General features: G+C 43.8%; 6 protein-coding genes, 3 long non-coding RNA genes and 1 pseudogene across 11 annotated transcripts; 3 read left to right on the top strand and 7 right to left on the bottom strand.

Moving 5' to 3' along the window:
- Positions 1 to 13,591: 13,591 nt before the first annotated feature.
- On the bottom strand, positions 13,592 to 25,017 carry LOC4346388 (sodium/proton antiporter 1). The gene is made up of 10 exons (XM_015756906.3): positions 24,721 to 25,017; positions 21,489 to 21,662; positions 21,212 to 21,340; positions 20,181 to 20,357; positions 19,126 to 19,232; positions 17,576 to 17,696; positions 16,138 to 16,199; positions 15,747 to 16,049; positions 14,757 to 15,051; positions 13,592 to 14,094 (listed from the first exon to the last, which is right to left on the bottom strand). The coding sequence occupies exons 1-10, from the start codon at positions 24,940 to 24,942 to the stop codon at positions 13,975 to 13,977; spliced, it is 1,710 nt and encodes a 569-aa protein (XP_015612392.1). The 5' UTR covers positions 24,943 to 25,017; the 3' UTR covers positions 13,592 to 13,974.
- A 3,577-nt stretch (positions 25,018 to 28,594) lies between these two features.
- LOC136351840 (uncharacterized) lies at positions 28,595 to 28,909 on the bottom strand. The gene has a single exon (XM_066304263.1). The coding sequence runs from the start codon at positions 28,907 to 28,909 to the stop codon at positions 28,595 to 28,597; it is 315 nt and encodes a 104-aa protein (XP_066160360.1).
- Positions 28,910 to 39,786: 10,877 nt separating this feature from the next.
- LOC4346387 (uncharacterized) lies at positions 39,787 to 40,509 on the bottom strand. Its single transcript, XM_015757082.3, has 2 exons — positions 40,335 to 40,509; positions 39,787 to 40,251 (listed from the first exon to the last, which is right to left on the bottom strand). Exons 1-2 carry the CDS (start codon positions 40,377 to 40,379, stop codon positions 40,069 to 40,071), a joined length of 228 nt encoding a protein of 75 aa, XP_015612568.1. The 5' UTR covers positions 40,380 to 40,509; the 3' UTR covers positions 39,787 to 40,068.
- A 2,166-nt stretch (positions 40,510 to 42,675) lies between these two features.
- LOC4346386 (uncharacterized) lies at positions 42,676 to 48,318 on the top strand. Its single transcript, XM_015757081.3, has 10 exons — positions 42,676 to 42,827; positions 43,778 to 43,845; positions 44,607 to 44,632; positions 45,305 to 45,395; positions 45,642 to 45,737; positions 47,074 to 47,139; positions 47,421 to 47,479; positions 47,555 to 47,677; positions 47,762 to 47,833; positions 47,910 to 48,318. The coding sequence occupies exons 1-10, from the start codon at positions 42,741 to 42,743 to the stop codon at positions 47,963 to 47,965; spliced, it is 744 nt and encodes a 247-aa protein (XP_015612567.1). The 5' UTR covers positions 42,676 to 42,740; the 3' UTR covers positions 47,966 to 48,318.
- Positions 48,319 to 52,857: 4,539 nt separating this feature from the next.
- On the bottom strand, positions 52,858 to 53,679 carry LOC112936365 (uncharacterized). The gene is made up of 2 exons (XR_003238458.2): positions 53,541 to 53,679; positions 52,858 to 53,152 (listed from the first exon to the last, which is right to left on the bottom strand). It is a non-coding gene; the product is annotated as an uncharacterized lncRNA (long non-coding RNA).
- A 3,287-nt stretch (positions 53,680 to 56,966) lies between these two features.
- Positions 56,967 to 58,658, top strand: LOC136351873 (uncharacterized). The gene is made up of 2 exons (XR_010735131.1): positions 56,967 to 57,201; positions 58,271 to 58,658. It is a non-coding gene; the product is annotated as an uncharacterized lncRNA (long non-coding RNA).
- A 12,711-nt stretch (positions 58,659 to 71,369) lies between these two features.
- LOC112936369 (uncharacterized) lies at positions 71,370 to 73,506 on the top strand. Its single transcript, XR_003238462.2, has 2 exons — positions 71,370 to 72,610; positions 72,979 to 73,506. It is a non-coding gene; the product is annotated as an uncharacterized lncRNA (long non-coding RNA).
- A 6,094-nt stretch (positions 73,507 to 79,600) lies between these two features.
- LOC4346383 (uncharacterized) lies at positions 79,601 to 85,540 on the bottom strand. 2 transcript variants are annotated; one of them, XR_003238760.2, is made up of 6 exons: positions 85,105 to 85,540; positions 84,966 to 85,015; positions 82,261 to 82,387; positions 81,099 to 81,203; positions 80,093 to 81,026; positions 79,601 to 79,951 (listed from the first exon to the last, which is right to left on the bottom strand). XR_003238760.2 is itself a non-coding variant. In XM_015755194.3 (5 exons), the coding sequence occupies exons 1-5, from the start codon at positions 85,517 to 85,519 to the stop codon at positions 80,404 to 80,406; spliced, it is 1,320 nt and encodes a 439-aa protein (XP_015610680.1). In that variant the 5' UTR covers positions 85,520 to 85,540; the 3' UTR covers positions 79,601 to 80,403. The 2 variants fall into 2 exon arrangements, 1 of the variants encoding a protein (XP_015610680.1); XM_015755194.3 differs by having other exon boundaries at positions 79,601 to 81,026.
- Positions 85,541 to 96,626: 11,086 nt separating this feature from the next.
- Positions 96,627 to 103,669, bottom strand: LOC4346382 (uncharacterized). Of its 2 annotated transcripts, none has more exons than XM_015795915.3 (7): positions 103,607 to 103,669; positions 103,177 to 103,525; positions 99,237 to 99,359; positions 98,232 to 98,411; positions 98,078 to 98,159; positions 97,184 to 97,248; positions 96,627 to 97,096 (listed from the first exon to the last, which is right to left on the bottom strand). In XM_015795915.3, exons 2-7 carry the CDS (start codon positions 103,471 to 103,473, stop codon positions 96,806 to 96,808), a joined length of 1,038 nt encoding a protein of 345 aa, XP_015651401.1. In that variant the 5' UTR covers positions 103,474 to 103,525; positions 103,607 to 103,669; the 3' UTR covers positions 96,627 to 96,805. The 2 variants fall into 2 exon arrangements, with proteins under 2 accessions (XP_015651401.1, XP_015651402.1); XM_015795916.3 differs by having other exon boundaries at positions 103,177 to 103,522.
- Positions 103,670 to 104,476: 807 nt separating this feature from the next.
- Positions 104,477 to 105,168, bottom strand: LOC107276069 (uncharacterized; annotated as a pseudogene).
- Positions 105,169 to 122,219: the final 17,051 nt, after the last annotated feature.

Below are 122,219 nucleotides of genomic sequence, written 5' to 3'. Positions count from 1 at the left end.
GTGAATGAACGGAATACACATATTCAGACTTAAGATTTTCCGCTCTTAATTTCTTGAGAATGGAGCAGAGTCGGCAGGCACACATGTGAGTCAACAGTAGTGGAGGTGTGGCCTGTGGAGTTTTGGGCTGTGAAGGTCATTGACTCCAACAGTTTTTCAGAGGGTGCATGCAATGGGCAGTGCAGGGCTGCAGGCTCGGTATCAAAAAGGACTAGTCCAGCTTTGTCTTTGTCCAACCAAATGTACATAAAAAACTATATATAGATTTGTGAATGGAGGCAGGCAGCCAACGCAAGAGGCAAGGGCCATGCCATGCCTGCCTGCCTTGTGGGCTCATCCTAACCTATCGAGGATCTATCCTCATATGTGCAGTTAACACTTATATTAGTATCACATAACAGGGGTGTGTTTAGTTCCACGCCAAAATTGAAAGTTTGATTGAAATTGAAACGATGTGACGGAAAAGTTAAAAGTTTATGTGGGTATAAAAGTTAGATGTGACGTTTTTGGGTTCAAGGTTTGGAACTAAACTCGGCCTAGGCTGAATTGACGGATCACAACTAGTGGGCTCAGCTAGCTAAGGTAGGGTTTATTATTTTGGTTAAGTTAGCATAGAATGATAAAGCAGTACCACTGCTGCGTTAATGTAAGAGCAAATCCCTTGTGTACCTTGAAAACTCACTTAATCCCTTTCATATCCCTAAAATTTACCCAATCCCTTCTATACCTCTGAAATTTTAACTTGATCCCTTCCATGTCCCTACCGTTACATTTTCCTTTATTTCACTACTACGTTTGGTTGCAAATGTCTTTTTTGCCCTTGATGCTTTAGGTTTGAATATAAGTTTGAAAAACGATATAAAATTTTGTTTGAGTGCACAATATGTGCATTTTATGAAACTAATGAGACTAAATAATTTGTGCAGAAAATTTTGACATAAATTTTGCAAATAAAACAAATGTAATAAATTAAAATTTTTATTTGAAATTTTAATAGGACAATGGATATTTTTTATCGAAAGCATTCATTAAAAAATTATTGTGAGCATTGGTAGTCCTATCTTTGTATCAATTCTCCTCATTTTTATGACTTTTCTTAAAAATATATACATATTTTTTATTTCTTTATCTAAAAATAAATTTTGTGATAAATAATGCATCGCACAACAAACTCATAACTATAATAGTCTCATGCGACAAACTTTATGTTTTTAATAATGTAATTCATGATTTTCTATGTTTATCCAAAGGGTAAAATGGTCATTTTTATAGAAATTAGACGGTCAACTAATGAGAGGGGTATGGAAGGGATCAAAATCAAATTGTAGGGGTATACAAGGAAGGAAGCGAAATTCAGGGGTATAGAAGGGATTAGCTAAAATTTAAGGGGTGTAGAAGGGATTTTCTCTTAATGTAATGTTGCCGTGGAAGGCGGTGCCACATATCCTATCAGACAGTGCTATGGTCTTGGAAGAGAGAGGATGAAATGGGGAATGGGCCTTGTGCATCCTCCGTCCATATATTAACTATTGCATGCCCTCAATGCTCAAGCTTGCCTCCCCAAGTCTTCCTTGGAGAAATTATTCGAAAACTCTTGCGTCGCCCTCCCCAGGGGCGGCTCGGGAGGCGATGACCCGGCCGCCCCCTCTCCCCCTCCTTCCTCCTCCGCCTCGCCGCTGCCTGAGCGGTCGCCGGCAAAACCGTGCGGCTGCAAGGACGGCAACGGAGGGGCCTCTCGCGGACCTCGCTCTCAGGCGGCCAGGGGACCCGCCAACGGCGGCGGCAGTGGCGGTGACCGCCAGATCCACGCCGCTCTGGCTAGATCTGGCGGGGTGGTGGGTGGCGGTGGGGACAGCGATTGCAACGGCGAAGGCAGGGGCAAGCTGCGCCGGGCGGCAGTGGCTAAAGGCGCAAGGATGGCGATGGCGGCGGGTATGGGCAGCGGGTGCGAAGGTGGCGGTGGTAGAGTCTGCGACCTTGGGCATCCCCGGATCTGCGTCGGCCGCCGCCGGATCTAGAGCCAGGCGCGGGGCAGGAGGCGGTAGGCCACGGGGATGGAGTGGCGTGCGCGGATGGCGGGGGCAGGTGGCGGGAATACAGCCATGCAGGCGTCAGTGGGAGCAGAGGAGGCGCTATCGCTGGCGGCGTAGGTGGACGCTGCATGTGGAGGCACGGCCGGCAGCATGCTGGCCAGCGCGACGCGTTCGGCAGCGGGAGGTCGGCGGCTAGCTTCATGGAGGCCGGCTTGGCGGTGTGGAGTTGTGGTCGGCGACATGGATGTGTGACCAGCCATGGCGGCGAGGTCGTCGCGGCACGTGGGTGCGCAAACGGCGTGAGGGGACCAACAAGGCGCGAAGAGGCGCAACTGGTGCGGAGGCCGACGAGGCGTGGCTACCTCGCGGTCGCGGCATAAGGAGACGCGACGGAGGCCGGCGCGACGTGGGGAGGTGCGATCGACACAGTGGGAGGCGAGGTCGGCAGAGGCGGAGGCCGGCGATGCGCGTGCTGGTGCGGCAGAGGCGCGGCTGGTGGTGACACATGGAGGCTGGCCGGCGGGGGGCGCTAGTGCAGTGGCGCCCACGCGCCGGCGGTAGTTTAGATGGTGGTGGAGCAATGGTGCATCAACTGTGGATAGGCAGGCGGAGGACTGCGGGTGATAGCCCAGCCTGGCCAGCAACAGTGGCGTTTATGCGTCACTCCCCTTTTGAGGGTGCTATCGTGCCTCTAGTGGGGTGTCTGGGTGAAAACCTAGTCTTGGTTCTCTTTGAGACCTCGACGGATGGCGATGACGGTGCTTCTGTCGCTTCTCTCCTTGGAGACGTTGTCTAGGCAACCCCTTGCCAAAACCTCCCAAGCAACTGGTGCAAGCTTGTTCTAGATAAACGTCCTCTTGTGTCGACGCCCTAGCTTCTGCAAGCTGGCCACTTCGGAGGGCCTAGGGGGGAGAGCGGTTCGAAAGGACCTAGATGTCGCCTAGGGGGGGTGAATAGGCGTTCCTAAGAATTATCACAACTTTATAGCATATTAAAGTGATGAGAACTTTCAAGTCAAATCGGAACTTCCGGTATGGGATTGGAAGTTCCCGTCTTAACCGAAAAGTTCGGCAGATAACAGAATAAACACTAGCTATGAACTTGTAGCTCGAACAAACAAAATGTATATGAATCAAAAGGTGACAAACAAGGTATCTAAACAAAATATAAGGTCACCAACAATATTAATTAAGCATGCAAGTAGATCGGGTAAAAACAAGCTCAAGCACAATATAAGAGATAGCAAGAATGAGCAAACCAAGAGAGGAGACACGTTGATTTGTTTCCCGAAGTTCGGATCCACGGATCCTACGTCTCCGTTGAGGAGCCACAAGGGCCGGGTCTATTTCAACCCTTTCCTCACGAGGTTGCACAAATGCACTCCTCGGTTTCACTCTTGATTTCTTCCTTTGCGGAGGCGAAATCAAAGGCTTCATAAACTTTCCGTGGCACACCACAAGCTTGGGTGCTCACCGGCGACGCCTAGCCGTCTAGGAGACCTTAGTCCCCAAGAGTCCCAAGAGTAACAAACACAATCGAAGATTTGCTTGCTAAGAACTCGAGAGCTCAAAGTGTGGAGTGAAGCTCACTAGCTCTCAACTTCTCAATCTCTCAATCCAACTCTCTTCCCTTCTCAAATCCCTCTCACAAAGAGGCACCACAAAGGATGGAGTGAAGCTCACTAGCTCTCAACTCCTCACTCTCTCAATTCAACTCTCTTCACTTCTCAAATCCCCCTCACAAAGAGGCACCACAAAGGATGGGAAATGGGGATGACTATTTAGCTTTGGATGTGTCTAATGTTGCTCAAGAACAGCAGCCACTCAAAGGAGGGGTGGAGGGTTAGATGCAAAGACTGTAATTTTCGGAAGTTCCGAAAAGCATTTTCGGATATGTCCGAAAATTTACAGAAGCCAATCTCAGATTCGCAACCATTTTCGGAATGTCCTAAATTTTCGGAGTTTTCCGAAAAATTTTCGGAGCTTCCGATAATTTTTCAGAATTTCCAAAAAGCACAGAGTAAAACGACTATAACTTTTCGCTCGGGAGTCCGTTTTTGATGATCTTGGACTCTATGGAAAGCTCACTCAGAGGACTACCCAACTCCACCAAAAACAAGGCCTAAAGCCACTCAAAGGATAGGTTAAAGCTTGGGTTTCTCTCAAGGTAGCACTATGATAGGTCAATTTGAGCACCGAGACGTACACAAACACCTCGACATTGCATCCCTCTTAATAGTACGGTATTCCTAAACTCAAATATAAATAGGAAGAGAATTATACCAATAGGAATGCCTTCTTTCCATCTTTCTTTCATTGTCTTAAGGGATGCCAATGCCGATACCGTTTCACCATATATTCTTCAAATGATTGCTGAGGTTACTTATAGCTTCAAATGGTCTCGCACGGTCCATCATGACAAAACCGTCACTCGCCCTTCACCACTGGATTTGGTTCTTCGGCGCCAAGCCCCTTGCTTGCCCTTCACCGCCACATGGTCCATCACGTCCGAGCATCGCTTGCCCTTCACCGTCTTGCCATAGTAGCCACTTCGTATCCCACATCTTCAATATCTCCACTTTGTTATTCTTGGTATCTCTAGGTGTAATGATATCACTTGAGCATCAGCACCTTTGCAATCCTTGGGACCTATTTCTTTCATTCAACTCAATAAAATTATTAGTCCCAATGATCCGGTTGTCAACCTCCACATGTTAACTAACCGATCGCATGTATAAAATGATATGAATAAATGATGAGTATTAATCAACACCACAAGTGTCATGTACTCAAATATATGCTCACATGTAAAGATCCCAATTAAGTAAAAGTGAATAACTTGTATCAAGTACATGCATAACCAAGGTATAGGATTTGCTCCCCCTAAATGTATGCATACTGAATATTTGTGTGAAGCAAGAGTATGCATAACAAGATATGAAACATTGAGAGCTTATCCTATACAAGAATAGAAGACATTTATCAAATATAGATATTAAAATAAAAACATACCTTCATCATCTCCACGTTCTCAATGTAAATAGACTAAATAAGAGATAAGACTCAAACAAAACATTAGTCTCACATGCATATGTCAATCTCGTGGAAATATTATATATGAACATATCAATATGTACATGGAGAGAAAGAGTGATACATATAGCTTGATCTCCATGCATTTCATCCTTGCGATTTAGGTCCACCATCAATGAACGTTTCTATCTCAACTCATATGAAATCCGGGAATCACCTCTCACACACTCCACTTTCATATCCACATGAGACTAGGCAAAGAAACGCTTATAAAAACATTAGTCTCACATAATTGGATTTGTTATTAATCATCAAAACCAAATTAATGGCACTTGAACTTTCACGGTTCCATTCTTCTCTCTCACCCTCTCTCCCTCAATCCCAAAGTTGTGGATAGAGCGGGATTTCGTGTCAGTTGTAAGGGTGAGGTTTTGGGCAATCCCAGCTGTAGTTCCTTTGTTGGCCTAGCGGTGGTCGGTCCGGTGCTAGCGTTCTCCTGGGTCTGTGTGTTAGATCTGTCTGTGTGTGGGTGGTGGTACACTTTTTCCGTTTTCCTGGTTACGACCTCCCAGGGTTGTAATCTTGTAATTTTTTCCTGCTCTATCAATAGAACTTTCGCATTGTCTAGTGCGGTCATTCAAAAAAAAGTTCTCCAACAATTGTCCCTTCAATTGTGTACTTCATTTTTCTTTAATGCGCAAAAGCTTTACACATCACTATATTAGAAGAAGAATGTTTAAATATAACTTCAACGCTTCATATGGTCGTAGTCATGGAGAGGCTAAGAGAGGGGAACACAATCCAAAAGCAGGCTAGCTGAACCAAAACAAACTCTGAAAAAGAAAGGACATGGGTAAGTTAGCTAATGACAACAGCTAAGTGCCCAAAATATCTCCTAGTGAAGAAGGTTCCGCCTCTAGCTAGAGCGGCCCCTCTTGCACAATCCTATCCACCACCTTGTCTATCTAGGAAAGAACATTGTCGAAGATGTAGGAATTCTGCTCCAACCAAAGTTGTCATGTAACCAAGAGGACAAGAGAGTCAAAACTCTTCCTGAGGTGCTCATGCATTCGGCCACAGGAGTACTCCCACCAAAGATGGAGGACTGATTGCTGACCAGGAGAAAGGTTTGGCAAACCTGCCTTAGCGAGCAACTTGTGACACACCTACCTAGCGAAAACACACTCCATCAGAATGTGGTTTGCCGACTTTGGCTCCTTAGGGGGGGGCACTGTGCCATAGAAGCTCTGCACAAGGGAAGGAATGGTACCTGGCGAAGAAGGCATTGTACATCAAGCTAGTAGTGAATCCAGCGCTAGTCGACTGCTAGATGAGTCGGTCTGTGATAGAGTCCTGAAGCACGATGTGTTGAATGTTGTCCTAGACTGTGAAGAATTGGAAAAGTACATGAACTTCGAGCACGCTTGAGATGTCCCTGATCCAAGCATTGTAAGGGAGGTCGGCAGCCCCCATTGTTGAATATTGACGGTGAGGAGCTATGGCAGGGAATAGATCCGGAGCAAGCAGACAGATAGCTTGCTCAAGCCAATTATAGGACCAAAACAGCGAGCGGCAACCGTCACCCACAACGATCGCAGTGGATGCCCGAAACATGTCTGTGACGCAAGGCTCAAGCTAAACTATGAAGCTAGCCTAGTAGGGTTTGCGAGTGCATTGCAACCACGCCCACCACATCCGGAGGGTCCAACCCATGATCCAGAGCTCCATGATGCCGAGACCGTCGAACTCCTTGCACCGACACACATTGGGCCATGCCATGACTGCATCCACACTTCAAAAGAATGTCTGCCATCTCGTCAATGGACTTTAGCACCTGGTCTGGCAGCCCGAGTGCGATAGAAAGATGTGAACAGGCTAAATTTAAAACTTAAGTAAATGCAGAAGCAACACTTTTTGGATATATCCGAGAATGATTTCAAATATTTTTGAAAATGACAGCAAGCGAAAAGCACAAAGAAAACTATATCAAATATGAGGAGCAAGCACAAATAGCAACTAGACTAGCAATGACACAAACAAGCAAAGCTAAGGGAGGGAGAGAGGGATATCACTGAGGTTCTTGCAAGATGAGGTGTTCTCGAAGTTCGAATCCTTGAGGGGATTTTAGTCTCCGTTAAGGAGTTCACATAGAGCCGGGTCTTCACTAACTCTTTCCTCTAGAAGTTGCACAAATACACTCCTCCTTCTACTAGTGGTATCTCTTCCCTTTCGGAGGTGAGATCCGACAATCACAAACTTCTCCCAGCCAACCACAAGTAGATCGGTGTGGCTCAAGAGTCAAGAGTATCACCTCACCGTTTAGTACTCAACCTCCAAGAGTAAAGGATAAAGCTAGAATCTCTTGGGGATGAAGCAAGTGCTCAACAAATCTTCACGACGTCAACAACATGCACTCTCTCTCTCTCTCTCACACACACACACACACAAAATCGAAACTCGAAGATCGGTGGAGAGGGGAATTGAGAAAGCAAGGCTCAAAAGTGAATCTCAAAGTATTGCAAGCCAAGGGAATGAATTGTTCAATGAGAGCAGCAGCCTTGATTTGGAGAGAGGAGGGGGCTATTTATAGCCACAGCATCAGATCTGCCCATTGGGAGCAATTATTCCCTTTCTTGGGAAATTTCCAAAATGGATTTTCAGAAACTTCTGAATGACACCGCAGAGCATTATTGTTGGTCAACCATTTCTGGATTTTTTTCCCCAAAAAGCACTTCTGGAAACTTTTGAAAAGCACCAAAGATGAAGTCAACATTTTCGAATATTTCCGAAAATCAGTTTCGGAAACATCCGAGAAAGACCAATACTGATTTTCTCAATTTCAACACATTTCAGAAATTTCCAATGGCAGTTTTGGAAACTTTTGGAAAATACCAGTACCGATTTTCCAAGTTCAAGTTAGTTCGGATATTTCTGAATGCAGTTTCGGAAACTTCCGAAAAAGATCAGTATCGATTTTTGCAAGGCAAATACCTTTCGGAAAATTCCGAAACTCATTTTTAGAAAACTCTGGAAAACACCAATGCACAAAATCAAGACTGAGAATTACTTCAAAAAAGATTTTGAGCACTTATTTCATTCCTAGACATCAAAGCAACATCCCCTTAATAGTATGGCTTTCCTAACGATGCAATCAAATGAAAATTTACATTTTACCGTTTGAGCTTATGCTGCATCTCATCATATTTGCAACACAAACGGATTTTGCCTTTAACATTACTTCATGGAGAACTAAAATTCCTTCACTTAGTCTCAAACAAATAATTAGTCCTCACTAATCACATTGTTATTAATGACCAAAATAATTAAGGGTTTAGATGCACTGGGATTAAACAAAGAATCGACTGGTCTAGCATCAGCCACCCTACCATAGCCAGGAGTTTGCACTTCCAAGCTGGCAGACGATTGTGGACCGCGTCGACGAGCGGCTGTAGGCTGCTATTGGTAATTTCTTGATGGAGAATAGGATGCCAAGGTATTTATAGGGGAACTCCGCGATCGCGTACGGAAAGACGTGCGAGACCACGGCCAGATCATCCTCCAAGCACCGGATCAGCATGATAGAGCATTTTCCAAAGTTTGTGAACAACTCAGAGGTCGACTCAAAACATGGCATGATCCCCTTGATCACCTCTAAGTCCTGATCGACCAGGGAGAGAAAGAGGACTAGGTTATTTGCATAAAACGATGCCCTGTGCTTGATGGCGTGAACATCAAGCGGTTAGAGAACTCTGGTGTCGTTGGCATGTCGGATAAGACGTTAACCACATCCATTACCAAAATGAATAGCATCGGGGAGAGAGGGTCTCCTTGCCGAAGGCCACGCTTGTGGGAGAAGCGCGGCGGTGGTGATGTACACTAGTGGTAGACAGGTGTACTTCTCCAAAATGATGATAGACTTGCAAAACCTTTCATAGAAGCTGAGTTATGTAAATTTGTTTCAAGTTTAAAATTTTGGAATGTTACAGGTTCAGTATGCAAGAATAAACCGAGTCTTAAAATTGTGGTTTTCCCATATTAAATTACAACAAAGTGCACATTTTCACCAAACTTTATTCTCTGAAAAATATAGTTTTGAAACACTTATCTGGATCTAGCGACCTATGCTCACTGGATAACATGGATCCACAAATGGATGTGATCAAGTGTAGCATAAGGACCTTTACACTGCACCTACGTGGCGAGTTACCTCGTTGGTCCAGCTAAGCCAAACTCTGACGTGGATGAAAAAAGGTGGTTGGACCCGTGTCTTTGCAAGGTTTGCATCTTCTATCAGGGATCCGGTTTCCTCAGGCCAAAAAAGAAACCGTGAGCGGTCCCCTCTCCTATGTGCACGTGCTACTACCCTCAATCTTCCCATAGACGCCACCCGTCGCCTGGAGCTCCGTTTGTCATAGCCTTCGATCCGCGCGATCTTGTAGCTCGCCAGCTATGCTACCAGGTCTGACGAGGAAGGGGAGAAGCCTGAGGACGAGAAGAAGCGGAGGGGGTAGGTTGGGGGTGCGGTGACAGCAAGGGAGGAGCGGGTGCTGAGGGATAGCCACCGACAGAAGAAGTGACTAGATGAAGAGAGGCGCGACGGCTAGTAGCGAGGAGAGCCGGGGTCACCGCCATGCCATGGCTCATCCTCGACTCCTAAGAGGGGAGAGGCGACGACAGTGGTGGCCGAGCTCCCGCACCACTCCAGATCCATGCCGCCGTCGTCGAGTCCTTGCTCTCTAAGGAGAGGAGAGGAAGGTCACCGGTCATGTGCCACGGAGCTCGTCCTCGTCTCCCACTCGCGCGGCGAGGAGCTCGTCATCGTTCGCGCGCCGCTGAGCTCAAAGTCGTCCCCCGCTCGTGAGCCGCCGAGCTCGTCGTCATCCAACTGCTTGGCTCCACAGACCTCGTCGTCGTCGATTCGTCGGGTCTGCCGCCACCTCGGCTTCCTTGACCGCTGCTGCATCCCCATGCGGGTTGGGCTCGAGCAGCATCCGGGAGTGGAGAGGCCCCGATGGGGAGAGGGGATAGGCCGGTGGCGGCGTAGTTCGTTGCTGAGGTGTGGGGAGTGGGGAGAGGCCGGCGGCGGTGGAGTTCATCGCCAAGGTGGGGAGAGGCTAGAGGCGGCGGTGTCGCTGGTGAACTCGCCGAGGTGGGTGGGTGGGGAAAGTGGAGAGGGTCGTGGACCTGGTGGTTGTGGGTGCCTAGGTGGGGTTGAGATTTGTATTATTTTATCCACTATAAGGTGTTCATTGTAAAATTTGTACTTCTTTGTAAATTGAGAAAAAAATACGAGGGTTGAAATCAAAGTGGTAGGTGCTGAAACGAAAAATTTAAGTCACCCATAAGACCATTTGCGCTGTGGGGAACCAAAATTTAGACACGGTGTCTTTAGTTTATGTGGCATTTTTTAGGTTTCTTGGATGGGTAGCTTGCATTGCTAGTGTCGAGTGAGAGAAGACAGGAGGACGATCGCGAGTGAGTCACGAGCCTGCAATATAATGCACGCCCAACCGTAATACTGTACAGCAGCGCAGAGCAGGAATCTTTCGTTCCTTTCCTTTCTGTGCTCTTCATGCAATCGCAATGGCCCTTTAACTAATCAAGTGGATAATAAGTCATCTCTTTGGTTTATCAAGAGTATTAATTTATCTGCTCTCACGAAGTAATAATGATCCGTCCGTTTATTTCACCAACGACGGCCTGGATCTGCCTGTCTTACTGGCATCGTTTCTTGTTTAGATCCCAAAAAGTTTAGCCAAAAACATAACATCCCCATATTCTGTCCCAGAAAATCAAAATCATGGTTAAAATTTTTTTCTGGGCTAATTGGAAGGCCCAGGTATTTAATGGGAAACAAATACACTTTCACATGCTGGCAGAGCTGTCCAAATTAATGCTTGCTTATCATCCATCCTCTCCTATGCAATGGGTTTCTACCAATTACCTGAAGGTATTCATAAGAGGTTTGACTCTATTAGAGGGAGGTATTACTGGGCTGGAAACAAAAAAAAGAGGGAAATACCATATGGTGAAGTGGGATGACATAGCTTTTCCTAAGGATTTTGGTGGGCTAGGATTCACTGAAACCAGGAAGATGAATGCTGCCTTAATTGCTAAATGGATCATGAAACTGGAATCTGAGGACCATAGCCCATGTATAGATTTGCTGAGGAGGAAGTATTTACATAATAGTGGGGTGTTTCAAGTTACCCTAGGGGATTGCTCTCAATTTTGGAAGGGGGTTCTCAATTCCATAAAATGGTTCATGTTGGGGGCTGAGTGGAAGCTAGGTAGAGGTGACCATATTTCTTTCTGGCATGATTTTTGGGTTGGGTCATGTCCTCTGAAAGTGAGATTTTATAGGATCTTTGAGATCAGTAACCAACAAGACATTCTGGTTAGAGTGATGTTAAAGGAAGGATATAACTGCTTATCCTTTAGAAGGTCTTTTGGTCCAGATGAAGTAGAGGAGTGGAATGAGTTGAAAACTGTTATTTTAAATACTAAGTTGGAAGATAGGCAAGATCTGCTCTGTTGGGGTCTCAATTCAAAAAAGAGTTTTACTTCGAAATCTATGTATAGAGCTATGTGTTTCAGAGGGATTGTTGATAAGGAGATGGAGAAAATTTGGAAAGCGCCATGTCCAATGAAAATCAAACATTTCTTATGGCGGGCTCATAGAGATCGTATTCAATCTGCTGAACAATTGCAAAAGAAAGGATGGGGGGATGTTAATTGTGGCCTGTGTAGAGATTTTGAGTCTATTAATCACATCCTTTTTGTATGCCCTATGGCTCGCTTTGTGTGGTGTTGGTGTAGAGATGTTCTGAACTGGCCTTACCCTCCTAAAAATCTTGATGAGTTTTTTCTCTTATGCAACCACAGCTCTGCATTTATTAATGATAGATTACATATTATGTTGCTGGCTGCCATTTGCTGGTGTTTGTGGCTGAAAGAAACAACATGGTTTTCAGGAAAACTTTGCTTTACTCACCACTAACTTTGCCGTTTCAAATTATTTCTTTGTTGTTGCAGTGGAGGAAACTCTGTCGTGCTGAGGAAGAAGGGAAATTGGAACAATTTGCTGAGAAGATGAAGGAGCTGACCTCTAATCTAAAACCGAGAAGAACTGGAGTAGGGTGAATTAGTTTTTCTGTTGCTTTCCCTTTTGAGTTGTGCTATCCTCCTTTCCAGGCCGGGGTGTGGCCATCTGAACTTGTACTACATTGTAAGCTAGTTTCCTCAGCGCTACCACTTTGGCTTTCAGGAAAAGCCAGGTCCCTAAGGACCTTTTGTCTTAAAAAAAACATCACATCAAATATTTGGACATATGCATAGAGTATTATATGTGAAAAAAAACAATTCCACCGTTCGCATGTAAATTGCGAGAACGAAGAGGAAAGATCTACCCAAAAGTATTTGTAAAGAAAGATCTACCCATACGTATTTTTATGCTTCTAAATGAAATATTTTAAGAGCTAGTCAAAGTTTTAAAAGTTTGATAGAATAAAATCAATAATATCATATATTTAAATATAGATTATGCCCCAACAAAAATTCCAGCAAAAGAAACTTTGGTGCTTGTAATTTATGTATAAAGTTACATGCTGGTGGCAGCATCACATGTGAGCGATATCTAGTGATGTTTAATTCTGCCTGGTTCGCATGTGACATCCAGTGCTGATCTCAGACACTTGGATTTATCTTGCCCAGCTATATTGTTATAGTAGTACTCCCTTGGATTTTAAGTTTTTACTTGTAATGTTTAACCACTCGTCTTATTCAAAAAATTTGTGCAAATATAAAAAACAAGTTGTGTTTAAAGTACTTCGGATAATAAAGTAAGTCACAAAGAAAATAAATAATAATTCTAAATTATTTTAATAAAACAAATGGTCAAACAGTGCAACAAAAACTTAAAATCATTTATATTATAGGACGGAGGGAGTAGTAATTACAGAACACAGATATAGTAGCTATATTATTAGGATGGTCCCAATGTAACCCTTGTCAGCCAAAATAGGCATTAGGAATGCCCTAGGCCATGTTTGTCATTTCTTCAGGCAGACCCGGTAGACACAGCACTACTCCCTCCGTCCTAAAAAAAAGGCAAACCCTGGGTTTTCGTATCCAACTTTGACTGTCCGTCTTATATGAAATTTTTTTATAATTTGTATTTTTATTGTTGTTAGATGATAAAACATAATTAATATTTTATGCGTAACTTGTCTTTTTATTTTTTTTCATAATTTTTTTAAATAAGACAGACGGTCAAACATTGGGCACGAAAACCAGGGTTTGTCTTTTTTTTGGGACGGAGGGAGTAGTGGTGTAGCAATTCTGCTTCTGGGAAAGCATCTGTCCCCACATGATGTTCCTAGTCCATTACATTTGACTTGACTTTGACTCAAATGGAACCATATCACCTCTTCACAAAAGGTAGAAGGAAATGATTCAATGGCATAGTGTGATAGCAATGGTCACCTCCTCGAACGGAGTACAGAAAACACAAGTACCCAACAAGTGTAGGCAAACAACAGGGCAAAAATAAACCCAGTGATGATATGATTTCAGGATCTTCAAATTTTACACAAGGTGCAGCTCCTCTTTTCTTCTCAACAAGATGGAATAGAATTCGTGAATTACAAGCGTGCAGCTCTAGCCTCTAAGCTTGTGTTATCAAAATCGCTCCTCTCTTAGCATACCATAGTTCACCAGCACCCCAAAGCCTTCCGGTCAATGTTGGGAAACTTGGAGGTTGGAGATCAGGGCATATATTTATTTTTCGTTTATTCCATCCCATGTAATCATGGGACATCTTTTCTTTGCCAACACATCCTGATTATGCTTACATAAGCTGGCCAGACAATAAAATATGTCCATTTCCATACCTGAATCTGGTCACCCTTTCATGACCCCGAGATAAATGGGATCTCGGCTAGTGAAGTGGGAAGGGATAGAGGGAGATTTTGTGCAGCTAGATAAGTGATGATACCAGCTGCATAACCTGCAAGGGCAAAACCACTCACCTGCAAAACCAAGCGGTATAAATACAATGTGGACTCAAAAGACATAGATCATTTCAATGTTTACATATATTCTACGGGCCTAGTCACTTGTAGTTGCTAATTCCGTACAAGTACACACAACTTACTACCAATCGTTAAGGATTTGAGGTTCTGAGATGACACTAACAGCACGATGGACTTATAAATTAGTGTTGCAATTCTCCGAAAAGCACAAATAGTTGAAGAAAGGTGGGCAATCTACTTTACATCCAAATCATTGAGAAGACACTTGTGCAAATCTATAAACAAAGTTATGCCGTAAACAAATAAGCGAGCTTGGTTTAAAACATAAAACTATAACTAATTAATGAAAGCATGGTATTTCATCCCTTACAGAAAAGCACAATCTTGCCCTTACGTACGTACCATCAATGCATGATATCACAATTGTTTTCCTATAGAGAAGCTAAACCAAGCTGCAGTCCAAAATCAATTTTTTTCCCTGTTCCCAGCCCTTATCAGAATTACTGAAAGATATGATGAGCATATATGGATTGGATTTAACAGTTCGACAGGGAAATATCAACCACACCGAATAAGTTTCTTGTTCTGTAACATACGATTCTGTATTGTGTAAGTTGTTCCACAGCTCCACTTATTATTAGAGTAAAAGTTCAATTTACCTTGCGGAAATACCAAAAGAAATCCACCTTTTCCATTCCCATGAAAGCCACACCTGCTGCAGAGCCAATGATAAGCATAGAACCACCCGTACCAGCACAGAACGCAATAAGCTGCCAAAAGTCCGCATCTTGAGGAAATGAAGTCAGGTCATACATCCCCATTGTTGCAGCAACAAGTGGAACATTGTCTATAATTGCTGATGCTACACCGATAGCGCTTGCAATAAGGTCGGCATTCGGAATATTGGCATCGAGATAGTTCGCCAACTGCCTCAAAATGCCAGCAGATTCCAAGCTAGTGCAAGAGATTAGCAAATGAGGACCATGTAATTGATATATGGACTAGAGTACTAGACCACAAATACCACAAAAGCTAATTTTCAATGACTTCATTACAGGGTGGGCTAATTTATAAGCATGCGTAATGCACTATATGCATACAAACAAATGCTAAGAATTTACATTACTGCATATATAATGTTGGTCATATATGAAACTCATGGCTGAAAATTGATTTAATAATAGTAACAGTGCAAACATCCTGGGTAGCTTTAACATGCAAACATCTTGTTCCTACATAGCAGTTGTTCCCCATTGTCTACTATTCTTTGCTTATTCCTTGATACCGCTACCTTTCTGGTACATGTAGGGAAGGTTGTTCCATAAAGGATCCTCAAAAAGATCCACAGCGCATTATATTTAGAGCACATCAAACAATGGAAACAAATATGGAACCTAATCGTGAGACATCCTTTTGGGAGTATATTGACAGGTATCACACAAGTAATGTCTGCATACCACCAAATAAGCATGTTGATAAACATAAATATCACTAGGTAACTACCTGAAATTTTAATCCTGGAAAAACACCAATTATACTAACTATTATGCATGCTTAAGCTATACAATCGTTGAGATTCAAAAATGTAAGCATTTCTTAAATAATGAAAGGTAAGACATTTCTTAAATAATGAAAGGTTACCTACTAACCTGCCAACTGACATAAGAATTCCTAAGAAAAATAGAACTCCTTGTGTATCAATCCGTGACAGCGCTTGTGGAACTTTCAATCTCTGCCTTCCAGAGTCCCCATAATGTATCGCATCTGTCAGGATCCAAAGAATTGCAAGACCAAGCATCATGCCCATGAAAGGTGGCAGCCCAGTGAGAGCTTTAAACACTGGAACAAACACTAAGGCTCCAAGGCCAACAGCAAATACAAGTTGTCCTCGAGGAGCCATCTGCTCTGATGACAGCAAGCTGGAAGATTTCTGAGAAGATCCATTTGCTTCACTGATTCCAACATATATAAAGTAAATGTTAGATGAGGCAACAGAAATACTCTTTTCATGCTATCTATTAGTAGTGATTGGTTAACAACCTCGTGAGGGACATCAGAGCCAGTGGAACTGCCAATGAAACAACTGAGGGAAGAAACAAGCCCTGCCAGATCATAACCCAACCAATTCATTTCACGATCCAAATAAGTAGTGTTTTGATGACGTGGTAGGCAGAAACAGGATGAAAAACAAAAATTACCAATAAGTTACCGTGCAAATACAGACCCAATGACCTAATTTGCCACAATTCTCATGGTACTTGATTTCAATACTTATTTAAGCTACCTCACTTTTTTTTTTACAAAAGTCAGCAGGAGATACTCCTACAGGCCTACTGCGTGATATATATACTTCCTCCATTTAAAAATGTATATAAAGGCATATAGTTTGCAGGCTCTTACACCAAGGAAACCTGTTTGTTTTTACTAAAATACCCATAACTAATGTAGTACTACTCTAGTTGCATGCATTTATAGCCTATAAAAAAATAGGGGTATTAAGGGTAACAACACATAAAAGGTGCTTTGAAAAATGTGTGCGCCCTACATTCCTTTTACAGAAGCCTTGAAGAAATAACCCGTACATTTTTATACAGACGGAGTATATTATAAAAAGAACAGAATATGTAAAAGAGGTTGGCAATACAGATTACTTAAACAAGCATTTGAAACCATCATCTCAACATGCATTATAATTATTTGGGTGAATTTTAATTTTTAATACCTGCCACACACAGTTTGTCTATTTTTTTAAAATATTCACAAAAAAATGTGTACTGGGATTACCAAATTCCTTAGCTTTCTGAAAGGATTATTCAAATGTTCAAAACAAGTTCTCAAATATTAAAACAACAAAAATAGCTAGAACCATGAGAAATACTGCTAAAATATCACACTTGAGCTGCATTTGTTCGGTAATTTAGCTGATAAGGTGCAGTGTGAACCAAAATGTGTTCTTTGATAATTTGACTAATGATACACAATTTGAACAAAAATAATTTTAAGGAATTTTTATGTAGTTTTACTTAATATATAGCATTTGCAAAATAATACAATAAAAAAATTCAATGTAGTTTTTTTCCTTGAAAACACAGGACTAAACTTCATTTCATTAAAAAGAAAGAAGGAGGAAAAAAAATATAAACGAGAGGATCAAAACTGTCATCCCCATAGAACACACACACACACACATACACTCATCACCTAAGAGGCAACGCACAAGTCCAGCCCTCTAGCCATCCAGATTAAAAAGTTCAATGTAGCGGAAGTCATGCATTTCCAATAAAAAAGGACATGCATATATGTAGGATGTTTATAAAATCAATCATAGATGTGAGTACTCAAATCTTAGTTGATACATCCAGTACCAATTAAGGGGAATAATGCAACATTATAATCCAAAAAACTTGACGTATGTTTTAGAGGCCTCACAGCCATGAAACAATTATATAAACACATAATAAAACACTATAAAGCTGACCTGCATTGTGTTCAACGTTGTAATCTGACCATGAATCCACAACATAGTGGTCGTCACATCACCAATTGGTGTCCATGCACCCCCAGCATTTGCAGATATCACAACAACAGCGCCTAACAATCTGTCCCAATAAAACAATAGGGAAAACTCAGGAGGTCAGGATGCAAGACATTCTTCCAAACAATTTCTTGTAACTTATGATGTCGTGTACATTAAAAGCTAAATGTCAAAATGCCTAGTGTAAAAAAATCCCACTTGGTGCAGGTATGCAAGACACACCAGGTTCACCTCAAATTGGCACAAAATATTCCTCAAACAAACCAAGAAGGACGTAATGGACTGGCCTAACAACAGCTAACTTCGAGAAATAGAAATGGAATGTTGGCTACAACTATGAGCCTCTTATTTCTGTTACATTTGAACCATAATTTGGAATGTAGAATTTTGCAAAAATTAATTCAGTGCACAGAGGAATCCAGGAAAAAAAAATCATGTTCGAAAGGGAACGTTACATGGTAAGAGGAAGGAAAAGGTTCGCTCTTATTTCTCGAGGTTGGCAGGTCAGCCGATTAACTGCCTATTCAATTCTTGTCCCACCATATATGATTTTAATCTTAACTTCTCCATACATTTCAAACTATCTCATCATTTTTATTTATTTTTTTTTGGGGGGGGGGGAGCTTTTCAAGCAGATTTCTTGCCTAAACCAGGGAGGTGTCAAGGCATAGGGACATAGGGATAGCAGAAGTGAGCTAGGCCTAGGTATTATAGGGGTGATCGTAGCTCTCCATCATTTTCTCAATTCCCCTATCCAAATAGTAGATGAGATCTAACCTTATATCCCAAATCCCATAACCATCCCTGCTATCCCTAAATCCTGCCCAAACATAAGATGAGATCTGACCTCAAATCATAATTCTCATCCCAATCCTGCGGTGCTTGCACCCTTGAACCAGATGATCAACTGCAGTACATACTTCCCCTACTAACTTGAACTCTTTGGTATACTGTGGCTCTGTGCAATAAGGTGGGACGATCATCATAAAGAAAATTTCTTGAGACATGTGAAGAAATACTGTAAGTTATTAAATTGTGTTTAGTATAATATATTTCCTTAAAAGCATCTGTAACTCATATTTAACTGGACCAGCCTACATATACTGCAACCAAACCACATATTATCAACATATAAATCATTTTCAAGCATTTGTGTAATACATTTCGTTCGACAAAGCTTCAGCAAAGACATGTGCATAGCACGAGTAAGAAGATCAAACTGTGGGTCGTACAGCAATTAAGCAAAATCAAGCAATGAAATGTCAAAATGCTAAACCTGTAGTGAATAAAAATTTTTTTATGGAAAAAACAACTATGCAAAGATGCCAACACAATATTTTGAAACTAATCCTGTAAACAGAGCAAACATAAAATAATTGAATTTATTTAGCATGCAAGTATTTGACCACTGAAAATCAAATCCGTACAAAACAATAGAGAAAAATTACCAGAGCATGTACAAAAGTGATATAAGAGATTATGGAAATTCGTACTTTCTGTACTCTGATGGAGGTACTAGTTTCCGAAGCAATGAAACCATCACAATAGTGGAAGTCAAATTGTCAAGGATAGAACTCAAGAAGAAAGTTACAAACCCTATCTGGAAAACAGAAAAATCCTTGTGTTACAAAGCAACATGATGAAAATAACAGAAATAAGAATATATTAATCCAAGGTTTAATATTGATTAGCTTATGAAATCAAATATTTCCTTTATTTACCAAATAAATTATGTAGCTAGAGATGAAGGCATGATTAGAAGTTGCCTATAAGGAAATAGTAGGAAATAAATGATCTATCATATAAAAAATAATGAAAGAAGTTACTCAGAACAAGAGAAGTAAAATGTGCATGGACAAAAATAAGAATAGATTAATATATCAAACCAGTTTTGGATTTCAAGGAAATATTTCTCCTCTTCCAAAATCAGAATTCTCAGTGGATAAAATTTTAACATCAAATACTTGACCTCCTTGTTCTAAAGAGGATACAAGCTTATGATATTGCCAGTATTGAACTAACAGTTTATTCTAGGAAGCATAGTAATTCATATGCCACATTAATTCAGCATGTACTCGAGAAATTTACATCTCAGGGATGTTTGTCAAGATTTTATTTCTAAATAAAAATGTAATCCAATTCATTCTTGCATTTTGTGGGTATAGACTGGAATTTGTCTATGAATATGGTCAAAATTATTTATCCACAGAACAAACTCTTGCATTTGCTGATATCACATATAGACAGCAGAATTTATTTGGTTTTGCTACATATCATGGCCTGAGTGGCGATTGGAAGGAATTAGAAGGATAAATCAGATCTCCTGTCAAAAAGGGAGGGGAAGGATAATAAAACTTATAGACTCAGCTGCACAAAGATCTGTTCTTAACCTCAGAAAGAGTGTGGTTCTAGGCCATTTTGGTAACACGGCATCAACAACAGGAACCCATCCATTGAAATTATGTCATTGAGAATTATAGCGTATACAATCTACCAATATAACAGAATATTCAATGATCAAAGCATATGTAAAAAACAAAAAACTCACCACCCAGAGAAGAGTTCTTGGATTTCGAGTAGATATATTGTCAGTCACTAGCTTAAATCCTTGATGTGCATCAACAATCTCAACAATGGTCATTGCACCGAGCAAGAAAAAGACTATTTCACTAACTTCGGCGGTTGTATGACTCAACTCTTGAACTGCTACATCAGTAGATGGAGCCTAAATTGCAGGAAGAAACAGAAAATAGACAACAATAAAGGTGATCCACCATGATTAAAAAAAAAGTGATTCAGTAAATAGAATATAATAGGTGATAAAAAGTTCAGAACATGAACCACATTACTTCAATGGAAATGCAAACCCTCCGCAGGTTGAAATGCTGGCACTACAAAGCTAGATATTCACTAAGGAAGATGAGATATTTTAGTCAACCGCATTTCTTATTCAGTTCAAATTTCAGAGGAGTTTGCAATTTTTTTAATCAATTTGATCGTGGTGAGCGCTATACTGCATCTGAATGGCATTCAAAGTATCAACTATCTAACATTGCTCATGTTGCAACTAAGCACCATATTCTGACTCAATAATGACGAGGCTAGAAATGTATTCGCTAAAAGTGTCTTAAATTTCTTCTCTTTTTTTATTACAGTTAAAAAAAATGCAGAATATTAAATATGTTCTTAGTTGCCTATTATGCAAATAAACTAAACTAAAATGTGAAAAACATAAATGATTAAGAGGGCTGATGCAACCAGCCAGCCAGAGCCTCAAGAAAATTCCATAAAATATAAATAGAATGTTTCTCTTACAGATTTAATTATTTTGAGCCTGAAGCAATAACAATATTAATATCAATTTGACTACTCAAAAAGCTATCAATTTCTGTCTAAACTTCTCAAGGACATGTGTTCCAACAACAATAATCAAGGCAGTCTAATGGAGAAACTATGAAGTAGAGATTTAAGATTTAGGATTGATAGGTTAAATCTTAAAGATACAAGATGTAGGACCGATAGCTTGTCATTCGGAAAGGGTTGTTCAAGTCTTCACGGCAACTTCACAGATTAGCTTACCCCGATACTTCTGATAACCCATAGGCAAACGGCCATGAGCAATCCAACTCCACTTTTGTTAAACGCTAGTGATTCCTCAAATATGATACCTGCATAACCGAGAGCAAACACTAGCACCATTGCAATGTCCTGCAAAAGTAAATATATGAACTAAGCTCGGAAGAATCATCACTCGAACATCCACAACTACAGATAGTTAAAGATAAGTGGAGGGATGAAAAGAAAACCAGATTTAAAAGATGGGGTATTTGAGCATGATGCCTACGAATGAACTGACCTGATGTTCAGCAACCCAGGAATGGTTTATTGCAGCTGCCCCAGCCAAAGCTGTTGCTATTATAGTTAAAGCTTTAAGAAGATCATTTTTTGGCTTGTAGTTAGCTTCAAAATACTGTGAGCTAACTTCATCAACGGAGCATAAAGGATCACAATTTCCTGTCGTGTCCAACAGCTGAAAAATTAATGGAACAGGAACTTGTTAACAAATACTACATATGAAAATTTAACAAAATTTTAGTACAAGTGCGCATACAATGATACAAATAATGGCTCTGTCTCACACAAAAAGTAAAACCACCGGTAACTTCATAGCTGAGGTGGAAACAGCTTAAAGTGGCAACCCTGTCAAAGTATTATTGCACGATCTGCAAGATTGCTGGAATAAAAATAACAGAATATTATGTTGCTAGTTACATCTCTATCTGTTCCTTTTTGTAAAAGAAAAGGAGAATATGCTACTCCTATTTGGATGCAGCCTTGTATTTTACTGCAGATATCGTGCAGTGCAAATCCTTATGTACAAGTTTGATAGAGAGGGTGATGACAAGTCTTTTATGCGGATGCAGGAGTGAGATGTTCCTTCAAGTGAGTGAGCATTGGCATAAATTTTTTGTTGCACCAATTTCATTTATATACATGTAGTAGTATCCAACAATTAGCAGTAATTCACGTGTTTGCTACTAAAGCCAGGCGGGCCTGTGCGAAAGGTAGTGGCATGGTGAGTACTTGTTGCGAAAACACTAAGGGCGGCCTTGTTGGGTTAATCCCACCTACAAGGCCACAAGGGGATTGGAAGGGAGCCTCCAATCAAATCCGTCCGTCTTGCAGATTAAGTGAGCAAGGCATAAGGGATCGGGAGAGAAATGAATTCCGTTTGAGATTGTATGTAGTATTCCTGTGATAAGGAGAGCGAAAATGGCAGAAGCAAGAGGAGGTGTAGGTGTATAATATAGTAGAAAGCAGGGGCGAACCCAGGGCCCGGGCACCCTGGGCCACAGACCGGAGCTTGGGCCAAATAATAATGGACCTCCACCTAGATGTATCTCAGAAGTTTTGGCCCAACAAGGTTTGGCCCGAGGCCCAACATGTGGCTAGCCCTACTTCTCCGCTATGCGACGAGAGACCGAGAGAGTGCGCCGTCACTAGGGATGGCAATGGGGACCCAAACCCCGACTAGGAAAAACTCCATTAGGGGATGTAAATGGGATGAAATTGTCACCCATGGGGCTATTTTCGGGAAAAAGTTGCCCCCATCAGGTGAGCGGGGATGGGGACGTTCCCAGTCCCCCAGCCCCGAATCCCTGGGGTGCCCCGAGAGTGGTCACATGTACATGCCCACAGCCCATAGTCCATAGAAACTAAAGCCCATTTAGAAGCCCAATTCGTATGTGCTTGTATATAAACCAAGAAACCCTAGGTCACTCTTCCCATCCTCCCCACCGATCCCCTTCCTCTCAGATCCAATCAAACACCGGCCAAGGGACGAGGTCTTCAGCCGTCGACCGTCGCGCCTCTAGGGCCTAGGCCACAGCACCGACGCCTCCAGGCCGCGCCGCGTAGCGTGCTGCAGGCCACGTTCTCTGTGCTGCGACATAGTGTCGCACCGCCACATGCAAGTGACCACGCCGAGCTCCTGTTGCCGCCTCCAAGCAGCTTGCTCGTGCAGCAATTTGCAAGGAGCAATGCAAGAGGATGGCGATGGCACTTGGTGCATGCACATGCATCTACTTGGCTTGTTTTCTCAACGTTTCTTTTTTTCTCGTGTTTATGGCTCAATGTAGCTGGTGCTTAATAATTGAATACCGTAGCTTCTGATTGATCTGTGTCTCCAACTCTCCGTGGTCATGTATGTACTATTAGAAAATATAGATGTATGCTCTCCAAGATGATTTTTCTCGATATGTTCTCTATCTGACAATGGCCTTGTCAGGTGTGCGGCCCCGTTGGAGCCCCGTGTCCCCCGTGGGGCTCGGGGACGGGAGAAATTAAAAGCCCCAATGATGGGGACAAGGACGGTGGTCGAGTGATTTCTGACTGCACGGGGATGGGGACGGTGGGCTACAACCCGATGGGGATGGCCCCGTTGCCATCCCTAGCCATCACCCAGCGATTCCCTCCCTGCTCCCTCTTGCCCAGCCGCCAAATGTCGCTACTCTTCCGTTGACCGCCCACCGTCAGCATGCGCACCGCTCCTCTGAGCCTCCGACCACCCTCCCCGGTCACATCCCTACCCTCTAACCCTGTCTCCTGCAGTGCTGCCTCCTAAGCTCCTCTCCCTGACTCCCTGGCTCTGCATAGGCGCCGTGGCATTGTGCTGTGAACGCGGCCACGTGGGGTGCGGGCGTGCGGCACGCCGGCACCGCTGCACGGTTTGCCGCCAGTGGCCTACTCTGTCGCTCCGTTAGCATCCGGCAAGGAGCAGCAAGCAAGCAGAGGACATTGTGAGACTTGCTGCTGACTTGGTATGGTGAAACTTCCAATCGCTATTTGACTATTTCTTTTATTTTTAAATGATGAAATGCCTAAGTAAATTAGCTGCAGAAGTACAGAATAGTAATTCCATTCAATTTGTAATAAACTTGTAATAGAGAATTAGAAATGAAAGATGAAGAGAGAGCTATGGTTTAGGACGTCACTAAAATCTTCGTATGCCCAATTGGAGCCACAAGCCCACAATCCTCCAAAGAGTGGTTATAGGAGCCGGCAGCACTCAGCAGCGCAGTTTTTTCTTGTGATTATGTGAAGATGGTTCAGAGTGAGGCACACAGTTTTTCCTTTGGTTTATTGGTTCATCGAATTAGCTTTTGTTTTACCGGTGGCAAAACAGGTGAATTGTCTTTGGTATGTCAATTCTTGTTCTAAGATTTTCTTATTATTAATTTTATTTATTCCCAAACACTGTCTTTAATATACATTTTTATTTTTTTACTTTATAGGATGAAGATCTGCAGCTACTATAGTTGAAAGAGGTCCACGAGGATATTATAGGATGAAAGGAAGCTAATGCGCAACGAGGTATTTGTACTTATGTATCACTTATAGGATGAGAGGAAGCTAATGCACAACGAGGTATTTATACTTATGTATCACTATCAGATTGCAATTAAAATTTGTATTGTACTTTTAGTGGTGATTAGTGTGGTGTTTATGTTATTGGATAGGAGTTAGACTTGGCGGGGGTTAGGGTCCGGCACTGGTAGAAAGAGTGGAGGTCCGCAGCAGAGTAGTACCTCGTAGTCGTCAGGGTCGTCGGGTGGCGGTGGCGGCGAGGAGGCGGAGAAGCGGCACCATGGTGGTCGTGGTCGTGGGAGAGAGGTGGCGAGGGGCGGCGCTTGGCTGAGGCGGTGGCGGTGGCGGAGGGCAGAGGGGATGAAGGAAGGGGAGAGCGGTCGAGGTGGAGGTGGAGGATGAGGTCGGACGGCGGCGAGTAAGCAGGAGGAGAGCGCCGCCATTAATTGGTACTACTAGTCTAGTCTCTCTCTCTCTCTCTCTCCGTGTGAGTGAGAGTGCGCGTGACTGCGTGGTGTGGATGAGGAAGAGGGAGGGAGGGAGGTGATCGATCGAGCAGCAGCCAGCACTGCAGCCCCAGAACGTGGGCCCCACCCGTTCTCTCTCCTTCTCCGAAGAACTGTCTCTCTCTCTGTTGGATGTGGGCCCCACCCGGCCCGACGACATCGCGCAAAGAATCGGCCGCAAGAGATTCTCCGTTGCCATCTTCTCTCTTTATTTACACACATACTCATCCGTCTCAACATATAGTGCCATTGTTGAATTTTTCCTAACATTCCGATCATTTATCTTATTCAAAAATAATCTATTCTATTGTGACTTTATTTTATTTTTAAATAATTTAATAATAATAAAATTATGTGAAAAATTAACGGCATCATATGGCTTGGGACGAAGGTAATAAATGCAATTGAAAATCAAGGAAATTAACAATGAAGACCCATACATTCATAAGCATGGATGTATACCTTAAAAAAAACCGCTCAATCCGTTCTAAATTGTAATCTTATTTTTAAGAAAATATCACAAGTATTAAGGAAAGAGAGTAGAAAGACTTATTTATCTTCTCGGGATAGATGGGTTGCAGACTCCGATAATAAGAGACCAAATAATAATAGTGGTAGTTTGGAAAGATTATTAGTGAAACAATAATATTTTACACGTCGTAGATTGCTACATTTAGGATGGGGAGTGATTAAATATTAAACACTAGCTATACTAACTTGACTAGCAGAATGCCCTTAAGTTGTTATAGGGATCAAAAGATAATCATACGGTATTACGTGTTCACGTGAAGGTATCATTATATATTATATATTAGACGATATACAATAACTTTGTTCTTTGATTTTTAATGATAATCGCATTAATTTGTTTTACTTATCTTAATGATCAAGAAAATAGATAAGAAGAAAAAAAAACCTAAAATTTATCCTAAAATCAAATCCTACGGTTCAAATTCTGATTCACCTACCCACTTCTCTCTCTGGTCGAAACATAAGCTACTCCTAGTACTCTCTTCTCCATTTAACTTTAAGAAGCATATATAAGGACCCATGTGTCATTAATGAGGTGGTGGTAGCAGATTTATTACCACCACCATTACCTTTTTTTTAAAAGTGGTATAGATAACTTTAAGTGTATGGCCAACGCTCCAGCGTGGAGCGTGGTCTCACCCTGCCCGAGGGGAATATTCCCGTCAGCTCGGACGGGACCGCACCCCAGCACAGGTGCGCGACCCCTAGTAGAGGTGCGCGTGGTTTTATCAAAGTGGGGCGAGGAACGGGTGAGGAGCCGCGTTGGGAGAGGCCTCGCCCCATGCCGTGGCCTCGGGACGTTGCGGCCAACTAGCTCCAGTGTCAAGGGCGAAGATGGCGAGGAGGTAGGCGGGGCAGAAGAATAAGGCGTCGCTGTCGCTCGATCCGCTACCGCCGCCGCTTGATCCGGCGCTGGGGAGAGAGGGCCGGGCCGGGGAGAGGCGGCGCTGCCGGGGAGAGAGGCGGTGCCACCGGGGAGGGGAGGCGCGGGGAGAGAGGCGACGCTGGGGAAGGGACCACTGGAGAGAGAGGAGGCGCTAGGAGAATAAAAATAATCTAAGGGCTTAAATGCAAAATGTTACTAACTGAATGGTGCTGAAATGCAAAAAAAAAAAAAAAAAGATGGAGGTATGGCTTGCACTGTGTGAGGCATCTCCCTAGCTGGGTCCTGGATCACTAGGGGTGCTCCCTGCGCTGGACATGCCCTAAGGAGTACACGTAAGGACCCACATGCTATTGATGGGATGGTGATAGCAGATTTGCTGTCACCATCATGGCCTTTCTTTTAAAGTAGTATAGATGATTATCTAGGAATCAATGTCAACAAGTGACTTCATTACATCTCGTGTTATAATGACCTAAAATAGTTACTTCCTCCATCTCGAACTATAAGGTACTCATGTATAAGATTTGAACTTTATAACTTTTTACTAACCATTAGTCTGATAATATATAATGATGGGCTTATTGATATAAATATGGTACGGTATTGGTGGATTCATATTTTGATTTTTTTTTTTACATATGACGTTAGTTTCGCTATGAATAATAATATACCATGACAGAAAGTGACAATCAAAAGTTAGATGTTGAAGACTGTATGAGTCAAACCACACCTTATATTTATGTTTTGAGAGTAATTCGCATTGCATGGGAGGGTGAACTCTTCAAGCGGGGGACCATGTGTTGATACAAAAAAACACACACTGGCCTGGAAGATCTGCTTAACTCCTGTGCAGGTCCAAAATCTCGCCTTTAGGTTCGTGAGCGTGCCAGTTGATTTGATCCTACAATCAACAAGAAATAAAGATAAGAAAGAAGAATCGGTTGTACCGGCTCTATCGGCTGCATTGTCCATCCTCTGACCGATTCCAACTCAGCCGATGCATACTCCAGCCGATGCCTCTGCAACCGATGCACAGTCTGTTCTTTGAATCTAATTCTTTGCCAAATCCGCTTCGATTCCAATGTCAAACATGGTTTACATCTTACCAAATTTGGTCGTTAACACCATGAGACCCCCCTTCGGTTCGGACCGGGGACGCGGTGAAGGATTGAGAATCGGTGAGGGAATGAGAGGGGGTCGGGCCCCTCACAAGCGGTTGGAGATGGAAAGAGTTTAGATAGGTTCGGGCCGCTATGGGAGCGTAACACCCTACTCCTGTGTGTGATTGATCTCGGTGGAAGAATACAAGTGCTTTCGGCTTTTTGGGATTCATCCCCTTTTTCACTGGGGCATGGACCTCCTTTTATATCTCAAGGGGTTACCACAAGAGCCCAAGCCCTAGCTTCAAGGGTAAGGAAAACATTCTTTATAGGCAATTAATGCTTATCTATTGTCTGACGTGCGGAGCCATGTGCGCCTTACCGCGGCATGGGCCCGTCCCATCATGCCGAGTGACATGGGCGAAATCCTTATTAATTAATGACGACTTTCGCCCATCCGTTCCCACCGCTTGGCGGTGATTTCTCGAACGGACCGTATAAAGAGATTTGGTCTGGGTTCAGACGAGAGGCAAAAAGCCCCTCATTAATGGTGATTAGACGAGGCGGCGCAGGCCATGTTCCCTGGCAGCTGTAGGCACACGCGCAGGGCGCCCTGCCCGCCATCACATTTTTTAACGACTCGCACAAGATGGTGCGATGTTCTATTGATAGAGCACGAAAAAATTACAAGATTACAACCCTGGAGGGTCATAACCAGGAAAAAGAAAAAATATACCACCACCCACACACCGGCAGCGTCAACACACACGACAGGAGAAGGTTAGCACCGGACCGGCCGCCGCTAAGCGTGACCGGCCGCCGCTAGACCAACAAAGGAACACATACGAGATCGCCCTACAGCAAGGGGTTGCCAAAACAACGTCTTCAAGAAGAGAAGCGACGGAAAACCGCCGCCGCCGTCCGTCAGGGCTCAAAGGAGCCAAGACTGGGCTTACGCCCGGCAACCGCCCTTGAGGGGTAAGACAGCACGACAACGCCCTCAGGAGGGGGAATTAACCATCGTTGTCGGTTCGGCTAAGGCCGGGCTAGGTTTTCACCCGCCGCTCGCCACCTACGAATCCACGGCTGACGCACCGATGCTCCACCACCACTCAAACTTTGTCGACATGTGGGGCCCCTGCACCGACGCCCCCCGCCGGCCAACCTTCGTGCGCCGAAGACCGCACCACACCCAACGGCAGCTCCACCATGCACCGAGGTCGCCTCTTCGACCGCCGGCTGCGCCTCTCGCGCCAAGCCGGCCTCCTCCACCGGATGTGCCTCTCGCGCCAATCCGGCCTCCCTCCATCGGCCGCGCCTCATGTGCTAAGCCGGCCTCCATCTCCACCGCCCGCGCCTCTCGCACCGAGCCGGCCTCCGCTGCCATCGGCTGCGCCACTATGCGTCATGCCGGTCTCCGACCCCTCCTCCAAAAGATGCTACGTCGGTTCGATGTAGCCGTCTGCCACGCCCTCGGCAAGCCGTCCGAGGCCGCCATGCCTCCTCCCACCACCGACACGGTCACCACCACCTCACTGTCGCCGCCGTCACCTCACATCCGACTCCTTCCCCGCCTTCAATGCCGACGTCGCCGCCGCCTCCTCAGGCACGGTCGCCGCAAGCCGGCTGCCGTCGCTGCTACCGCCGCCACCAGCCACTGACGCTAGCAGCAGCCGTCGCAAAACCGCCGCAACCTCCAACACAGCCGCCCCGACACCGTCGCCATGCGGGGGGGCCAAATCGGCCTGCAACGCCTGGATCCGGCCGCCGTCGCCAGCCTCGCCGCCAGATCCACCCGTCATCGTCAGCCTCGCCGCCACCTCCATCCCCGCCGCCATCTCCATCCCCGCCGCCGGCGCCTCCTCACCATCCCCGACGCCGCCGTCACCCCCGCCACCGTCGTCGCCTTCCCCGCCGCCAGCCGCCACCAACTGCCGCCGCCACCAACTGCCGCCGCCACCTTAGGCCGACCCTCCACCGGCGGCCTCCCCGCCAGATCCGGCCACGGCGGCCCGGATCTGGGCGGCCTTCTCTGTCTCGCGTGGCCCCCCACCGCCGACGGGAGAGGCAGACGAAGGCGACGAAGCCCCGCTGCCGCCCTCCTTGCGACCGCGCGGCTTTGCCGCGGCCGCTCGGGCGGCGGCGAGGCGGCAGAGGGAGGAAGGGTGGAGCGGCGACGCTGGCGGTTTCCGCCTCCCGTATCGCCCGTGAGGGAGGGTGACGCGGGGGAGAATGTATATCTGAGTGCCCGCCGTCACATCAATCATTCTGATTTAGAGTGGCCGGTTAGTGCGCCTGCACACTGCATTTAATGTGACGTGCTGCGTTAACCCTCCTCAATAAATGTAGTGGGTGGGCGCTGCCACACACGCGTGGTGGTGTGTGGAGGGGGTCAGGGCAGCCCGACCCCTTTTGTGGAAGATAGCCAGCACGCCAGCCCCGGGTGCACACCACGTGGGATTGAGGCGACCTTTTCCCTCCGTACGTACCCTGGGCCCATAACACCGACACACTAACTGCCCAAAACCAGTTCCAAATAAATAAAGAGGGACTGGTGCCAGCCTCAAATGGTAACATATCTACTACTAGAGAATAGTACATGATAACTAGAGGTGAACAGGAAGCTCGTGGCTCGTTAGCTCGCTCGGCTCGTTTGATTTTCCTAACAAGCCGAGCTGGAAGTTTAGCTCGTTAGAGATAACGAGCCAGCTCGAGCTGGCTCGCGAGCCTTAACGAGCCAGGCTGCTAGGCCACAAAGCCCATAGGCCCATTTATTTAGAAGGCCCAATAGACCAAAAAAACAAAACCCTAGCTTCCCTTCCCCATTCTCCCTTCCCTGGTGGTGACGGCTGAGCTCCCCGTCTCCCCCACACGCCAGCGCCACGTGACGCGGCCCACGCCCAACGCCACCGCTCTGCGCCTCCACCCCAGCGACCGACGCCGCCACCCAACCCCAGCGCCCGACGCTGCCGGCCCGCCACTCTCCGCCTCTCCCGGCCCCCAGCGCCCGATGTCGCCACCCACCTCCAGCGCCCAACGCTGCCGGTAAGCTCGATCCCGTCTCACGCGCTACGCCCGATGCCGTCGGTGAGCTCGAGCTCGTCCCACGCGCCGCGTCTGACACCGCTGCTCTCCGCCCCTCCCCCTGTGCCTAACGTCGCCGGCAAGCTCTAGCTCGTCCCCTCCACCGCCAAGTTCCTCCCTGTGGTCGCTGGCGAGCTCGAGCTCGTCCCCTCCACCGCCAAGTTCCTCCCCGTGGTTGCCGCGAGCTCAAGCTCGTTTCCTCCGTCAAGCTCCTCCCCCCCCCCCCGTGGTTGCCGGCGAGCTGTCACGGTGCCGGGCGAGGTTGAGCTGCTTCCGTGCCTCCGTGGTTGCCAGCTGCCCCCAAAGCTCACGAGCCTAACAAGCTGGCTCGAGCTTTCAAATGAGCCGAGCCGAGCTGGGTTTCTAGCTCGTTAGGATAACGAGCCGAGCCGAGCTAGCTCGTTATCCTAACGAGCCAGACTGAGCCGAGCCGAGCCAGCTCGACATCCACCCCTAATGATAACCTTGCATAGTGTTAATAGTTGAATTTAGTGCAACCAGGTTAATTTGCGTCACTTTTTTAAAAGAAATACGTCACTATGAGCAGTGACAAATCTAGAACGAAAATTGCCAGGTGTTCGACCATTCACAGTTATAAACCTAACACCCTACTTATATGCAGTGACGAATCTCGACCAAAACTTCAGTTACAAACCTAAGACTCTACTTATATGCAGGGGCAGAGCCTTGGACAACTAGGGCTTGAGCCATAGGTGGCTCCTAAAATCCACTGAAATCTTCTTAAAATTCAATTAAAAATAAAAGTAAGATGATTAGACAAAATACATTAGTTGAGCCTAGGCGTGAATATTTTTTTTTAACTCCACCTCTGCTTGTATGCTAACATGATCTAACCAATGGAATTCCAAATACCCTTATCATTTTCATTCTCTCTTCACATCCTCCTCTCTTCTTTCTTCATCCATGCTCAGCCATGGGAAAATTTATATAGGGCTTCCTCCATACACACAGGACATCAGTTAGGATTTAATATATCCCAGTTGTCTTCATCCACAAATTTACTTGATAAAAAGTACTATTAAGGCATAGGAGTATGTGGTATGCTTCGACATAGGATCATTTCTGTAATGGATTCGCCATTGTTACAACCAACAGAATCACAACGCCAAAGTTGATCCCTATTCCAAACGCATAATGAGATATTTAACTATTTGCCACTCTTACAAGTAACAATAAAGATTTGGTGTGTGTTTGTGTGCTCGCTTTCAAGCTTCTGCACATGTTGTGCATCGTCAAGTGGTCAAGTGGATTATGAGGTATTTAAATCACACTCTTGAATTTGGAATTTGATATTCTACTTCATCTTCTATATGCTTGAGTGGATATTCTGATGCTATTTTGCTAGTTGTAGAATTGATAAAAAAAAAGTACTAGTGGAACATGTCATTTTATTGGTACTTCATTGATTGCATGATTTTCTAGGAAACAATCTAGTATTGCTCAATCAATAGTTGAATCTGGATATGTTGCTATTGTTAGTTGTTGATCTCAGCTTCTTTGGCTTGAAAGATCATAGTTTTCCTTTTGAGAAAGTTCATCCCTTCTGCTATAACACAAGTGCTATTAATATTGCTAAAAAAAATCATGTACAATACTCACACACAAAGCACATTGATATTCGCTTTCACTTTTTAAGGGATCATGTTAAGAAGAGAGATGTTGAATTAAAGTTTTTGCATACAAAGTTACAACTTGCTAATATTTTTACTAAACCATTGGATGCTTCTCGTTTGCTTTTCTTTTTGTGGAGAATTGGGAATCATTCATCCTTTTGGTATGATTCGAGAGAGAGTTTGTGCTCTTGGTTTTATCAAGAAATCTGAAAATAAAAGAAAATCGAGGAAAAAAGGGCTTTGTTTTATGCTTATTATATATTCTTGCGCATGCTAGCAATATAATTAAGATCTATTTGTTGCTATATTGTGTGCATTCTAGTATTTTCATGTGGCTTAGATATTGCTTTTAAGGGAGATGATGCATGATATTTAAATTCTTTTACTTGAATTAAGAAAATATGCAATGCTAAAACTAGTGCTTAGTTTGGATGATTAATGCTTATTTATATGCTTGTTGGATTATATTCCTCAAATTGCTATTTACAAATGCACCGACAGCGGCGATAGTGACGGCGGTGAGATCGTGCGATAAGACAAGACTGGAGCTACATCGCCGGTTTGACCGGAGGTCTTTGAGCGATCAAACTGATGCATCTACTCCGGTCAGACCGATGTCCATTAATTTGAGGGTAACTTTTAATTCGAAGTTTTGTTTTTTCCAATGCTCCAACCATTCACACCCTCTAGTTGGCTTAAATTTTGCTATGTAATCCTACACCATATTTTTATATTTCCATCAACAGTTACATTCTAATTACAACTTAAGTTGGATAAGTAGATTGTTAACTATAGTGGAGTAATTAGAATGTTACAATGTATAATTAGCATGTAACTATTATACACTAATTTTTCCCCTTCTCACTTCTTATTAAAAAAAAGAATCAACTGGATTCACCTGGCAATGAGAACGAGTAACATTCATTGCGTTCTTTGGCTATGAGCAGATTGTCACATGTAGCAATAGTTCCGTTAATCATTTCAATTCATCATTTCTTTCTTTCTTTCTTTCTTTCTTTCTTTCTTTCTTTCTATGTAGTTGCAAATTGCAACCACAAGCTCAACATGCACTAAGCTGTGAGATGAATCGTTAGATTTTTTTCTTCCATATTCAATCTCAACAGTTTGTGTCCAATTACCATAAATCTTCACTTTATAAATCTCCACTTTTAATTTCTCGTCAACTTATTTAGTACTACCTCCTGTCTCAATATAAGTGTAATGGTGGGTTTCCGTGTCCAACATTTAACCATTCTTCTTATTTGAAAAATTTATAAAAAAACTTTAAAAAATTAGTTACACATAAAATACTATTCACGTTTTATCATTTAATAACAATAAAAATACTAATCATAATTATTTTCAAATAAGACGGACTGTCAAACGTTCGACATACAAGCCTACAACCGCACTTATATTATGACGGAGGTAGTATCCACTAGTTTAATTTATTTAGCACCCAGAAGTTATTGTTGATTATATAACTAAATAAATGATCTAAATAGAGTGAAGCTTATTTTAGCAAAGCAGATGTATCGGTTTGACCGGAGTAGATGCATCAGTTTAAAAAGTATTACAGATTATTTTTATTTATTTGTTTAAAAAGAGCTTTATCCTGATTGACCTACAAACCCACAAAAGGTGAAGCTTATTTGTTTAAAGACCTTGTTATCATAAGTACCCATATCAACCTGACTGTTAGCTACAAGTAGCCACATTAGCTGGTTTTGAAAGTTATACTCCCTTTGTCCTAAAATATAAAGAATTTTGAGATATATCACATTTATCAAAATCCCGTATATCTTAGTTACAAGTAGACACATTAGTTGGGTCTCCATCTGTCCTAAAATATAAATAATTTTAGATGCATATGACACATTCAAGTACTATGAATTTGAATAGGAATATATCACATCTATCAAAATCCTTTATATTTTGTATATCAAAATCCTCCATGTTATTCTGGGACGAATGGATATGTGCCACAGCAAGGATTTGCATAATCTACGCCCCGACGGCCACACACGTTGTGGAGATTATGGATACCCCATACCTACACGGCATGTATATCCGACTGGGTATGAGGTGCCATGTATAGATAGAATATCTTTAAAGGGACTCGGGTTAAATTCCAAACTTGTATATCAAGGAAAAACCCGGGATCTTAGTCGGTTACGATTGTATCTTACCTGTAACTACCTATTCCGTTGGGAATATGGGCTGTACTTTGTAATACGGACTCCTCCCCTATATAAGGAGGGGTCCGGGTGCTTCTTGGGTTACGATTTTTGCTCCCAGATCATTCGATCAATAATACACTCCGCGGATCAATCCCCGGATAGGAGTAGGGTATTACTTCTTGTTAAGAAGGCCTGAACCTGTATAAAATTTCTTGTCTCTCAACCCATCCACTTTTCCAGCTTGATAGCCACCCCCTTTTAGTATTGCCGAAATCTTGTTTCAACAGTTGGCGCACCAGGTAGGGGTAGCGTCAAGTTTTTCGCCGACTAGTGCGATGGGTTTCGTCTCTGGCATTGACGACTTCATCTTCCCTCCCGGGCAGGCGTTCCGGTTCGGTAGCCTCGACTTCATCACTAACGACTTCGGCAAGATTTCTCTCCTCGACTCGGATTCGAACCAATCGGGAAGAGGCCAGGTTTCCGCCCCGTTCGGTATCCCGAACTCGGCCGAGATCTACTCCAGGATCATCTCAACCGAGTCGGCTTCAAACCACTCGGACGAGATCCAATCTACTCCAACACGACCTGATCAAGACGATAGAGCTTATCCCTCAATCCTGATGAAACTCCCCGACGACTTGGCTGCTGTCTTCACCACAAGGGCGTCCTCTCCCCGTAGGCCTAGGCGGGATCCGGCCTCGGCCCCGATCCAGTCTAGCTCCAGGGAAGTCGGCGTCATACTCCAGCCTCTCTACACGGTTTCGACGGAACAATTGGATGGCTACCTCAGCTCCCCCGGCATCGACTCTCGACCGACGGAGATCGTAGAGTACGACGACTTCGGCTACCGCTACGACTACCGCAACCTCGACGACTTCGATGAAGGCTACGAAGATAACTACACGCCTCTCTACTTCGGCATTTTCATGGCCGACAACGAGACGGAAGAACAGCGTCAAGCCCAAGTAGCAGAAGAGCAGCGCGTACGACAAGAAGCCGAACGTCGCCGACTGGAGGAGGAACGCCAAGCACAAGAGCGAGAGCGACTGCAGCGTGAGCAACAGGAGCGCGAACGGGCTACAAAGGAGGCTGAGGACCGGCGACAGCACGCCTTGGAGGCCGGGCAACGAGCACGAGAGCTCATCGAGCAACAAGACGTCGAGGGGACGGCGGTTTTTCGCACCCCCCAGCAGAACGCGGTTGCAGCAATCACCCTTCTCGACACCCTCCTCAAGGAAGACACACTTAATCAGGCCAATCACGTCGTCAACATCTTGAACCAGACTAAGACCATGATCGCCGCTTCGGTCCCGGACAACTCTGCAAGCGTCCGTACGCCGACTGGCAGCCGAGTTCCGCCTCTTCGATCTCAAGATTATCACCACCAAGCCTCAGCGTCGTCGGTGCAGGATCCAGCCGCAGGAGCAGGGATCACGGCGAACGATCCGTCCACTCGCCTCCTGACCAGCACAAGGAGCGTCGGGCTAAACATCCCCGCTCCCCATGTCACAGGCATCCCATCGATCTTCGCGAAACTATCAACCAGCGCCGCGCGGCAAGAGGCTACATCCCCCACCATTCACCAGATCGTTACGACAACAACGTGGATGGAGTTGCTGCCTTCACAAGCGACATGCGTCGAGTGGATTGGCCGGCCGGCTTCAAGCCGACTGGAATCGAGAAGTATGACAGCACCACAAACCCTGAGTCTTGGCTCACCGTCTACAGTCTCACAATCCGCACAGCAGGAGGGGACAGCAAAGCCATGGCAAACTATCTGCCCGTGGCTCTAGCGGATTCTGCCCGATCCTGGCTTCACGGGCTACCCCGTGGCACAATCGGATCTTGGGCGGAGCTTCGCGACCACTTCATCGCCAACTTTCAGGGCACCTTTGAACGCCCGGGCACCCAATTTGATCTCTACAACGTTGTCTAGAAGTCCGGAGAATCCCTTCGAGATTACATCCGACGTTTTTCCGAGCAACGCAACAAGATCTCCGACATCACCGACGACGTCATCATCGCCGCTTTCACCAAGGGCATTCGCCATGATCTCTTAGTCGGCAAGTTTGGCCGCAAGCCTCCCAGGACGGTCAAGCAGATGTTTGAAAAAGCCAATGAGTACGCAAAAGCTGAAGATGCCGTCACCGCATCCAAGCAGTCGGGCACCACCTGGAAGCCGAAGAAAGATACGCCGATTGCAGTGGGGAGTGGAAGTACCAATCACAAGGATCGCAAGCGTAAGCCCGAGGAACTTGTGGCGACTACTACACCGTCCTCCCGACAGCGTTCGCGAGTCAATACTTTCGACAAGATCATGAACTCCCAGTGTCCACATCATCCAAATTCAAATCACGCGGCCAAAGATTGCTTCGTCTACAAACAGTTCGCAGAGCAATACGCCAAGAACGCACGCAAGCCGACTGACGGAGATCAAAGCACGACAAAGAAGAAGGATGATGATGTTGCCCTGACTGGTTTCCAAGACCCTCGCAAGGAACTCAACCATATTGTTGGCGGACCCCTGGCTTATGAATCTAAGCGAAAGCAAAAGCTAACCGAGCGGGAGATCAATGCTGTTCAGCCCGATCCGCCCCAATATCTTCGGTGGTCAGAGACAGTTATCAAGTTTGACCGCTCGGATCATCCTGACCGAGTGGTCCACCCGGGGCGGTACCCCCTGGTACTAGACCCAGTGGTTCGCAACGTCAAGCTTTGACGATCCCTCATCGACGGTGGCAGCGCACTCAATATCCTTTTTGCCAAGACTCTGGACGACATGCAGATCCCTCGCACAGAATTAAAGCCGAGTAATGCGCCCTTTCTTGGAGTCATCCCCCGGCTATCTTCTACTCCACTCGGCCAAATCACTCTGCCGGTTACTTTCGACACTCGGGAGAACTTTCGCACAGAGAACATTTGTTTCGAAGTTGCTGATTTCGAGACAGCGTACCATGCTATACTCGGACGCCCGGCGTTAGCCAAGTTTATGGTTGTCCCACACTATACCTACATGATGATGAAGATACCAGGTCCCCGAGGAGTCATATCCCTGCGGAGCGACATCAAGCAAGCCGTCACTTGCGACAAGGAAAGCTGCGAGATGGCCCAGACCCGCGAGATCACGCTTGCCCGAGAAGAAATCCGACTGGCTGCGTTCACAGCAACCAAAGGAGAAGTGCCTGCAACCAAGATTCCAAAGAGCGGAGAAGACGACGCCAAGACCAAGAAAATTCCTCTAGATCCCTCTGATCCTACTAAGACTGCTGTAATAGGCGCTGAGTTAGATTGTAAATAGGAAAGCGCGCTCATCACCTTTCTTCAAAATAATAAAGATATCTTTGCGTGGAAACCATCTAATATGCCTGGTATTCCTAGAGAGGTGATTGAGCACTCTTTACATGTTAAGGAAGACGCTAAACCTATCAAGCAACGACTCCGCCATTTCGCACAGGATAGGAAGGATGCAATTAAGGAGGAATTGACCAAGCTGTTAGCAGCATGCTTCATCAAGGAAGTTCTACATCCCGACTGGCTGGCAAACCCAGTCCTGGTTCGGAAGAAGACGGGACAATGGCGTATGTGTGTTGACTACACTGACCTCAAACAAATCTTGTCCTAAAGATCCCTTCGGGTTACCTCGCATTGACCAGGTAGTTGATTCAACGGCCGGCTGCGCGTTACTCAGTTTTTTGGATTGCTACTCAGGATATCATCAGATCCGACTAAAGGAGTCCGACTGCTTGAAGACTTCGTTCATCACACCCTTCGGGGCCTATTGCTACATCACCATGCCTTTTGGACTAAAAAATACAGGAGCAACTTATCAACGCATGATCCAGAGATGCTTTTCAACTCAGATCGGTCGCAACGTTGAAGCTTATGTTGATGATGTAGTCGTCAAGACCAAGCAGAAGGAAGATTTGATTGCGGATCTAGAAGAGACCTTTGCGAGCATCTGCGCCTTCAGAATGAAATTAAACCCTTAAAAGTGCATCTTCGGAGTACCGTCAGGGAAGTTGCTTGGTTTTATGGTATCCCATAGGGGCATACAAGCCAACCTGGAGAAAATCAACGCCATCCTCAACATGAAACTGCCGAGCTCCCAGAAAGATGTTCAAAAGTTAACTGGATGCATGGCGGCGCTCAGCCGGTTTGTCTCACGACTCGGCGAGCGGGGATGCCCTTTTTCAAGTTGCTAAAGAAAACCGACAATTTCCAGTGGGGACCCGAAGCACAAAAAGCCATTGAAGATTTCAAGAAACTTCTCACAACTCCACCGGTCTTAGCTTCACCACATCCGCAAGAGCCGCTGTTGCTATACGTGTCGGCAACATCTCAAGTTGTGAGCACGGTCCTGGTTGTTGAGCGTGAAGAATATGGCCATGTTCAAAAAGTCCAGCGACCAATCTATTTCATCAGCGAGGTTTTGGCCGACTCCAAAACAAGATATCCTCAAGTGCAAAAGCTGTTATATGGTGTTTTAATTACCGTTAGAAAATTATCTCATTAGAAAAAAATGCATAATCTACGCCCCGACGGCCACACACGTTGTCCTAATTTGATATTGCCAGCGTCGTGTTTGATTAATTCATATCCCGTAAATCGCCGTAACACGATTCTTGGAGGGATCGAGTGATCCACAAATCGACTGTAACTAAGAAAAAATGTGGCGACGGTATTTTAGCAAAACCGTTCGTGTATATACCGATAACCGTACGGAATCCACATTTATCATTTTCGTTTTCATATTTTCTTAATCAAAATCAGAATCGGAAATCCCAGATATAAAAACGGAATCAAATATTATCAAAAACCGAAAACGGAGCGAAAACGAACCGACGCGAATACGGTAACAAAAATTTATCGAAATAAAAGAACCCTTCAAACTGATAAATTCAATTCTCAAGTCTCAACAGTCAACAATTTATCATAAAATATAATCATATAAATACAATTATATAAATACAATTGTTAAGTCTCAACAGTACATCACAAAACACAATCTATAGAATAAATTATCTAATAGAATAAATTATCTATATTTAAGAGAGTAATGCTGTTGATAAATCCCAATACAGAAAAAAAAATAAATTATCTATATTTAAGAGAGTAATGTTGTTGATAAATCCTAATGCATGAAAAAAAATATTCTTATGTTTGTATGGTTAAAGAAAGAATTAAAATTTTCAAAAACTTTGAAAACATTTCCGGAAAGTTTCTCCGATGAAAACTGCACTTATCATTTTTTATTCCGTTTCCGAAAAATTTCGACCAACATATTCCGTTTCCGTTTTCGAAAATAGATCCGTACCATTTTCACTCCTACTGATAACACATAGCGCACTCGGTCAAATTGTATATTATATTATATTATTTTTTGACAGTATATTATTATATTATTATTGGGGGCCACATTAGTTAATCGATATGTAACAAACAATACAGACACTTAGCTGCGGCACGTAAGTGCTAAGCAGATGTAATACAAAACATTTTCAAGAACAAGAGGTGGGTGGGTATCACGCATTCGCAGAAAACTAACTAAACCAAACTCGGCGTGTCCATGAACATATCTGCAAGACCGACTGCAACTGCAAGGTGCAAAGGTACTAGTACTAGTAGAGTTGCAGTAGATGCAGACTGGATTAATCCTGCTTGGGCGCGTCCTTGGCCTGGTCGGCGGGGATCTGGTGCACCACCTTGGTGGGCTTGAGCACCGGCTCCTGCCCCACCGACTCCTTCACCTCCACCGTCTGCACCGTCTTCGTCACCGCGTCCTTGCCGCCTCCATGCTCCGCTGCCGTCGGTGCCGGCGGAGCTAATTCATCCTTGATATTATATAGTATACATACACAAAGCATCAGATATTCAGATCAGTACAGTACAGTATGCATGTCACGAACTTAGGTACCTTGGTCGTCTTGGGGTCGTTGCTTGTGGTATTGGTGCTCGACATGCCTGCCGCTCTTGCAATTGCAAAGGATCGATCGATCGATGGAGAAATTTTGCCGTGTGCTGTGGGTGAAGTGATCTGATTGGGTTTTTCCGTTTTTGGGTGTCCCTGTAGTGTTGTGCTCTGTGTTTTCGAGCTTGCAGAGGGGGGATGGGGGCGCTTTTGTTGGGGGGGCCGAAGAAACCAGAAGGGGGGGCGAGGTGGCGCTTGGTCGGCTGGCAAAATGGCAAGTGGCAAACACAAGCTCAACACCTGTCGTCCCTATCACTTTCTTTTTCCCATTCTTAATTTTAGCATAAATGAATAATGAATGGCAGCTTCCAAAATGGATATGGGCGCAACGCAAACATAACACTTTACACATCTCGGTATTTTTAGACGAGTGAAATAAAAGAAAATCAAAATCTAATACTACATCCATCCTAAAATATAACAACTTTTAATTGGATGGAGCATTCTAAATACTATGAATATAGACAAAACTATTAATCGGGAAGGAGCCCATTCAGATTAATAGCATTAGGATATGGCTCATCCACCTAAAATTTGGTATATTTTGAGACGGAGGAAGTATAATCAAATTTAACCTATTTAAAACGTTTCTCACTTTGCGATCGTAATCACCTTCTTTCATCCGTAGCTCTGATTTTCACGGCACCTTATCCATCTTCCACCTTATATATATACTCACTATGAGATGGGACGTTTTCTAGAACTACAAATCTGAATCTGGACATGTAAGCTGAATCTGGACAGCACAATATAGGCTGCCTATCCAGGTTAGTAGTACTAGAAAATGTTCTATCCGATTTTAGTTTCATATATTTTAGAACGGCGGGAGTATATGTATAGCTTTAGAAGTAGGAAGAAGTAATCCTCTCTTATTATAAAGTTAGAGCCCACTAAATCCTAAAGATTAACATGCAAAGATGTCACATCATCATCAGCTAACAATTATTACATTAAACATCATGCAAGCATGTTATATTATCTTTGCCTTTATAATTTATAAAATTTTATAACTTTTCAAATGCAAGCATGTTAAATCATCATCTTACATAATGCACATAATATTTCAATATGCCTCTTCATCACTTTCTATAATATCTTATATACCTATATAGTTCATCCTAACTTCTAGTCCGATGCTGCCCTAGCCGCCACTATTGTTGTCAGTGTCGAAGCCAGTGGGTGCAGATTGGCCACTCCCGAGTCCGACGCCAATGGATCTGCTCTCGTGCGGCTTGCCGCCGCTGTCGTCGTTTCCCTAGCAATTGAGGCTAGCGGGGATAGATCCGCCACTCCTGAGTTTCGCGCCGCCTGATCCACCGCTCCCGAGGCTAGGGGCGGTGGATCCACTGCTCCTAGAGTATGGCGCCATCAGATCCGCCGCCGCACGGCTTGTCGTTGTCATCGTCGTCACCTTGTCAGTTGGCGCTGGATCCGCACACAGTGGGGCTGCTCCCGCTGCTACCATCGTCGTGGCTGCGGTGGAGGGAAGGGAGGGGGAGGGGGAGGGGAAGAGCGCCAGATGAGGGGGTGAGGAGAGGAGAAGATAAGGGAGTGGAGTGTAGAGAGATATTTTTAAGAGAGGAAGAATAAAAGAGAGAGAGGGGACGGGACAGCCGGCCGATGCTAAGTGGGTCTCTTAACAAGTCTGTCTATTTATGTAGACGGGCCTATTAAGAGTGCTTGCCTGCAAATATTGATTTATACATACAGACCGGTATTATCACGAGCGGACGATGTTACGGTCTACTTGTAATTTAGAGCGAGGGGGGGGGGGGGGGCTTGCTCGTGAAAGTCGTTTCATCGTTTAGTGTCTTACTCCCTTTCCGATGGTCAACGTGACGTCAGCAGTGAGCTTCTTTGGTTGTCCCCACCCCGGCGGGAGGTGAATAAGGTAGGCTTTGGGGCAAGCGGCTTGATAAAAGATGCCGTGAAGGATTAATACTTTTAATTAGTGTCCAAACATTCGATGTGGCATGGACTAAAGTTTTTTTAACCACCTCCAAAGACCCTTGACATGTGGGCATGTGTGTTTTTCTTGCTTATTGGATTGCCGCATAGAAAAACGCTCTGCAAAACCATGGAAGGAGGGAAAAGAAAAGAACTGGTATTGATAGCTGAGAGCCACCAAATAGACTTTTCTATTAACTGCAATAATGGTTCGACAGTGTGCGCGTATGGGCTGGCCCAATTACACAGCCAGGCAGCCGCGAACGAACAGAAAAAGAAGAAGAAGAAAAGCAAAGTAAAAAAAAAAACATTAAAACACAGAGACGAGTCGAGTCGAGTCGAGTGGAAGCAAGCGGAAGAAGGGGAGGCAGATCTCCCTCGGCCAACCCCAAGCAGATCCCGACGATGCTGCCCACGACGGCGTCCAAAGGGCGCGGCGCCGCCCGCTCTGCGCCGCCGCTCTTCGGCCCCTACCTCCGCCGCATCGTCAAGGTTCGTCGCTCTCGGATCTCTTTCCCCTCCTCTTTGATCTCTCTCTTCGCAGGCCGTATCACCACATGCTGTCGTTTTAGGAGCCTTCAATTCCACGTTAGGGTTCCACTCCCACCCGAAATGTCAGCTCTCTCTCACTCGCCCTATCACAGATTTTCTTAGCATACCTACCTCATGTGATTGTGTAGGGAGGGGATCTCGTGTTTCAGATTCCTTCACTATTAGTGCTGATCCAGTCGTGTCTTGTCCCGAGTGTGCTGAGGCTTACGGTTGGATGGCCATTCGGAGGTCTCACCTATTTGGTGCCTGTGTGCATCCCCACTTTGGAATTGCTTGGCCATTATTTCTGATTTTTTGCAAATATCTGCATTCTTGGTGCATATATCTTTCAACAAATTTGACTAATTTAAAAAATACTAGGTGATTCGGGGGAGTAGTGCATTAAGTTATATTATTATATGCAATTCTCATTTACCCATGCAATAGTGAGCTGCTGCTGCTGCTGCTGCTGTAAGGGGAGTATAAAATTGATCTTCCCAGGATTACTCTATAAAAGCATGTATACTAACACATCATGAATACTTTATTTTCCATCCTCTGTTGCATTTTTTTTAATTTTGAAACAGGTTTGTGGGGTACTTCTTTACAGCTTACTCTGTGGCGTTATTGTTGAATATTCCTTTGATGCTAACTTTTAACTTTTAAGTTCATCCACAGACGTCAACCTTAGGGGAAACCTGATCGAAAACTATTCAAGCACTGTCTTGTGCTTCCTACTGTTACTACAGTGAATAAATTTGGAAAAATATTCTTGTCTTTTTCTGGTGCAGTCAGTAGATATTCCAACATAGGTTTACAACAAATATATGTGTCTTTCTATGCTCTATATCCATGCATCATCTGTTCTTAAGGTATTTGCAACAATCTAATATTGTTGTTCTCATCAACAGTGGCAACAAATGGATATCGAGTACACATTTTGGCAAATGGTCCATCTCTGTACTTCACCAAAAGTAGTGTATGCATCCTGCCCTCAGTCCTTTCTTCATTGTTCGTATTATTTATTTTGTTACACAAATGCAATCTGCAAATTTTATCATGGTAACAACAAACCTCTTGTATAATGAAATTCTTAATGCCAATGTTGCATAAGTGTGTCACTCAACCTACTAAGTTTTTATTATGGATGCTCTTGTGTGGGCATAACTATCATGGAATGGAACATTGATTTCGATAAATTCTCGAGGAATCTAGTTTTGAACTTTAGTACTTCTATTACCATTACTGTCATAAACCCAGTTCAACGACTGAGCTATAACATGACCACCTAATTCACCTGTGGCTGCATAGAACACTCTGGGTTCGGTTCTGCTGAATGAGCTGAGTTAATTTCAGCACGGAAAACAAGGTGAGCCATCAACACATGATTAATTAACAATCAACTATGATAAACTTGAAAAATGGATTTATTTGATTTTTAAAAGAAACTTCTATATGGAAATTCTTTGCATGAAATGCACCATTAGCAGTTTTGGAAGCATGTTCATGGTAAATGAGGGATTTTCTCAGCCCAACCTCACTTATGAACTCAGCCTTGATTAGCTCATGCTTGCTACAGTTGAGAGATACATCCTCATTTTTAGTTTCACCACTTGAAGTTATTCACTGCTAATGAATTGTCCATTTGCTTCAATTTTCGGTGCTTGATGCACATCTTATTGTTTAAGAACCTGACTGGCTTTTGTCTATTTGTATGCATGTTATGATCCTGGAAGACAGCTATCAGCACACCAAATATCACAAGCGTATGTGGTTTACTTTAACATTATTTGTTACTGCGGAATGTACGATTCATTACCTGTATTCTTTCGATAACCAACTTGTTGCTAAGCTACTCAATTCTATTATTTTGGACATAATATTTCTTGTTATAACCTTGTGATATATATTGGACTATTTTGATATTCCCATAAAATAGCTCTGTGACCATTCTTTCAGCCCTGAGATGCACTTTTTTTTTATCCCGTCATTAACATGCACATGTTTCTACTTGTTCACATTTCCTCTGTACATACCATTCAATCCTGATAACACATTTGCGCAATTTTATTTCTTACTTAAATAGTATACTATCCCGTCAAAGCTGATGTATATTTTTTTTGAAATATGCTACAGAGATAATTTGAGTTGACAATGCTACTGCTATTTCTTTGCTGTATGATCTTGATCGGCAGACATTATCGCTATTTTCTTACTGTGTGAACTTGGCACTGTAGTTCTCGAAGTTAACCCTGTTGAACTATGTTGAAACCACTATTAATTTATCATTTGACATTGGGCAAACATGCCTTGTGCTCATTCTGTGAACGTTCATATGATTATGGAAATTTGATTCATTCTTTACTGTGGCAGCCAATTAATTGCTGTGCATTTCATATTATGGAAAAATCCTGATTTCTCTCAATACTTATTTTCAGAAACAAAGAATCAGTGGGCTCGGGATGATCCTGCTTTTGTTGTCATTCTAATTCTTTTCCTTGTGTTTGCAACATCAGCTTACTGTGCAGCGTGAGTCATTTACATCCTTCTATTTTATTTGCGGGTTCCTCTCCATAGAATATTTGGGAATTTATTTTGCTGTAGAAAGCAAAGATATCTTCTTGACAGTTCAAATCTTTATCTTGCTTGGGACATTCATGTACTTACTTTTATTAGATGTTCCATGTTTTCTCTCTAATTTTCCGTTGTACAGTTAATCCATTGACTTACTTTTACTGGTTCCTCTTATTGAAAAGTAAAATTCTTGTTCTTTAGGTATGGAGAGAGTCCTTCACATGCTGCTTTAACAATCACTTCAGTTGTGCTTGTCCATTTCTTGTTTGCTGGGATAGTTCTGGCCACACTTTGCTGGTATGTATTGCATGTGGTAATGCTCACATCTTTATGGAGCTTAATGGTCTCTGATGATTATGACCATTAATTTTTATAGCTTTTCATTAAGTTATAATAAGGAAACTATTCTAACATGAAAACATCTCTAGTATCGAGTCCATTGATGCGAATTTTACAATAAATCTAGATAGTCTCAAATATAGCTGTCACATTTTAGGTCCTGTTTGAAAGTGATGAAATTTGGATGAATGAGGTGGATGAGATCTACTTGATTATCTCGATATATTAATATTTTGAAAAATAAACTTATCAAACAGCTAGGAACAAGTTGTCTAAGCAACGCAGTAGAATAAAGTTTTTTGAGAAATCATATTTTTAAAAGTGTGGCGCAAATAATCCAGGGTGGATTATAGCTGATCATCATTTCTGAACAGTGTCTTAGAAATGTTGATGACGTGGGTTCTAGGAAAGTAGGACTTTAAATATTGAATGTAGGTAGTCTTAACTGTCAGGCAAAGCCCTGGCAGTATTTTGGTCCCCAAAAAAAAAAAGAATGGAGGTAGTAGTACTACCTTGCCAGCACTTCCTATGAAGTTGAGTGGGAGCAAAATCCAGAATGACCTGATTTGCACTTGTGTCCTTTTTGCTGTCTGTACTCTGTACAAGCTTTTGAGGTATTTATGGTGCTACAGAAAATTGGAAATAACAAAAGTAAGCTTCGAGCTATATGTTTCCAAAATTCTGCAATACACCCAATGTAAATTGAAGCTTTCTAGAGTAGGCCAGTGGGACATTGTTATAAGCTACTATATTATTTTGGAACAGCTTGCTTAACTATTTGGCACCTTTTTCTTATATGGGAGTGCTGCCAGGCCTTTGCCTAGCAATTAAATTTTATAAATTAAAATAACTATACAGAACAAGAGGAGAGCAAAAAGAAATAAACCAAAATTTACAAGCCTTGTAACCAGTCTAAAACTACTTGTTGGAGAGGCTCCTTCATCGTACAAACATGCAGGAGAACTTCCTTCTTAAAACTGCAAACCAACGGTCCACTCCTGGAGACCTTGAAAAATCAGTCCATTTTGTTGCTTCCATATATGCCAACATGCTACAAACATGATCTCCAAAAACCCCTTATGCTGAAACCGATAGCGAGTCCATGCAACCATCTGACAATACCATTTTACACCTTGTAAGGCATATAGCAACTTTGTTGGTTTTAGTCCACCTTTTTGCCTATGGTTTGTTGCAAGCAGCTGTCTTGATCTGACAAGTAATGGCTTTTGTTAAAATACACATGTGGATCTTCAATTGAGAATCAAGAGCTAATTTCTGCTATACTCAAATGCAGGTTTCTTACAAATTCTTACTTGAGGGAGGAACCTAACAGTCATGTGGTTGAGCAACGTGTGGAGTGGTAAATTTTGTGTTCTTTCACCTGTACATATCTATTGACTTATATTGCCATTGTTTACATGGAAGCTAAATTGACAGTAGCCAGTGGCGAACCCAGAACAAAGTTTACCATGGGTCTTATACATACTAATTATCTAATTATTATTCACTGATGTACTAATTAGCATGGCATAAATTAGCTATAATTAGATAATCTACCCAAGGTCTTGTGATCCAGGGAAACTATACGTTGGTACGCCACTGACGGTCAATATCAATAATAATGGGGAGAAATTTTTGCAGGCTCTATGCATTTGATGTTCATTGCAACTCATTCTTCCCAGCCTTTGTCATCCTATATGGTAATATTAAGTAAATGTGCTGTGTATTTGAATACTGGCTGTAATGTTCATGTATCTGACAGTTTTTCTCCTCAGTGCTTCAATATTTTCTATCGCCTCTGTTGGTCGCACATGGCTTCTTTCCTGCTCTATTATCAAACCTCTTGTTTGTGGTGGCAATTTCTTATTATCACTACCTGAATTTTCTAGGATATGATGGTAAGTTCAGTTTTTTACTAATTTAACTTTGCTGCAATGTGTGGCTGTGCTACTCCTAACAAAAGAATTGGTCTTTGTGTGTAGTTCTTCCATTTTTGGACAGAACAACATTTTTCTTGTACCCGATTGGGCTTGTCATCATTCTCTCTCCACTGAGTAAGTTCATTTTATGCAGTACTGATTACTGAGTTAACCACATGGCAATTGTCACATATTTTTTCACGTCTTGCAGTGATACTCATAGGGTTCAATCCAACAAGATACTTTTTGAGCTTGTACTTCCGTTAAGGTCGATAACTAGAACAGTAAGAGAAGACTGGTGACAAAACTAATGGCAGATTGGGTACACACTTTTTACTCTAGCTTCTTAAATCTTTGTGTGAATTTGAGGAGAGTGAGGCTCAGGAAAAGGTCGATTTGTTCTTGAGATATATTACTGCCAGCGTGGGCCACGGGCACAGGCCTTTTGGTTGGAGCCCATTTTGGTGTCAACTTGTTCATAATATGTATTGTTTCCATTGATTAAAGAGTCAAGGACCAGTGTACAATTTTAGTGGGAACCGGAACTTAAGCCGATTGTATCGAAGGGGCACCAACATTGTAATCCACCTGCCTAAGAATCATGAGTTTTTAGTGGCATATTTCCTTTGATTGCAGATAGCACGGTTAAGCATCAGGGCGTGGGTTATTGCCTTGTTGGTTTATAAGAAAAAAAATAGCATTCTTCATTAAACATATCGAACCAAAGTTTCACTTCATACTGTGTTTATTTTAGATTCAAACATTTGTATAATGTAGTTAGAAGTGACGTATTCTGTCACGGCTGCTGGTTGAACGAGGTTACCAAATAAATCGACATCTAATTTCTTTATTTTTTTATTTTTGGAAAAGTGGTTTGTAGTTTCTCTAAAAAAGTTGAGAAAGAAGAGAACAGAAAATAAAGAGTTGAAAAATTTTCCCAGTTAAAGGAGAGAACAGTGAAAAAGGAGTTAGAAAAATTAAATAGTATCCAATCGGTGAGGAATACAACGGGGCAAGGCAATCCTCTTGTGGAAATGCTACTGGCAAGCGATCGCCCTCGCTCGCCCAGGGTGATCAGATTCCCCCTTCTCCCTTTGGTCTTCTTTTTTTTTTTTGGCACCGTATTACTTTAATATTTTAGTAAATTTATGCCCCTAAAGTTTATACACCTCAAGTTTGTACATCTAAAGTTTAGAGACCAAAAGTTTATAAGTCAAAAGTTTATATCCGATTCAAATTTAAATTTGAATTCAAATATTTTTTATATATAATATTTCTATACATCTAAAGTTTATACACCTAAAGTTTATAAACCTAAAGTTTATATATCCGATTCAAATTTGAATTTGAATTCAAATATTTTTCATATATAGTATTTCTATACACCTAAAGTTTATAGACCTAAAGTTTATATACCCGATTCAAATTTGAATTTGAATTATATCCGATTCAAATTTGAATTTGAATTCAAATATTTTCTATATATAGTATTTGTATACATCTAAAGTTTATACCCCTAAAGTTTATAGATCCAAAGTTTATAAGTCAAAAGTTTACATACCCGATTCAAATTTGAATTTGAATTCAAATTTTTTATACATAAATTTTTCTAACTTTTTGTTTTTTTTAAATTTTTTTGTGGTGCAATGTAATAGGAAGAGGAGAAGGGGAGGAGGAAGGAGAGAAGTGGGAGGAGTGCCTATGGGGGGGATCCGATTGCTGGGCGATCGCCCTGGCGATCTATCGCCCATTAGGCCCCCCATCCTCTTGTCTGCTCTGCTCTTCTCATTTCCGCAATTAATTTTGGCTCGGGGAAAAATTGACGTGTGGTAGGCTACTCTATAAAAAGCTCCTCGTGTATATACATAATCTCGAATAGACCCTTATTGCATCACCTGATGATATGTTGCTTTTGTTTTGAAAAGATCATCATATTTACATGAAATACAATGCAAAGAAGTAACAATCAGGCCCGGCCCCAAAATGTTGGGGCCCCCACCTACCAACTTCATTAGAGATGTAATTAGGCAGATGAAATCAAATCAGCGCTAAGACCGTAAAACTATAATTGTGTGCCCACTGCCCACAAGGCCACAAGATTGCAAACTACTACGAGCGATGTGCGACTATCGGTTACTCTTCAATAAATTGATTGTATGATTACGACGTGTACTAATGTTTGGTTTCTTCTACAAACATCTTTAACATGCAATTTCTTTTCAAGTTTGCAGAAATAATGATTTGTTTGAATTAGTTATATGTTTTTTAAGATATGTAATCCATACGAGGTCAAACACTAATACATTATTTTCAATTATTAGCCCGTTCTTGATATCATGTCATCGGAAAATTAAATGAACAATTTGACAACTTTATGCCTTGAGAAGAAAATGCTAGATACTTTTGTAAAATAAGAAATTGCTAGATAAGATTGATATTGATCCTACAGTCAATTGCTTCGTACCCAGAAATGTGAATAATTTTGGGTAATAATTTTGACTCATCTGTTGGATCAAATCTATTGGTGACAGGCTCCATTTTTGACCTGATTAAGATAACTGTCCGTGACGGCCAAATGCCCGATAGAAATGACTTCTCACATCTGTGAGTTTTGATTTGTGACGGAAGCCTGTCCCGACACAGATGAGTGTTTCCGCCCGATTAAGATGACCTATCCCATACTAGTGTGCCCATTCTCTTCGGCCACATCAATGCTCGTCGGCTCTATATATATCATGTGTTGCCGACCAGATGAACGTTGTTTCCTTATTTTTCTGCATGTGATTTTACTAGTATAGAGTAAATCTAGTATAAAGGAGCTCCATTTCCATTGATTCTGATCGTGCACCTTTCACGCCCAGAGGCAGCTGTATCTGTGTGGTACCATATAAACGAGTTTAACTTGTTTTTTTTTTTAACTTCATAAAAAAAGAAAAATCAACTTTGCGTAAGTGCAGCTGCTGATTTGTAATCTTTTTTTTAATTATTTTTCATATTACAAGAGTTTTTGGGTTAGTTTTATGCATATGGAATCTATGTATCTAAGAGCAAAGGCCAGAGAATTGAAGGAGCTGATTCAGAAGCAGAAATAACGGACTTGTGAAGACCGTGAAGAGGTAAAGGAGGGAGGTCAGTTGGACGCCATGCACATACGAATATGAAATGATAATAACGGTTATTTTTGTTCTGTTCAGTACACTTATAGTCGATATTTTGGAAGCGATCGATTTGTCACTATAAAAACCATTTTTCGTTACATATCACTTTTATTTTTACTAATAGACAAAGACACGCTTGTAAAAAAAATATTATTAGAGGGTTTCCAATCACGAACCACCAGTAAAAATGGATCTTCTCTAGCGGCCATTTAAAAGATATGCTTTCTACGTTTACAAGCGGACCTCTTAACCAAACAGCCAACGGAAATCGATTTTTCACTAACGGCTACTAAAGAGGACCGCTTAAGAAAATCACTCTATTAAATAACGCCTTCTCGACTTCTCCCCAGACCTGATGGTCATTCACCTCTCTCACTCATCTCTCCTCCTCGGCTTCTCCCGAGCCTCTTCTCCCTCCTCTCCCCATACCTCTCTAGCCTTGAGGTGTGACGGCAATGGGAGGCGAATCCGGTGGTGGGATGGGAGGAGATCGGTGGCGGTAGAGCAGCAGAGGGAGTGGCGGCAGCAGCGACGGCGACCCTTCCCTCTCCCTGATCTGTTGGTGGGATGGAAGGAGATTAGTGGCTGTGGCGCAGCAGAGGAAGTGGTGGCGGTGACCCTACCCTCCCCTTCCTTCCCTCTCCCAGACCTGGTGGTGGGATGGGAGGAGGCCGGTGGCGGTGGCACACAGCAGAGGGATTGGCGACAGAGGGAGGAGGCCGCCGCCACCGCCGCCGCATCCGCAGAGGGAGTGGTGGCGGTGACCCTACACTCCCCTCCCTTCCTAGATCTAGCCTCCAGGTGCATGCTCTCAATGACAGCAGCTCCCTCCACGCTCAAGGTACTCTCAGCAACAGTGGATGCGGCGACGATGGGGGCGAATCTGGTAGCAGGATAGGAGGAGAACGACAATGGTGGAAGCAGTAGAGGGGGCACCAACAGCAGCTTCCCCACTCCCCTCCCCTCCCCACCGTCTCCCAGATCTGGCCGGAGGGAGGTAGACGGCGAGTGGTGGCCACACATATACCGGAGTGAGGTATTTCATGTCCTCCCAACCCCCCACACGGATGCACCTATAACCCCTTACAGTTGCTGGTTTATTAAAAAGTTTAGTACATATATGAAAAAAATTATGTATATGTATATGTGTGCAGATCAAATATTATGTGTACCTTTCTTAATAAACCAGTACCTATACAAAGATACATGTGCAAAATAAGGGAGCAGTTGAGGCTCGAGCCGAGCTGACGACACGTGCGAGCCCACCTCGGTTCATCCCGAGCCAACCCCCTCAGTGTTATCCAAACCCTCGATCTTATCTCCCTAACCCTGCTCCTCTCTTTCCTACTCAATCTTATCACCCCATTTCCCCAGCCATTCACCTCCCTCTGGTTGGTTTAATTGTCGTTATTTGATCCTACAGATGCATTGAGCTAGCTATATATTTTTCTGATTTGTGAAACCTATAAAAAGTGTCGGTGATTCTACTCATAAGTGCCGCAATGGTAAAGTAAGGTGCTCTCTATAAAACATGTACATCTCAGCAATAGACTAGATTAATAGTAAATCACCTCAATAGTATGTCTACATCGGTATCTATAGCTCTCTAATGCATTGCCTCGTTTTTCTCTATAGACTATCTCCAAGTTAGTAGATAGTTTTGCTCTCTCTTCATTTAATATCTTCCAGTAAGAAAATATGCTGACATGTATCTCTTGTAGAGAGCCTATAGATAACCATTGCGGGTGCCCTAATGAGGTGTTTGTTGGAAATCTAGCATCTATAGAGATTCCCAACCGGCACCTATTGATATTTTTTAAGTAGGGTATGATTAGACATGTCAGTACGGGCCTACGGGGTGTATATGTACAGCTATTTGCCGACATGGATCGCTTAGCCAAATTGCTGCTCGTTTGTCAAGTTCTTACTTACGACCAAGAGTAACCATGCACCTGCCAATTTATACCACGAGCAGAATTTACTCTAACTAAAGAAGAAACATCACAACGACAAACTCGGGACAGCTTTATTAGTTGAATCCTCAAAAGTTATATTTGGCTATACGACATAACGTTCCCAGATCAGAATTCAGATGCATCCATGCATCAAATGTTATTTCAGATGCAACCATGCATGCATGCATGGTGCTTAATTAATTATCTTAGTCATCATTTTGACGGCGATCCGACTGGGCAGCAGCACTTGCTAATATCGGTGCAGTGGGCTCCTGGCTTATAGCCGCAGACTTGGCTGCACCTCGAAAATATGCAGTTCAGAAGAGTCCTCACAACGCAATCTGCAGCGTAAGTATATAACATGTTAGATAATTTCGCCATATTAATTGTCAAAAATTACCCAAATGCAACACAAGTACTAGTAAAGATACTTTTAACCCCTTGGGTTTAGATCCGATCGCTTGGCCCATGCGGCTCTGCCCATGTTTAACATATTAATTTTTAAATCAATTTTTTTAGTACATATGATAAGGAATTATGCCATAGTTTGAAAAAAATAACACTTAAAAAGGCTGAATGTAATCTAAACTACTTAAAGCACTTACCACACATTGTTCACCCCAGGAAAGATCGAAAATTCAGAAAGACAAAATTATAAATAAAATCATGCATAAACAAATTGCAATGGTCATGTTGATGATCGAGAGATGAAATGAAGAGTAATAACACCTTGGTCCGCATCACATGAGGAGAGAAGAGAAGCCAGGATCACGAGAGCCGCCAAGAACAGGGCAGTGGTGTTCTTCTTGAAGATTGCCATCATGGAAAAGATACCTATACCTTTTTGATCTCTTCTTTCTGATTTGTTGTACAGCTATAATGATCTCTCTTTATATAGAGGCGCCGGCAGACATTACGGCTAATTAAAACATTAAAAGCCGTAATTGTTTGCGGGAATTAAGAGCGGTAAATCAATAGTAATGTTATATCGTGTACGAATCGCGGAGGATAAACTTCCTTATGAAAGGTGGATTGTATCTCAGCGTTCTTTATACTTTTAAATACAGCTTTGCAACCTGACTATTCTATCATATCCCGGATTTTTTTTATTCGTAATAACAATTACTAGTGGCAGAATTAAGAGTAAATTGCACCCACGGTGCAACAACTTGGCAGGTGGGTGTAATTTGATGTAATAACTTGAAAAATGAGCATTCTAGTACAACAACTTGGCAAGAAGGTGCAATTTAGTATAAGAATTTTATAAGTGATCGTATAAATACAACAACTTGCAAGGTAGGTACAATACAATAAATTAAGAAGTTGTGTGACAACTTAATTATTTGAAGCATTTTTTATATAAATTCAAATTTTTAAGTACTTATTTTTACAATATACTAGTGTGGATTTGTATAAACATATTTATATTTTTATCCTAATAACTAATAACTGAAAGTCAATTAAACTGGATGCAGAAATTATTATATTTGGTTGATATTTGAGAAGGTGAAGAAAACAAAAAAAAATTCTTTAAGGTAACTGAATGTAAATTGTATGTGCAATATAATTCTTAAAGATTAAATTTAATATTATAAGGTAATATCATAGTATTACTGTGTATTGGCATATTGACATCGTGAAAAAACTCACCTAGCATATGCTTAGCCAAATTGATTCACCAAAATACTAAATTGTTAAGTTTTTGTACTAGAACGCACCCACTTGTCAAGTTATTGCACTCGGACGTTCAATTCTCAAGTTCTTGCACTATATCGCACCCACCTGTCAAGTTGTTGTACCGTGGGTGCAATTTACTCCAGAATTAAATATGTACTCCCTTCGTTTCAGAATACAAATATTTCTAGCTATGAATCTGGTTATACATATATCTAGATTTTGGGATGGAGGTAGTAGTAATTGTAAAGAAGAAATTAGAAAAATATGGTAAGATGCTGGCTGGTACAGCGTCCACACGCGGGCGAGCGCCAAGCATATCTCCATGACTACGTAACTTTCCTGTGGTGGGCTCGTGAATAGAATAAGGTGTAAACGGTTTCTAATCTATATCTATACTACTATAAAAATAAGGAGTTGTGCCTAACAATCCTATAGCATCCATTCATTCGCCAGGTAAAATAATCTCATCCATTAATCTGCTGAAATGAAGTCTTCCACCGAATCCATCTTCGGCGAACCCGTGCTATCCACGGCCGCACCACCGCTCTTTCCACGCACCCGGCCTAATTACTCTGCCCCCTTTCCCCGTGCTACTCGCTGCCACCCCTCCTCGCGTGTTCCCCCTTCTGCTGGACTACCACCCGGGACCCACGCAGCCACGCGCGTACGCGCTGACCCCGCCGTGACACCTCACCACCCCATCGTGGCACTCCCGGCGCCGCGCGCGCCATCCTCTCACGATAATATCGCTGCCGCCTATTCCTCCCGGACAACACATCCTCCAATCACTGTGCACATTCCCCATCTGCAGTCTACGGCGCGCCTCCTCTCCCTGGAAATCGCATCCTCCCGTCGCAAATCACATCCTCCAGCCGCGGAATCACCAGAAATCGATTCCTCTTGCCCACGGACGACACTTCTCGCATTCTCTCTAGCTGTGGAGATAATTAGTTTTTTTTATTCGTGTCCGAAAACCTCTTTCAATATCCGGTCAAACGTCCGATCTAACATCCAAAAATTTTCTTTCACGAACCAAAAGGGCCCTAATTAAAACATTAAAAGCCGTAATTGTTTGCGGGAATTAAGAGCGGTAAATCAATAGTACTGTTATATCGTGTACGAATTGCGGAGGATAAACTTCCTTATGAAAGGTGGATTCTATCTCAGCGTTCTTTATGCTTTTAAATACAGCTTTGCAACCTGACTATTCTATCATATCCCGGATTTTTTTATTCATAATAACAATTACTAACGGCAGAATTAAATATGTACTCCCTTCATTTCAGAATACAAGTATTTCTAGCTATGAATCTGGTCACACATATGTGTAGATTTTGGGGTGGAGGTAGTAGTAATGGTAAAGAAGGAATTAGAAAAATATGGTAAGATGCTGGCTGGTAGAGCGTCCACACGCGGGCGAGCCCCGAGCATATCTCCATGACCATGGCCCTCTTTAGATCCTCCGGGCTATTAAATAGCCCTCTAGAATCTTGCTATTTAGGAGTATTAAATGTAGATTACTAACAAAACCCATTCCATAACCTCTGGGCTATTTTGCGAGACGAATCTAATGATGTATATTAATCCATCATTAGCGGATGATGGATTAATATACCTCGTTAGATTCGTCTCGCAAAATAGCCTAGGAGTTATAGAATTGGTTTTGTCAGTAATCTACGTTTAATACTCCTAAATAGCAAGATTTCGGAGGGCTATTTAATAGCCCGGAGGATCCAAACAAGGCCCATGTAACTTTCCTGTGGTGGGCTGGTGAACAGCCTAAGGGTGTAAACGGTTTCTAATCTATATCTATATCTATACTAATATAAAAATGAGGAGTTATGCCTAGCAATTCTACAGCATCCATCCATTCGCCAGGTAAAATAATCTGATCCATTAATCCACTGAAATGAAATCTTCCACCGAATCCATCTTCAGTGACCCCGCGCTATCCATGGTCGCACCACCGCTCTTTCCACACGCTCGGCCTGATTACTCTGCCCCCTTTCCCCGCGCTACTCGCTGCCGCCCCTCCTCGCGTGTTCCCCCTTCCACTGGATTACCGCCCGGGACCCACCGCAGCTAGGCGCGTACGTGCTGACCCCGCTGTGACACCTCACCACCCCATCGTGGCACCCCCGGCGCCGCGCGCGCCATCCTCTCACGATAATAACGCTGCAGCCTATTCCTCCCGAACGACACATCCTCCAGCCACTGCGCACATTCCCCATCCACAGTCTACGGCGCCTCCTCTCCTCGGAAATCGCATCCTCCCGTCGCAAATCACATCCTACAGCCGCGGAATCACCGGAAATCGATTCCTCTCGCCGACGGACGACACTTCTCGCATTCTCTCCAGCCGCGGAATCGCCGGAAATCGTTTCCTCCCGCCGCGGACGACACTTCTCGCATCCTCCCCAGCTGTGGTGGTCTGCCCTTCAGCTGGCGGGGCTGCTCCATCTCCGTATCCACCGTAATCGATGGCCCAGTGTTCCCCCTAGGCCCTCCACTGCTGATGCCGCCGTCCCGGACCTCTCTGCCGTCGAGTCTTCCATCCTGGTCCGCTCTGCTGCCGACACATCCGGCCTTGCCGCTGCCACTTCTCCCAGCGGAGGTGAACAATGAATCTGAGAAGAAGTCGGTGGCCTTTTGTCCTTTTTCCTGCGCGACGGTACAAGAGTGACATCTGCTATAAATCCAAAAACCTCAACCTGTGAGTTTTCTCTTCCCAGTGTCTCTCTCATCATCAATGGTAAAATTCACCCACGCCTTACCGTAGCAGCGATAGCGTGGATAAATTGAGCGAGGGAGATTATTTTGTACAGCTTCTCATTGTTGTTTAATGTCATGTATAGCATGCTTTTATCATTTTGATTGGATGCTAATTTAGTTTGCCATACTAAACGAAACAACTCATAGTTCATATACTTTTTTCTCGGTTGCCTTTCTCTAATCTGTTCTTGTTCCATGAATCTCTCATGTTTCTTATACATAGCAATTCATATGTATGCAAAAAGCATGGCAACCCTTTATCTAAAGTTATTTTTCTTTAAAAAAAAATCCTTACTGTGGTTAGTCTTTTGACGAGGCTATATGAAATGACTTTTTTTTTCTTTTGGCTATTTCTGTCATTGACAACCTTTTCAATTCAATAGATGATGAAAAGCAAGAATGTTCAGAAAATATGATTATGCCTGGTTCTGACAGTTTATTATACTTTCTAATTTTTAAATGTAATTTATATTTTATACTTCCTAAATTTTTAAACGTGATTTGCACGTGCACGATTCCTAGTAATACAAATGAATGGGTAACCCACGGCTACCATCTTACCCAGTCCCTCGCATCGATCCAGGTATAGCCTGATGCCTAAAGTCGATCGAATTCCTACGCAAGCCTATCTATGAGTCTCATCTTTTCGCTTATGCTTATGCTTATTAGCTAAAATTTGAATTTCAATCTTAAATAAATTTGGAGTTGATTTTGAAGGGTTTTTTTATCGAAGTTTATTTTTCAATCTTTGTTAGCTCACTAAGAACACGTATATAAAAGCTTTATTCACAAATAATTTTTTATTTGTAAATATGCCGTTTGGTTTATTTCATAGATAAGCCAAACGATGGCACGGTACGTCTGTGACTTGCCCTGATCGTTTGTTTACTCTCTCGGCATGGATGATGCCCTGTTGTCTATCCTCCTCACATATCGGGGGCTGTCGAATAGCCTGAGTCTGTTGTGGTCCAATCAAGTTTTGAGGGCTCAGGGTGCATAACTACCTGCAGATGATGGGCACGATGTCCCAGATCGGCATCGGCCTTGGGAAGGACAATGATCTGCCAACTGGGCAATGGCAGATCACTTGTGTTCTGGGAAGACAGATGGCTGGCTGCATGCAAGGAAGATGCGCCAAAGAGCTGGCGCCGGTGGTCACGATCAAGAACGGTTGCCGAAGCGCTATGCATTCTCCAGCCTGCCAATGGAATTGATCATGGATATACTCCAGGGCATTAGGTATTAAGTTACATGCACTGATCAGTTCAACCTAAAAGTTTCGTGGAATAGAAGTGGGCTGTAATTTTTATTTAATTGCGCGCCTGTCAGGATTCGAACTCGAGACCTCCGGCTCTGATACTATATTAAGTTGCATGCACCGACCAGTTTAACCCAAAACTTATATTTCAAAATTGGGGATGCTGAATACCTTGCTCTCTGGTCGCAAGTTAGCCGGGTAGTCCTATACTCCTATCCAAACATGAAGATGGGTTAATCTGGCATTCGGAGTCATCTAGCATATCTCCACAAATTCGGCCTATGACACCTTGTTCATCGGCAGGGAGAAACAAATCTGGTGGAACCACGCATCGTCGTGACGCGGAAACTTCTCATGGCTGATAGCCCATCGCTGGTGATGGATGGGTGATGTTGGAATTTAATGCAATAAATTAATTGAGTCTTAGCCTAAACATGATCACATTTTGCTTATGCGGAAATTAATTGATCACTGACCTGAGATAAAGCCATTACTCTTCTTCTTTCTTCTCCTTTGTTTCTTCTGTTGTGAGATACCACACGAACCCCTTCCAGTGTCTAATCGATCGGGCGATTGATTTAGGGTTTAGGGTTGGAGAGAGTTGAGTCGTCACCCAGCCTCCCTCCTTCTCTTTCTTTATATAGCGACACTGGTGGGGCTCGGGGGTTTATCTCAATCTAAATTCGAATCTATTTTGTACCGATCACATAAAACAGATTTATCTCTTAGTTTGTTTCTTGTTAGGATAGGAAAACCGGTGGGATTTTAACCTTATCCTAACTAACCGGTATTAGCCGATAAAATCAACCAACATTCTCCTATTGATTTTGAGACTAACTGATGAGTTTATCAAATAAAATAGCTCCCCAAGGCAATGTGTCTTTGACAACATTATGCGTCACCGAGACAACAAGACCTATAGTTCACTATAGTACCCAAATAAACTCAAGCTTAACTTAGTGGGTGTTGATTGAAAAAATAAGTCCCCCTCATCCAGGATCTTAGTGAGGCTTTTATTTATACATGTACTGGCCAGAACATATCTTAATTAATCTTAACTTTACGAGCCTTTAAAGTATGGATCCATGAGCAAAAGCTTAGCTTAATAATAATTCGATCCTGGGACATATCTTTCACAACTATATCAATGTGTTAGGCAGAAAACACATAACATGTTGCTACTAGAATAAAAAACTGTGTTCAATTAGTGCACAACTTATAACACAGTACAATTGAGTGGTTTACACCTTTTGAGTGGTTTATGAGCGCTATTTACCACTCTTAGTTCTGGGAAATATGATTAATCATAACATGCTTTAAAATCTAACTGCATCGTCAACTATGCAGTAAGAGATTATTTTGGAGCTTTTCCATGGTTATTGCTCCCCTATGTGTGGATATAGCTTAATCTGAATAATCTTTATAAATATCCACACATCTCGCAAAATAAGTGTCCAAATATCTCTAAACTTCTGAGATCATTGGACTTTAGAAATATAAGCATGTTACTTAAGATTGCCTTGTGAATAATACAAAACATTCTTAATACCAGTGGTCTAGTCTGGATTTAATTGAATACTGCCAAGATTCCCAGTAAAAAATGTATGCCAAATCTGTATGCATCCAGATTTGAGCTAATCTCAAGCTTCTGTCAGCTGAATCATAAATGATTATCTTTATAATTTAATTTCAGCTTGACTAATCTTTAACTGAATTCTCTCAAATTATTTCTTTAATTTATGCCAATATATGACTTACTGATATAAGCCCAGTACTCCTTCAGACCAAAATAATTCATGGAAAAATTTCCTTAGCTTCTAACAGCAATATGCATTGCTTGACAATAAAATGTCATTAGTATGGAGTACCGGTGTGAAATTCCCACCTTTAATTTTCATGCACCTGTCCACCTCACTTGAATTGTTCGAAATTTCCATTAGAGTCAGGCTTAATCTTATTAACCCACTTAAATGGCCCACTATTTTGACTCATTTAGAAACTTATACTAAATTCTTTATTTTATTCATCAATCTCAATTATCCTTACATGGTTCGAAAACTATTTAGATGAACACTTTAATGTCTTATTTTGTTCATTCATCTCAATTTATTCTTATTTTTATTGTCTTATAAGGTGAACAAGCTTTATTTAGTGTTCACCACCATAATCCGATCTCATAACTTCATTTGATTTTAGCATTAGTGTCTTAAATTTCTTAAAGGAAATTGGAGGTTGCTTATGGGTAAACATAGCCATAAATAATCTTTTGATGGCTAATTTCTTAACTTAGTGAAATTTTCACTTAAAGCTAAACAACGCCATTAAAATCTAAGGGAAAGAATATCTCTATCTCATGAGACATTCCAAACTCCCCTAGTTATGTGTCATAAGCGACAATGGCACAAATTCAAAGACGTCTTACTTCCATCATCATAATAATTATTCTCCTCATTTTCTTGTTTAAGCTTAGTTCACTAATGACGCAGCGGAATTTAAAACATCATTAATGTTTGATTAAGTCCACAAATGGATTTCTTAAGTCTGTACCCTATATGTGACTTGTATTTCCATAACAAAACCCTCAAGTTATGTTATGTATGTTTAATTGTGCAAGTCACAAATTAAGAGATACAAAATTCTAGCATCCACATAATGGATCTATGAGTCATAAATGAGGTAGAATAATTCTTGCTGATCTTATTAGAGCTCTTGATGAGCTCCCACTGATTTTATTATTTATGTAATGGAAGCATAATACCTTATGAACTTGAATCACTTAGCTTTACTTAGCGAATTATCATCTAATTAATGATAGATGTCAGAAATTTCTAAGGGTGAAGTGTCTCGACCTTAATGAGACATATATTCTCCCCTAGAAATGTGGCCGAAAAATAAGGCCATAATTTCGACAACGTCTCATAATGATTCAACCCGAAATAACGCCCTTAATCTTCTTATTTAACTACTTTCTTGAATCAGGACATTAAGCATGTCCCTATTTCTTGCAAAGAACTTACACAAGAAAATTGCAAGAGTAGCATACATAGGACATAGAGGCAATTTTATTTCCCCTTGCGAGGAAAGTGAGCTTTATTATCATTAAATTTGGAAGTTGCAACACTCCCCCTTAGTGAAGCTTCATCTTTGCCATCAAATGACAAGATTAACATGATCTTACTTAGTTTGCCTCTTAGTCTTCTATATTTCTTATTGATTTGCGGAATGATGAACCAAGTCAATTATGGTCCACTTTGTCTTAGTATTACAAATATGAAAATGACCGTAGTCTAATGGGAGAAGAATCATACGAAATGGACAAGTGGTGCATATGAAATGTGCGATGTCCATCTCACTAAGTTTGCACGCCATGTGATTTATTTCTTATGCTACCTTTTAAATTATGGCAGCAAATGTGCATAGGTACTAAAATTGTACTAAGCATTAGTTTTGACAAACTTCTAAAGTTCATCTCAACGTTTGCTAGATACAGTTTCGCAATGTCATGCTCAAAATTCTCCCCTAACACTAACAGGGATGATAATCTCAATATTTATGAGTGACATGCGAAACATAGCATTATATTGGCCTTCTCCCAGGCTAAAGATGCCTCTTGAATTTAGAAAAAAATTAGTGACATTAGCTGCGGGAGCCACAAGGAATCCTTTGTTAATGCTAAGTCATACTCAAATAGGCCTTAGACTCAGTTAAGTCAATGAGGAATAATAATAATAATTCCATAGACTTTAACTGATAAATAAAATTAAGTGGCACTATTATTGTGGTTGCTTGTGTAAATTACGTACAGTAGTACATTAACTTACACAATAATAACTTAATCTTTATTCCGCTTTGTATCACCGTTGGGCAGAGACAAAACGAAGGAATCAATAAATGAAATTACTTATAATCCAAAATCAAGTCACCATTGGGCAGAAATGATTAGGGAATAAACATTAATGTCTTAAGACACATCACCAAAAGGTAGAAGTGATAAAGTAAATAATTTAAAATCCCAAACCAAATCACCATAAAGGAATTAAGCTTGCTGACAGATTAGATCCTCGATCACATCACCGTAAGGTAGAAGTGATAAAAGGAATTAATGCACTAATGGCATAAATAAAATTCTAAGTCATATCACCATTAAGGCCAAAATGACAGAGAAAATTAAAATAATGATTGACAATACTTAGATTTCTTCCCTTAATTACATCACCGTTGGGTAGAAAATAATTAAGGAAATAACAATCTTGATGAAATCATCTTTCTTTCTAGATAAGCTTCCCGTTGGTTCCATTTATCTAGAAATAATTTACTCAGTATTGCAACTGATCTTAATTAATAAGAATTGCTTATTGCATATAATTAGTTTACCATGGCTTAATCAATCATATGCAAAATAAACTTAGAATTTCATAGTCAAAGCACCATTGGTCATAAATAATTATGAATAATCTTAAAATTAATTCCTTAATTATATCACCATTTGGTAGAAAATAACTAAGGAATAAAAAAAATAATTGTCATGCAATTATAATAACGTGGGTTAAATGTAACTTCAGATCTTAATACTTTCTAGTCGAATTTCTCGATGGTTCCATTCGACTATAAATAATTAAGTTACTAAGGCAATGACCATCATAATGATGTTGACATGAAATCATAAATACTTTCTAGTTAAATTTCCATTCAACTAGAAATAAATTAAATGGCTTAAAGAAATAATAATCTTAATAAATATTGACATGAAATCATATTAACGTTGGTCAAATGTAATATCATATCATTAATTTCTTTTTGAGTGACCAAATAATTGATCATAATTTTCCAGCAATTTTAAATGGCTAAGTAAGCTCATAAATGAATTTTTGGAAATTAATAAAACATTAAATTCGCGGGCTTAGGATTAAAATTAATAAGAGCCCACTCTTATTGGTGAGGCCGGCCCAAAACGGACCGGCCCACTTATGCGCGCGCGGCGCTGAGATGGGCGCAGCCCAGATTGGCTCAGCCCATAGGCGAAGGCGGCCCGACGCGGAGTCGATCTGAGCCGTCCGATCTAATGGATGGCTCAGATTCCCTCCATGCCGAAGAAGTCGCTGACGGGGAGGGTGAGAACCCTAACCCTATTCCCGATTCTTCTCCCCTTCTCTTCCTGATTCGACGTCCGGCGAGCGAGCGACCGAATCGGCGGCGATGGTGCGACGGCGGTCCGACGAGTTGGGGAGCTAGCGCGGCGACGAGCGCCGCCGTGGCTCCATCTTTGCCGGCTGGGGGGCGCGCTTGGGGCGGCGCCAAGCCGTGGCGTTTAGGCGTTTTGGCGGTCCGACAAAGTGGCGGCGCGCAAGCGGCAGTGGTTGCCGTGCGGCTCCGGACTTCATTTTTCTGGGGGGCGGAGCACAAGGCGACGCCAAGCCAAGCCTTCCCGTCCTGGCGTGGCGGTGATGGTGGGAAAATTCAAGGCGGCGTGCGCACGGCGGATGCCGACGTGACCATGAGGAGCTCCGACGAGCTTAGGGAGCTTCAAGTCCGGTAAATTCCCGGAATCCGAAGCTTTAATTTCTTTTTTTTGTTTGGATTTAATTCGGGTATTTGTGACTTAGGGTTCTTCCCCCAAAAATTTAGGGTTCTTCATTTGGGGATTTTAGGCCGATTGGATCCGGCTTATTGGGGATTTCGGGAAATTTCATTCTTGTTTATTCCCTTTTGCTTATCAGTGGGGAATTTCAATCTAGTTTATCCCCTGTTTTCCCCAATTTACTTCTTAATCCACTGTTCTTATATGATAAGAACCTAGGGTTTATGAGGTGGGAACAACGAGAGTTTCAATCTGGTTTATCTCATTCGTTCTCCGCTTAGTAAAATTCGAGAGAAAAAAAAAATCTCTCTGATTGAATTTCTCCTTCCCTTACTGATTTCTAGCCGAAGCTATGATTTACTTAAGCATGAACCCTAATTCGATCTAATTAACTTTAATATGACATAATGCTCAAATCAAAGCAACTTTAAGAACTAATTAACATAATAAGGGGCTTAACAGATTAATCATGGCATCATGCTGAGACAGATTAGGGTTCATCACTTCATTTGCACAGTGGCTTCAATCAGGGATGATGGGATCAAGTGGCTAAGATTAGGCTCTGATACCACAATGTTGGAATTTAATCCAATAAATTAATTGAGTCTTAGCCTAAACATGATCACCTTTTGCTTATGCGGAAATTAATTGATCACTGACCTGAGATGAAGCCATTACTCTTCTTCTTTCTTCTTCTTTGTTTCTTCTGTTGTGAGATACCTCACGAACCCCTTCCAGTGTCTAATCGATCGGGCGATTGATTTAGGGTTTAGGGTTGGAGAGAGTTGAGTCGTCACCCAGCCTCCCTCCTCTTTCTTTATATAACGACACTGGTGGGGCTCGGGGGTTTATCTCAATCTAAATTCGAATCTATTTTGTACCGATCACACAAAACAGATTTATCTCTTAGTTTGTTTCTTGTTAAGATAGGAAAACCGGTGGGATTTTAACCTTATCCTAACTAACCGGCATTAGCCGATAAAATCAACCAACAGGTGACAGGTTGAGCAAATGTGGGTTGCCACTCCCGGGACAATGTGTATTGCTGCGACCAACACCAAGAGACAATCGATTATATCCTTTCTTTTTGTGGATGGTAATGTATGGCATTGGCAAACCACAATGCTTCCCATCAAACGAACACTCCTTCCTGTTTTGGTGGAGTGACCGTCAGAATAATGTGGCATTAAGAAGGTTTTGATACCATCGTCATCCTGATGGCCTGGAAAATCTTAAAGGGGAGAAACAGTCCAATCTTCAACTTCAAGTTCAAGACAAACTAGTTGGCATCCCGTGCCTAGGGATGAAAACGGAGCGGGTACATACGGATAATGCTCATGTCATATTCGTTTTCATATTTTTTTACCGGATACGAAAATGAATACGGATAGCTCAAGTATGAAAACAAATAAGGATTGTCTCAAAAACGAATAAAAATCGAATATGATCGGATACGAATACGGAAACAATTTTTTTTTGGAATACAAAAACCAACTCAACCTCTAATGGAAACAAATATCAATATATATCAGTAGCACCTGAGGTCTTGGGTTCGACTCCCCATGGGAGCGAATTTTCCAAGATTTAACGGCGTTGTGCTTTCAGTGGTAGGCGACGTACCCGTCGACAGCGAGGCCACTGTGGTGACTTCGTCAATCTCTCCAGGATTTGCCGGCCCAGTCTTCAAAGATGCTCATAGGGGTAGGGTTTGCGTGCATGCGTTCATAGGGGTGAGTGCGCGTGCGTTGTGAGTGTCTGCGTTGTACTGTGTAATTCTAAAAAAAATCAACATATATAATTAGCTCATTTTATATAAAATGAAGTATAATTTATAAATATTTTTTAAAATTTGAATAATATTAATAGTATGGACTAGTGTTAAGAGATAAACTACTATTAAAATCTATAAAGGTATATTGAAGGTTATAGAGTTAGAAAGAAATGGGGGTATGTCTCATGGCTTTTGCGGATATCCGAATAGCACTATTCACTGGATATCTGAATTATTATCCGTATCCGACGAAAACCCCAGTACCATATCCGTATTCATATTCTGTATCCGAACGATCCAAAAATTATCCGCCGAAAGATATCCGTATCCGTTTTTGTCCGGAGCGGACGGAAACTATCCGCTCCGTTTTCATCCCTACCTGTGCCTTTTCCGCGGAATTTGCTAGTTTTATCGTCAAATAAAATCAATGTTTTAAATAATTAGATGTAACTATGTATATATACAAAATAAATGATAATGTGGATTCATATATACTCTTTGCTATTACAATACAATTCATGTTTTGTTTTTTTAAAACATCATTGTGTATTGTTATGATATACGAAAGTTATTTTCATGCACAATCTGGATATCGTCATAATTAGGGTAGTTTGCAGTTTTGCACCTCTTTGCTTTATCTCAAGCTTATTTCAAAAATATGTTTGGTTTTATGATGCCTAATTACTCTATGTTATCCAATTATTTATAACAAAACAAAACTCACATATTATACAATAATCTGAGTTGTATTAAATAAAGAAGATAAGTTTGCATTATTTTGAAGGACTTGGGAGGAGAAAACATAGTATTATGTGCAGAATGGATAACAATGTCACATGCGATTATGATCTAAAGGGAGGAGAAAACATAGTATAACTGTACTAATGCTGTAATGTCCCGCCTCTCCCATTCATAGGTCATAGACTGCCCTCACAACACAAGTCTTTCCTGCACACTTTATCCTCACTCGTGTGATATGAGTATTCTATTAAGGAGATCGGCTTCCGGAAAAAAGTTGCAATTTGTTGATATGAGTATTCTATTAATCCTATTAAACGCTCCTCTTCCCGATCGGTCACCCATCCCAAATTGTTCCAGGCCAAGTACGCTTAACCTCAAAGTTCTTTGGAGATCGGCTTCCGGAAAAGAAGTTGCAACTTGTTGATATGAATATTCTATTAAGGAGATCGCCTTCCGAAAAAGAAGTTGCAACTTGTTGATATGAGTATTCTATTAATCCTATTAAACGCTGGGCCGGGATGTCACATCCTCACCCCCTTAAGAGATCGACGTCCTCGTCGGTCAACCCCTAGCCAGGAACGTCCCCTCTTGGCCACGTCCGTGTGTCCAATGCCAGCGTATGTGCCATGCTGTGTGACCACTCCGGATCCACACCAGCCATACGCAGCATGCCTGTGCAACTGTGACTCACGTGCCCGTGAAACCGCGAGAGTTGGCTCTGGTACCATTCAGTAACGTCATGTCTGCGCAACTGCGACACATGCGCTCGTGAAACCGCGAGAGTCAGCTCTAATACCATTTTGTAACGTCCCACCTATCTCAGGCCAGGCTCTGATACCATTCTATAATGTCCCGCCCTGGCTCTGGTACCATTCAGTAACGTCATGTCTGCGCAACTGCGACACACGCCAGGCCAGGCTCTGATACCATTCTGTAATGTCCCACCCGGGCCCACTTATATCTGACAGCTTTTATAAGTCATAGATTGCCCTCACATGTGCACCCGGGAATAATTTTCCGATCGGTCATCCATCCCAAATTGCTCCAGGCTAAGCACGCTTAACTTTAGAGTTCTTTGGAGATCAGCTTCTGAAAAAGAAGTTGTAACTTGTTGATATGAGTATTCTATTAATCTTATTAAGCCCTGGGCCGGGATGTCACAAATACGATCCGATGGCTTAGAATTAATGATGATGTGGCTTCTTACATGTCTTATTTTATAGGAGTAAATGCTTTTTAATGTGTACCAACCATATAGAAAGATAGAAAGATAGGATACGGAAGGTGGCAGCTAGGGGTGAAAACGGGGCGGGTATTTCCCGCCCGCCCGCCCGGCCGTATTATTCGGGACAATTTCGGGTAAAAAATTCGGGTACCCGGAAGTTTCTATGGGTAGTGGGTTCGAATACGGGTATTTTCTATCGGATATGAGATCGGGTTCGGGAGGACGGTATCTGATGGATACGGATTATCCGGTAAAAATACCCAGATAACATGCCAAGCCCAATAAAGCACTAGTGGCCAAAAGGCCCACTAGTAGAATGACCACCATCAACCAGTAAACCATGCCTAACAACCCAACAACCAAAAATACTAATTATTGTTCAGTGTTCACTAATCCCACTAAGAAATGACGCCGAGACTACGAGCACCACCGGTGCTGCGGCGCGCCGCCACCTGCTGCATCCGTTGAGCCGCGGCCACCGCCGCTACATGCCTTTGCTGCCAGCCGATCCTCATCTCTTCAGGAACAGGAAGTCAGCAGCTCATCACAAGTCAGGCCGAGTTTAGTTCCAAACTTTTTCTTTAAACTTCCAATTTTTCTATCGTATAAAACTTTACTACATATACAAACTTCTAACTTTTCCATCACATCGTTTCAATTTCAACCAAACTTTCAATTTTTCCAGTTAAAAATCGATTGTTCCTTGTCGTATTGCTCATATATCTTAAACCCTAATAATATAGTCACATTATGGATATATGGGGATGGTTGAATATATAGCTATTTTCTATATAGTATAGATGATCGTTGCTTTGACGTGATATCCGAAAAGATATTCGTAACCGATAGTGGTCGTATCCGTCTAGGTACGTATTCGTCTCATATTTGTGCCCGATATTATCTGTGCTTGTATCCGTATTCGATACTATCCGTATCCAACCCGATTCCGATTATAAAATATGGGTTAGGATATGGGAAGAGTGAGATCCGATCGAACCCGACCCGATTTCACCCCTAGTGGCAGCAATGAGTGCCACCCTCTGGCGGGAAGCCAGAGTGCCAATCTAGCCCTCTGTTTCTCGGTTGTATCAACCTTCTCCAAGATCCCTTCATGTTCCCCCTTTACGCTTTCTCTTTTTTTTTCTGTACATATGGTGCATAGAAAAAAGAACATTAAACGGATTAAATTGAGTTCAATCAGAGTGTTCATTCGCAATTGTCAAATTAATGTTTGATTGTTTTCTCATACTACACTAATTGCATATTCATGAGATGATGGCTATACTCGTTATCGCTTCAGCGATTTGTTAATCTTTTCGAAGAAAGGGAGAAGCGATTAATACTCTGCAATTAGATGTGAGCTGCTTGTGAGATTTACCTATACATTCATTGAAAACAAGTTTTTAGATAATGAATAGAATCCGGAATCCCGACCTTGCTAAAAAGCTATAACCAATTATTACACCAATTCAACCAAATACGATAGCTCCTCAACAAGTCATAAAAACACAGGCCTAATAAAACAGGAGCACACACAAACTACTAAATGCCAACACAAGAAAAGACCACAAGATTATGAATTCTATCTGTGATTCTCCATCTAAAGTTGGTAAAAAATTACATAACCGTTGACTCAAAATTACGACATGCAACTTTTATTAGCTTGGTATCTTCATTACACTTTTATAGTTGAGCTCAGAACCGGAGCCAATTTGTTGCCCTGAAAAGAACCTGCATATAAGATATAAATAGCGATTTGTCAAAAACCATACCATTTCTGCTCAGCCATAGAGTCCAACATATAGCTGCTCGTACAAGAATAAGTTTACTGGTTTTTTTTATCAACCTTTGCAAACCAATTGTCAAAAATATAAGATATACTATGTGGAATATTTAAACCATAAGAAAATCATAGTTCTTTCCAAATAAATTTTACATAGGCCATGTTTAGTTCCTTTTCAAAATTTTTTTAAGTATATGGATACACATTTGAAGTATTAAACATAGACTAATAACAAAATAAATTACAGATTCCGCCTGTAAATTGCGAGACGAATCTATTAAGCCTAATTAATCCATTATTAGCAAATGTTTACTATAGCACCACATTGCCAAATCATGGCGTAATAAGGCTCAAAAGATTCGTCTCGCAATTTACATGCAAACTGTGCAATTGGTTTTTTCGTTCACGTTTAATGCTCCATGCATGTGTCCAAATATTTGGTGTGACGGAATTTTTGAAAGTTTGAAGGTAACTAAACATAACCATAATGACAATTCAAGAATAAAACAACTTTTTGGCTATTCTAAAGAACTATGCATCGGAGCGATTTGATTGGGCTTGTGACCACATAATATGTTGGGTTCAGCCACCTTCATCTGGATGCTTTGCACAAATATATAGGCATCCATGTATTATTTTTAAGCTTTAAATAAAAATATTGCATCGTTGCATACGTATATACGTGCATAGTTGCTCAATTCGTTTTGTATTATCATATATGTAAGTTTTAGATTGGAGGATAATTATTATTAGTTTTTAATATTTGTATCTTATATAGGAGTGTTATGTTAGATCCACCGCAATGCACAGAGAAGATGCTAGTTAAAGAGATAAACATTAGTAGAGACGTTACATTTCTTTCTCTTGCGAGGTAGTAGAAATGGCTGGGCTGACTCAGTAGCTTCGAGTAGGGGTGAAAATGGATTGAATACGGGTGAAAATGGATCGAATACGGATGAAAATGTCTGGAAAGAATGAATAAAAAATGATACATCTGGAAAGAACGATTACGAATCGGAATGAATATGATTACTAATATTTAATAGACCATAAACCCCTAATATGTATTGATATAATTGTCTCTCAATTAGGAACGTATTTTATACATCAAGCTTTTACGTATATAATATGCAAATCAACTTAAAAAAATATCACTAAAAATTTTAGAAAATAACGTGCTTGTAATTTTAGTAGTATTGCATTTACGTGTAAAATCACATCTTCAAATACATACTACATAGCGAGTAAAAAAGAAAGAAGACAAATTCTGACTGATTTGTAGTCCTAAAATATCAGAATTTTTTATTTTAAGACTAAAAATATAAGAATTGAGGTTAAGATTTAAAATGCAGGTGTAATATTATTGAAACTATATGTACAAATATTTTTAGATTTTTTTGGTAATATTTGTTAGTTGGTGCATATAGAGTGCACAGGACATGTTACCTCTCAAATAGAGTAAAATACACCAGCGGTCCTTAAACTTGTCAGGAGGTTTCACTTAGATCCATAAACTTGTAAAGCGTACATCGAGATCTCTAAACTTGTTTTATTGTATCATCTCGGTCTAAAGCTGTGTTTGACCGTAGTTTTGCCCACGTGAACGATGACATGAAATTTTTATATTTTTTTCTTCCTTCTCCCTTTTTTTTTTTCTCTTCTCCTTTTTTTTTCTTCGGTGCCTCCGCCGGTCAACACGGCGGTGCCCTAGCCCATCAATTCCGAGTCCACACTGGCGCGCTGGCAGCTCCTCGCCACCAGCGAGCCCATCCAACACCTCGGCTGCTCGTCGTTGTCCACCGCCACTCCATCAGCGCAAACAACAGCAGCAACAAGTCAGATCCAGTGCCTAAATCCAAGCAGCAGCAAGCAACCAATCCAAAATCCAAAAATCCAACAAGGCAGCATGAGAAGTAGCAGCCGCAGACATCAACCTACCTCACCCTCGGCTCGTCGTAGTCGCACGCTGCGGATCTGCTCGCTGCGCGGTCCGGCTGCTCCCTGGTCACGCCATCAGTGCCAGCGTCCGCCCGTTGCCGATTTCCTCGCCGTCTTCAAGCTTGTTGCAGCCGGCCGTTGTCTTCGTCCATCACTGCCGCTGGCCGTCTTCGTTAATCTCCTTCCCCGCCGAGCTCAGCGGCCTCTCCTTCTCTGTCGACCTGAGCTGAGGGCCTTGGCGGCGTGCTGCTGGCTCCACCGCTGGTTGACCCGGAGCCACGGGGCAGGATGGGAGCGTGGGCGACGCCCAAGGCGACGCGTGGCCGGAGATCGGCGGTGGGCGGCGGAGCTTGGGCTCGCGGTGACGGGGGAGGAGTACGGCAGTGCCGTGAGCAGCGAGCCTGCGTGCGGGCGGCGCCGGAGGTGGCGAGCGGTGAGTGGGAAGCGCGCGCGCAGGCGGCATCGAGGGCGGCAAGCTGCGAGTGCGCGAGGCCCTTCTGCGCCGCCTTTATCCTTCCCCAGTTGCCTCCGTCCCCTCCATCCCGTCAGTGCCGCCGTCCTCCTCCCCCCGTCACCGCCCTTCTCCCCCCATCGCCGCCGCTGTCCTCCCCCCCCCCCATCGCCGCCGCTGTCCTCCCCCCCCCCCCATCGCCGCCGCTGTCCTCCCCCCCCCCCATCAACGCCGCCGTCTTCCTCCCTGCGTGCTTGCCGCCGTCGCGCGCTCGCCTCCAGCACGGCTGCTCGGCAAAACCGCGGCAGTGGCGGCGCCTATGGCGTGCGGTGGCTCGGTTGCGCAGGAGAAAAAAAAAAGAGAAGGGAGAAAAAAAAGGAAAAAGGGAGAAAGAATTACATGTCATTATGTCATTGTCCACGTGTCATGTCACGTAGGCAAGACCACGGTAAAACGCGGGTTTACACCGGGATGATACAATAAACCAAGTTTAGAGACCTCGATATGCGTTTTGCAAGTTCGTGGACCTAAGTGAAACCTCCTGACAAGTTTAAGGACCGCTGGCGTATTCTACTCTCTCAAATAATACATCAAATCTATAAGGGGTAATTTCGTTCTTATACCTACTTTGATGTTAAATATTTATTTTGCTCCCTACTTTTTAGGTTATTATTTTTGTCTCTGTTTTTTTAAACGAATACACAAAGTTAACGGTGTTAAGTCATTGGCAAAATCACATTTATACCCTTACTTGATGTCGCACATTTAGCTCTATAGTGTCATTAATTGTGCTTTTACCTCATTCATGGAACTCGATTTCGAAAATAGGATTATCTTTTGATAAACTATGACTTATATAACAATTTGGACATAACATCGACAAAACTGTGACATGATCAGATTCATAGAATTTAGATAAAATTTTGATAACATTTCAATAGCATTTTGACAGAATTGGACAACATTTTTTCAGCATTCACCTTCCATGAAAATCTCCTCCATTTGCAAGATTCGCTCAAGAAGCATCGACAACGGCTGCTGCTCCCCGCCGCCACGCCTCCTGCTCGCTGCCAATGCTTGGTCGGGTCGCGGTCGCCTGGTCAAGTTGCCGACATTGGCTGCTGCTCGCTGCCACCACACCCTCCTTGTCGCCGTGTCTTGGTTGGGTGACGGTTGCCTGGTCGGGTCGGCGACGATGACTGTTGCTCCTCGCCACCTTGCCCGCTCCCACGCCATCATGCCATCCTGCTCGCCGTCGCGGCTTGGTTGGTTCGCGGCCACCTAATTCGGTCATCGATGATGGCTGCTGCTTCCTGCCGCCTGGACGGCCCACCGACACCGACTGTGCATGGCCGAGTCTTCGCTGCCGCCGTTGTTGCCGCTGAACTGTAGGGTTTGCGATGTGGATTGGGGAGAGGAGTCAGCGGTAGAAGAAAGGGCCTCCTGACATTTGCAAAATAACCAGAGCCAGAAAGGTCAATTGTATTCTGTAAAATCATTATTTCCTTTTGTTGGAGACTAATGGTCTGCGTCGCCCCCGGGAGCACGGACAATGCCCCATCCTCCTTCCGCCGCCCCCTCCCTCCTCCTCCCCTTCGCCACGAGGACGGCGGCAAAGCCGGCCTGCCATAAGGACGGCGGCGGCGGGACTCTCCCCCACGAGGAAGCTTAGCGGCGGGGACATCGAGGCTGCTCGATAGCGGCGGGTAAGTGGTCGACGCGGCGGATCCAGCCACGCTGGATGTTGATCCGCCTCCCCTGGCGGCAGATCTAGCCTCCCCGGGGCCAGATCGGGGCGGAGCGATGGTGGACTTCATGGCGACGGTGGCAGGAGAAGGTGATGGATGCGGCGATGATGGCGAAAGCCCTCGGGGAAGAGGCTGATGTGCACTAGGGTTCCTGTAACACCCTGAAAATTCGACCGACAAAATCAAAACTCTAAAAATACGGATTTTCAAAAACCTTTTTAAATTAATTGCATCATGCCGATCTTATTCGCCTATTTTATCTGGATTTGATCTCGAAGATTATTAATCGTGAGTAAAGAATAGTTAATCAGGAATAAACCTTAAAAACAAATTGGTAAAATAAATATAAATTAAAAATAAAGATTAGGTGTGGATAGTAATAAATAAAATATTATCGCGACCATATTTGGATCAATTAAATTTAAATACGATGGAATAAGAATTAACCCTAATTAAAACTCAAATAAATTATATAAAAATAAAATATGAGTAATATTAATCTAGGGTGAATTCATTAGTTAAGATAACACAAATATTGAGTAAAATGCATATATGTAAAATTAGGAATTGTGGAATCAAATTTATATGGAAAATACAGTAAAATCGGGATAAATAGAAAAAGTCACTGTTCATTGCCTCATAGGTGTTCGATTTCGGTCCCTAGCCCTAGACCCTTCTCTGCCACGCGTCCGGCCATGCCCTGAGCCCCGAGCCGCCCGCCCGTCCTATCGCCGCTCGCCCGTCGTCTCGCCCCGTCGCCGTCACGCCGCGCTACCGTCGCGTCACCGCCCGTCGCGTCCCGCCCCGAGCCGCGCGCCGCCGCTGTCGCCGCCGCCGTCGACGTCCCGTCGCCGCGCGTCCCATCGCCGCCTCGCGCCCCGCGTCGCCGCGCCGCCGTCGCGTCGCCCCTTCCCTTCTCTTTCTTTCCCCCTCCTCTCCCCTATAAAACTCCACCCCCTCCCCATTTTCCCCACTCCATCTCCCCCTTCCTCTCCCTCTTCCCCTTCTCCACGCGCCGCCGTTGTCGTGCCGTCGCGCCGCCACTTTCGAAGCCGCCGCGCCGTGCGTCGCCGCCTTGCGCCGCCGTCGCCGTCGCGCCGCCCTCGCGCCGCCGCACCGCCGCCTTCGTGCCGCCGCGCCATGCGTCGTGCGCCGTCGTCGCGCCGCCGTCGGTAAGCCGCCGCCTCCTCCCCTTGCTCGGTCGCCGTCGCCGCCCCGGGTAGCAGGGAGCCGAGAGAGAGAGAGAAAGGGAGAAGCCGAGGAAGAGAGAAAGAAGCCGGGAGGGAGGAGAGAAAGAAAAGAAAAGGAAAAGAGAGAAAAAGAGAAAAAGAAAAGAAAAAGAAAGGAAAGAAAAAAAAGGAAAGGGAGAAAAAGGAAAAGGAAATAAATAGGAAATTAGAGGGAGATTAGGGAAGTTTAGAAAATTTAAAATAATTAGAATTTAATTATAGATTAATTATAGTCGTTGAATTGCAAAATTTAATATAAATTATGGATTATTCTTTGTAATTTCTATAAGAAATCAATTCACGGTAGTAATTTAGATGTAATTAATAACTAAACAAATAGATGAATTCTTATAGATTATTATAGATTATTTTTGGGTAATCCCTATAAGTAATCGATTCACGGTAGGAATTCGGATTTAATTACTAGGGATTTTAGCCGTGTATTATATTTAATCATTTAGTCATAGACTAAATTAAATCATATAATATTTCTAGGATTTCGTCCGATATTTAGCTCGCGATAGAAATCTCTAACCTATTATATGGATATAATGCTCGGGTAGATTAAATTAAAAACTTATGACAACAAAACATTTATACCCGCAAAATAGTTTGAATCGAAATTGGGTTTGCCTTAGTTCGCAAATAATAAAGTTAAAATAAAGGAATCGACTTTCGCATTCGACTTTCATTTGGATTTATTTGGATTTTGTTTGAATTCTAATCAAATTCAAATTGTTCTTTCGCACATAATTATAGAGACCGAGGGAGCCGCGGATCCGGGTGAAGGCCAAGACCCGCAAGACCTTGAGCAAGGCAAGTCATCACTATTCCTTGAACATGTTGATCCCAATTGCGAAATTATTTTGTTTATAAATAAAATTGCATGCAATGATGAACATCCTACTTGTGATTATGCCATGCCTTGATTATTGTTTATCCCTTATTCCTTCGTAACCATGTTTACGTATGAGTCCCTAGTCAATTATGACAATTGCTTAGAAATGCTATTCTAGGATCATGCATACTCATATTTATCAAATGCTAAATGCTTGGGCAATTACCTTTGGGAAGGTAATTGAGATGCGGCATGTGGAGACATGAGCGCCACATTGCCATGAAATTGATGACATGATTTGTGAAAGGAAAATAAAGTGAAAACAACTGTTTTCGACTGGGGCGGACAGAGGATTTGGGTGGTATCTGGAAAAGGCTAGTACCGTCCCCAGTCAATTAAGGACCGAGCCATGAAGCTAAGCATGAAACGACCCCTCGTACAACCGCACTTCTCGTATGGGTATAGACCTAGCGGACTAGATAGCCGAGCGGAGGCAGTATCCCTGCATAGATGGTTCACCCCTGAGTGAGGCAGGTGCGCTACGGTGGGACAGCCGTTGAGGTAGGGCCGAGAGGCGAGCCCTACATTGATGTCGCCATTGGTAGGACTGCCATGAGTGTGTGAGAGAGAGAACTTAACTTGAACCATGATTTAATGTGTGTGAGACTTCTCTTTCCTAGGAGCGCCAGAACTCCTCTCACTGCTAGAAACATGAACGCCTAGAGTGCATGAGGGTTTAAGTTCATGGAGCGGGTACTGCCAATGCGAGGTTATCGAAAAGCTTTGCCGTGACGCGTCTCATGTGTTGGGACGAGGCTCATGTGTTGGGCAGTCGCGGAGTGCGGGTAAAGTGTACATCCACTGCAGTGTGAGTAAACCAAATCTATTCGAATAGCCGTGCTCGCGGTTATTGAGCACCGGGACATGTATTACACTTGGCTAGTCTCTAAATTCTTAACTTGTGTGGGATGGGTTGTTGCATGACGAATTTTTATGCTGTTGGAGCCACTTCCTGAGAAGGGGGAAGGTGGGCGTCCTCAGAAAACCATAACGACTCAATGGCGGGAAGCTATTCTTGGGATCACAATGGATGGTGGACAGAACCGTCGTTGTTTAAATACAAACACTAGTACTAAAATTTGATCAGTCAATGCTAGGTCTTAGGTTTGTGAAAAGAATTACAAAACTGGCTTAGCGCAAAAGAGCCATAGCCATCCTTTGAAATACCCCTTTCATATGCATTGTTGCTGTGGTGACTTGCTGAGTACGGTTGGTACTCACCCTTGCAAATATAAAATTAATCAAAAGCGGGAGATGAAGCTTCAGAGGATCCCTATGCCTACTACCAGGAGGGAGATGAAGACGATGGCGCTCAGTAGGTCTTAGTACGGTCGTTGCCTGTGGCAATGGCATGCCGCTGCCTTATCTATTTCTGCTTTTGGATGTATTCCGGACCGCTCGGTCCGATGATTTAAGACAATGACTGCGGGCTTATGATGTAATAATTAGCACTAGACTCTCGTGTATGTGCTTTTGGTATTTCAGCTACGAACTCGTGTGTACCAGACTACTTGATCCAGGGAAATGATACTGTTTACACGAATGATTCTTGTTATAAAAACGGGGGTCCACAGTTCCCGATCTTCCGAAAGGTTCTGATAAACAACGATTTGGGCGGAGTCACGACACAAATCGATCCGGCTTCTTGAACGTGCACGCTCTTGAGCCCCGCAATCGCAGCACCACGTCTCCTCTGGTTATCACCCGTGTCGAAACGCGGATGACCTCGCCGAGAAGGCTAATCCCTGTTTGCCAATCGAAGAACATAAACAAGAACGAGATAGAAAACAACCAAAATTGCAGATGAATGATTAAGCTCACGAGTTGGGGTCTTACAAACCGATCTAGCGATGAAACTGTTCTCGACAGAATAATCTAAGCAAAATCCAAAAACCTAAAGAGGGCGGCGGGTACTGATATATAGAGTTTAGGGTCGTGCAACCCCCTCTCGACGCAACCCTAATGGGTTCCAACACGATACACGGCCGAAAGGCCCAAATACGGTGATGCAGTACCGGGACAGATTCTGGATGTCAACTTGTTCGGTCGATTTCCATTGACTCGGAAAGAATTTTGACGTGGGACCAAAACCATTGGAAAGGTTATCTTCTTAGCTTTCCATCCATATAAAGAATGCCCCAATCCGAGCACGTATGCGATTTGGACGCCCGTTTTAGTACAGACTGGTCCTAGACTCCGAATTGCACCCGAGGTTGACTTGGTTTGGGCCTCCACGTTGACTTTGGACGTCCTCGATGATCCTCCATGGCTCTAAGTCCTTCTCCAAGTGTCTCCTTGTCCCCTTCATTGTTCCTAATCACAATATAATTATTAGGTAGCAATCTATTCTCGAATTCATACAAAGAAGAATATAGGAACGAGCTCACCTCTAAATTCAATTGTCGCGCACGAGCTCTTGTTATCGGTCCTTGAATGACCGTTAGAGGATTGTTGTGTGTATCCGAGGTAGTGATGTCTGCATCAGAGGCCGGATCCGGTCCTCCCGTGGGCGATGGTGGTGGTGGTCGGTCCGGTGCTAGCCTTCTCCGGGTCAGTGTTTTGGTGCTGTCAGTATGTCGGTGGTGGTCATTTTTTTCTCCTTTTTCTGGTTATGACCTTTCAGGGTTGTAATGTTGTAATTTTTTTCTGCCCTATCAATAGAACTTCGCACTGTCTAGTGTAAGTCGTTTAAAAAATTATTTCCTATCATTTTCTATTTCTTTACGCAACAACTCCGGCTCCACTAACTTCTGTCCAAAGTAAAGGCAAAGGCCTCATTCATTTCAAAAAAGAGAGGGACAAAAAAAACTGTAGAATATAGAGATAAAATTAATATTAAATATTAAAGTAGGGGAATGAACGAAATTATCCTAGTCTATAAATGTCCTCATTAGCCATGATTTGGTTAAGCCACATCATTAGCATTTTCTTAGACGATGGATTAGAGCCCATCCGACCTTATAAACCATGGATTAAACCATTTCAGCCGTGCAGTTAGCAAAGTTCATTTTATGTCCCTCAAATATGGTCGAGTTTCAATCACATCGCTCAACGGCAAAACCTGATAGAGAACACTTTTTTTTTTGGTGGTACTACCTCGGTCCCAAAATATGTGTAACCATGAGTTTCCGCGCCCAACTTTGATCGTCATCTTATTTGAAATTTTTTTTTATAATTAGTATTTTTATTGTTATAAGATGATAAAACATGAATAGTACTTTACTCGTGACTTATGCTTTTAATTTTTTTCAAAAAATTTTCAAATAAGACGAATGGTCAAAGTTTGACGCGGAAAACCATGGCTGCACTTATTTTGGGATAGAGGGAGTATATAGAACACCCACCCTTAACTTTTAAAATCTAATCCCTCCATGGTTTTAAACGGCAGTTTTTGTTTGATTTGATGTTTACGTGGCAGGTTGACCGTAAGCGTTATAAGTGGTACTCCCTCCGTCCCCTAATATAAGGGATTTTAATATTTTATTGCACTGTTCGATTATTCATTTTATTAAAAAAAATTAGAATTATTATTTATTTTATTTCTGACTTACTTTATTATCCAGAGTACTTTAAGCACAACTTTTCGTTTTCTTATATCTGCAAAAAGTTTGAATAAGACAAGTGACTTATTTTATTATCCAAAGTACTTTAAGCACAACTTTTCGTTTTTTAATATTTGCACAAATTTTTTGAATAAGACGAGTGATCAAACAGTACAAGTAAAATGTCAAAATCACTTGTATTAGTGGATGGAGGGAGTAGTACTTGGGATAAAAAAAACAGAATGTTGAAACCCACATGTCATTGACATCTCCCTCTCTCCCATCTTCGTCCCCATGGAGGAGCACCTTCACGGGAGCCGACTGGTGGTTGTCGCCACGTAGCCAACGCTGTGATTGTGAAGTCAAAGTTGCTGTGAAACATCATTTTACGGTCAACTCTGTACATTAGTTGTCAGTATTAGTCACTAGTGTCTGGCTGTTTGATTTGGATCAGATAACTAAACTAAGTTCAGTTCATTGAGAGAGTTTGAAGATATCCGTCCGAATCATCGCCCCAATCTCTTTGCTCCTGAGGGCAAAGCAAAGGTTAGCAATACAACTCAAAACTTTGATATATAATCAGCATAGGATGATTCCAGTCTGGTGTGGCTTTACAGCTTAACTGTATAAATATGTTTTCTGCATGTGCAATCTGATCTTCTCTAATTACCTGGTGTGAGTGGGCGACATTGTCACCAAAAAGACCCTTGAATTTCTGGGGTTCATGTGGTTGTTCTCACCCACTTCACCACCGTATTCAGTACCATCCCATAGGCCTCCATCTGTTTCCATTCCTACTATGTCCTTAACCTCATCTTGAAAAGAACCTTGCCTGCAAGTCCTACACGAGATTCCTTGTCTGCTGATTCGTGTAAATTCAGAGTAGCAAATTGTCACGTGGAGCAGTATTTGAAAGCTATACAACCACTGCAGCATCAAGCTCGTAGAAAGAACAAAACAAAATGGCCTACAAGAACTGGATCATTTTGTTGAAAACTCAAACAACATCGTATGACTATACTTCTCACCAGGCTGAACGACCACCGAGGGAAAATTAGGTTGGTTCACTGCGTTTGGGAAACCTTGGGTCTCAAGACACAGGCCGGCGTGCTTCCCATAGACTGCGCCTCCTTTGCCCACAATGCCATTGAGGAAATTTCCAGTGTAGAACTGCACTCCAGGTGCATCTGCCCAAATGTCAAGGACCCTGGAGCTTGAAGGGTCTGTCACTTTCGCCACATGGCACAAACCTGACTTCACTTCACCACAATCAATCACAAAGTTGTGATCATAGCCACCAGGGACTTGATCAATCCTGCTGCCAATTGTGGTCTCTGTCAGGAAATTGAAGGGTGAGCCACTAACTGGCATCATCTCACCGGTGGGTATTGAGGTTTCATCTACCGGTGTTATCTGAGACCCCAAAATCTGAACAGTATGTGCAAGCACATCTCCTGAGTTGTGGCCTGCCAGGTTCCAGTAGGTGTGCTGTGCTAAACTGATGGGTGTGGCCTTATTCAAAGGTATAGCCTCCATCTCCAACTTCAGTGTCGTACTTGCCAGAATAGAATATCTAGCGGTGACAGAAACATCTCCTGGGAAACCTGTTTTGTGAAAAATTAAAATCAGTCCTGGCACTTACATAGTTGCTTGTTTTCCGGAAGTTTTTAAAATACCTTCCTCTCCATCTTTACTGTAATATTTGAAGGTGATTGATGGGTTCTCCCCTTTGACATATTCAGCAACTTCCCAGATGATTTTGTCAAAACCTTTAAATCCACCTGAGATCCCATATTCAGTTGCATTAGTTTAAAGAAGACCAAATTGAAATAGCTGCAGTGGCATATATCTCTTTTTGAGTTTTTGTCCTCTATGCATGCATGCGTGCAGTTAGATTAGGACGAAAATATGAAAAAATGCAAGGTCCGTTATGAAAGATTGAATGCAAATGAGCCATTCTTGTTGAGAAATTAAGAACTACACCCGCCCACCACACAATACACCAAATATGCATTTTTGCATGTTTCTTGAATGAAGCATTAACATGGATGAGATGTATCAAATAAGAGACGGAATAAAAGTATCAGGGAAATTCACAGCCAGATCCAAATTCAGTGAATGGTACAAGTCAAACATTTCTCAATATCTAACATTGTTAAGGATATAAATTCAAAAAAAGAAAGAGAATCATTTCAATAGAGCGACTAATCAGGTGAGTCATCTTCACCACAGCAAGCCAACTGTTCATATTGCTGTTTGCTTGTCATTGCTGTTGCTAGTATCAGGTGTAAGAGTGTAAACTATTGGCCAAATAACTCATAATTTTCTTTCAAATGTACTTTTTGGGGGGACTACACCTTTGAATAAGGTAACTCATGGAGCAATAATATGAACTCCAAGAACAGATTACTATTGTGGCTTGGCAAAAGGGAATGGAACCGAACAAGAATAATTTCCAAACCGGGCAGCTACACTAACACAAACTGCTACAGAAAATAGACCGTACTGATGATTCGACAAGGTAAATATCCATACTTGGTCGTAATATAAAGAAACATCAAGTAACAAGTAGGTTTAGTTTTTTCAAGGGTGGTGGATCTAGTAATCCCATTAACTCAGTATTAATGGGACAGTTCCTCTAGGATTAATTAGAAATATTAGGAGGTAATAAAAAATGGATATTAAGTAAATCCAGCAGAAATATCATTATCATGTACACTTGATCAGCAACAGATGATTCACACAAGGACAAACAGGCAATAGTTCACTATTACTTACGCATGTATGCCTGAAATATGCACAAAACAATGAATTTATGCAGAGTACCTTATGTCTTACCATGAAGAGTGTTTGGAGGGTTGTTGATAGCCAGACTATACTGCTTATCATTTAAAGTAAACTTCCCATCCTTGATCCTATTTGCAACTCGCCCAACAATGCAGCCAAAATAAGGTGAAGTGCCATTCTGATCATAGGAAAACTCAAACCATCAGTGCCAAACCAACTTATATAAGCATATTAAAAAATAGGGGTGCCATCGTTTGGCATATTGGTGGAATAAGCCAAATGGCATATTTGCAAACGAAAAGTAATTTGTAAATAAAACTTTTATATATGTGTTCTTAGAGATCTAAAAGCAAAGGCTGAAAAATAAACTTCGATGAAAAAACCCCAAAATTAGCTCCAAATTTAACGTTGAAAATTCAAATTTTGGCTGATAAGCATATGAATATGCCAAACGATGGGGACCTAGCCATATTTCCAAGCATGTTTCAGTGAGTTTCAGACAATAGCTTCAAGTTCCATAGGAGTTAGAAGCAGGTTTCCAGAAATTTCAAGAAGTTGTTGAATTTGCATGTTTGGAATTTTTATCCTTGTTTTAACAAGTTCCACGAAGAGTTCTAAAAGGGATCACACAATTGTAGACGAAACATAGACCAAATGTAAGATTCATAGAAGTTTCAACAATAAAGGCTCGTGAGGTCAGTTTCAGGTGCTTGAAGTAACAGCTGGCCACCATAGGGTAATTAGACAAAATGCAATTGGTGTTTGCTATGCTGCATTTTTTTGGGGGCTGCCTATAAAAAATTGACATGTAACATGTCGCACGGCCACAATTTTATTAATTATTTATAAAACAAGTGCTAGAACACCACCTCATTCTGCAATTAAGTATTGATGAAGTAAAACTCATCATAAATATCCATACAGCAATCTAATATATTGGTTTTTTTATGACTTAGAAATTAGTGACCACAAAACAATGTTAGGAAAACTCAATGAGTGTTGTATCATTTGAATGTTAATTTCTAGATTATGTGCTATGAGACTACCATCCAAAGTTATGCTGCCAATACATAATGTAGCAGAACAAATACTGAAGTTTCTTAAAAAGCACAATTTGGTAGTTATGAACTCAATGCTGTGAACAGCATGATTGATGATGATATTAGCCTTATGATGTAGTAGTAGGCTAGACGCTAACCCATACACTGATACTTTTATTGATTGATTAGATGGGAAAATAGAAAAGAAGAAATCATCACTTTAAACCATATGATTTACAAAGTCCAAGAGAACAGTCATAAAGGCGCTAATATGAATTATCAGCTATAGGGAATTGTAATATGGTAATTAGAGATATATTAGGATATGATTGATTTGTATGGACTCCTTCCTTATCTCCTCTACATGTACTCCTATATATACCGGGACCCCGAGGCTAAATACAATCGTCCAATATTCACAGTACATCTCTCCCCATACACTTCAATAGGAATAACACAATCAAAAACATGAAAAAGGAATTGGTAACATGCCGACACACTTAAGAATACAACATGTTTTCCTATGTGCCAAATTCACATGCTGTGAATCACACTAACCTTTCTAGCGAGAGCTGCTTGTTAGAAAATGTGCATTATCCATGTGTGAACGTGTTACTGTACTATAATATTAGTTTCGTTAATTTAGAGATAGGATTAGATTTGTAAGATTATCTTCTTGAAAGTCAAGTTACCCCTTTCTAAGGATCAGAAAATCATCTCTATTAGCCAAACAAAGATAAATAAACAAATCCCTGGTCCCTAAAACTCTAAGTGCCGGTCTTTCCCATGGCCATCTTGTCTGAATCTATTCCTCCCCAAATGGGGAAATCCTTCACAAAGCCACTCGACTTCAAGTTGTCACCAACCAAACTCTCTGTGATGGATGTTTACCCCATGATGATCAAAGGATCATTACAAAAGGGAAGAAAAGGTAAATTAAAAGAGAGGTACAATTGATAAGTGAATGCATTTAATGTTTCCTAACCCAATATATGTTTGGAATTTCTTTAGGCAGCTGAACCCATGTGAGCAATCCTCATTCCTGATCAATTTTCCTTTTTTGACAATTTGTAACTTGGGAAAGCAAGCAAACATGAAACAAGATCAATGCAGAGATCAGATCAAAGTTGTTATAACTCAGTCCTATGATTTTATCACCAAATTTTCTTCGATTAAGGAGAGAATTTCTCAGAAGTGACTAATAAGCATGCCATAAATATATTTTAGAGGGGTACAAAATGGATATGAAGGGAATTACTAACTGGATACTTAATTATTTCAGTAACTTTTTATACTTCACTTTCATACTTACGGACGATTTAAAAGCTCCGACAAGTAATGATCAAAACTGATGTGGAATGTTCTTTTTACTAGTTTACTTCCAGTAGACAGGTAAAAGTGCTACAGACTGCAAACTAAACATATAATTTAATTATCAGATTATACCTCCAACCGTAATTACTAGTACTAGTAACCAGCTTCAAGTTATTCAGGCATGCATCATTAAATGTGCTGCATTTCTCCTGGAAAAGAAAAACAAACAAAACTCATGTACTGTGCCCCATCATCAGTATTTAATTCTACTAGACATCGACATGTGAAAAGATGAAAAAATCTCCAGCCTAGTCGTCACACTTACTACCACAAAGATGTAAAAAAAAAAAGTAAGCCTCGAACAGGCTAATTAACGTCTAGAAATACGCATCAGCAACTGACCTGATAAGGATCCAGGGAATCGAATCCAAGCACCACATCACCAAGAACCCCTGACAAAAACTCAAACAACACCGTGAATCAATCCCAAGCAGCGCAAGAAAGAAGACAAGAAGAGCAAAAATATCCAGCGAGGCAGCACCATTGTTATCTGGGACCAGGAGCGAGGTGACGGTGGCGCCGACATTGGTGATCCAGGCCCGGATCCTGCCACCGTGGAGCTCAAAGAGGTCGGGGGGAGGGGGAGAGGGGGCGGGCATGGGGAGGAGGAGCTTGGGGCGGTTCTTGGTGGGGCGGAGCGAGGCAGCGGGAGAGGAGAAGATAGTGAAGGAGGCGAGGAGGTAGACGGCGGCGAGGAGGACAAGGAAGAAGGGAGGGGTGACGCGGAGGAGCTTGGAGACAGGATGAGAGGAGTGGGGGTGATCCGGTGGGCGGAGCCGGTTGGAGCTGGAAGGGAGGCGCAGGAGATGCGGGAGTGGGTGGGTTGGAGATGGAGTCCGCGGGGAGAGGGAGGAGGAAGAAGAATGGTGGTGGTGAACTCCCACAAGCTGCTCCATTTCCTCCGGAGCTCTCCTCTCAGCTTTCGCAGGGAGCGCTGCGTTCGTTATGTGGGTTTGGCTTCGCCTAGATGCAAATCCTGGAGCTGCTGTTGGTTTCGGTTGACTAGTAATGGTAGGGTTCCAACTTTCACGACATACTTAAAATATAGTATAATATCTACTAGTACCTGAGTAATAAGGTGAAATCCGATATATGTTATGGTGTTTGCTACAATGTATATGGTAGGAGAAGACATTAGCTTTCACTTGTCCCATTCAATTGTATGACATGAGAGGAGAAGAGGAGAGTGAGAAGAAAAAGTATTGTTGTTTTATTCTTATGGGTAGGCATATAGATAACTCATTCTAAAGACTACTATATAGACTATTTTCACAATGTATAAGTACCACTTTAGAGGCTTAAGACCTCCTCCTATTGCTACATTGTGGTTGTGCGTAGAGCTTCAACTCCTAAACCTAGCTCCGCTCCCATTTTAGGTGAAACTGAAATTATTTGGAGCTCTACCAAATAGGCCTGTAGACCCCCGTTTTTATAACAGAAATCAATCATGTAAACAGTACCATTTCCCTGGATCAAGTAGTCTGGTACACACGAGTTCATAGCTGAAATACCAAATGCACATACACGATAGTCTAGTGCGAATTATTACATCATAAGCCCGCAGGCATAGTCTTAAATCATCGGACCGAGCGGTCCGGAATACATTCCAAAAGCAGAAGTGGATAAGGCAGCGGAGTTAAGGCAGCGGCACGCCATTGCCACAGGCAACGACCGTAACTAAGACCTACTGAGCGCCATCGTCTTCATCACCCTCCTGGTAGTACGCGTAGGGATCCTCCGAAGCTTCATCTCCGGCCTCTGATTAAGTTTATATATTGCAAGGGTGAGTACCAACCATACTCAGTAAGCCATCACAGCAACAATGCACATGATAGGGGTATTCAAAGGATGGCTATGGTTCTTTGCGCAAAGCCAGTTTTGTAATTCTTTTCACAAGACTAAGACCTAGCATTGACTGATCAAATTTTAGTACCAGTGTTCACATTTAAACAACGACGGTTCTGTCCACCATCCATTGTAATCCCAAGGATAGCTTCCCGCCATTGAGTCGTCATGGTTTTCTGAGGACGTCCACCTTCCCGCCTCTTAGGAAATGGCTCCAACAGCATAAAAATTATCATGCAATATCCCATCCCACACAAGTTAAGAATTTAGAGTCTAGCCAAGTGTAATACACGTCCCGGTGCTCAATAACCGCGAGCACGGCTATTCAAATAGATTTGGTTTACTCACACTGCAGTGGATGTACACTTTACCCGTACTCCGCGACTGCCCAACACATGAGCCTCGTCCCAACACATGAGACGCGTCACGGCAAAGCTTTTCGATAACCTCGCATTGGCAGTACCCGCTCCATGAACTTAAATCCTCATGCACTCTAGGCATCCATGTTTCTAGCAGTGAGAGGAGTTCTGGCGCTCCCGGGAAAGAGAAGTCTCACACACATATTAAATCATGGTTCAAGTTAAGTTCTCTCTCTCACACACTCATGGCAGTCCTACCAATGGCGACACCGATGTAGGGCTCGCCTCTCGGCCCTACCTCAACGGCTGTCCCACCGTAGCGCACCTGCCTCACTCAGGGGTGAACCATCTATGCAGGGATACTACCTCCGCTCGGCCATCTAGTCTGCTAGGTCTATACCCATACGAGAAGTACGGTTGTACGGGGGTCGTTTCATGCTTAACTTCATGGCTCGGTCCTTAATTGACTGGGGACAGTACTAGCCTTTTCCAGATACCACCCAAATCCTTTGTCCGCCCCAGTCGAAAACAGTTGTTTAGTTTATTTCTCCTTTCACAAATCATGTCATCAATATCATGGCAATGTGGCGCTCATGTCTCCACATGCCGCATCTCAATTACCTTCCCAAAGGTAATTGCCCAAGCATATAACATTTGATAAATATGAGTATGCATGATTTTAGAATAGCATTTCTAAGCAATTGTCATAATTGACTAGGGACTCATATGTAAACATGGTTACGAAGGAATAAGGGGTAAACAATAATCAAGACATGGCATAATCACAAGTAGGATGTTCATCATTTCATGCAATTTTATTTGTAAACAAAATAATTTCGCAATTGGGATCAACATGTTCAAAGAATAGTGATGACTTGCCTTGCTCGAAGTCTTGCGGGTCTTGACCCTCGCTCGGATCCGCAACTCCCTCGGGCTCTAAAATTACGTGCGAACAAATGATTTGAATTCAATTAGAATTCAAATAAAATTCAAATAACTCACATAAAAGTCGAACGCGAATCGATCTTTCTAAATTGACTACAAAGTTTGCGAAACCACTATATTCGAATTGTTGGGTCATTTAACCTAAATCATTTTGTGATTTGGAAGTACATTCCTAGGAATTAAACATAATTATTTATTTCTTAAATAAATCTAAATTCCTACCGTGAAACGACCACTTACAGAGATTACCGAAAATAATCTATAATCATATTAATATTTTACAATTCTAGGCTATAATTATCCTATAATTAAATTCTAATTATTTTAAATTTTCTAAACTTCTTAATCTCCCTCAAATTCCTATTTATTCCCCTTTTCTTTTTCTTTTCTTCCTTTTCTTTCTTTTCTTTCTTTCTCTCTTTTTCCTTCTCTCTCTCTTTTTCTTTCTTTTTTTTCTTTTCTTTCTTTTCTCTCTTTCTCTCTTTTTCCTTCTCTCTCTCTTTTTCTTTCTTTTCTTTCTTTTCTCCCTCCCGGCTTCTTTCTTCCTCCCTCTCTCTCTCGGCTCATGCTCCCCGGGCGGCAACGGCGGCGGAACGAGGGGAGGGCGGCGGCGGCGACGGCGGCGCAAGGCATGGTGTCGCCCAGCGCGGCACACGGCGCGGTACGGCAGCACCGAGGGCAGCGGCGCGGCGGCACGAGAACGACGGCACGGTGGAGAGGGTAGAGGGGAGGAGGAGGGAATGGAGTGGGGAGAATGGGGAAGGTGGGGTTTTTATAGGGGAGAGAGGGGGGAAAGGGGAGAGGGAAGAGAGGGAGGCCGGTTAATGGCGACGTGACGGCGGCGCCACGGCGCGGGGTGCGAGGCGGTGAGGGGACGGGCGCGCGGCGACGGGACGGGCGACGCGACGGCGGGACGGGGCTCGAGGCGACGGCGGCACGAGCATAAATCTTAGTTTCTCAACGTATAAGTTTACTATTCCTGTATGCATAAATCTTAGTTGGGGGGAGGGGGGCAAAATTTCAGGAATTTGGATATTTTGGAACCGAAAGAAAGAAAATTGAATTAAGTAAAATTTGCTAAGTTCACAAAAAATATAAAAAACATCGGGTGAAATAGTTTCTCAACGGTGAGGTATAATATTTTGGAAATGTTGAACAGAAATTGCGAACCGTCCATGCGGGCGCACATTAATTGTCCCTACTAAAAGTCCAAATTTTCCTGAGTTACACTAATTTTGACGGCCATTATAGACCAATTTCGACCGTCAATATAACTAAAATAAAGGAGAACTAGCTATACTTACAATGCATATTTATTTTAGAATAATATATTTTCACTTGTACTTGGAGTATTATTTGTTTGCAGAGATTAATGCATAAATAAAGAAGTAATAAAGGAAAACTTCACTCCTAAGCAAGCTTAAGGATAGAGGGGCCCACATGTCAGGTGTAACCGTCATGAAAACTGTCATAACTGCCACAACCGCCATGAGGATCCACATGTTAGCCTCCTGACCAAAGCTGGAGGCCTACTGGGCCGGCTCAGGTTCGGCCGAACCAGGGGTTTGGCCAAACCCTGACAGCATCGTCTCATCTCGGCCCTCCACATGGACGCTTCAGATGTACTCCCAATGATGGTTGCGGGGCATTTTCGACAATTCCAACTGCCATAACCGTTATTGGAAGGCTATATAAATGGGTCACTTAATCCACTTCAATACACACTCAAGCAAGACTTGATCTTTCTCAACTTTAGTTTACTGCTCTAGTGCTAAGTGGAGTAGTATAGAATAGCTTTCGGAGTTCTCGAGTCTTCGGAGGAATTCGGATATGGCTCTAGTAGTTTTCCTTTCCTCTTTTGCAAGACCTTTGGAAAAAAATAGAATATTCTTCTTTATATACTCTCGGTACTTTACTTTGTTTGAGTATCGGTTTTACTTTATATCTATGTCATTATAATTGTGTGGTTAGCCTACCACAGAGGTGCAATGGTGTGGGTTTAATGTCTGATAATTCGGTTACTCTATGTCATCCATGGGGATATATATAGAGTAGTATTTAATGATGTGAGCATGGTGCTTAGATTATTAAATATCATTATTTGGGTATATATGCTGCAGGACAGTAGAGGTGAGCCGCTGATGGTGACAGCTCAGTACAGGTATTCCTCCACGTTAGTATATATTCCTAAGACAATTCCCTAGGGAGGATACTCCTCCGTATTTAGCCCTGGTTGGACGGCCATGACAGGTTGTCGTAAGAAACTCGGCAACCCGGGTGGTCTCTTGAAACAGCAGGAGGGCACTGATAGGGGTATTGGCTGCACAGTTATGTACTAGTAGATGTAAACTAGAATTGAGTGTATATTAGAAGTGTAGGAATTGATTGATTTTCTATTTTTTCTTCCACATAGCCTAGGATTAATTAATGAGAGAATCAAAGTTCTTATGCTTCGGGTCACTCTACCCATACATATGAATTAACTCCTGCTTAGATTTTTATTATACAAGTGATGTATATATATTGTTAGCATAGTTCTCTCTTAAATCTTCCCTTGGGATTAAATAAATACGATACCTTGGAATACTTCTGGGTGAAATACTACATTGGTATATCCGTGCACTTGCAGATTACATCTGTAACCATAAATATACCAAGGCTATTTTTGTGCCATTGCTGGGAATTCATATTTCTAGTAACGACGTTAAGAAATACCAACAACTGACATGTACGGGTTGAGGGTTACAAGAGGTGAGTTGGGGTGCGTTAGTGGCAATTTTGCTTACATATTTTAAAAAATTAAAGGGTAGTGAGTCTTTTGGGTGGAGTGGAGCTGTGGAGCAGAAAACCCAGCTCCACCCCTAGTTTAGTTTTTTTAAGGAGTACCTATGCTAACTCCACTTCCAAAAAACGGAGGATCTGGATCGTTAGGTAGATCTCTTGCTCTAAGTAAGTTAGAGTTGAGAGCTAGAGTTGTAACAAACATACCCGAAGATAATAATCAACCTCTAACTTTTAACTCCTTTGGATTTAGATCCAATCACTTTAGCATATTTTAAAATCAAATTCGTACTACATATGAGGAAGTGTAATATATTTTGAAAATGTTATTAGAGAAACTTGGTGGTTGCTGGAGAGAAGAGGTGCCTAGGTTGGTGGAGTGAAGTAGCCTAAATGATATCGGTGGTTTTTCTCGACAGTGCTGGCTGTCTCCTCGAAGGACTTGCTCCAACCTTTTTACATCTCCTCGAATCTCTCCAAAACTCAAATGAGCATCTCATCGATCTTGTGCTCGCACCCATCCATTCATCTTGTAATAGCCTTAATAATGCTTATTCCCTGATCAGCATCTCCTTCGTGATGGGGAGAACATCTTCGTTGTACACCTCAAATGGACTTGATATTTCATCAAGTAGGTGGCATGTACGGTTCTTATGAAAATTTCCATTGCCCAATGCTTCCTCTGTTACACACTACTGATCTTATTGTCCTGTGTATTTGAGAATTTATTTTCGGTGAAAAGTAATAATTATATTAATGATAGTTCAAATCTCTATCTTGCTTGGGGCATTTATGTAACTTGTTTTACTAATTGACATGCTTCTTTAACAATGAGAAAATATATTGTGTTCTAATTGACATGCTTCTTTAACAATTAGAAAATTCCTTGTGTTTCCTTGAAAATTTACCAAATCTCTTCTATGCCCTAAGTTTTGTTTATTCCCTTACATACCCTCGAATTTTTGTTTGGATATCTTCCATGCCCTTGCCGCTAGTTGACTGGTAAATTCCTTAAAAAAATCCATCTCTTCCCTTTGGTATTGTTATATTTATGAGTTTGTTAGGGATATATTATTTAGGACAGAAATTATTTTTTATATTTTATTTATGTAGCTTTTTTTATTAAAAATGATCTATATAAAAATTGTTAATAATTAAAAAATATTTTCTATGTCATATAAAAATGATTTTTTTAAAATAATATCTCATATAACAAACTTATAATTATAATAATCTCTTTCAATAAATTTCTACACTCAACAATATACTCCATATATCCTATATACTTATAAGTATATAGTTCATCCCCACTAAGTGTAGTTAATGTTATTTCTCTCTTCTCTCATTAAGCCACATCACCCCAATTATTGCTAGTCTTTGGATGATAAATCTATGGTCCAAATTGTCTCTTCTTTCTTCTCTCTTAAAAACATACCATCTCAATTATTTTTAGTCTCAAAACTGTTTTAGTTTTGATAATCAAATTACATCTTATTTATACATATTATACAACTTAATTTTCCACAACAACGCGACAGGGTATTCATCTAGTTTATATTTTTTTCATACCAAAGGGCAAGATGAATTTTTGCATATGAATCTAACGGTCAACTAAAGGCCATCTAGCCGAAAGGGTATGGAAGAGATCCAAGCTAAAATTCGAGGGTATATAAGGGAATGAACAAAACTTAAGGATAGAGAAGGAATTAGGTAAATTTTCAGTAGCACACAAGGAAATCAGATTATGTTTGTCCATTCCTTGTTTGTTGGGATAGTTCTGGCCATTGTCAATGTATAACTATGGAGTGGATGTGACTTTGGGTCTCTTCGCACCACCTTGATGTCTCTTTCCTGCACGCTTGTACTAAAAATTTAGGGAATCAATTGAATCCATTGTACTAATTGCAAGTGATATTAGAGACCCGTTTCTACATTGAATAATATGATCTTATTTCTGTATTTAGTGGAATGTTCTTATGTTACTTCCTCCGTCCCACTAAACGTTTCGTTCTATGTTCTCGGAAGTGTCCCATAGAAAGTGCCGTTATAGTGTCATTCTTGATATAGAAGTTGGATTGCTAGAACAACCATAGCAAGCGGATGGTGTGGGACATCCCTGCTGATGAAATGACAACCACATCAAATAGGTAGGGGCAATTTGGTCTTTTTTACATCAAGATATTTGGCTTGGGAATCTCAAAACGACATGTTTTTCGGGACGGAGGAAGTAGCTCTCAACTGCAAACATCAAAACGTTTTGAAATTGACATGTATTAGGAGAACTTGGAGATGAGTGATGAATAATATGTTTGTGCTGAACTGTTTGCCTCCAATATCTTATCATGTATAGTATTACCAGTAACTTTTTGCCATGTCATTTTTGGGAGTTAACTTGCTAATATTGCTGAGTGATGAATATGTTTGTGTTTTACTACCATTCTATCATTGACATGTGTACTACGTTTGGCACATGAAGAGGAAACAAGCCACATAGTAAGTTTGCAATATTATTATAACTGACAATCAATATGGCAATTTACCTATGGAATCACAAAGGGAACTGTTGTCGAAACGACAACCGCATACGTCGAAAGACGTGATTACTCAACAGTGGTTGGAAAACAGTAAAGTATATTAAATTGAGAATTTTTCTTGGGCTCTCCCCCTGGCCCTAGGGGGCTATTTATATCCCCATTACAGGTCCTTGCTACTAGGGTTTAGGTTATACAGGGAAATTTACATGGTTGCCCTTATGAAAGGAACATTTACATGGGTATACAGTGTAATTGAGGTATATGGGCTTCTGATGGGCCATTTGGCGAATGTTGGCCCAATGGCCACCGGGCGTAAGAGGCCTCCTGGGCCTCCCCGAAGCCAAACTTGCTATGGCGAAGTCACCCTCCTTCGTTATACACTCTTCGCCTTATAGTCTTCGCCTGCCTTTATCCTTGCGAGGTACCAGCGCGATTCTCCTCCCTTCGCCGTCTTCGCCGTGGAGGCTTCGCCCCAACGAACTTGATGTCTCGGGCTTGAGCCCTCACTGGTTACATGGTTTTGGCAGGTTTGGTCGAAGGGCCTCATGTCGTACCGCCAACAGGAACCCTTGAAAACTGAATGTTTGTACTGTCTTGTTCCTCCTGTATATGTGGTGCACACGATTTTGTTGCAAAATGACATTTGATCCAAAGAAGATGTTTGATTTAGTATATTTTGGTGCATGAAGCTGGCAATTTTTTTTTTACTTTACATGGAACCGCAGCAATATATGAGTTACACACACAAGCCAATTAATCTTTATGACCTGCTGGACATTAAACAGGGTGTCGACAGAAATGGAGAGAATACTCATCTAAAACGACTTAGAACATCCATGCCCGCTTTCACTTCCATTGAAATGTCACCGAGTATAACAGAAAAAAATTTGTGCGGGAAGCTACTTCTGAGAACAAATGTATTTTTTTCTGCATGTTTTTCAGGGGAGCTAGCACGCTTTTGGAGGAGTGTAGCCTCATGTGCAAATTAAAGTCTGATGCATGTCTTGATCTCAAGTTGTTCTCTTTAAGGTATGGAAGTAGGAGTGGGTCAATTTTCAGGATTGGGTAAAGATGTGTCGACTTCAAGGAAATCCAAAGTCGCAGATTTTTTTTTAGAAAAAAAACACCAAAAACATGACACGAAATATTTATGGAATCTGGAAAATTTTAGTCAAATTGTTTCCCATATAGAAAATTGCATAAGCTAAGGTGCCGATACAAGAGGAACAAAGTCTAGAGTGAGTTTGCACCGGAAGTCTCGGAGGAATTTAGCAAGGGGGTTGCCAAGACGACGTCTCTACGGAGAGGAGCGACGAAACCATCGCCGCTGACGTCCGTCGAGGTCTCAAAAAGAACCGAGACTAGGTTTTCACCCGACAGCCCCATGAGAGGAGATGGGATGCACAACAGCACCCTCAAGAGGGAGACCGACGCTCGAAAGCGTCGTTGTTGCCGTCCCGGCCAAGACCGGGCTAAGTTTTCACCCGCCGCCTGCTTGTCTGCAGCTGACGCACCAGTGCTCCACCACCATCAATCTTCTGTCAGCGCGCACACCGCTGCACCGACGCCCCCCGCCGGCTAGCCTCCGCACCGTATCGGCCTTTGCTGTCGGCCACGGCTCCGCGCGCCGACCTGGCCTCCGCTACCAGCCACGCCTCCTCGTGCCGAGCTAGCCTTTGCCGCCGGCCACACCTCCTTGCACTGCCTGCCACCTTCGGCCTCCTCGTCGTTCCCGCCGTTCAACCGACGTTGTTCCCAACCAGCACCCAGCTTCTTCCATCCCCGCCGTCGTCTCCTCCTTCCGCCAAAGGCACCACATGGGCGTGGCCGCCATCGTCATCGCGTCGTCACACCCTCCCGCCAAGCTCTCGTCTCATATGTCTGCACCGTCACCTCCATAGCCACGTCCCGCTGTCTCACCGACCTCCACCGTCGCCCCGCTGCCTCCACGTTTGCGCCGCATCCTCCACGCGCGCGCTGCCGGCCCACGGGGTTGGCCTCCCGCACCAGGGAGGCCGGAACCGGACAAGGTGGGCGAGATCTGGCGAGGGGTGCCAGACCCAGCGTCGCGGTGCCACCGCCACCACGCCGCTGTACCCCGGCGCCTCGCCGTCGCCGCCAGCACGGGAGGCTGGCCTCCCGCGCCGGGGAGGCCGGATCCGGACGACAGGGTGTCGGATCTGGCTGGGAGGGCGTCAGACCAGTGTCGCCGCCTCGCCATCGCCACCCGGTCCACCCAGCTGCCGATGCCATCACCTTCGACGCCGGCAGCCAGGCCATCGCGCTCTTCGCCCAACGCCTGACGCCGTCCCAGGAGCTGGCCGGGGTCGTGGGCTCCGAACCCGCGACCTTGGGGGAGAAGGAGGCCCTGCTGCCGCCGTCCTTGTGGCGGTGAGGCGGAGTTGGCGCGCCGGCAGTGGCCACCACCCGTGTCGCCCCTGCCCAGTGTCATGCAAGGATAGACAACTTATCTGTAAATACTATATAAATGTTATATAAGGGCCTGTTTAGATCCCCTGGCAAAATTTTACACCCTGTCACATCGAATGTTTGGACACATGCATGGAGTATTAAATATAAAAAAAATAACTAATTACGCAGATTGCGTATAAAATGCGAGATGAATCTTTTAAGTCTAATTGTGCCATGATTTGACAATTTGGTGCTACAGTAAACATTTGCTAATGACGGATTAATTAGGCTTAATAAATCCGTCTCGCGGTTTACAGGCGGATTTTGTAATTTGTTTTGTTATTAGACTACGTTTAATACTTTAAATGTGTATCCGTATATCTGATGTGACACGCCAAAACTTTACACCCCTGCCTAAGGCTGTGTTCAGCCATGGCTGTTCACATTCTCTACTCTTGTTTTCCGCGCACACGCTTTTCAAACTGCTAAATGGTGCGTTTTTTGCAAAAAGTTCCTATACAAAAGTTGCTTAAGAAAAATCATATTAATTTACTTTTAAGAAAAAAATTAGCTAATACTTAATTAATTATGCGCTAAACGATGCTCAGTTACCCTCACTCCCAAACTCAGGCCTTAAGTATTCCCATTAAGTCACATCATCTCTATTATGTTAGCCGTTCATTCAAATTTGAAAATAGGATTTGCTGGCCCAACCTGATCGCCCTACCCGCAACGGTGTTGGCTGCTAGCGCGTCGGAGACACGGCGCGTCTTTGATGCATCACGAGCAATCCTTCACGCGTGGAATCGAACTCTCAAGAGAGTTGTTCATCCTCTTAGGCTTGTACGTCTCAGCTTCGTGGATGAGAGCGGATCCCCTTCCGCGCCTTGCGCATAGGATTCACCTTCATATTCCATCATAAAATCTGATGGAAAGAGCAATTGTGTACCATGAATGGGATGATTAGAGGTCATGTACTCATGGTTAATCCCATTTATTCTCCTCCCAATTAATCTTCCAATAAGATGCACTCTTGGAGCCAGTGTCGTCTCTCAGGAGACCCTATTGTTGTGTTTTATTTCCAGGATTGCAGGTGCCTTGCAAACAAAATAAACAAAAACAAAACGAAGCTGGAAGAGGCTACGACGCTTCTTGATTTATACATCCTGCAAGTACTTGCATGTTTGATAGTAGAAACAAAGATCCTTTGTATGGGGATAAACATTTTTAGAACTAAATACATAGGAAAATAGTCACACGTTAATATCAGAAACATAGTTCCTCTTTATATGGGAACAAAAGTTTCTTACTGCTTTGAAACCGAGAGCTTTATGAAAACAACAATATGAAGTACCAAAATATAGAGAACAAAAGCAGACCTAAGAATCATCAACCTTTTCAGCCCTTCGGTTCTAAGACCAAATTGATAGGGTCGCCGAACAGCTTTGGCATCAGAATCTTCATGCACAGCCCTGAATGGATTTCGTGCTACACTACCATCATTGTTACGACTTTGAAGATTTTTATGTAAATTATTCAACCTTTCCAATTCCTTTTCTTTGGCATGAACATCCACGATTAGGCCTTCAGCTTGAGCCTACCAAACAAAAGAAAAATTGTGGTTAATAGGAATTACAAGTGACAAAAAGCATATTGAAGTTTATAGGCTAAAATTAGAACTGACTTGCTTAGCTGTCAGCTGCTCAATGAGGCTATGTAATTGTTTCTCCAGGACCTTTTCCCTCTGGGCTGCATACGTGACAGAAAGGGTTACTGAGGGACTGAAATATACAGAACGTGAAACAAAAATAAATAAATAAACTATTCTCCCTCCATCCCTAAATATTTGACGCCGTTAACTTTTTTTAAATATGTTTAACCGTTCGTCTTATTCAAAAATTTTAAGTAATTATTAATTCTTTTCCTATCATTTGATTCATTGTTAAATATACTACTACTACTCAAGTTTTTGAATAATATTAACAAAAGTTTTTGAATAAGACAAACGGTCAAACATGTTTTAAAAAGTCAACGGCGTCAAATATTTAGGGACAGACGGAGTATATGTTAAATTTAATGTACGTCAACAGAAGATCTATTAGCATATGTCAGAGCTCAAAGCCTCCAACAACCACTTCTAAGTCAATTTCAAATTTACCCCTTGGCCCTGTATCCAGGAGGGCCTTTATCACTCCAGATCTAACTCATCAAAATTCCATGCTGTGACCACAAAAGTATTTATTACACAAAACGTAAAAAATATCCATGCTACTCTTGGTACGATCATTTTTGTAGGGTACACATATAGCTCAAGAATCCACACAGTTCACAACACAAATGTATTTCTATGTATATGGCACAACATTGAAATTATCTATGCTCCGTTTGGTAAATCATTTGGTAGGGTATAGTGTATACATGTAGGATGTAGCTCAATGTGGTATTCCAAAAAAAGAAGGCATGGAAGGCTGCATAGTCATTAATTTAGACAACTCGTGTTTCTCTTCAACTAATGATGAAGTAAATAAGACAACAAAAATTTAAAATGTTTATCTTAACAAAAACAATCAAAATTTACCAGGAGTCGGATTCTTCAAGGATTCCCCTTCAACTACGGACCACTCCATCTCCAGCACTCGCACACTACTTTCCAACAATTTCTGTTATGAAGATCTGGTTATAAACCTACTAACTGTTTTAGATTGAGAAATGATTCTATGTTTGTATCATACCAGCTCTTCATTCTTCTCTTTCAAGTCATTAGACTTGAGATTAATCAATGATTCAGCTTCCATCAAAGCATTTCCAGTATTGTCAGAAGCAGCAGCTGATGCTTTATTTTGAGAAGCATATTGCTCATTCTGAGCATTGTCCAGCTGTGCCTTCAAATCCTGCTCTGAAATTTCCATTTCCTGCAAACATCATTTTTCTACTAAGTTATTGTGCAAGTTCCTGCACATTTCTGGTAGGAAAAGAAAACGATATGTTCAAAAAAAATGTAAGGATATAGCTCAGTTGGAGAGCACAGATCACAACTTAAGTCTCACGCATTATGAGACAAACCATTTTCTTTTGTGAAGACTATGCCTGCCTTCCTGTTTACCGTGCGTATTCAACATTACTACTTAGATAGACGTGCACAGTAGCCAGGTGGAGATAAAAAATAAACAATATACATGTAAAGCCTTCAGTTGTTCAAAAGAATGAAAATCTCTTTTACTAATACAAAAGAAACTAGTGATGATGGTGGTGACAAGTCTGCTATCCAACACGTGACGACTTCTCCAGATAATTATATTATTTGTATAGGTGGTTCGTAACAGACTTATGTGGGGATTGATTTTCAATAAAAAAAATATGTGCAACTTCTGAATTTCAGAATTTATGATATGCTTAATCCAGATGGAACACGTATGTATTTGTCTAGTACAGAAAGAAACAACCCACATTCCTTCAATAGAAATCTTTTCTCCAATTGTATCAGTTGATTGCAGCGCATAATGTACATGTAGTTCTTTCATAATTCAATTAACTCCACATATCTCATATATCCTCCCTAATGCCAATCGCTTAAAGAAAGGTGATCCTCTCCCTAGTCAATGTGCCACCAGTAGGGATATAATGTGCTTAGGAACATCAGGCGAGGAAACCATGAGAAGGATAAGAGAGAGAGATGATGATGATGATGATGATGCAAGTGTAGAACTACCTTGTTGATACAACTATGAATAATGTACCTTCAAATTACTCCGAAGCAGAGTAACCTCCATCTGCTTTTCCTGAATTTTCTGCCGACAATTTGATATAGCTTTCTCATAAGCTGCATTTTCTTCTTGAAGTGTTATCTCTCTCTGCAGTGCCTACAAAAAATCTGCGAATTGTATTACAGAAGTCCATAAGAAATGCAGAATATGCCAGGCTGTGTTACTCAGAGTAATTGGACAATAAAATGATTAATTTCGGAAAAAATAACACTTAGACAAGGTCCATATAATAAGATTATTTGATGTAATATGAACAAATGCATTGATATTCACATACGTGATTAAACATCAAAAAAGTATGAACATAATTCTAGTTAACTAAAAAGTAGAAAATGGACCAACCTACCAAAACTAAATTTGGTAAGGTACAGATGGGGAAGATATGTCGTTTGCTACCAAATACCGCTAAGTGGTAAAATAAGGGTATTTTGTTTGCTAACGAAAATAAGCTCTACCTAAATTTCTTAAGGCAATGAACTAATCAAGTCCTATGTGTTTTAAAAATACAATTAGAACTGTTTATATAATTTGATATAAGATCTGATCCTGTGAAAAGAAAAAATAATCCTACCTGGGATGGTGATCCTGAAAACAGTGGACATATATTTATACACAACTATCATATGCAAGAATAGCAACAAAACCATCACATCGTGCCGCTCCAGATACAAATCAATGGTGGCCACTTAGCCTCAGCACATTACAAAGGACAACTGCTTGTATTGGAATTTTTGTAGTTATTACCCTTGATAGCATCAGTTTTGACATACCCAGCCTGACCAGATAGACACCACGAAGAGAATTCCTTGCATAAGCTCATTAAACAACATGCATGAGATTATGGCAAAAGTTTAGTCCTTTTACACAGCGTTGCGCATCTTTTAGTTTTCAATGATCTCATGAGTCTTTTTTACTTTTCTGTTCCTGAAAAATTTTTGACATGCCCAGCTTGACCACGAATACCATGTAAAATAATCAGCTTCATGTATCCAAGCAAGAACATGCATGCAACCAAACGTTCGCATTGCAACACGGGATGGTTCATGTATGTGCAGCCCAATAGGTTGAGAAGAACAGGCCAGCACTTGATGTCTATTAGCACTAGCATGCACACTAAGTTTCAGTTCTAGAGATCAATAATTGGGCCTCCTAACTTATACCACCACATGGTGCACTCTCCAAATTGTGCCGTACACCTGCTTGATGAGAACTCTACCATGGATACTCACACAACACCTAAACCGTCAATTTATGAGGCAAATCGTTTCTATGGTTGAATCAGTACATTTCTAGAATCAGTTGCTACTGTATTCAAGAAAAAGAACCAGTTGGTACCTAAAGATGGAACTGCAAGTTTATATGTGATTAGGTGTAATAGAATGGCATGGTACTGTCCAAGAAAGGACACCACATAACTTTGGGTTTCAGGAATCTTAGTTTGCCCTCTAGTAGTCCAGTGACAGCAATGGCTTCAAGCATGTGTAACTTTTAAATACAGAATCCGGTTGAGAAATTCTTCAACACTTTGGAAAACTTGAGTAGTGCTCTTTCCAACCGTTTCAATCCCACATCAAAACTCATTTTGAGAACAAAAAAATTCAGTTCTACTGCTGTGCCAACAAGCTTTGGCCTTAAGCATAGTTATCATGTGAGCCCACTCAGTGTGACCAGCTCCCAAGTGACCATCACATGCCCTGCTTAGCCACAAACCCTTGGCAAAATTTTCCCTTCCCCCTCATAAATTTTCCAAGAATTTTCTACGTTGTGTCTAGAATAGTTTTCAATGACACAACCTGTCAAGATATAGTTCACACTAGACCTATTATTTTCTTGCATAACTTATGTGTTCTTGTGGTTCAAGTATTTAAGCTCAACAAGTTTAAATACTTGAACCTGATTATCCCTTGTGTGACTTGTCAATCTATCGATTCATTTTTTGTTATATTGTCCTTAGTTTTTTTTATTTGCATAGCAGGAATTGTTGTCCTAAAAATTGGAAACCTTAAGATGTTCAAGATCACACCAAAAATGAAATAAGGTGAAGTAAAATAATCAAATAAATCATGAAATAATTGATTTGGAACTTGAGAGGTACATGCAACCCTTAAAACAAGGAACACATGAAATATATACTGACAGTTTTGGGGAGGACAAATGGTTTGGCGGAAGATCGCTGAAGCAAACTTTCTCTCTACTATATGCTATATCTTTTAATAAGATTGTTACCATTGCAAAGGTTATGAATGCAGGATGGAAACTCTTTACATTTAGGAGGGCTCTTTATGGTGAAGGGCCAATTTTATGGCAGAAACTTGCAAGTGTTATGTCAGACCATTCTATTGAATAACCAGAAAGATAAATTAGTTTGATTATTAACTAAAAATGGCCACTTTACTATCTTTTTTTTTACAAAGAACTAAAACTATAGCGAACACAACTTACTCTCCGACAAACATTGGAAGTTCAAATTACATTTACAAATTAAAGTGGTTATGTGGTTAAATTCTAGAAAAGAGTATCCTGACCAAGGGTATTAGAGCATTGTATGGAAAAGAGATGATAACTAATGCTAATTTTGCACTACTGTCTATTTCTGAAGTGTCCCCTAGCAAGATTCACATGGAATGTAACGGACCTGATACTTTGAGTGATTTATTTGGATCTTGGTTGTCACAGTTCAATAAAAAAATGCAGAAATTAGTTGCCGCTTGGATAGCTGTTCTTTAGTCATTATGGAAAACAGGGAACACATCATGTTTTAAAAATATCATGCCAACTGTCACGTGCTAGGATTATTAGGGATGAAATAGGGTGAAGAGAAATAGATTTGGTTATAACAGAGGAAAGAACTGGGAATGGCCCTGGACCTAAATGACGCGACGCTCTCCGTTGCACCGAGAAGGCAGGGCCGATGGGCACTAAGATAAATCTTGATCTAATGCCTAACTGACCTGAGATAGGATCCCTCCTTATATACATGGAGGACTACTTAACCTAATCCTAACAGACCGTGACTCTATCAAACTGAGCTACGCACTTATCATGAGGGGTGGGGATACCGTTCCCATTGTGCCTAGGACTCCCGGCCCAAAGCCCATGACAAACTGACCTTGTGAGATATTGTATTGAATGTATCATTTGGTCTCATATTGGTCGTCATTGCAGATATTGCAGGGAAACGCAAGTCAGCTGCAATGCGGAAGGGTGGCAGGCTGCCAAAGCAAGTGGCTGCTGAAGTCTTCAGCTTGAGGTATGGGTGGAGATAGCAACCGGCTCGGCTGGAATAATTGCAGGAGCTTGATTGCTGAATTAAATGTGGTTCTTTTTATATCATAAGTTTCATTTTGTGTTGGCAGCGTCTAAGAGTCACTGTTTTATGTCATCTACTGTTGCTCCCCCTTTGCCCTTTGGAAGTGCTTAAGGCTATGTGTCTTTCAGGAGTCTGTTATTAGATGGAAATGCTTAAGTGCATTTTCTAGTAATGGAAATGTGTGTGTTGGAGGGGTGAAGTTATCCCCATAGTTCAAAGAGAAAATCAAACAAATGTCATTGACAAGCGCACTATTCAAGGAAATGCCATCAACGGATGTAACTTCCAGGGAATGGCATCGTACGAGACAGTTTGTCCCATTCAGAGATGCCATCACTGTAAGGGTTCCATCCATTGCTCTTTGTTAGCCCATGCAAAAAGATCATGTTGTCCCTAGGAGGGATGAACGATGCATTCTTCAACATGAGTTAATTTTATACTTTGTCAAGTGCATTTCGAGATAAATTAGTTCAAAATATCGTAATTTCACATATGATTGTATTTCATATACAAGATTAACTCTGATGTTGAAGATTACATAGTAGAGAATTACTGAATGAATTAATAAGAAGGCAAAAGAAAAAAAAAGAAACGACGGTTTACCTGTTCCTTGGTGGAGGAGTGGGCATTGAGCTGGAGCGCGAGGGCGGCTGAGGACGCGAGGGAATGAGCATGGAGGTGCGGCAGGCGCTGCGCCACATGAGGCGGGGGCACCCGGAGGCGGAGGTCGTGGATCGAGCGCCGCAGCGATGCTGCCTTGGCATCCAGGTCAGCGGCACGGAGGCGCTGCTCCGGGGTCATGGCCGCGGACGCCACCGCCCGAGCGTCATCAGCTTCGTCGTCGTTGGCGGCGCCGGCCCCGCCGACCACGTCGGCCGCCCACGCGAGGATCCCTGACATGCCACACTCCTACCCTCTTCCCTGAGAGCCAGGCAAATAGATCTATCTACTACTACACAAGTGAAGCAAATTAAGGTTAAGACAAAGAGAAAGAGAGAGATTTTGAGGATGTGGGAACCAGTGCTCTGCTCACCTGCGAGGACGCGGTGGAAGCAGGATGCCGGCGCCGCTGCTGGCGGGATGGAGATCTGCGGCTGAACAGAACTGGCGAGGAGACGGGGACTTAGCTGTTGCAGTAGGACTTAGCTGCGCGGGTCCCACACCCATTCACCGCCCTTCTCTAAGTCCGAGCCCGAGCCAATTCACTCTCCCATCTCACCTTTCGATCTCAGATCCATTTGGTTTGAAGTCATTTTTAGTAAGATTTCTCGGAAAAATCAAAGAGCAAGGTATATTTCTTCATTCTTTTTTTTTATTTAAATTAGTAGAATATGTATGGGTGTGTTCGGCTACGTGTTGCAGCGCAGCTTCGCAGCCCGCTACTGCTTGCCTGCTAAAGCTAATGAACTAGCCCTAAACTGCAGCACAGCGCTGTAACACCGCTGCCAAACCGGGCCTATACCAGAGGGTAATCCTAGAACCTTTTTACCCAAAATTGTGATTTTGAGCATTGCAATGGGGATTTGATTATTGTAGTGTTACATGTGTGCAATGTGCTTGTTGGTTCTCTGTTTTTTTTTTCAATATACTAGCATAATGCCCGTGCGTTGCACGGATGACGGATGATAGTGGGTGTTTGAAGTTTGATCAAAGTCGTGTTGTTCTTGACCATTAATCTTCTTTATATTTGCGGGATATATATTTCTAAGTAGATAGCCTAAAAAAATGAAAGAACTATATGAATATACCCGTGCATTGATATGTGAAGAAAATGCGTGGAGTTGAAAAATATTGCTCCCTTCATAAAACATGAGCTGAACATTGTGAAGATAAGGAGATCCTCTGTGTAACAAAACCAAATAGGCAAATTTTGCTATAGGATATCGTGACTTCACGGTTTTAATTAGCTGTAGGACACTACACAGAGTAACTTTTGGGATGACACTCTTAAAAGTTGGATATTTGCTAGTGACAACACGCTCTTCTTTATCTCCTCCTTATCCGGTTCCAGCTCCTTGGGCGGCCTCACCGCGTCCACCCCGGCCACCTTGCCGAACGCGTGCACGAAAACAGATTCGTCAACTCCGCCGGCCATGCCACGTCCAATTCCCACTCGTCTGCGAGCTTCTCCATCACATCGCGCGCACCGACGCAGGCCACCGTGACACGCCTGTTGTGCAGGAATGCGAGGAGCCGCGCCATCCTTCCACCGTCCTTGTGGAAATGAAGCACGCTGACGGTGTACTTGGACTGGTTGCAGTCGGGCTGGTACACAAGGCATGGGAGCCGCTGATGTAGATCACGACGTAGCGGATCGGGGTGCCGGGGTCCTGAGGATGGCCGCGCACGCCCTTCTCGTCCCCATGGGCACCAATTGTTGGGCGGTGCGTGGCCACAGAGCACGATGAGGCCGAGGACGAAGGGTGCGAAGAGGCGGTGGCCACGGTATAGCAGCGTGATTTCCCGGAACCACTGCATGTTGTCCACGTCACGCTTGGGGTAGGTGACGTCGATGAGGGCGAGGTCATCGTCATCATTGCCGATGCAGAGGACAACCTCCATTCTGGTCGCCGGCGCCGATCCGTAGTCGCACATCGACACACAATGATTTCACATCACAAGAACGCATCTCACATCAACAAATGAACTCTCGCATCACAAGAACACATCTCACAGCAACAAATGAACTCCAAAAACGCATCTCACAAATCACAAAGAATCACAAATAACAAAGAGAGAAGGAGAAGGAGAGAGATTCGCCGGTCGCCGACGCCGTTGCCCCACCTCCACGCCGGCCACTGACGCATGCCGCCACTCCGCCAGGCCCCCATGCCTCCCTTCCGCCGGATCTGCAAGGGGAGGGAGGGGAGGGGCCGCGCGCCGCTGGATCCGCCGCCCCCTCCGCCGGATCTACACGCCGCCGGATCTACCGCCCCCTCTACCGGATCTGCAAGGGGACGGAGGGGAGGGTCCGCCGTGGTCGTCCACCGCCGCTGGCTCTCACCGCCCTTCTTCCCACCCGCAGTCAAGGGAGAGGGAGGGAGGGGCTGCGCGCCGCCGCATGCTGTCGCGCCGCCGGCTGGGAGAGAGGGGAAAAGAGGAGAGGAGAGGAGACTGGGAGGAGAGGAGTGGAGTGGGGGAGAAGAAGGTGGGAGGAGAGGAGCGGGCGGAGGGGGAGATGTGTGTGGGCGCGGATAAAAGCGGTGGGCCCGTGCGGGTGAAAATTCGGGTGCGGTTGGCTTAAGCCGCCCACGCGGGATACTGTGTTTTCCTGTGCGGGCGACAGCCCGGCGCCTGTCCCCTTATTTTTCCATGCGGTTCTACTTACAGACCGCATGGAAACAAAAGGGTGCGGTGTCCAGGGAAATATATCATGTAGTAGTGTCGCAGATAAAAAATAGTTTTGCATATTTACTCATAGTCACTTTTGCATATTTACTCATAGTCTCTAGTGGTCATGCGTGCTTTCTCGATCTGTCAACTCAAAATTATACGTGGACTCACGTGGAGACATGTCATGTGACATGTGGATGATAGCACAAATACTCTAATTTGGCTTATCTCGTGGAAACTTTTTATTTTTTTTTCGGTCGATATTTTTTTTGTCTCAAACAAATATTTGTATTTAACTGAAACTTTAAGAGATTTTAAAGTGATTTTGATGTCAACAATAAAAGTAATAAAGAAAAATCATCATTAGTTGTGAAGTACTTTTACGTGTATTATAAAAAACTTTTTTAAGCGAAAATCAATAGCACAATAAAGAAAGGAACTTTAACCGGTCGTAGTTTGTTTTTATTGAAAAAACTGAAGCTCGTACTTCATTACCGAGGAGGTTGCCAGCTCCAAGAGCTCTTCTGCTCTGAGAGCTCTAGGCTCTTCGTTTACTCTCTAGGCTCTTCTCTATCCCAGTCTCTCCGTCTCTCTCCCTCCTCACTCATTCCCCATTCACATTGCACGCCGTCATCCAGGCATCCAGCGCCTCCACCAGCGTGCGCCCTCACATCCTCCCATGCTCAGCCCTTGCGCCTCCTTCCTGTAGTAGCGGCGCCTACTTCCGCCTACCGGCTGCAGCAGCGGCCAGCGGCGCCTCCTCTCCTTGATCCGGCAAAAGATGGAGAAGCGCGACAGCGAGAAGATGAAGAAGCGTAGTGGCTGACTGGGGGCGACGGCAAGGCCTCCTCATGCAACGGTTCCAAGCCGTTGATGCTGCCCGTGCGGATCCACCACCGACACCTAGATCCCGTCGTCTCTTCGTCTCCCTCTCGCGCGGATCAACCATTGGCGGCGACGGGAGGGGCGGATCCGGCGACCTCTTCCCCTCCCGCACGGATCCCGTCATCTCTCCGCCCTCCTCTCGCGCGGATCCGCCGTCAGCGGCGATGGGAGGGGTGGATCCAGCGACCTCTTCCCTTCCCGCACGGATCCGTCGTCTCTTCGCCCCCACGGTCGCGCGGGTCCATGGATTTGGTGGTTCGTGGTGAGGGGTTGTCACGCCCAGAAATTCACGAACCAGAATTTCTAAGCTGAATGTGCATTAAACCCCTGTCCAGGACCAGCCAGGGTACACAAACGACAATTGTTGACATACAGATCCACGTCTTACAAAAATATAAAAGATTACAAATACAGCGGAAAAAGATAAAAGCGAGCTAAGCCTGAAGGCTTGACTCCTGCAGCGGGCGACTCCATTCCACATGCATCCTTGACGGCAGCGACGAAACCAACCTCTTCGAGACATCTTCAACTGGGAAGGACTTCAACTCTAGTGTGGGGGAAAAGAGAGCAAGACTGAGTACTACCCACTGTACTCAGCAAGTCATACCGGAAGAGGAGGTATGATGCAAGATATATCCAAGGGAGGCTAAAGGTTCTTTTGCATAAAGCCGGCATTTCAAAGCAGTAGTAGAAAGCAGAAAAACAGTTGTAGTAATTAATCCATATTAACCACTCACTGTCCAACGTTACACCACGTTGCAACAGGCCCAAACCACCACCTGAACTAACCAGTTCCAAAAGCTAACTAGGGTGAAACTAATCACGGTGAATCTGGTCGACCGCCCATAACCGCGGGCACGGCTATTCGAATAGTTTTACTCTGATCAGAGGTGTACAACTGTACCCACAAGACACAGCCCCACGACACGTTCCCGTGCGCCGACATGCCACCACGACATACCGGAAAGAGGCCGTGACAGGACCCTTCGCATAACCCCCTCTAACCGATCGCACCACACCTTAGGGTTCGCCCCCGTCCCCAGCAGGCAACGGGCAGCCCCCTTTCGTGCCGCGGTGAATCCGGAAGCCGATCAACCGGACACCCCGGCCGACCCAACTCCATCACGCCCACCCTCGCCTGGGTACGTCGGCTAGAGAAAAGCTACACTACAAGCCCAGCCGTTGCCCACGCTGGCTTGTGGTAAGTACGATAAATTCTTCCAGGGCATCCCGCGAACCGGTCCTTAAATGCCATGGGTGCGACTAGCAAGACCATGCACCCACAGCCCACCATGACGTGTATTTTAATTAACCAACACCATTACGGTGGCACTAAATCAAAGCTATACCAATAATCAAGTCTATGCTTTAATGTGATCCCCCTTTGTGCACTAGTTGAACTAAGCATGGCTAAGCATCTCCTAAACCAACATCTAGTCATTTTAATACCCAAGTTATCAATGGCGTAAGGGAAACAACATATAGCTGAGTAATAGGACCAATCCCACATGATATTGTAAAACAATGCAATATTTAATAGAAATGCGGGACATTTGTATATTAGGTACAATATGATCAATTGCAATGTATGACTTGCCTTGCTCTCGCACTGATGAGGCCACAGCAACGTCTTCGAGAAACCGCGAACCGACGAAACGGCCGAAATCTACGCGACAAACAAAGCACACAAGCAAAACATGCTATAAGACTACTGAAACAGATAACAAAGCCATTTTTAATGGATTCTACACATTTTTATGAATTTACTGAGACTTGAATGGACTTAATCGGAGCTCGGATGAATTAGTTATGATTTTTAGAAGATTCTCTGTGTTTTTACTATTAAAGAAAAGCCTTAATCAATTTATTGCGCAATATTGCCCCAGGGCTGACGTCAGCAAGGGGTGGGGCGGCGCCGACATGCGGGCCCCACTGGACAGCGGCGCTAAGAGAGGGAGAGGGGGCGGCTGGCAGGCGGGCCCACTGGGCAGTGTCACAAGGGGGGGGGAAGGCGGCCTGGCTCGGCTCGGCTTCAAGCCGGCCGGCCGGTTATGGCGAGGGCGGCGCGCGCGCACGGTCGCCAGCGACGGCAACCGGCGGCGGGAGGCGGCGGCGGACGGCGCAAAGACGGCGGCGGCGGCCGAAGCGGCGGCGCGAGCGGCCCTAGCGGCGGCGCTACGCGGCGGGCGGCGCGGCAAAGGGAGAGAGGAAGGGGCCCCGGTGCTCACCAAGGAGTCCGGCCGACGCGGAGGGAGGCGACGGCTAACGGCGACGAGGAGCGACCGGCGAACCTTGATGGACGGCGGACGGGAAGCGGAAGGACCTAGAGAGAAGGTTGGGAGGGGTTAGAGAGAGGGAGGTGGTCCATGGCGCATGACATAGCCGATCGAAGGCGGCGGCAATGGTGGAAGCTCACCGGAGTGCGAGGAGATGCGAGCTCCGTCGATGGAATTGGACGGGAGAACAGCGGACGAGGTGGACCTCGGGATGGCGGACGCGGCGGCGCCGATGGCGGGGTGCGGCGGCGACCCTAGCGGCTGCTAGAGGCGGCCGGAGCAGTGGAGATGGCGGCGGCGGGTGGGTGCACGGTGCTAGGGCGATAGGGAGCTCGGGAGCGGACGGCGAAAGAGGGAAAAAGGTGGAGAGAGGCGCGGTGATCGGTTATATAGAGGTGGGGAGGCCGGACGTGGCCGGGAGCAGCGGTTCCGCGGCGACGACGTGGAGAGGTGGAGGAGGAGAGAGAGGGGGAGAGGATTCAAATCGAATCCCGTCCGTGCGGGCGCGCGCGCGGACGGGAGAGGGCAGGGCGTGGGGCGGCGACGTGGGGACGTGTGGGCGCGGAGTGGGGCGCGGATGCGGAGGAAGCGGCGGCGTGGGCGGCGGTTTCGGCGGCGGATGGTGGCGGCTGCCGGAGGTTAGGGACGACCGACAGGTGGGCCCCACCTGTCGGCGCCCGGGAGGAGAGGGGAGGTGGGAGGAGGGAGGAGCCGGTTTGGGCCGGCTCAGCCGAGGGAAGGCCGGCGCTGGAGGGAATGGGCCGGGCCCAAGAAAAAGGAAAAAGGAGGGAAAAGAAAAGATAAAAGGAAAAAGGATTTTCCTAGGGATTTAAGATTGCACTATGCTTATTTTAATTGGTTAAAATTATTTCCAAGGCTCTGAAAATTCCACTAAAAATCCTGTTAGCATATTTGACATGTAGAATCCAAGAGAAATTCTACATGTCGATTCCGATTATTATTTGCATTTATTAATTTGAGGAATTAGCTCTAGGTTAAAATAAACAATTTCTTCGGACGATTTATTTTATGAATTTAGAGCAAGGGAGGGGAACTTCAGGGCGCGACAAACCTACCCCCCTTAAACGGAATCTCGACCCCGAGATTCGGAAGAGCTGGGGAAGAGGTGCGGATGGGCGGCCTTTAATTCATCTTCTCTTTCCCAGGTGGCCTCTTCTTCTGAGTGGTGGCTCCACTGAACTTTGCAAAACCTGATCACCTTGCTTCTCGTCCTTCTCTCACTGGTCTCAAGGATACGAATCGACTTCTCCACATAAGTCAGATCTTCCTAGATGTCAATGTGCTCTGAGCTAGCTTGTTCCTCAGGTACCCTCAAACACTTCTTCAATTGAGATACATGAAACACATCGTGGATTCCAACCATATTAGATGGGAGCTCAAGCTGGTAAGCGACTTCACCTCGGCGTTCCAAAATCCTGTATGGTCCCACAAAGCGTGGTGCCAATTTGCCTTTCGTTTGGAACCGGTGTACTCCCCGGAGCGGAGTGACACGAAGGTACACATAATCCCCTGCTTCGAAAGTAAGCTCTCTTCGGCGGTTATCAGCATAACTCTTCTGCCGAGACTGGGCGATTCGCAGTCTTTCCCTGACGGTCCTAACTTTCTCCTCTGCTTCGGTTAACACTTCTGTCCCAAACAGTTGGCGCTCACCTGTTTGATCCCAGAAAAGTGGTGTGCGGCACTTTCGTCCGTACAATGCTTCAAACGGTGCCATTTGCAAACTGGACTGATAGCTGTTGTTGTAAGAGAATTCCGCATACGGTAGACTTTTATCCCAGGCTCCACCAAAGTCAAGTGCACAAGCTCTCAACATATCTTCCAAGATTTGATTTACTCGCTCGGTCTGACCATCTGTTTGCGGATGATAAGCCGTGCTGAAATTCAAACGAGTCCCCAATTCTTCTTGCAGTTTCTGCCAAAATTTTGAAGTGAACTGACTCCCTCGATCAGATACTATCTTCTTAGGTACCCCATGCAGACACATGATCCTTGCTAAGTACAGCTCTGCCAACCTTTTCCCCGTATAGGTAGTGTGCACCGGAATGAAATGAGCAACTTTCGTGAGGCGATCCACGACTACCCAAATTGAATCATGCCCTGACGATGTCCTGGGCAAACCAGTGATGAAATCCATTCCGATTTCTTCCCATTTCCATTCCGGGATCTGAAGAGGTTGTAGCAGTCCTGCGGGCCTCTGATGTTCTGCTTTGACTCGCTGACAAACATCGCAGAGTGCGACGAATTCGGCTATTTCTCTTCTCATGCTGGCCCACCAGAATTTCTCTTTGAGGTCTTGGTACATTTTAGTACTGCTGGGATGAATTGAATACTGAGTTTGATGAGCTTCTGTGAGTATGAGATCCTTCAGTTCTTTGTCGTCAGGCACACACAATCTTTCTCCCAACCAGATTGTGCCATGCTCATCCTCATGGAAATCTCGGGCTTTTCCGACCCTCATATTTTTTTTTAGCTCAGCTATTTCAGGATCATTTTCCTGAGCTGCTCTGACTTGATCCACGAGCGTAGGCCGTGCCTCTAGGGCAGCTACGTACCCGTGTTCCACGATGCCCAAATTTAGGTGCTCAAGATCTTGCTGCAATTTGCCACACATGTCTTCAGGGCATAAGGCATTGCAACAGCTTTTTCTGCTCAAAGCGTCTGCTACCACATTTGCTTTGCCTGGATGATAATGTATCCCCATGTCATAATCTTTAATTAACTCCAGCCATCTTCGCTGTCGGAGATTCAAGTCAGGCTGAGTGAAGATGTACTTCAGACTCTTGTGATCAGTGTATACTTCACAGCGGTTGCCAATAAGATAGTGCCGCCAGATTTTCAGAGCATGAACCACTGCTGCTAACTCAAGGTCATGAGTGGGATAATTGGTCTCGTGTGGACGCAACTGTCGCGAAGCGTATGCGACCACTCTGCCTTCTTGCATCAACACACATCCCAACCCTTGGCGAGATGCATCACAGTAGACTTGGAAGTCTTTTGTCTGATCTGGCAAAATTAGAACTGGTGCAGAGACTAACCTATTCTTGAGTTCTTCAAAACTTTGGTTGCACTCAGCTGACCACTTGAATTTTTCATCTTTCTTTAGCAACTGTGTCATGGGCCTGGCAATCTTGGAGAAATTTTCGATGAACCGACGGTAATAGCCCGCAAGTCCAAGAAAACTCCGGATCTGAGAAACTGTCTTTGGTGGGGTCCACTTTGTAACTGACTCCACATTTGATGGATCCACTGCCACGCCTTGAGCAGAAATGATGTGACCCAGAAATTTGACCTCCGATAACCAGAAGTCACACTTGCTAAACTTGGCATATAACTGGTGCTCTTTCAATTTCTCGAGTACCAGACGAAGATGTTGCTCATGTTGTTTTTCAGACTTTGAATAGATAAGTATGTCGTCAATGAACACCACGACAAACTTGTCAAGAAACTCCATAAACACTTTGTTCATCAAGTTCATGAAGAAAGCCGGTGCATTGGTGAGTCCAAAGGACATAACCGTGCACTCAAACAACCCATACCGAGTGGTGAAGGCTGTCTTGGGAATATCCTCTTCCCGAATTCTCAACTGATGATAGCCTGATCGTAGGTCTATCTTGGAAAACACCTTAGCTCCTTTTAGCTGATCAAACAGGTCATCAATTCTTGGCAACGGATATTTGTTCTTGATTGTGACCTCATTAAGGGCGCGATAATCCACGCACATTCTCTTGGTCCTGTCTTTCTTCTCCACAAAGATCACCGGAGCACCCCAAGGTGAAGTACTCGGTCGGATGTACCCTTTCTGCAGCTGTTCGTCAACCTGCTTCTTGACATCTGCTAGCTCATTAGCTGCCATTCTGTACGGCCTCTTGTAAATTGGAGCAGTCCCGGGTACCAAATCGATCCGGAACTCGATTTCTCTCTTCGGTGGCATTGTAGTGAGGTCTTCTGGGAACACCTCAGGATACTCTTGTACTATAGGAATATCCTCCAACTTCCTGGGACTTTTCTCCACTGTTTCTGTCTGACCCTCAATAGCAGCCTGATTCAGACTCGCTACGGGCTTCTGCGACGCTGGGGAACGGAAGGTGATCTTCTCCCCTTTGTCGTTGGTTAGGGTGATGGTGCGGCTTGCGCAGTCAATCACTCCCTTGTTTCTGGTCAACCAATCCATTCCGAGAATGACATCTAGGTCTTTAGATTCGAGAAGGATGAGGTTGGATAGAAACGGTGATCTTTTGATCTCTATAGTCACCGAGGGGCAGTAGTGTGCTGTCCTCATATCATTTCCAGGGGTATGTACCTGCATCGGTATTTTAAGTTCCACTACCGATAATCCATGTGTCCCAGCAAATCTTTTGGAAATGAAAGAATGCGAGGCACCTGAATCAAAGAGAACTGTTGCTGGATATGAGTTCATTGGAAACGTGCCCAACACGACCTCTGGTGCTGCCTGTGCTTCCTCTGCAGACACATGATTGGCGCGGGCCTGGATGAACCTGGGTCTAGTGCGATTCAGCTTCGGACACTTGCTAGCAAAGTGGCCGTGCTTGCCACAGTTGAAGCAGGGTCCTGGCTTTCCTACAGCCCCCTTCTTGGGTTGTTCTGACTGAGCTGACACAGCTGGCGGATCTGACTGAGCTGGTGCCATTAGTGGGGGTGGAGTCGAGTTGTGGTTGTGCTGCTTACGGTTGTTGTGACTGCCACCGTTGTAATCGTTGTTGAAGTTACTCGGGTGATAGGGACGGTGCTGACAGACGATCAGGGTGGAAGGCCCACCTAGCTGTCCCATCATGAAGCGAGGCTTCTGATTGTTCCCCTGAGGAAAGCTGATCTGAGCTGCCTTTCTTTTTCGGTCCATTTTGTTGCGTTGCTCTTCCTGGCGGATAGCCTTGTCCACAAGCTTCTCAAAGTCCTCATAGACTCCGGAGATTAGCTGGTTGGTCAATTCATCATCGAGCCCAAACAAAAACTTCTCCTGCTTCTCGGTATCGGAGCGCACGTCCTCAGGAGCGTAGCGCGCAAGGCGGTTGAACTCGTGCAGGTACTCTATAACCGTTCTGGTTCCTTGTTGCAATGCACGGAACTCTCTCTTCTGTTGTGCCATAATCCCTTCAGGAATCTGTGCCTTCCTAAAGTTTTGACAAAACTCTGCCCAAGTAACCTTCGTTGCATCTGGACGGGTCACCACGTAGTTATCCCACCAGGCAGAAGCGGGACCTTGCAACTGGTGTGTAGCAAAAGCAACTTTCTCCTGATCGTTGCATTGCAGTAGGTTCAGCTTCTTCTCAATAGCACGGAGCCAGTCGTTGGCCTACATTGGGTTGGTGGTGTTTGAGAAAGTGGGTGGCTGGATACGGAGAAAGTCTAACAGTTTGGACACGTGTGATGGTGGAGGACCAAACTGCTGGTTCTGTTGCGCCTGCTGCAACATCTGATGGTAATGTTGCTGCATCTGTTGCATCATCATTGTCATCATCTGAGTGACTGTTGGGTTCTCAGGCGGCGGAGATGAACTGCTGCCAGGTGCACCACTGGTATGAGCTTCATCTGTCTGCTCTTCGCTACCACTGGCGTCGTTGGAGTTACGGAGATCATTCCTTGTCTTCACCATCTGGACGAGGATAGGTAGAAATAAGAGAAAGGAAGAAAACAGATGGCTCGGAAGCTAATCTTTGTTATAAGTTTAAGGGCAATTATCTTAATCTTGATTAAAACACTGAAAAAGAGGCACACAATTCCTAATTAAGGCTGTCATACCACTCACACATGATATCGACCGCCGATTAACCCACAAGCAACAAACCTAAACACAAAAACTAGACGCAAACAGACTAAGAAGACGATAAAGCTAAGGGCGGCGACTCTGAAGCCCGGAGCGGCGCTTGCGATCGAAGAACAGGTCTGACTTCTAAGGTAGACAAGGGATAGGAATCAATGCATGCTCAAATCCAAATTTAAACAAAGCAACAAATGGCCCAAACAACTAGCCAAGCATGATGATTTTTATGCATAGAACATTTTTCATGAACCCGGATAAAGACACTAATGCGACTGACTAAACCATAGCTTAATGCATAAACTAGTTGCATGGAAAATGATGCGCATAAAATTGCCCCGTCGAACATAGACACGACCTAATGCATATCACCCGATAAATTCCCAACTGACTGTCAAATAAACTCCAAATAATTTTTTTTTCTAAAACCCTAGACCGAGCTAATTTTAAAGATCCGACCCGAATGAACGACCAAGATTTTTCCCACAAACCAAAGAGGCAAAACCCTAAATTTTCCCGAAACAAATCCAAGTGCAAAAAGCATATGCAGATGAAAAGGTTTAAGAGAGCTCTTAGGGTTTCCATTTGGCTTGTCCTACGGTCAAGGTCGGCTCTGATACCAACTTGTCACGCCCAGAAATTCACGAACCAGAATTTCTAAGCTGAATGTGCATTAAACCCCTGTCCAGGACCAGCCAGGGTACACAAACGACAATTGTTGACATACAGATCCACGTCTTACAAAAATATAAAAGATTACAAATACAGCGGAAAAAGATAAAAGCGAGCTAAGCCTGAAGGCTTGACTCCTGCAGCGGGCGACTCCATTCCACATGCATCCTTGACGGCAGCGACGAAACCAACCTCTTCGAGACATCTTCAACTGGGAAGGACTTCAACTCTGGTGTGGGGGAAAAGAGAGCAAGACTGAGTACTACCCACTGTACTCAGCAAGTCATACCGGAAGAGGAGGTATGATGCAAGATATATCCAAGGGAGGCTAAAGGTTCTTTTGCATAAAGCCGGCATTTCAAAGCAGTAGTAGAAAGTAGAAAAACAGTTGTAGTAATTAATCCATATTAACCACTCACTGTCCAACGTTACACCACGTTGCAACAGGCCCAAACCACCACCTGAACTAACCAGTTCCAAAAGCTAACTAGGGTGAAACTAATCACGGTGAATCTGGTCGACCGCCCATAACCGCGGGCACGGCTATTCGAATAGTTTTACTCTGATCAGAGGTGTACAACTGTACCCACAAGACACAGCCCCACGACACGTTCCCGTGCGCCGACATGCCACCACGACATACCGGAAAGAGGCCGTGACAGGACCCTTCGCATAACCCCCTCTAACCGATCGCACCACACCTTAGGGTTCGCCCCCGTCCCCAGCAGGCAACGGGCAGCCCCCCTTTCGTGCCGCGGTGAATCCGGAAGCCGATCAACCGGACACCCCGGCCGACCCAACTCCATCACGCCCACCCTCGCCTGGGTACGTGTCACGCCCTGAAGTTTTCCCCCCTTTGCTTGCTTTAAAAATTGGCTAAATAAATCGTCCGAAGAAATTATCTTAATTAACCTAGAGCTAATTCCCTAATTAATAAATGCACTTAATAATCGGAAATAGCGTGGTGGAATTTTTCTTGAGTTCCCCATGCTCCAATGCATTAACAAGATTTTTAGTGGAATTTTCAGAGCCTTGGAAATAATTTTAACCAATTAAAAATGAGCAAGCGCAATATTTTAATCCCAGGAAAATCCTTTTTCTCTTTTTCTTTTCTTTTCCCTCCTTTTTCTTTGTTGGGCCGTCGGCCCATCCCTCTCCCGCGGCCCCTCCTCCTTGTGGGCCGGCCCAAGCCGCCCCTCCCTCCTCTCTCGGGACGCCGACAGGTGGGCCCCACCTGTCGGTCGTCTCCCACCTCCGGCCGCTGGAGCCGAAGCTCCAACCGCTGCCGCCGAAACCGCCGCGCCGCCGTCTTCTTCGTTCCTCCCGCGTCCACGTCGCGCCTCCACTCCGCGCCCGCACCTCGCGCCCACGTCGCCGCCCTCTCCCCGCATCTCCCGCGCGCGCGCGCCCGCAAGTGGTGGGGGATTTGAAATCCCCAACGCCCTCTCTCTCTCTCCTCCACCTCTCCACGTTGCCGGCCAAATAGGGGCCATCCCCGGCCGTTTCCGCCCCTCCCTCGCCCATAAAAACCCTCCCCTGAGTCCCCTCCCTCGTTTCCCCCATTTGCCGTCCTCTCCCACGCCCCTACCGCGCCCACGCCGTCACACCCGAGCTCCGCCGCTTGCCGCCGCCTTCGGCCGCGAGCCGCCGCCGCTAGAGTCGCCGCCGCGCCAAACCGCCGCCGCCGTTAGCTTCGCCGCCGCAAGAGCTTTCCCGGCCGCCGCCTCGCGTCGCCGGAATCCCACCGGAGCACCTCTCCCCTCGCGAGCCGGTGAGTTTTTCCCTCCCCTCCATCTCCGGCCGGCAATTCAAGCCGCCGTGGTCGTCGTCTCCTCTCCTAACGCCTCTCCATCTTCTCCTAGGGTGTCGCCGCCGCCCGTCCGTGCCTCCGCATCACCGGTCGCCGCCGCCGCTTTCTTCCTTCGCGCCGGCCGCCGTGCTCGAAGGTGAGGAATCCCCTCTCCTCCTTCCTTTCCTCTCTCTCCCATGAGCGCCGCCGCCCTCCGCGCGTGCGCCATCGTCTTCGGCCGCCGCCGCCGCCTTCGCGCCGGTCGCCGCCGTCTCCCGCGCCGCCGGTCACCGCCGGTGACCACGCGTGCCGCCGCCGCCGCCCCATGGCTGGCCGGCCGGCTTGAGCCGTGCCGAGCTGCCAGCCACCCACTCCCTCCCCCTTGAGCCACTGCCCAGTGGGCCCGCTTGCCAGCCGCCCCCTCTCCCTCTCTTAGTGCCGCTGACCAGTGGGGCCCGCCTGTCGGCGCCCGCCCCCCTTCCGCTGACGTCAGCCCTGGGCTTTATTGCGCAATAAATTGATTAAGGACTTTTCTTTATTAGTAAAAACACAGTTTATCTTCTAAAATTCATAAGTAATTCATCCGAGCTCCGTTTAAGTCCATTCAAGTCTCAGTAAATCAAGAAAAATGCAAAGAATCCATTAAAAATAGTTTTGTTTCCTGCTTCAGTAGTCTTATAGCCTGTTTTGCTTGTGTGCTTTGTTTGTCGCGTAGATTTCGGCCGTTTCGTCGATCCGCAGTTCCTCGAAGACGTTGCTGAGGTCTCATCAGTTCGAGAGCAAGGCAAGTCATGCAATACGTTTGATCATATTGTACCCAATTTACAAATATCCCGCATTTCTATTAAATGTTGCATTCTTTTACAATATCATGTGGGATGGGTCCGACTACTCAGCCATTTATTGTTTACCATATGCCATTGATAACCTGGGTATCAAAATGACTAGATGTTGGTTTAGGAAATGCTTAGCCATGCTTAGTTCAACTAGCACACAAATGGGGATCACCTTATTACATAGACTTTGTCTATTGGTATAGCTTTAGATTGGTGCCACCGCAATGGTGTTAGTTAATTAAAATACATTGAATGGTGGGTTGTGGGTGCATGGTTTTGCTGGTCGCACCCATGGCAATTAAGGACCGGTTCACGGGAAACCCTGGGAGACTTACCGTGCTTACCACAAGCGGGAGTGGGTAACTGCTTGATCTGAAGTATAGCTCGACCCTTTCCTAGGCACCGGTAGCGAGGGTGGGCGTGATGGAGTTGGGTCGGCCGGGGTGTCCGGTTGTCCAGCTGCCGGATTCACCGCGGCGCAAGAGGGGACCGCCCACTGCCTTTTGAGGGGTGGGGGTGAAACCTTAGCGTGGTGTGGATGGTTAGGGGAGGGTTATGTGGAGGGTCTTGTCACGATTTCCCCCTTTGCAGTATCATGGTGATGCTTCGGGGCATGGCGACATGTGTGGAATCGTGTCTTGTGGGTACAGTTGTACACCTCTGGCCAGAGTAAAACTATTCGAATAGCCGTGCCCGCGGTTATGGGCGATCCACCAGATTCACCGTGATTAGTCTCACCCCTAGTTTAGCTTAATGAACTGGTGTAGTTCAGGTGGTTGGTTGGGCCTGTTGCAACGTGGTGTAGCGTTGGACAGTGATTGGTTAATATTGATTAATTACTACAACTGTTTTACTGCTTTCAACTACTGCTTTTAAATGCTAGCTTTATGCAAAAGAACCTCTAGCCTCCTGTGGTTATATCCTGCATCATACCTCCTCTTCCGGTATGACTTGCTGAGTACAGTGGGTAGTACTCAGTCTTGCTCTCTTTTCCCCCACACCAGAGTTGAAGTTCTTCTCAGTTGGAGCCGTCTCAGAGAGGTTGGTTTCGTTGCTGCCGTCAAGGTTTGCCTGTGGAGTGGAGTCGCCCGCTGCTGAAGTCAAGCTTCCCGGTTTAGCTCGCTTTTATCTTTTCCGCTGCATTTGTAATCTTTTCTATTTTTGTAAGGCGTGGATCTGTATGTCAACAATTGTCGTTTGTGTACCCTGGCTGGTCCTGGACAGGGATTTAATGCACATTCAGCTTAGAAATTCTGGCTCGAGAATTTCTGGGCGTGACAGTACGTCGGCTAGAGAAAAGCTACACTACAAGCCCAGCCGTTGCCCACGCTGGCTTGTGGTAAGTACGATAAATTCTTCCAGGGCATCCCGCGAACCGGTCCTTAAATGCCATGGGTGCGACTAGCAAGACCATGCACCCACAGCCCACCATGACGTGCATTTTAATTAACCAACACCACTACGGTGGCACTAAATCAAAGCTATACCAATAATCAAGTCTATGCTTTAATGTGATCCCCCTTTGTGCACTAGTTGAACTAAGCATGGCTAAGCATCTCCTAAACCAACATCTAGTCATTTTAATACCCAAGTTATCAATGGCGTAAGGGAAACAACATATAGCTGAGTAATAGGACCAATCCCACATGATATTGTAAAACAATGCAATATTTAATAGAAATGCGGGACATTTGTATATTAGGTACAATATGATCAATTGCAATGTATGACTTGCCTTGCTCTCGCACTGATGAGGCCACAGCAACGTCTTCGAGAAACCGCGAACCGACGAAACGGCCGAAATCTACGCGACAAACAAAGCACACAAGCAAAACATGCTATAAGACTACTGAAACAGATAACAAAGCCATTTTTAATGGATTCTACACATTTTTATGAATTTACTGAGACTTGAATGGACTTAATCGGAGCTCGGATGAATTAGTTATGATTTTTAGAAGATTCTCTGTGTTTTTACTATTAAAGAAAAGCCTTAATCAATTTATTGCGCAATATTGCCCCAGGGCTGACGTCAGCAAGGGGTGGGGCGGCGCCGACATGCGGGCCCCACTGGACAGTGGCGCTAAGAGAGGGAGAGGGGGCGGCTGGCAGGCGGGCCCACTGGGCAGTGTCACAAGGGGGGGGGAAGGCGGCCTGGCTCGGCTCGGCTTCAAGCCGGCCGGCCGGTTATGGCGAGGGCGGCGCGCGCGCACGGTCGCCAGCGACGGCAACCGGCGGCGGGAGGCGGCGGCGGACGGTGCAAAGACGGCGGCGGCGGCCGAAGCGGCGGCGCGAGCGGCCCTAGCGGCGGCGCTACGCGGCGGGCGGCGCGGCAAAGGGAGAGAGGAAGGGGCCCCGGTGCTCACCAAGGAGTCCGGCCGACGCGGAGGGAGGCGATGGCTAACGGCGACGAGGAGCGACCGGCGAACCTTGATGGACGGTGGACGGGAAGCGGAAGGACCTAGAGAGAAGGTTGGGAGGGGTTAGAGAGAGGGAGGTGGTCCATGGCGCACGACATAGCCGATCGAAGGCGGCGGCAATGGTGGAAGCTCACCGGAGTGCGAGGAGATGCGAGCTCCGTCGATGGAATTGGACGGGAGAACAGCGGACGAGGTGGACCTCGGGATGGCGGACGCGGCGGCGCCGATGGCGGGGTGCGGCGGTGACCCTAGCGGCTGCTAGAGGCGGCCGGAGCAGTGGAGATGGCGGCGGCGGGTGGGTGCACGGTGCTAGGGCGATAGGGAGCTCGGGAGCGGACGGCGAAAGAGGGAAAAAGGTGGAGAGAGGCGCGGTGGTCGGTTATATAGAGGTGGGGAGGCCGGACGTGGCCGGGAGCGGCGGTTCCGCGGCGACGACGTGGAGAGGTGGAGGAGGAGAGAGAGGGGGAGAGGATTCAAATCGAATCCCGTCCGTGCGGGCGCGCGCGCGGACGGGAGAGGGCAGGGCGTGGGGCGGCGACGTGGGGACGTGTGGGCGCGGAGTGGGGCGCGGATGCGGAGGAAGCGGCGGCGTGGGCGGCGGTTTCGGCGGCGGATGGTGGCGGCTGCCGGAGGTTAGGGACGACCGACAGGTGGGCCCCACCTGTCGGCGCCCGGGAGGAGAGGGGAGGTGGGAGGAGGGAGGAGCCGGCTTGGGCCGGCTCAGCCGAGGGAAGGCCGGCGCTGGAGGGAATGGGCCGGGCCCAAGAAAAAGGAAAAAGGAGGGAAAAGAAAAGATAAAAGGAAAAAGGATTTTCCTAGGGATTTAATATTGCACTATGCTTATTTTAATTGGTTAAAATTATTTCCAAGGCTCTGAAAATTCCACTAAAAATCCTGTTAGCATATTTTGACATGTAGAATCCAAGAGAAATTCTACATGTCGATTCCGATTATTATTTGCATTTATTAATTTGAGGAATTAGCTCTAGGTTAAAATAAACAATTTCTTCGGACGATTTATTTTATGAATTTAGAGCAAGGGAGGGGAACTTCAGGGCGCGACAGGGGTGGACCATGCGCACTGGGCTGCGTCCGAGCCGCCGATGGTCGTTTCCTCCTCCCCATTGCATCGCCGAGCCGGCAATGCTTGATTTTTTTTTGCAGTTTTTTCCTTTTTTTGGCCCTGGTGATTTAATTTTTGGGATGGTTTTGCTTTATTGTTGTTGGATTTGTGATTCAGTTTCTCTCGTTTCCGTGCATAGTTCTGGGCTTGTACGCGCGTACAGGACGGCTCCCGTCCCGGTCTCTCGATCTCGCGTGGACTGATGAACCAAAATTTTGGGAGGAGATCGCACACGGACGAGTGAAAAAAATCGCGCATACGGATGAAAAAATTCTAATACTAATTTTGGTGACGATTGGAAAAATACTAATCTTTTAATTAGTTAATATATATATATATATATATATATATATATATATATATATATATATATATATATATATATATATATATATATATATATATATATATATATATATATATATATATATATAAGAAAGTGATTCTATACACCCAGGTGTACGTACTCCTGCTCCCATCCACCGTTCATCAACAGCCACCCTCGATCAACCCTG

This window comes from Oryza sativa, chromosome 9 (assembly GCF_034140825.1).
Source record: "Oryza sativa Japonica Group chromosome 9, ASM3414082v1".
Classification (NCBI taxonomy): Eukaryota; Viridiplantae; Streptophyta; class Magnoliopsida; order Poales; family Poaceae; genus Oryza; species Oryza sativa.
The sequence above is the reverse complement of the archived record's forward strand: the minus strand, read 5'-3'. Positions and strand labels throughout refer to the sequence as shown.

Bases quoted from the DNA above. Each gene is read 5' to 3' on its own strand.
- LOC4346387 (XM_015757082.3), bottom strand. From the start codon at position 40,379: ATGTCGAGCACCAATACCACAAGCAACGACCCCAAGACGACCAAG. The intron at 40,252-40,334 runs GTACCTAAGTTC...TATAATATCAAG, and splicing joins ACGACCCCAAGACGACCAAG to GATGAATTAGCTCCGCCGGC.
- LOC4346382 (XM_015795915.3), bottom strand. From the start codon at position 103,473: ATGTCAGGGATCCTCGCGTGGGCGGCCGACGTGGTCGGCGGGGCCGGC. The intron at 98,412-99,236 runs GTACATTATTCA...TGATGTTTGCAG, and splicing joins TGCTTCGGAGTAATTTGAAG to GAAATGGAAATTTCAGAGCA. The intron at 98,160-98,231 runs GTATGATACAAA...TCTTCATAACAG, and splicing joins AAGAGAAGAATGAAGAGCTG to AAATTGTTGGAAAGTAGTGT.
- LOC4346388 (XM_015756906.3), bottom strand. From the start codon at position 24,942: ATGGCGGCGCTCTCCTCCTGCTTACTCGCCGCCGTCCGACCTCATCCT. The intron at 21,341-21,488 runs GTCAGTTCATTC...TTACTTTTGCAG, and splicing joins CCTGGGTTGCTGAACATCAG to GACATTGCAATGGTGCTAGT. The intron at 15,052-15,746 runs GTTAGTAGGTAA...CTCTTGCACTAG, and splicing joins ATTCTTATGTCAGTTGGCAG to CTTGGAATCTGCTGGCATTT.
- LOC136351840 (XM_066304263.1), bottom strand. From the start codon at position 28,909: ATGGCAGCGGAGGCCGGCTCGGTGCGAGAGGCGCGGGCGGTGGAGATG.
- LOC4346386 (XM_015757081.3), top strand. From the start codon at position 42,741: ATGCTGCCCACGACGGCGTCCAAAGGGCGCGGCGCCGCCCGCTCTGCG. The intron at 43,846-44,606 runs GTATGCATCCTG...CCTGGAAGACAG, and splicing joins TGTACTTCACCAAAAGTAGT to CTATCAGCACACCAAATATC. The intron at 47,140-47,420 runs GTAAATTTTGTG...AAATTTTTGCAG, and splicing joins GTTGAGCAACGTGTGGAGTG to GCTCTATGCATTTGATGTTC.
- LOC4346383 (XM_015755194.3), bottom strand. From the start codon at position 85,519: ATGGAGCAGCTTGTGGGAGTTCACCACCACCATTCTTCTTCCTCCTCC. The intron at 85,016-85,104 runs GTGCTGCCTCGC...AGTTTTTGTCAG, and splicing joins CCTGGTCCCAGATAACAATG to GGGTTCTTGGTGATGTGGTG. The intron at 81,204-82,260 runs GTAAGACATAAG...ATGGGATCTCAG, and splicing joins CCCTCCAAACACTCTTCATG to GTGGATTTAAAGGTTTTGAC.